Source organism: Oncorhynchus mykiss, chromosome 13 (genome assembly GCF_057628025.1).
Source record: "Oncorhynchus mykiss isolate SJ-2025 chromosome 13, ASM5762802v1, whole genome shotgun sequence".
NCBI lineage: Eukaryota > Metazoa > Chordata > Actinopteri > Salmoniformes > Salmonidae > Oncorhynchus > Oncorhynchus mykiss.
The window spans coordinates 22,002,501-22,142,500 of NC_143034.1; the positions used below are offsets into that span (position 1 = coordinate 22,002,501).

At 43.3% G+C, this 140,000-nt stretch overlaps 11 protein-coding genes across 23 annotated transcripts in view; 4 read left to right on the forward strand and 7 right to left on the reverse strand.

Moving 5' to 3' along the window:
- Window positions 1-4,019: 4,019 nt before the first annotated feature.
- LOC110485697 (protein Hook homolog 2-like) lies at window positions 4,020-4,862 on the forward strand. The gene is made up of 3 exons (XM_021556818.3): window positions 4,020-4,178; window positions 4,329-4,400; window positions 4,596-4,862. Exons 1-3 carry the CDS (start codon window positions 4,122-4,124, stop codon window positions 4,746-4,748), a joined length of 282 nt encoding a protein of 93 aa, XP_021412493.1. The 5' UTR covers window positions 4,020-4,121; the 3' UTR covers window positions 4,749-4,862.
- A 302-nt stretch (window positions 4,863-5,164) lies between these two features.
- On the reverse strand, window positions 5,165-13,442 carry LOC110485696 (bestrophin-2a-like). Its single transcript, XM_021556817.3, has 10 exons — window positions 13,276-13,442; window positions 11,768-11,939; window positions 11,559-11,653; window positions 11,219-11,452; window positions 10,690-10,844; window positions 10,436-10,513; window positions 10,154-10,306; window positions 9,897-9,977; window positions 6,625-6,779; window positions 5,165-6,389 (listed from the first exon to the last, which is right to left on the reverse strand). The coding sequence occupies exons 2-10, from the start codon at window positions 11,917-11,919 to the stop codon at window positions 5,498-5,500; spliced, it is 1,995 nt and encodes a 664-aa protein (XP_021412492.2). The 5' UTR covers window positions 11,920-11,939; window positions 13,276-13,442; the 3' UTR covers window positions 5,165-5,497.
- A 586-nt stretch (window positions 13,443-14,028) lies between these two features.
- Window positions 14,029-19,922, reverse strand: LOC110485695 (ATPase GET3). 2 transcript variants are annotated; one of them, XM_036940335.2, is made up of 7 exons: window positions 19,737-19,922; window positions 18,856-19,003; window positions 18,280-18,428; window positions 16,991-17,141; window positions 16,577-16,684; window positions 16,124-16,321; window positions 14,029-16,021 (listed from the first exon to the last, which is right to left on the reverse strand). In XM_036940335.2, the coding sequence occupies exons 1-7, from the start codon at window positions 19,877-19,879 to the stop codon at window positions 15,893-15,895; spliced, it is 1,026 nt and encodes a 341-aa protein (XP_036796230.1). In that variant the 5' UTR covers window positions 19,880-19,922; the 3' UTR covers window positions 14,029-15,892. The 2 variants fall into 2 exon arrangements, 1 of the variants encoding a protein (XP_036796230.1); XR_016485744.1 differs by having other exon boundaries at window positions 15,361-16,021; window positions 16,945-17,141; window positions 19,737-19,917.
- A 2,553-nt stretch (window positions 19,923-22,475) lies between these two features.
- Window positions 22,476-29,524, reverse strand: LOC110485694 (protein N-terminal asparagine amidohydrolase). 2 transcript variants are annotated; one of them, XR_016485745.1, is made up of 10 exons: window positions 29,124-29,516; window positions 28,828-28,930; window positions 28,608-28,673; window positions 25,864-25,975; window positions 25,716-25,789; window positions 25,554-25,607; window positions 24,954-25,207; window positions 24,772-24,869; window positions 23,191-23,304; window positions 22,476-22,987 (listed from the first exon to the last, which is right to left on the reverse strand). XR_016485745.1 is itself a non-coding variant. In XM_021556815.3 (10 exons), the coding sequence occupies exons 1-10, from the start codon at window positions 29,202-29,204 to the stop codon at window positions 22,817-22,819; spliced, it is 927 nt and encodes a 308-aa protein (XP_021412490.1). In that variant the 5' UTR covers window positions 29,205-29,524; the 3' UTR covers window positions 22,476-22,816. The 2 variants fall into 2 exon arrangements, 1 of the variants encoding a protein (XP_021412490.1); XM_021556815.3 differs by having other exon boundaries at window positions 24,954-25,007; window positions 29,124-29,524.
- Window positions 29,525-29,530: 6 nt separating this feature from the next.
- Window positions 29,531-39,793, forward strand: LOC110487284 (putative ATP-dependent RNA helicase DDX17). 9 transcript variants are annotated; one of them, XR_016485742.1, is made up of 14 exons: window positions 29,531-29,838; window positions 29,977-30,027; window positions 30,130-30,226; window positions 31,864-31,997; window positions 32,292-32,357; window positions 33,657-33,798; window positions 34,065-34,225; window positions 34,509-34,681; window positions 34,938-35,048; window positions 35,298-35,359; window positions 35,494-35,553; window positions 36,408-37,004; window positions 38,289-38,522; window positions 38,762-39,793. XR_016485742.1 is itself a non-coding variant. In XM_090195748.1 (13 exons), the coding sequence occupies exons 1-13, from the start codon at window positions 29,802-29,804 to the stop codon at window positions 38,797-38,799; spliced, it is 1,407 nt and encodes a 468-aa protein (XP_090051874.1). In that variant the 5' UTR covers window positions 29,534-29,801; the 3' UTR covers window positions 38,800-39,793. The 9 variants fall into 9 exon arrangements, 5 of the variants coding, with proteins under 5 accessions (XP_090051874.1, XP_090051876.1, XP_090051875.1 ...); XR_016485740.1 differs by having other exon boundaries at window positions 29,544-29,838; window positions 29,936-30,027; XM_090195748.1 differs by lacking the exon at window positions 36,408-37,004 and having other exon boundaries at window positions 29,534-29,838; window positions 29,936-30,027.
- Window positions 39,740-48,870, reverse strand: LOC110485693 (ADP-ribosylation factor-binding protein GGA1). 2 transcript variants are annotated; one of them, XM_021556812.3, is made up of 17 exons: window positions 48,242-48,870; window positions 47,642-47,726; window positions 47,442-47,517; window positions 47,219-47,317; window positions 46,722-46,845; window positions 45,965-46,062; window positions 45,696-45,776; window positions 44,401-44,538; window positions 44,243-44,324; window positions 43,775-43,885; window positions 43,394-43,534; window positions 43,171-43,235; window positions 42,898-43,091; window positions 42,575-42,798; window positions 42,217-42,386; window positions 41,907-42,017; window positions 39,740-41,678 (listed from the first exon to the last, which is right to left on the reverse strand). In XM_021556812.3, the coding sequence occupies exons 1-17, from the start codon at window positions 48,282-48,284 to the stop codon at window positions 41,568-41,570; spliced, it is 1,953 nt and encodes a 650-aa protein (XP_021412487.2). In that variant the 5' UTR covers window positions 48,285-48,870; the 3' UTR covers window positions 39,740-41,567. The 2 variants fall into 2 exon arrangements, with proteins under 2 accessions (XP_021412487.2, XP_021412489.2); XM_021556814.3 differs by having other exon boundaries at window positions 48,173-48,305.
- Window positions 48,871-49,128: 258 nt separating this feature from the next.
- On the forward strand, window positions 49,129-78,862 carry LOC110485691 (MICAL-like protein 1). 2 transcript variants are annotated; one of them, XM_036940337.2, is made up of 16 exons: window positions 49,129-50,153; window positions 57,125-57,173; window positions 59,462-59,603; window positions 59,963-60,063; window positions 62,007-62,161; window positions 62,414-63,456; window positions 63,594-63,666; window positions 63,861-64,294; window positions 64,748-65,124; window positions 65,308-65,433; window positions 65,724-65,850; window positions 74,417-74,507; window positions 74,601-74,674; window positions 74,880-74,994; window positions 75,092-75,138; window positions 75,273-78,862. In XM_036940337.2, exons 1-16 carry the CDS (start codon window positions 49,999-50,001, stop codon window positions 75,425-75,427), a joined length of 3,264 nt encoding a protein of 1,087 aa, XP_036796232.2. In that variant the 5' UTR covers window positions 49,129-49,998; the 3' UTR covers window positions 75,428-78,862. The 2 variants fall into 2 exon arrangements, with proteins under 2 accessions (XP_036796232.2, XP_036796233.2); XM_036940338.2 differs by having other exon boundaries at window positions 64,790-65,124.
- On the reverse strand, window positions 78,851-81,084 carry c13h22orf23 (chromosome 13 C22orf23 homolog). The gene is made up of 7 exons (XM_021556811.3): window positions 80,932-81,084; window positions 80,665-80,758; window positions 80,516-80,578; window positions 80,178-80,357; window positions 79,715-79,846; window positions 79,375-79,475; window positions 78,851-79,179 (listed from the first exon to the last, which is right to left on the reverse strand). The coding sequence occupies exons 1-7, from the start codon at window positions 80,932-80,934 to the stop codon at window positions 79,102-79,104; spliced, it is 651 nt and encodes a 216-aa protein (XP_021412486.2). The 5' UTR covers window positions 80,935-81,084; the 3' UTR covers window positions 78,851-79,101.
- A 1,838-nt stretch (window positions 81,085-82,922) lies between these two features.
- Window positions 82,923-88,134, reverse strand: LOC110485690 (transcription factor SOX-10). Its single transcript, XM_021556808.3, has 4 exons — window positions 87,938-88,134; window positions 86,543-87,217; window positions 85,887-86,155; window positions 82,923-85,703 (listed from the first exon to the last, which is right to left on the reverse strand). The coding sequence occupies exons 2-4, from the start codon at window positions 86,980-86,982 to the stop codon at window positions 84,922-84,924; spliced, it is 1,491 nt and encodes a 496-aa protein (XP_021412483.3). The 5' UTR covers window positions 86,983-87,217; window positions 87,938-88,134; the 3' UTR covers window positions 82,923-84,921.
- A 28,906-nt stretch (window positions 88,135-117,040) lies between these two features.
- Window positions 117,041-126,411, reverse strand: LOC110485689 (ATP-sensitive inward rectifier potassium channel 12-like). Its single transcript, XM_021556807.3, has 3 exons — window positions 126,098-126,411; window positions 120,794-120,995; window positions 117,041-120,586 (listed from the first exon to the last, which is right to left on the reverse strand). Exons 2-3 carry the CDS (start codon window positions 120,883-120,885, stop codon window positions 118,954-118,956), a joined length of 1,725 nt encoding a protein of 574 aa, XP_021412482.3. The 5' UTR covers window positions 120,886-120,995; window positions 126,098-126,411; the 3' UTR covers window positions 117,041-118,953.
- A 7,342-nt stretch (window positions 126,412-133,753) lies between these two features.
- The window catches only part of LOC110485701 (uncharacterized), a 12,329-nt gene continuing 6,082 nt past the window's right edge, over window positions 133,754-140,000 (forward strand). The window contains exons 1-6 of the mRNA XM_090194319.1: window positions 133,754-133,894; window positions 135,472-135,608; window positions 135,836-136,014; window positions 136,209-137,766; window positions 139,320-139,740; window positions 139,966-140,000. The exon at window positions 139,966-140,000 is cut by the window's right edge and continues 34 nt beyond it. Coding sequence (XP_090050445.1) covers window positions 133,754-133,894; window positions 135,472-135,608; window positions 135,836-136,014; window positions 136,209-137,766; window positions 139,320-139,740; window positions 139,966-140,000 — 2,471 coding nt within the window. The remainder of the gene's footprint in view (window positions 133,895-135,471; window positions 135,609-135,835; window positions 136,015-136,208; window positions 137,767-139,319; window positions 139,741-139,965) is intronic.

A 140,000-nucleotide genomic window follows, 5' to 3' on the forward strand; every position in this document is an offset into this window, starting at 1 on the left:
TGTGGGGACAGAGTTAGTCTACGTCCCAAATGGCACCCTATTCCCTATTGGGGCGGGTCAAAGGTAGTGCACTCTATAGGGAACAGGGTGCTATTTGGGGCTCGGGCCTTAGTGTGTACGTGAGTTCTGCACGTTCTGAGCTAGCTAGGTAAACAGCTTGGTTGTTGCGTGTAAATCTGTTTCTATAGTAAACAACAACTCAGATGGATTAGATTGTAAGTCTGTACAATCTCTTATGCTCTTTTACATTTGACTGTCTCACGACACAAGTGGAATACAAGTGGAGTACGCTGGCATTACTCAAAATGGTGGATCATATTTTGCCACTGTTTGTACAGTAGTATGAGTGTTTGAGGATAGTTTCAGTCTTGACTGAAGTACAGTATCACTCACTGTACCTGTTATTGAAGTACGGTATCCTAGTTAAAGTTAGTATTATTTGTATGATATTAATGAGACATCTTTTGATTAGCTATCTATGACTTGAATTAGATATCTTTCAAATGTTACTTCCTCCTGTCTTTGTTTCTTTGTTAGTACTTTTATTTGATAATTTTATGATATGAAGCACTTTGTTACTTGAATTGAAAAGCACGATAAAAATAGTGAATATTATTATTAGTTCAACTTTGCCCTCTAGTGTCAGCTCACAGCACTGCTCATTTTACCGTAAACCAGAGCAGCAATATCAAAAACAACTGACAAAGGGACACCTGATAAAACTGGAGAGTAAGATGATGCAATGTTCAGTTTGTTCTGATGCTGAGAGTATCAGCGAAATCATTTGAAACAGATAGATTAGCCTCATTGGACAATCCTTATATTGCCAGCTTGAAGCTGAATCAGGCTACAGATTGGAAGTAGACACAACTTTGGGGTAAACTAACACAATATTTAATATCAAAATTTGCTGATGCCAGCGTTAATAATTAATTTGAATAAAAGCAGCAGAGAAAGTGATGTTTGTTGTTTTGTTATTCAGCGTGTGACTATCACTGTCCACAATGTTTATCCTATCTTCTATCAAGGCTGAAGTCAGTAGCTCTTTCTGTGGGAGGAAGGTTTCGCAACAGATATTCACTCATCGTCTAAGCTGACAGGAATTGATGGTGTGCGTTTTTTGGAGTGTTTTCACAAACACACACGCACACACACACACACACACACACACACCCTTGTGTTTTTCTCTCCTAAGAGAATAAACAGATTCAGATGAGACCATGGAGTTCCAAGAAACTCTGTCTAAGTTTCTATTCATCCCATCCCCCTCTCTCTCTCTCTCTCTCTCTCTCTCTCTTTCTCTCTGTCTCTCTCTCTCTCTCTCTCTCTCCCTCTCCCTCTCCCTCTCCCTCTCCCTCTCCCTCTCTCTCTCTCTCTCTCTCACACAAAGTTGTGGGGAGTCACTTCATAACCACACCACTAGACCAGAGACATTCAAACATGAACTTCAAAGGTGTGTAAAGGGTGTGAGAGTTGTACGTTTCTCAGTAAATACGCCTCATGTTGACCTCAACGCCAGTTCTATTCCAGAGAAAGTCTATTCTATGATTTTTTGACTCAACCACAGAATTCTCTGAAAGTTCTGTGTGGTTATCACCTAATGACGGAAACTCAACCATAACCACACCCCTCACACACGCACACATTGAAAAGAGCTTGAACTTGATTAAACCGCCTCTGTGAAGGAAAGGTCATGGGACATACGAAACGGTCCCAGGTGGTCAGGGAGAATGCATTGGAAACCCCCTATAGTGTGAAAGCCAGAGTTTGCAGTAAGAAGATTTGCATTTACCTAAACAAAATAAGTGTTGACCTTTTGGGGCTAGTCAGTGGTTCCATTGAACTTACAGGGGGTCACGGAAAGGATAATACGGGCACAGCTTGTCAGGGAGAAAACATTGGAAATCACCTATAGTGGAAAGATAGAGTTGGCGGAAGATGGGGCCTTTTTACATGTACGTCAACAATGAACCTAATGACGTTAAATTCTGACGGGGAAGCTGATGTATGGACGTAAACCACGGCTCTTTAGGTCATGTTGGGGACGTTGCATTATCGATTCAAACACAGGGGCCCCTTTTTCACCCCAAGGATATGACTGATCTGCATACCCTGTCATGGGCACAGGGTAATCTAGGTTAACCTAGAACTAAAATATTGACTAATTTGACCACATCCTCAATAATGTTAAGTAGTCTGGCCACGAGAGATTAGGGACAGGGTAGCCAGCCTACAGCCTTCTTACCATCAACAAATCCTTGGCTTTGTGTGCCATCCCTGAGAGATTAGGGACAGGGTAGCCAGCCTACAGCCTTCTTACCATCAACAAATCCTTGGCTTTGTGTGCCATCCCTGAGAGATTAGGGACAGGGTAGCCAGCCTACAGCCTTCTTACCATCAACAAATACTTGGCTTTGTGTGCCATCACTACTGAGAGATTTCCCTACACATTTCTGGGGATTTTTGATATGGCCATATTTCATTCTATGTACCCGTATAGTAAATAGTACAAGAATACAAGAATCATTACCTGTTACTTGATTGTATATTTTACCCAGCCTTGCTTTCTGGTAAGTAAGTCTTGGACAAGTAAGGCTTTTTCCCGTGTCAGAACAGCCCATACAGCAGGAGCCTACCGCCTGTTTCTGTAGCATGAGACAGCCGGATGTACAAGTACACCATCTAAACAGGATGCTTGCTTTCTGGTGCTTACCTACAAATCCCCCCTGTGACCGTCTGAATGTGGACGTTCGATATTGAATGTGCCCTGATCAGCAATAAAGCATATGTGGCCACAGGGAAGAGCCAGACTACCAAAGCCTACCTCGTCATTGTCTCTCACTCTGAACAAAACCAGCCAGGGCCTCTTCCCCCCATGTGGATTGGACCTGGCTGAAGAGAGAGCAGAGAGGGGCAGCGCCTGGCTGGATGTAAGGTTGGTGTGTTTATTAGTGTTTGGCGTTGTGGTTGTATTTTGGCTAGAAAGTAGTTTGGTTGAAGAGAGAGGCTGGGTAGTGGCTTGCAAGCTGTTAGGTCAGTGTGTTTATCAGTGTTTAGATTCGCGACTAATTATTTTGGTTAGAAGGGTTGCTGATTGTTGGACTGTTGGAGCTAGGAACACAAGCATTTTGCTACACCTGCAATAACATTTTTTATTATTTTTTTATTATTTTATTTCACCTTTATTTAACCAGGTAAACAACAACACAGAGTTACACATGGAATAAACAAGCGTACAGTCAATAACACAATAGAAAAAAAAGAAAGTCTATATACAGTGTGTGCAAATGGCGTGAGGAGGTAAGGCAATAAATAGGCCATAGTAGTGAAGTAATTACAATTTAGCAGATTAACACTGGAGTGATAGATGAGCAGATGATGATGAGCAGATGATGGTGTGTAAGTAGTGATACTGGTGTGCAAAAGAGAAGCAAAGTAAATAAAAACAATATGGGGATGAGGTAGTTAGATTGGGTGGGCAATTTACAGATGGACTATCGGTTAGCTGCTCAGATAGCTGATGCTTAAATTTAGTGAGGGAAATGTAAGTCTCCAGCTTCAGCGATTTTTGCAATTTGTTCCAGTCACTGGCAGCAGAGAACTGGAAGGAAAGGCAGCCAAAGGAAGTGTCGGCTTTGGGGACGACCAGTGAGATATACCTGCTGGAGCGCGTGCTACGGGTGGATGTTGTTATCGTGACCAGTGAACTGAGATAAGGCGGAGCTTTACCTAGCATAGACTTATAGATGACCTGGAGCCAGTGGGATTGGCGACGAATATGTAGCGAGGGCTAGCCGACGAGAGCATACAGGTCGCAGTGGTGGGTGGGATAAGGGGCTTTGGTGACAAAACGGATGGCACTGTGATAGACTGCATCCAGTTTGCTGAGTAGAGTATTGGAAGCTATTTTGTAAATGACATCGCCGAAGTCGAGGATCGGTCGGAAAGTCAGTTTTACGAGGATCTGTGACCAATACATTTTGATTTGATTTGACTGTTAATGTGATACAATTTCTCTGGCTAGATGTTGCTGTTTGGCTAGTGGTCAGTCAGTGGCCCTATTTTTGTGGTTTGGTTGGAGTACTGATGTTTTATGGGCATCATTGTGATACATTTAGACGATGACGACTGAAGAGGAGACTACTTCCTGTGATGTCATCATGACAGCTGTCAAAGAAGTGAGTGCTTGGCCCGATTTCAGAACTATGTTTGTCATACGCCATCATCTGTGGCAAATCTTTAATGCACCACCCAATGCTCTTAATTATATATAATTATATATATTATAATATCAAATGTTGATATTACTCTATCTGTTGATGTTCCAGGACTCACATGAGAGGATCATGTCCAGACAAGACCAAGAGGAAAAACTCACTATTACAGACTGGTATAGTATGGTGAGTGTGTGATAATGTTTCCCTATATAGTGCATTACCCCAAAACTAGTCCACTATATAGGGTATAGGGTCTCATTTCAAATGAAGAAAGTTGGAAAAGTGAGGACTGAATGTTATTGTTAAACCATGTGTATGTCACTCCTGAGCGGACTCTACTGTTTGAATGAGAAATTCGTTTTTATGCATCCCCTCCAGTGTGTGACTCTCCAGCAGCAGGAGCTGAGGCTGTCTGAGGGCTCTTGCAGGCCTCCAGGCCAAGCCCAGTCCTTCCTGGCCCAGCAGAGGCAGTCCACCCAGGCCAGGAGCAGGAGAGGCATGGGGCTCTCTCCCAAGCTACAGCCCAGATAGGAGGGAGAGATGGAGGGAGAGGTCCCTCTGTTGGGGATGGTGGGATTGACACTGGATGGACAAGGAACGTTGGAAGAGGATGTTGATGGGATTTTTGTGGCTGTTTAAAAAAATATTGGACGTTAAAAAAACTATTTTATGTAACATTGGCGCCACCTGCTGGTCAAATGGTATTGGTGTTCGTTTTTTGTCCATCTCAGTTTGAATCTAAAAGTTTTAAAGGAATAGATAGGACAGTAAAGGAACATCACTATTACAATGTGTTGCCAATGGATTTTCAACAAATATCAACATGACTTACAGTATAGCGCTCATTTTCTCCAGATTTTATTTGACTGTATTGTCTCACATATCTGCTGTCATCCCAAGCTATTGTGTCTCATAGCAACAGAAATGGAACTATGGCAAGAAAGATTTGTCTTTTCTTTTTATTTACCTCATTATAATTCATTATAATTCATAACAACGTAACAAGGTGAAAAATCATTCATCTAAAGTAAATGTACAGTGTAAGATTGGTGAACACAGTGAAAGCTGCAGCTCAACCTTGCAGCATCTGGGTGGATTGATCAGTAGGATGAACTTCATGCAGATGATCTATAGACCAGTGATTTCTCATGAACATACTACAGTGATATATGACCTAGCTTTTCAGTGTAATGTGTTGGTCCCAGTTGGACAGAAGTGTGTATGTTCTCCCTTACTCATAGTCCGGTTCTGAAATGGCATCCTATTCCCTAAGTAGTGCACTAATTTTGGCTAGAACAGGGTGCAGTTTCTCGTTTCGGAGCCGATGGGGACTCTGACCCCATGCTGACGCTCCTATGACGCTGTGGGGCGCTGTAGGACGGCACAGTGAGGAAAGACATCTTGGCTCCACCAATGGGCGGCTTGGGAATGGCGGGGATCACTGTGCTCTGCTCTGTGATTGGTTCAGAGATGAAAAGGTCTTGGGTGGAGCAGGCTGTGGAACGGGGGTGGATGATTCTGGGGGCTAGGGGGCTGGAGGGGGTTGTCGAGGCTGGTCTGGGTGTCTTATTCTGGGGTTGTCTGATGGATGTTTGGCCTCGGTCTCTGGAAGGCTGGAGGGGTGATGGGAGCAGTGGCATGCGGCTTTGAATATCTCCTGTCACCTCAGTGTTCCCTTCCTCCATCTTTTCTTTCTCTGCCCCCTTCTGGGTGTTCCCCTCATCCTTTTCTTCTTCCTCTTCTTCCATAATCTCTTCCTGGCTTTGAAGGGCGTCCCCACATCTCTCCACCCCATCCCCAAACTGTACCTCCATGAGGGGTGTCCTAGCATTAAACACCCCTCCACAACTACATATGGTACTCTGAGTATCCTGAGCTAAAACAGACGGCAGCGAGCCCCCAGATGGCCCCAAAGTCTTCCCACCTTCGTCATCCTCGTCCTCACCCTCTTCATCACTGAACGAGGGCGGGTACATCCCGGAGCGACGGCGGAACCTTTGGAGCTGGGCGGAGGTGCGGCGCAGCGCCCCTCCAATGAGTCCCGTGGGGGACGGGGCAGTGAAGAGGAGCCGGTTGAACAGGGCCATGTTGGGGTGGTGGCCCCCACCCTGAGACTCCACATTCTCAGTGATATCTGCCAGGGGAGCGAAGTGCATCTCCTCTTTGGGAATCCTGGAGGGGACAGACTCAATTCAAATCACTACAACTTGAATAATGCCCTTAGGGCCATACAGAAGTGTTATCAAGGTTAGAAACATACAACTAATCATCTTTGGACTTGTAAGACACACATACGGAATATCCTTGCTTGCAACGAGGTGAACACATATTTGAGGTGTATTGTAGAAATGTATTGCACTTGCCCCAAAAATATAATAAAATAAAATAGAATAGAATAGAGACTTACGCCATGTCGAATGTGGAGCCCTGGAAGGAGGGTTTGCGCAGCCCGAATAGAGTTGCTGCAGTGTAGGGAGGACGAGGGTTAGAGTCGTTCCAATATCGGTCTCTTTCCATGATGGGAAGATCCCCATACATCTCATCGACTGCCATCATGGAGACCTGAGGAAACACACACTCAACCTCTTCAGTTTCAGATGAGGGAAGTTCCAAGAAACTCTTCTGTTGAAGTTTCCTTTCACCCCACCCTTTTATTCTCTCACTTTGAATGTTTCAAAAGTACTTATCCCACTCATGTACAAGTGTAGGCTCGGCCCTAATTTATGTGCTCTCTGTCACCTGGAGCTGCATAGCAAATGGCCAGTAACACAAGGAAAGCACAAAGGACAATGCTCAAGGACTAGCCAGCCCTTCCCCCCTGAGGGGCCAAAATGTATCTCTCTGTTACAGAGGACTGACTACTATAAAATAAAGCTATAGTATCCATGTCTGGTATCTATCTGAAACGTGTACCTTAAAGAGGACTCTGAAGCTATCTATATGTATGTATATTGAACAAAAATATAAACGCAACATGTAAAGTGTTGGTCCCATGTTTAATGAGCTGAAATGACATTTTAAAAATGCACCGAAAGCTTACTTATTTTTGTTTTGTTACATCCCTGTTTGTTAGCATTTAACCTTTTACAAGATAATCCATCCACCTGACATGGAGTGTGGCATATCAAGAAGCTGATTAAACAGCAGGATCATTACACAGGTGCACCTTGTGCTGACCACTCTAAAATGTGCAGTTCTGTCACACAACACAATGCCAGAGATGTCTCAAGTTTTGAGGGAGATGCAATTGGCATGCTGACTGCAGGAATGTCCACCAGAGCTGTTGCCAGAGAATTTAATGATCATTTCTCTACAATAAGTAGACTCTAAAGTCGTTTAAGAGAATTTGGCAGTACGTCCAACTGGCCTCAAAAACGTAGATCACGTGTAACCACGCCAGCCCAGGACCTCCACATCCGGCTTTTTCACCTGTGGGATTGTCTGAGACCAGCCACCCGGACAGCTGATGAAACTGTGGGTTTGCACCACAGGAGGTTGGTGGCATCTTAATTGGGGAGGACGAGCTCGTGGTAATGGCTGGAGCGGAATGGGTGGATTGGTATGAAATACATCAAACATGGTTTGTATGTGCTTCATGCCATTCCATTTGCCCCGTTCCAGCCATTAAATTGAATTGAAGAGGAGTGGGACAACATTCCACTGGCCACAATCAATCAACAGCCTGATCAACTCTATGAGAAGGAGATGTGTCGTGCTGCATGAGGTAAATGGTGATCACACCAGATACTGACTGGCTTTCTGATCCACATCCCTACCTTTTTGTTAAGGTATCTGTGACCAACAGATGCATATCTATATTCCAGTCATGTGAAATCCATAGATTAGGCCCTAATGAATTTATTTCAATTGACAGATTTCCTTATATGCACTGTAACTCAGTAAAATCTTTAAAATTGTTGCATGTTGCGTTCATATTTTTGTTCAGTGGATGATCTCTGTGGTAACTTGTATAAAGTAGTGAATGCTCCTTAGCAGGAGGGTGAACTCTAAATTACTCTGTGCAAAGGTGTTTTATGGTCCTCTCGGGAATACTTTGAAGTACTACTTAAGTAGTTTTGGGGGTATCTGTACTTTCTTTACTATTTATATTCTTGACTAATTTTACTTTTACTTCACTACATTCCTAAAGAAAAGTATCTACTTTTTACTCCATACATTTTCCCTGACTCCCAAAAGTAGTGAATGCTCCTTAGCAGGACAGGAAAATGGTGCAATTCACACACTTATCAAGAATACATCCCTGGTCATCTCTACTGCCATCTGGTGGACTTACTAAACACACACGCTTCGTTTGTAAATTATGTCTGAGTGTCGGAGTGGGCCACCATAAATTAAAAAACAAACAAGAAAATGGTGCTGTCTGGTTTGCTTAATGTGAGGAATTTTAAATGATTTATACTTTTAGACTTTTACTCAAGTAGTATTTTACTGGGTGACTTTCACTTTTACTTGAGTCATTCTCTATGAATGTATCTTTACTTTTACTCAAGTATGACAATGGGGTACTTCTTACACCACTGGATCTTTATGCCTAGACTAATGCTTTGTCAATGTCAGTATTGCCTTGTAGCTTAATCTTTATGCCTAGACTAATGCTTTGTTAATGTCAGTATTGCCTTGTAGCTTAATCTTTATGCCTAGACTAATGCTTTGTTAATGTCAGTATTGCCTTGTAGCTTAATCTTTATGCCTAGACTAATGCTTTGTTAATGTCAGTATTGCCTTGTAGCTTAATCTTTATGCCTAGACTAATGCTTTGTTAATGTCAGTATTGCCTTGTAGCTTAATCTTTATGCCTAGACTAATGCTTTGTTAATGTCAGTCTTGCCTTGTAGCTTAATCTTTATGCCTAGACTAATGCTTTGTTAATGTCAGTATTGCCTTGTAGCTTAATCTTTATGCCTAGACTAATGCTTTGTTAATGTCAGTATTGCCTTGTAGCTTAATCTTTATGCCTAGACTAATGCTTTGTTAATGTCAGTCTTGCCTTGTAGCTTAATCTTTATGCCTAGACTAATTCTTTGTTAATGTCAGTATTGCCTTGTAGCTTAATCGTTATGCCTAGACTAATGCTTTGTTAATATCAGTCTTGCCTTGTAGCTTAATCTTTATGCCTAGACTAATTCTTTGTTAATGTCAGTATTGCCTTGTAGCTTAATCTTTATGCCTAGACTAATGCTTTGTTAATGTCAGTATTGCCTTGTAGCTTAATCGTTATGCCTAGACTAATGCTTTGTTAATGTCAGTATTGCCTTGTAACTTAATCGTTATGCCTAGACTAATGCTTTGTTAATGTCAGTATTGCCTTGTAGCTTAATCGTTATGCCTTGTATGTGAAACCATTCATTTTACAAAGTTATTAAATTATACTTGCTTTGATATTTGATTTTATGACCATTCCTTGATCTTAGTCCGCTAAACATACAATACTTGATAGCACATGGTTTAACCATGGTCTTACATATTGCGATCTATATTATGGAGCCATTTAATTCATTTAATGGGCTAATTGCTTCGTCTTATTACGGGTTACATGTGGTATATTTGTAGTTTCACAAATATGAAGCATTACCCACTACATATACATGCATATATTACATCTACGATAACAATGGGGGGTTGTGAGAAGGATAGCAATACATGTGATTCAATATAAACCTGGAAGTTCCTGTCTATCAGCCAGTTGGTCTCAAAGTCATCATCGTCCTCTCCAAATGGGTTTATCAACTGCTCTGCTACCTGAAAAACATACAAAAAATTGGTAATGTTCATTGGGGCACGCAAGGGAAATGTTTTAAAACAATTTGCAACGGAAATAAATAAAAAATATGTTTGTTTTTGGTAGCCTCTCCCTGTTTCAGTCTGGTTTTCTTCCATTTGCTACCTTGAGAACACAACAATGAACTTCCACTGACCTTGAGCCAGCCAGCGTAGAAGAAGAACTGTAGCAGAGTGAAGATGGGGACGTACAGGTCCAGGTCATGACCCAGGTAGCCCTGTGTGGGGTCCAGGAACTGACGTCCTATCAGACACACGAAGAAAAAACTGTACACGGCCAGAGTCACCACCTATAGGGATGGTGGAGACGAGAACATAGGACACCGAATGAGTGATGCCGACAGAGAAAATTTGACAATTATTGCACATACAATCACCTGCATGCACACACACACACACACACACACACACACACAAACCTGAGTGTAGACCAGGGGAACACTGATCATATCGTAATGGAAAAGCATACTGCAGTTCCCTCTGAAATGATTGAGCTCCTGCCGACATAAACAGACAAGCACACAAATGTAAGTTATCGTTTTTGTTGAACGTATTGTTTTTGTGTAAGGTTCAGTCAGTATGTAAGTCGGGTACAGCTTATTCATGTCATATAACTATTGACATAATGTGGTTTATCACTATGTCACTTTATGTGTGTTGTATTGTAGACTACCTCCAGCACTAGTTTGAGGGTGCTGTCGTCCTTAATCCTGCCCTCACAGCGGGCCAGGGCGGCCAGGTTAGTGAACCACACACAGGGAATCCAGTACTTGTTATAGGGGGACTTGAGGCTCTCAAACTTCTTCCGCTCCTCCCTGGTCATGAACCCTGAGGAGAGGGGAGTGTATCTGTCACAGGTGAGGTCTGAACTCCCATGTACTGCTTTGAAACCCAATGTCTTAATTAGGCCAAGAGGAAATTGGACCGAGGGTGACACTGATTAAAGTTGCAGGCAGGGCTACCGCTAGACCGCTACATAAACTATAGGTATGTGTTTGGAGCCTTTGGAGCCAGTTTTGTCCCACAAGATGTGGGACAAAACTGCAAGTGGTATGGTGTATCCAGATGTACACTGTAGGCTACTTTCTTGTGTTTGAATTCTGAAAATATGCAAAGTGCAATTTTTCCTTGAAGGCGACATCTGGAAAGTGCAATATCTCCTCAAAGGCAGTCTCTTAGCTGCATCTGAATGACACATTTACCTGCTTCCACGACGTGGTCCATGGTCGGGAAGCGTTTGAACACCGCGGTGCTGACCGAGCGCAAAATCAGTAACGCGGACAGACTTGCATAGCGCATCATGGTGCGTCGCAGCAGCCGCCCGCGCTCGTCCACACCCTGCAGGCCGCCGGAGAGCACGCACATCAGGCGGTCAGGTAATGGAATGCGGGTGTACTGATTCCACCAGCGGTTCACCACCAGTGTCACGTAAAAACCTGGAAAACAGCAGCAAATGGTTCTGTAAAGAATGGTGGTATTTTCTTATAGAATAGAAGAATATTCTAATATAATCTGTGTTAATGATTTAGTAATATTGCCCACCTAGCACAAAAGACATGGGGATGAGACTGGCATAGTGGTTGCAGTAAATTGCCAGTTTTTCAAAATACCTCTTCTGGTCATCAAAGAGGAAGAATCTTAAGAGGTAAAAGTTACATAATAATGTGCACCAATTAAAACAAACTGAAATCTTCAAATAGTAATGGAAAGTTCAAATAATTATGTAACTTGGTAGCCAAAGGCTCTCATACCTGTATGTGACACTGATGGCAGTGTACATGGCGAAGAAAGCAAGGAACTCCTTCCATAAGACCTTGTAGATGCTTCCCCTCCAGGCTAGGAGCAGTTTGGAGAACCCGCAGAAGCGCGCATTGGCAACTTGCGCGGTGTAGGTGACCGTCATGATGTCGTCTATCAGTTATTCTATCATATTAAAAAAAAAATGTATATCTCGGAAAACATATATTGTGTTAGTTTTGTTTCTATTAATCAAGGGAAATGGAAAGAAAACCCATGTCTAACCCTCCACAAATCATACCTATACAGTTTTGTTTATGTAACAGGTGTAAAATATACTTTATTTTTCACTGAAAATCCCTCATATTTATTTTTCATTTATTAATTTATGGTTATTTTCAGATCTATTACAATACTTTCAAAAGTGAAGTATTTTACTGTATTTATTTTCTAAATTGTGTTGATGTTGTGATGTAATCTACGAGAACCATGCTTTTACGCCTCAGTTTGGTCAAAGCGTGATGAGGAGAGGTATGTGTTTATGTTTATTTTGAATGCACATGTTAGCAAGTGTTCACAAATGCACACAAAAAAACAAGCAAAAATTATATCATAATTTATTAAGTGTTGTTGTACTACTGTTAGTATGAATATTAGCGTGAATGGGGATAATTTTCGAGAGCAACTTTAGTTGCAAATTTGCGAGGTTAGCCCAGCTACGGTTAGCTTTGGGTGCGTGAGAGGCTCTCTTTCAGGTACAGACAGCGTGAGTTTTCTGACGATTTTCTCACGGGAATGTCTTTTGTCAGGCAAATATACTTATGTACGACAGTCCAGACGGCAGCATTAACGTTTGCCTTGCATTTGTATCCATTCCATGCAGTTATGTTGTGAAATGTGACGTTTTTGTATTTAATTTAGCTATCGTTCATTTTGATACCTGTCCGGTCATGTCAGGAATGGCGTTGTTACCTCATTAGTATGCCTCGGATATAGTGGTGCAACAGTACACTCAAATAAATATTTAGCACTTATTAGCAAATTATTGTATTGGTGTACAATGTTTCTAAAATTAAGTTAGAGTATTTTGAAATATTAACATGCACATTTTGTACAATGCATTTTTGGGGTTTTTTGCGAGTTTGCTCAAGGCGTGACGAGGAGAGGCAAATATACTTATTATGTATGAGAGTCCAGACGACAGCATACAGCATTAAGCAGACAACTGCAGAATTGTGTCCAGAGCTTTCCCTTCCCATCCACCAACACCTCACCAGAACACAATACATTTAGACTTTGCGTAAAAGTCCATGAAAACACCTAGTTCGATGGACAAATTTAGGACAGATATGAAACAAATGGTATTACGTCTAGTCTACGTACAGTGAGTGGATCTTTGGGGTGTTTGCAGGTTCAGGTTAATCAACAATCTCCGCGCTTAGCATTATTGCTGCGCACGATCAAAGCCCTTACATATTCCATAGCCTAATACAGCTGTACAACTTTAATATTCTCTACGAACCATTCTACGTCCACCGTTGGTAACCCATTCAGCGATACATCATACAGTAAAAGAAGACAGCAGTAGAGGGTAATCGTTGGATGCTGGAGCCTCAGCAGTGCGTTCTGTGGTTCGAGCGCCCCGGGGCAAATCCCGAAAATTGGAGGAGACGAAGCTCGTTAGTGTATGTCCCCTACTGGGAGAGCGAGCTTTTCTGCACAGTGCATTTTAAATCGGTGATGGACCACAAGCGACAGCCTGCCGAGAGCTACACAATGTCAAAAACGCAAGTGGGTAAAAATTAGAAGAAAAAAAAGTATTGGAAAATAGGAAAAGTCAGACTGCCACTGATAAAAAAAAAAGACTAAACCATGTAACAGTATGGTAATATTTATTACATTGTGCATATATTAGAAAATGTTTATGGTGCATTATATTTTTTGAACGAGGCAAGTGTTTTTTTCCAGTCCATTGACAAATTTGAATTCATTCTACAAAACACCGTGTCAGCTCAACAGGAGGCTTGTTGTTTGCAGGTTCTGAGCGTAGAAGTTACCCACAAAGTCAGGACCTGTCAAGACAAATCTGTTGTTCAACAAGGCATGTTGTACCGCAGACCATCCATGCGTGTCCCGGCTGCGTCTTGGGGTCGCCTGCGTCCAAGAGTCTACTTAGGGCCTACTTGTGACCCAATCACAATGTCTATATTGTAGTTCGTAACATTATTTGGTTATGAAAGCTGTGTTAATAAATAACAACACGTAACCAACAATCTCCCTGCGAATTAGACATGTTTGTTTTTTATTTAGTAAGTTTAACAATTGCCTGGGGGGGGGGGGGGGTTATGCATAACTTGAAGCATTAATAACATTGCATGGACAAAATCAAATCAAAAAGGACCCTTCCAAGACTTGTGTTGCTACTGCAGAGATTATGGGGCTATAGCTGGTAGTATAATGACCACTTCTGGTGTGTGACTATCTTGATGACAAGTCAAATTGACAGCTAGTGGGACATTTTGCCTGTGGATCAAAAAAGCTGTGCCAATTGTGCACCAATGCAAAAATGCAGGCAACACAAAAATCCCACACTGGATGATGTCTAAATAGGAGCTAAATAATGAACCAACCTTTCAACAGGGGACCAATCAACATTCAGTAATCAATTGTATATTATAATGCATTAAGGCATTCATTAAGCCAAGTAGCCAACTAGCATCACGCTGTGTACCCGAATAGAGAGCCCTCTACACAACAGACAGGGTGTGTCTGAAACAGCACACCATTCCCTATATAAAATGCACTACTTTTGACCAGGGAGAAAGAGATTTGTTTAACCAGGCTAAGTCCCCCCCCACCCAGGCTGAACACTGTACTCAATGGTAATCAATGGTGAGTGCAGCATTCAGTCTGGTTCAACCAGGCTAGAGAGAAAAGTAGCACTTTAAAAGCTTTACACAAAGACTGCTTCAGTGGCATCCTAGAGTAGGGAAAACAATGACATTGGCATAAAATAATTACAAGTAGCCATCTGATACTGTAGATTATAGATGAATGACACTGCTCAGTGATCAATAAATATCATTTCTTTATCCAAGAGCTGAACTAAATGTAGGTGGGGACATGTTATTTACACCATAAACATGTGGTGCGTGAGAACAACATTTTGGTCAAATAATGTAGTTAAGTATGTCCATGCTATTATTACTCAAATATTCAAATGCTCTTCTAAGGCTGGTCAGTGGACTGATGGGATTGGTGGGACAAAACCCTTCCCTCTAGGCCTATATCCCTCTTCATAATGACTATTCACCCTGGGGTCGTAAGTCCTCACCCTGCATCACACACCCACCTTCATCCAAAACAGACTAAACTTTCCCACGACTCATATTATTTTCCATTCCCACAATGGAGGGCATTAAGAAGTCAGAATGTGCATCCAAAATGGCACCCTATTCCCTATATATAGTGCACTACTTTTGACCAGGGCCCTGGTCAAAATGTGTGGCAATAATGCACTATACAGGGAATAGGGTGCCATTTCAGATGCAAACCAAACAGATACAGTCTAATTAAACCACATGGTAAAAACCAAAGATGCAGTCCATCGTCTCAAAGCTGTTTTATACTGAAAAACACAGCAGCGGCACCAAACTCAGCCATTAGGGATAGTTTCACTTGTACATTACTGAGGCTGGAATATGGAAGGAAAAATAGGATGGAGGCAGGAGGAGGAGGAGAGGAGAAAGGGGGGGGGCCTTGAGTGTTCCTCTGGGAAAAGTTACATTCTTTAGGAATAGTTCATCTTTCCCTGGTGAGATATGATGGAGAGAATGGTATAGATAGAATGATAGAGAAAAGTGAAAGGAGAGAGAAATCACATGTGGATCCTCCTTTCGCTTTTAGACTGTAGGCCTACAACAGGAGCAGGTGGTTGTGTGTCCTTGTGTTCTGTGTTGTCCGCCCCCTGTGTGTGTGTGTGTGTGTGTGTGTGTGTCGTTCTTGCTGTAGTGGTTTAGGTTCCTGAAGATGAAGAGGATGGGGATGTTCTTGCTGGGTTGCTGTAATGCAGGAGTGAGGCTGGGGTCAAGGGGGACGGAGATGGTGAGTTCAGACTGCGACTGGGAGTCAGAGGTCAATCACTTGGTAGGGGGGATGTAGGGCTCCAAGAGTTGCATTGAGAAGGTGTTGACTTTTTCGGACCCCCGTACCTCGTGGGGCAGCAGCGGTAACTTGATTATGTGGAAATCTTCATATAGATCCTCCATCTGGGACAGAAAATAAAGGTTAGGACACCATTGTAGGGGCAGAGCACGTGGTGACAGACTACTGCCATTGACAACATGAAGACTACTTATGCCGTGCTTTACCTGGTCCAGGTACTTGGACTGGATCTTGTGGCGGGCCTCGCACATCTTGCATGGCCGGTCTGAGTCGGGGAACACCAGCTGGTTGACGATAATGTTGTGCGTGTCGATGCGACACTTGGCCAGCTCCTGGATCAGGCGCTCCGTCTCGTACAAGGACAGGAACTCGGCGATGCACACACAGATAAACGTTGTTTGTTCCTATGAGGGTGTGTGGGGAGGAGCGGAGAGAGGCGTCAAACACAAGTAGAGACAGTCACTATACGGACTCCAAAAACTGTAATTAACACACAATACTCAAATAACTCCACATAGTGAAGTAGAGTGGTTATCAATCAAATGTACATAATGCAGGTGTATATACACACCACAATGTTTTCCTAGAGCGAAGATGTTTGGTAAAGCATTGTTAAGGAGATCGATGTTTCTAAATGGGTCGGTGTTGGTCTGACTTACAGGGTCTTTGAACTGCTCACTGACAGAGCGGATGACTGGTAGGGTCTCCTCCAGCTTAGAGGCCAGCTGGTCTGCGTTCATGTCTCCCAGACCCAGCATGTTACACATCTACAGGGGAGAAAGAGTGAGCGAGAACTAGAGAGAAGGATCATGCACAAGTGGCAACAATAAGAGAACTGATGCTACTGACTCAGACAGCAACTCTGGTCAATAAAAACAGAGCAACTAGAGCTTCATGCTTAACACAGAAATAAATCAACAGTCAGTAGGTCTTACCTAGGAGATGAAGAGGCTGATCTGGTTTAGGGTTAGTAGACCTTACCTGTGAGATGAAGAGGCTGATCTGGTTTAGGGCTAGTAGACCTTACCTGTGAGATGAAGGGGCTGATCTGGTTTAGGGCTAGTAGACCTTACCTGTGAGATGAAGGGACTGATCTGGTTCTTGATCTGCATGAGTCGTCCCAGGCCTCTCTCCACTATGGTGGGGAAGTTGAGCAGACGTAGCGTGTGGCCAGTGGGGGCAGTGTCGAACACCACCACAGAGAAGTTCATGCCTTTCACTAACCTGAACGGAGAGGAAAAGAGTATGACTGAGGAACACTGGAGTTAGTCAATATAACCTTATTAACCCTCTAGTTTCTAAGCTGGGGGGGGGGGGGGGTTCTACTAAGCTTAAATATAGATTTATTTTAAGATGGTCACACCAAGGGCCATTTAGCTATTTGATTATGAATTTTAAGACTCCTTATTAAGGCAGAGTTTTGTTTTGCCCTAGAACTACACAGCTGATTAAAATAATCAACTAATCATCAAGCTTTGAATCAGCTGTGTAATGTTAGAGTAAAAAACAAAACAGTTTGGGAAACCCTGCCTTAAGGGGTCTTAACATTCAAATAGCTAAATGATCCTTGGTGTGACCATCTTAAAACAAATCTATTTTAGCTTAGTAGAACCCCCCCCCCCCCCCCCTACAGGCAGAAGAGGCAGTAACGACTTCAGATGAGTCCCGTGATGCTTGTGGGGGTTTGTAGAGCAAAATCGAGAGTCTCAGTTTGTAGGCCAAACCGTTCAGACACTACAGACATATTCGTGAGAAGACCGATTTTCAGGATGTCTAATGGTCTGACAAACACCGCTCTAGCTCTGCCACTTTTCACCGCAAGTGCGATATCAGCGGATGTGGTGGATTGAGACTCAGCCCATGCAAAAAAAAAACATCTTTCATTTAAACCGATGGATTTTGATGGGGATTTTTTAAATTATGGCCGTGGAAATTTTAGGAAAATGGTTAAGCTTACCCAGTATGAATTTGATTTGGGTGACAATAAAGCAGCCCAACTAATTTCTACTACCACAAGTACAGACCAACATGGATATTTATTATTATTTAACTTGGCAAGTCAGTTAAGAACAAATTCTTATTTTCAATGACGGCCTAGGAACAGTGGGAACTGCCTGTTCAGGGGCAGAACGACAGATTTGTACCTTGTCAGCTCAGGGATTTGAACTTGCAACCTTTCGGTTACTAGTCCGACGCTCTAACCACTAGGCTACCCTGCTTCTATCACAGAAACTGAACATAACCAATGATTGACTGAATTTAAAGAACTTTTAAAAACATTCAAAGCATAATGTGTATCGATAACTAATGTGGAGAGCCATTAAGTGTTGACTTCATGACCTCTGTGTGTGTGTCTCCGTACCTCATGACCTCTGCGTAGCTCATGGCCTCGTCGATGCCGGGGAAGGCGCTCATGGCCTCCTGCATCATCTTCTTGCCCATACTCAGCATGTTGTCCTCTTCAAAGAACTCATCTGGGAGCTCTGCCACACCCAGGCTGGGGTCAATCTCCTGCAGGAGCACACAGACAACACAGACAGAGCAGAGGTCAGGGCAAGACAGGAGGAAAGAGAAAATCTCCATCTTGGGGTAAAACAGACTTTGCTTGCAGAACTTTGTTTTATATACTGACAGCTAGATTTTCTATTTCTATTGTGTATGTGAAACAAACTATTGTGTGAATCAAAAGTTTACAGTCTTGCTTGTGTCATTCTCCAAACAAAGCTTGCTGAATGTCACCCTCTAGTCAACATAAGCTCCTAAGTCGACTTCTATGAATATATTGACGGTGAGGAGGTAGTCTGACAAACCAGCTCTTTGCCTCTACTCATTCTCAAAACCTAGTAAGCGTGTGCATACTGCAGAGAGCGACATCACCAGTCTGTAGTGTAGACAATAAAAAACTGGGGCAGAGAGACTGGGTCTAATGCTGACATACCATAGCGAAGAGGTTCTCGTAGCCCTTGACTTTTGTGGGCACCTTAGAGAACTTCTGGTCAAAGGCATCTGAGATGTTGTGTGCCGGGTCAGTGGAGATGATGAGCACGCTGTCACGCACCGCAGCCAGCTGTACAGCCAGACTGCAGCTGTGGGGGCAAAGGACAGACAGATACTTTAGCACACATAGACAGAATGTTATGAGCACGCACAGACAGACAAATATGACCACAGACATGAACACTGATAGACAGACACACGAGCACAGACAAACAAGACAGACCTTTATCAATCCTTCAGTTAGAAACATTGTTTACGTATGTATATATTACTACATTAGAAACATAGTGTCTTCTCAATTAAATAAAAATCAGGTTCGCATGAAACTGACAAATTTAACCACCGAACTTTGAAATTGGTGTTTGAAAGTGATGGTCCATGTTGAGTTGATGGTAGTGTCTAACTAAAACGAGTTAGCTAGATAACGTTAGATAGATAGCGGAGTTTGCTAACCTGATGTTTGCTGTTAATGTAAAAGATTGTTCAAAACTGTTTAAAACTCGCTGGATTGTTAGCTAACGTAGTAAGTAATGACAGTGTTATGAATTTGACAGCTAGCTAACTAGTTAGCTACAGTTTCTAGCTATTATTGTCATTTAAGCTAACCATATAACTAGCTAACGTTAGCTCACTATGTTTCCCACTGAAATAAGAGCTACGCTGATGGTAAATGACTGTCAATAAAGAAACATTAATTGAACGTCGGGCTAGCGGTATTGAACAAGCTACGCTAGCTAGCTAGATATCTATACTTGGCTAGGCCATTCATTTGGCTCGTGACGTTAGCTAACAGTGACAAAGCACTATTTTGCATCGACCTACCTGCATGTTGTTTTGCCAACGCCACCTTTGCCTCCAACAAATATCCATTTCAGAGATTTCTGCTCTATAATGTTTTTCAATGTTGGTTCTAAAGGCTCCACATCGGGCGCATCTTCAAATTCTTCTTCCAACGAAGCTGCCATCTTGTGTGTACAGGTCAGCAAATGGGATGTACCAAATAATAAAAACACCTGGGTAAAAAAAAAGCGACCCTCTTTTGGGCTATACCAAGGCTAAATAGTTTAGCGATCAAAATGTAAACATATTTTCAGCCAACAATCTAATCAAAAACCAAATGAAAAACACTCAATTTATAAGAAACAATAACACAATGGATGGATATTGAGCAACAAAGACAAAGGAGGCCCATCTATTAGGAATTGTTTTTATTCCACATCAGAAATAATAGTAAGAGGACACATTACAAGACATAAACAGCTGACTGGTCATGGGAGAGTTCTGACAAATGCTTGATAGGCTAGTCCATCTTCAGCCCATTCTAAATTGTTAGCTTTTTTTGTTGCATTGAATTACCATTATTTGTCTGGGGTCCTCAAAGGGAAAACATGGGCCATGTGTGGGCTTCGAGGAAAATGAGCCGGTATGTATTTCAAATTCAAAAGACATAAAATACATCAACATGGAATAATAATGAAAAGTTTTAATATATTTATCTTTTTTAAATCGTCTGAATTTTAAATAGACTAGATGCAGTGTTGCATATTGGGGCCATGTGTGGGCTGTACCTTGCTCAAGGTCACATAGAAATGTTTCACATTGTCGGATTGGGTTTTCGAACCAGTGACCTTTCGGTAACTGTCACAACACTCTAACCTTTAGGCTACCTGCCTTTCACAATGCGGATTACACATTGGTCCTAAAATAAAGAAAAGGGGAATGGGGAAATCTTGAATTGCACCACCATCTAACACTGCACCTATACACTATCCCCCCAAATCCACCACCCCATTCCTACTACTTTGGCCCTAAACGATCCTAAACCAGACCATCGGCCTGGAATGATGGAACCCCTTCTCTCAAAACTTCCTGTAGATCTTCTGCACTAAAATCTCTCACACCCAAATATTTCTCTGCTGCAACTACCACATATATCTTCTGTGATTTCCGCTCCATCAGTGCAGTTGATCACCATGGCTATAAACGCAAGACATCCAACCTTACTAAAACTCATGACATAGTCAAAAAAGTGAATTGTTAATACAGTAGTTTCCTTGTGATGGTTCATCATACCAATGTCTTTGGTGGCCCTAAACAGTTTCAAGTTGATAGGCCACTGTGAAATGAATTTACAAAGGAAAATGTGTCCATTGATAAAGATTGATTTATCAATAACTCAGCCATCTTTTAACCAATCCTGTAGCTTTTCTCAAACTAAGTTAAGAGACCTGCCACATACCCATGTTATTGGGACTTCTGGTTCATGAGAATGTTTTTCAAAGGTTTTCAAAATTGTTCAATATTGAGGAAAAATCGATCCTGACAGACCTTAGTCATTGATGCAAATTTGAGTCATGGGCATGTGCATACATGGAGTGTTTGAAAGTAGGCGTTACTAAATAATTGGGAGGATCAACGTAAGTGAGTGTATAGAAACCTAAAAGCTAATTGGCCAGATTGGTTGCCACTCGAGACCTTTTTGCATGGATGTTTTCTGCTTCCTTGTAACATTTTAGCTAAGCCTAACCATTTCCCCAACCTTAACCTAATTCTCCTAACCTGCCTAGCTAAAATGTGACAAAGAAATAGCAAGCAGCCACTGTTCTGAGGGCAAAAGGAAACAATATTAGGAAGGTGTTCTTAATGTTTTGTCCAGTAAGGGTACATCTACAGCTACTGGATAACATGACTACACCAGATAATAGTCTAGTAGGACTCAGATGAACACATTGTGCAATCCAACAGACCGCGTGGGTGCAGACCTTCACCAACTCAAGAATTAAAACATCCCAACAACAATCATCAGTAATAGAAAGATATCTGTCCCAAATTGTACCCCATTCCCTACATAGTGCACTACATTTGACCAGAGCCCTATGGCCCTATGACTGCACTAAATAGGGAAAATGGTGCCATTTGGGACAAATACATATAGCTCCACCTGTCCTGTCTTCACTGGGGCCAGCCAGTCAAGTAAACTAAATCAATGTTTATTTTTAAGGCAATTTCAGCAGAAATGTTGCAGTTGGGGAGGTTCAAGTCCCTAGTGAGACACCATGGTAGAATTCATATTTTATTGAGAAAGATGGGTTGATCTGTGGCTGTTGGAAGGGCGGAATTTATGAGTGTTGAAATAAGTATATACAGAAATGTACAGGGCAAATGTTTGATGTCCTCCAATTAGGGGTGAGGGTGGGATGTGATTATTCTATGTTTTGCTTTTCGTTATTTATGTTTTGTGGTTTGGCTTCATGCTGGGTCCTGGTATTTATGGGTGCGCTTTCCTTCATGCCTGCCCGCGAGTCGGGCTTCTTTTTTCCAGCCCTTGGAAAATCTCTTTGGGCCGGGGCCTTGCCTTGTTAGCCCCTCGGGGCGACTGGGGGCAAGCGCACCCTCTGACCAGAGAACTCTCTGTGGGAGCAGACATTTGTATTGTCTGTATTGTTGATTTAAAATAAGACATATACAAAAAAAGTCTGGTAAACTATGAGACAAACAGTCCAAAGATACAGAGCTATCTGGATTGAACCCCAGTGCTGTACTGTACATAGCTACCACGGATAAATCAAAACAAATTTTATTTGTCACATGCACCGAATACAATTTTACCTTACTGTAAAATGCTTACTTACAAGCCATTAACCAACAATGCAGTTAAGAAAAATAATTACTAAACAAACAAAAGTAAAAAATAAAAGAGCAACAATAAAATTAAAATAAAGAGGCTATATACAGGGAGTACTGGTACCAAGTCAAAAAAACAATAACATGTGATGCCCACAATGGCGTAAAGAGGAGGGTCACAGTGTCTTGTCTTCCAGAAGTTAAGGAGTGATTCCATTTCCGGACAGATTCCAGGGAAAGTCAAAGTAATAGGGGGTTAGAGAAGGGTCTCAAGCCCTTTATGTCTGGTTAACATTCTCCCAGTCCCCCTGCTCTGTTCTGCGGTAGTGCTGGGGCTGTCCTCCAGGGAAGACGCTGTCTGAACTGGGGTGCTCCAGGAGGAACTGGATGGTGGACTTGATGTGCTGGACAAAGTGTGGTGGCTCAGCCGTTGGGGACGTGGATAGGTACTGGTCGGGGGAAAAAAACAGGAGGAGTAACATATCACAGTGTATACTGATAACATACTATGCAACATACATTGTATCAGTGTTGACAGAAACAGGGCTATAACACATTAGAGGTTGTCAATAAGCTTTTAAAGGGACATACAACTAAAGTTCTAGTGATTGTGGGATCAATATTAGTAATGTATTATTTTCTTACACCTTACCTTTAAGATGGTGTCATCGTCTTGCGACAGCCAGAAGGAAATATCCAGATTCGGGGACCACTTACATGGGCCTATCTTCACAACTCCTTTGTTCGAGTCATATATATCAGCCATCTGTGGAGACACAATTACAATGTTATGCGACTGTCTGATGAAGTGTAGTTAGCAACTGGCGCATGGGTTCTATCCAGACACTCCACAAGCCATTCAATGTGTCATCTTTGATCTTTCTTTAGAGCGATCCTTCACGTAGTGTCAGAGATGATGTGCAAGAGCATAGACAATATATCAGTAGACAGGCATTCTAGTTCTACTTGACAAATTTGCCAATCTGATGCATAGTGGCTCTATGACATCAGCCTATAGGCTTGATTACCAACAACGACGAGACGGCCTACAGGGAGGAGGTGAGGGCCCTCGGAGTGTGGTGTCAGGAAAATAACCTCACACTCAACGTCAACAAAACTAAGGAGATGATTGTGGACTTCAGGAAACAGCAGAGGGAACACCCCCCTATCCACATCGATGGAACAGTAGTGGAGAGGGTAGCAAGTTTTAAGTTCCTCGGCATACACATCACAGACAAACTGAATTGGTCCACTCACACAGACAGCATTGTGAAGAAGGCGCAGCAGCGCCTCTTCAACCTCAGGAGGCTGAAGAAATCCGGCTTGTCACCAAAAGCACTCACAAACTTCTACAGATGCACAATCGAGAGCATCCTGGCGGGCTGTATCACCGCCTGGTACGGCAACTGCTCCGCCCTCAACCGTAAGGCTCTCCAGAGGGTAGTGAGGTCTGCACAACGCATCACCGGGGACAAACTACTTGCCCTCCAGGACACCTACACCACCCGATGTCACAGGAAGGCCATAAAGATCATCAAGGACATCAACCACCCGAGCCACTGCCTGTTCACCCCGCTATCATCCAAAAGGCGAGGTCAGTACAGGTGCATCAAAGCTGGGACCGAGAGACTGAAAAACAGCTTCTATCTCAAGGCCATCAGACTGTTAAACAGCCACCACTAACATTGAGTGGCTGCTGCCAACACACTGACACTGACACTGACTCAACTCCAGCCACTTTAATAATGGGAATTGATGGGAAATGATGTAAATATATCACTAGCCACTTTAAACAATGCTACCTTATATAATGTTACTTACCCTACATTATTCATCTCATATGCATACGTATATACTGTACTCTATATCATCGACTGTATCCTTATGTAATACATGTATCACTAGCCACTTTAACTATGCCACTTTGTTTACATACTCATCTCATATGTATATACTGTACTCGATACCATCTACTGTATCTTGCCTATGCTGCTCTGTACCGTCACTCATTCATATATCCTTATGTACATATTCTTTATCCCCTTACACTGTGTACAAGACAGTAGTTTTGGAATTGTTAGTTAGATTACTTGTTATTACTGCATTGTCGGAACTAGAAGCACAAGCATTTCGCTACACTCGCATTAACATCTGCTAACCATGTGTATGTGACAAATAAAATTTGATTTGATTTGATTTATTTAAGGTTCTATATCTATGCGCAAGTCTCTACCTGGCCCCCAGTGAATGTCCGTGCTGATCGCAGCTCCTCCGCGGGTCCTTTGTAAGGGAACGAGGCGGGGAACACCTCCCCTGTTTTAATATTTATACCTGCAGACAAACAGTTAATGCCATATTATAAACTGTCTGCTACACAAAGGTGAATTGATTTGCAGTGTAGATACAGTACAGTACCTATGCCATGCACACCCGGTCTGTGCGCTCCGTCCACTAAGACGTCATTCATCTCTGCAAGTGGAAAAAAGAGAAAGAGCCTCGAGATAGGTAGGGGCAGAGTCAGATATACAGAGAGTTGGGCCAATGAGGGTTTCTGTCTGAACGTTCCGAGAGCGCCACTTCCTCCTCCATAGCTGTTGCTAAGTGATAATTGACACTTCCGCGTTGTGCTGTTTATTTCAGATAGTTTTCAAAACCTATGAAGATGTCCACTGAAAGAAGATATGCAATTTGTTGACAACACAACACAGTACAGACTTGGATACTTGGAATGCGAATCAATAAAAACATGAAATTCTCTCTCCTGCTTTGCTTGTTTACAGGGGGTCATTTCATAGGAAATTGTCGGAGGTGCTCTCGTATTGTTACATCACCAAAACTTCAAGAATAAAAGGCACTAACATGGCAGCCGTTCGATCATGGCCCCTGTGCTAACATGGCCCCTGTGCTAACATGGCCCCTGTGCTAACATGGCAGCCAAACTCTCTACATATATAGCTCTGGGTTGTATAAAGAAAAACAGGCTGAGAGGGAATATAACAGAGTGGAAACATGTACCTGTGATGCAGCAGGTCTCTAGGTGAATATCCTCTTTCTGTCTCTGGAAGGCCGCTGCAAAACACAATAGAAGGGTTGTAGTTTCTCTATGCAGCCTGATAATGGTGTTGCTACTGTGGCAGTTGCATTCAAACAGGAGGGAAGATAAGAAGATTTACGTACACAATAGGTTAAGGCTGAGTTTGTGGGACGTCTTTGACTCATCATCAAAACCTCCAACGAGGTGGAGCTCCAGCCTGAAGGAAAAGAAGCAAGGGGACAATTACGTGTGTGGGGGGTGGGTGGGTGGGGGGGGGGGGTTATCTCTTACCTGCCCTCCTTGGCAGGGTCCTTGCTCAGAGATGTGACAGCTTTGACGATGAGGGGAACCTCACTCCACGTGCTGGAGCCATCACAGTGAGCAAGGCAAGCAGCTCCACTTCCTAAAAGATGGTACAAATACAGACATTTTATTTTATTTCACCTTTATTTAACCAGGTAGGCTAGTTGAGAACAAGTTCTCATTTGCAACTGCGACCTGGCCAAGATAAAGCGTAGCAATTCGACACATACAACAACAGAGTTACACATGGAATAAACAAAACATAGTCAATAATACAGTAGAACAAAAGAAAACAAAAAGTCTATATACAGTGTGTGCAAATGAGGTAAGTTAAGGAAATAAATAGGCCATGGTGGCGAAGTAATTACCATATAGCAATTAAACACTGGAATAGTAGATTGGCAGAAGATGAATGTGCAGGTAGAGATACTGGGGTGCAAAGGAGCAAAATAAATAAATACCAGTATGGGGATGAGGTAGGTAGATAGATGGGCTGTTTACAGATGGGCTATGTACAGGTGCAGTGATCTGTAAGCTGCTCTGACAGCTGGTGCTTAGTGAGGGAGATGTGAGTCTCCAGCTTCAGAGATTTTTGCAATTCGTTCCAGTCATGGGCAGCAGAGAACTGGAAGGAAATACGACCAAAGGAGGAATTGGCTTTGGGGGTGACCAGTGAGATATATCTGCTGGAGCGTGTGCTACGAGTGGGTGCTGCTATGGTGACCAGTGAGCTGAGATAAGGCGGGGCTTTACCTAGCAGAGACTTGTAGATAACCTGTAGCTAGTGGATTTGGCGACGAGTATGAAGCGAGGGCCAACCAACGAGAGCGTACAGGTCGCAATGGTGGGTAGTGTATGGTGCTTTGGTGACAAAACGGATGGCACTGTGATAGACTGCATCCAGTTTGTTGAGTAAAGTGTTAGAGGCTATTTTATAGATAACATCACCGAAGTCGAGGATCGGTAGGATGGTCAGTTTTACGAGGGTATGTTTGGCAGCATGAGTGAAGGATGCTTTGTTGCGAAATAGGAAGCCGATTCTAGATTTAATTTTGGATTGGAGATGCTTAATGTGAGTCTGGAAGGAAAGTTTACAGTCTAACCAGACACCCAGGTATTTGTAGTTGTCCACGTATTCTAAATCAGAGCCGTCCAGAGTAGTGATGCTGGACGGGCAAGCAGGTGCGGGCAGTGATCGATTGAATAGCAGGCATTTTGTTTTATTTGCGTTTAAGAGCAGTTGGGAGGCTACGGAAGGAGAGTTGTATGGCATTGAAGCTCGTCTGGAGGTTAGTTAACACAGTGTCCAAGGAGGGGCCAGAAGTATACAGAATGGTGTCGTCTGCGTAGAGGTGGATCAGAGAATCACCAGCAGCAAGAGCAACATCATTGATGTATACAGAAAAGAGAGTCGGCCCAAGAATTGAACCCTGTGGCACACCCATAGAGACTGTCAGAGGACCGGACAACAGTCCCTCCGATTTGACACACTGAACTCTATCAGAGAAGTAGTTGGTAAACCAGGCTAGGCAATCATTTGAGAAACCAAGGCTGTTGAGTCTGCCAATAAGAATGTTGTGATTGACAAGAGTCGAAAGCCTTGGCCAGGTCAATGGGTCCAGATTTTGCAGCTCTTTCAGAACATCAGCTATCTGGATTTGGGTAAAGGAGAAATGGTGGGAGCTTGGGCGGGTTGCTGTGGAGGGTGCCGGGCAGTTGACCGGGGTAGGGGTAGCCAAGTGGAAAGCATGGTCAGCCGTAGAGAAATGCTTATTGAAATTCTCAATTATAGTGGATTTATCGGTGGTGACAGTGTTTCCTAGCCTCAGAGCAGTGGGCAGCTGGGATGAGGTGCTCTTATTCTCCATGGACTTTACAGTGTCCCAGAACTTTTTTGAGTTAGTACTACAGGATGCAAATTTCTGTTTGAAAAAGCTTGCCTTAGCTTTTCTAACTGCCTGTGTATATTTGTTCCTAACTTCCCTGAAAAGTTGCATATCACGGGGGCTATTCGATGCTAATGCAGAACGACAGAGGATGTTTTTGTGCTGGTCAAGGGCAGACAGGTCTGGAGTGAACCAAGTACTATATCTATTCCTAGTTCAAATTCTTTTGAGAGGGGCATGCTTATTTAAGATGGTGAGGAAGGCACTTTTAAAGAATAGCCAAGCATCATCTACTGACGGGATGAGGTCAATGTCATTCCAGGATACCCCGGCCAGGTCGATTAGAAAGGCCTGCTCGCAGAAATGTTTCAGGGAGTGTTTGACAGTGATGAGGGGTGGTCGTTTGGTTGCAGACCCATTACGGATGCAGGCAATGATGCAGTGATCGCTGAGATCTTGATTGAAAACAGCAGAGGTGTATTTGGAGGGCGAGTTAGTTAGGATGACATCTATGAGGGTGCCCGTGTTTACTGATTTGGGGTTGAACCTGGTAGGTTCATTGATAATTTGTGTAATATTTAGGGCATCAAGCTTAGTTTGTAGGGTGGCCGGGGTGTTAAGCATGTCCCAGTTTAGGTCACCTAGTAGCACGAGCTCAGAAGATAGATGGGGGGCAATCAATTCACATATGGTATCGAGGGCACAGCTGGGGGCAGAGGGAGGTCTATAGCAAGCGGCAACAGTGAGAGACTTGTTTCTGGAAAGGTGAATTTTTAGAAGTAGAAGCTCATATCTTGATGCTATCATAGTATCTACAAACACACATTACATAGAGAACTGCAGTACCTGTGTGTCGTACCAGAACTAGGTGGCAGGTGGTTGCATCATCAGAACCAAGGACAGCGACAGAGTCTGGGGAAACAGAGGGACACATTTCGTGATGGTCGTGGAAACTGTGCAGCGGATTTTTAGTTACAATTTATCAGTGTAGAGGTAGCCTTTGGACGCAACAATATACTATGTTAAGCTAGGCTGACCTATTGATTTAACTATAGTTTATACTCACTGTCCGCTGGTGTTGTGGCTGCAAACTCTCGTTGCTGTATGTATAGGAGGCACTTCGGGTCGACATCTACAACCGGCATGGACCGAAATACTCGGGCGTTTTCCTATGGTATAAAATAAAATGTCAATATAGCATGAAGAGCAAGTGATTTGTTACTAAATGGTGATTAATTCCAACAAGGACAACTTGCTGACGACATGACAGCTGCTATTTTGCTTGGCTAACTAGTCAACTCACCGGTAAATAAAGGTTAAATAAATAAAAAATAGTTTGCTTGGCTACTCCAGTCAACTCACCTGCAAATGCGGATATCTGGCGAACAAATCGACTGTCGAACCTGGTCGTTCGATTCTTCTATTTTGTATTAGCAAAGGCATTTCTTTCTACAATATAAATCTACCTAATATAATGTCATATTTATCTTAATGTAACATGAAAACTAGACCTATTACACAAGACAGATGGTTAGCTAGCTTGCACTTCCTGGATCCATTTTCTTCTTCTTTGGTAGGCTTTCTCCTCAAGAACGTCACTCACTGTCACAAGACGTATTACTGCCACCAGCTGTACACAAGTATTATTAGGGCATGAACGCTATAAAATGTAAATGTAGGCTACGCCGAATTCTCCATTTGCCCTACGCTCCTTTGACACGAAACGTGCATGTTGTTTATGTCGGGTTACGACACAAAACCTTACGTCCACAGGGAGGGAGTGACTGGGGGAGTTGACGTGACGTGATGTGAAGCAGCAGCAACTGCAAAACAAAATTCTGTTTTGGCTTGTTCAATAACTTCAGGGATCGTCTTACCTTTTAAGTTGTGTTTGTAAGTAAGTGTTTAACTTTATTGCACTTTCCTTATAACATAAGCTATCTTAACGGAATTGTAGGATTCAGACTGCACAACACCGTGCAACTTTTAAATATTTCTACAAGCAAGAATTTATTGAAAACATGAGGGGGTGTTCGTCGTATGGAGACCGAGATAGAGACCGTGGACGAGACAAAGGGTAAGCAGATATTTTCTGCAGCATGTGAAATATAATTATAGCAACGTAGGAATATCTATCAAAAGTGTGCTTTTTATATGATACGGGGATATCTTAGAATGCTGTTTGATGTATCTTGCTGAATGTCTACTGCCCAAGTTTGAGAAGAACTTCTACAACGAGCACCCAGAGCTCCAGCGCATGACTCAGGTACACACACAAACACAATATATACACATGTTCTTAGAAGGATGCTATCCATAGTGTGTCTATTGAGCCTGTTGATTCATTCTCTGTTGTCTGTGTCTGCAGTATGACATAGATGAGTTCCGCAGGAAGAAGGAGATCACAGTCAGCGGTACTGGCTGCCCCAGGGCCATGACCAGCTTCCACCAAGCACAGTTTCCCCGTAAGAAGACAACAGTAGATACCAGTTGACACTTGTTGAACCCATATTATAGCCTGTCCCTTCACCTTTTCAGCAGTCTACCGTCACGGTAAAGAGATGAGAATAGGAAGTTGAACCCATTTTAAAGAGTTCTTGGAACACAGCCAAAGCTTACAAAACACTAACCCCATAGGCTATTGGGAAGGGGAGGGGGGCTCATAGGTCACATTATTGTTTTTGTTTTTTAAAACACTCCAGGCCGCTCTTGAACGTCAAACTAAATACATAGTAGAGGTCGACCGATTAATCGGAATGGCCGATTAATTAGGGCCGATTTCAAGTTTTCATAACTATCGGAAATCGGTATTTTTGGGTGCTGATTTGCCGTTTTTTAAATTAAATTTTATATATATATATTTGTATACCTTTATTTAACTAGGCAAGTCAGTTAAGAACACATTCTTATTTTCAATGATGGGCTAGGAACGGTGGGTTAGCTGCCTCGTTCGAGGGCAGAAAGACAGATTTTCACCTCGTCAGCTCGGGGGATCCAATCTTGCAACCTTACAGTTAACTAATCCAACGCAATAACGACCTGCCTCTCTCTCGTTGCACTCCACAAGGAGCCTGTTACACAAATGCAGTAAGCCAAGGTAAATTGAAATTACTAGATATTATCTAGCGTGTCCTGCGTTGCATATAATCTGACTGAGCATACAAGTATCTAAGTATCTGACTGAGCGGTGGTAGGCAGAAGCAATAGCGTAAACATGAATTCAAACAGCACTTTCGTGCGTTTTGCCAGCAGCTCTTCGTTGTGCGTCAAGCATTGCGCTGTTTATGACTTCAAGCCTATCAACTCCCGAGATGAGGCTGGTGTAACCGAAGTGAAATGGCTAGCTAGTTAGCGCGCGCTAATAGCGTTTCAAACGTCACTCGCTCTGAGCCTTGCAGTGGTTGTTTCCCTTGCTCTGCATGGGTAACGCTGCTTCGAGGGTGGCTGTTGTTGTGTTCCTGGTTCGAGCCCAGGGAGGAGCGAGGAGAGGGACGGAAGCTATACTGTTACACTGGCAATACTAAAGTGCCTATAAGAACATCCAATAGTCAAAGGTTAATGAAATACAAATGGTATAGAGGGAAATAGTCCTGTAATTCCTATAATAACTACAACCTAAAACTTCTTACCTGGGAATATTGAAGACTCATGTTAAAAGGAACCACCAGCTTTCATATGTTCTCATGTTCTGAGCAAGGAACTTCAACGTTAGCTTTCTAATATGGCACATATTGCACTTTTGCTTTCATCTCCAAGACTTTGTTTTTGCATTATTTAAACCAAATTGAACATGTTTCATTATTTACTTGAGGCTAAGGTGATTTTATTGATCTATTATATGAAGTTGAAATAAGTGTTCATTCAGTATTGTTGTAATTGTCATTATTACAAATAAATAAAAATCAGCCGATTAATCAGTATCGGATTTTTTAGTCCTTCAATAATCGGTATCGGCGTTGAAAAATCATAATCGGTCGACCTCTAATACATAGTATGTTTGACAAATCGGTCTGTGGCCCTCAGTTGAATTTCAAAAGCCAAAAGTTTTGCCCACCCCTGGCTATAGCTAACTATTCCTTTAATTGTTTATCTTTGCTGACAGAGTATGTAATGGATGTGCTACTGAGTCAGGACTTCAAGGAGCCCACATCTATCCAGTCACAGGGCTTCCCTCTGGCCCTGAGTGGCAGGGACATGGTGGGCATCGCTCAGACTGGCTCCGGCAAGACCCTGGCAGTAAGGACGCCATGATAATCCAACAACACGCACAGTACCGACAGCTGCAACATCTCTGTCTGTCTTACTGTCACGCACACACACACACACACACACACACACACACACACACACACACACACACACACACACACCAACAGCTGCAGTATAAAAAAAACATAAACTCCCAGAGGAACATTTGACAGCTGCAACACACAAAGACATATTGACACATGAGGACCAATGTCCCTGGACTGTCAGATTGGGACATATACCTCATGACCTCATTGTACTACTTGTGGCCTTTTCTTGCAGTATCTGCTTCCTGCCATTGTGCACATCAACCATCAGCCCTATCTAGAGAGGGGAGACGGATCTATTGTGAGTACACAACTGGAAACTGCACACTGTTGCTTATTCATATATTTCATGTCTGTGAGACTAGAATGTTTTGGCCCTTTTCTATAGTGTACTTAACTCTGTTGCGCTTAGACCTACCTATGGTATGCTGTAGCTATATATGATGTGTTATTAAAGGTTATACACTACCGTTCATTAAATAGTAACCACAAAACACAGTGAAGAGGCAATTCTGGGATGCTGGCCTTCTAGGCAGAGTTGCAAAGAAAAAGCCATATTTCAGACTGGCCAATAAAAACAAGATTAAGATGGGGGTAAAGAACACAGACTCTGGACAGAGGAACTCTGCCTAGAAGGCCAGCATCCTGGAGTCGCCTCTTCACTGTTGACGTTGAGACTGGACAGAGGAACTCTGCCTAGAAGGCCAGCATCCTGGAGTCGCCTCTTCACTGTTGACGTTGAGACTGGACAGAGGAACTATGCCTAGAAGGCCAGCATCCTGGAGTCGCCTCTTCACTGTTGACGTTGAGACTGGACAGAGGAACTCTGCCTAGAAGGCCAGCATCCTGGAGTCGCCTCTTCACTGTTGACGTTGAGACTGGTGTTTTGCGGGTACTATTTAATGAAGCTGCCAGTTGATGACTTGTGAGGCGTCTGTTTCTCAAACTAGACACTAATGTACTTGTACTCTTGCTCAGTTGTACACCGGGGCCTCCCACTCCTCTTTCTATTCTGGTTAGAGACAATCTGCGCTGTTCTGTGAACGGAGTAGTACACAGCATTGGACGAGATCTTCAGTTTCTTGGCAATTTCTCACATGCAATAGCCTTTCTTTTCTCCGAACAAGAATAGACTGACGAGTTTCAGAAGAAAGGTCTTTGTTTCTGGCCATTTTGAGGCTGTAATCAAACCCACAAATGCTGATGCTCCAGATACTCAACTAGTCTAAAGAAGGCCCGTTTTATTGCTTCTTTAACCAGAACAACAGTTTTCAGATGTGCTAATATAATTGCAAAAAGGATTTCTAATGATCAATTAGCCTTTTAAAATGATAAACTTGGATTATCTAACACAACATGCCATTGGAACACAGGAGTGATGGTTGCTGATAATGGACCTCTGTATGCCTATGTAGATATTCCATAAAAAAAATCTGTTGTTTCCAGCCACGATAGTCATTTACAACATTAACAATGTCTACGCTGCATTTGTGATCAATTTGATGTTATTTTAATGGTTTTCTTTCGAAAACAATGACATTTCTCAGTGACGCCAAACTTTTAAACGGTAGTGAATGTATTGATATCTCTCTCTCCTCAGTGCCTGGTCTTGGCCCCGACCAGAGAGTTGGCCCAGCAGGTGCAGCAGATGGCTCATGATTATGGAAAGACCTCCCGCATCAAGAGTACCTGTGTCTATGGAGGAGCACCCAAGGGACCGCAGATACGTGACCTGGAGAGAGGTGAGGAGCTACAGGTTGAATTAAATGCTGTTACAAGTTACTTACTTACTTACTTATATTGTTTGTGCCGACTACAGACAAGACCTCTCCACTTCTGATGATCTAAAACCTGATTGGCTCCCTGGCCCCAGCTTAGCTTAATTTTCTGCACTTCCCCTTCAGTTACTAGTATTAAGATTGAAAAAGCTACAAGTATTGGAAGTAATCTTCTGATGCATTTGCGTCTCTTTTGAAACTGTGACACTTTGCATCCTATGTCCATATAGGTACAGAGATCTGCATCGCCACCCCGGGGCGTCTCATAGACTTCCTGGAGGCAGGGAAGACCAACCTGCTGCGCTGCACCTACCTGGTGCTGGACGAGGCTGACCGCATGCTGGACATGGGCTTCGAACCACAGATACGCAAGATCGTGGACCAGATCCGGGTAAGCCAGGCACATGCTATACTTAGCAAACCGCACACACATCTTCTGGAATTAGGCAATTATTATGACTGTGTAATACATAGCCATTCATGGATTGTTGGGTAGGTAGATGGATACTACAGAGGGTGGTAGATCATCTCTGTCTGTCCAATCTATCTTAATGACAGTTGATATAATATCAATCCATCACAAATAACTAAATACTCATGTTATAGAATAGAGTAATAGTGTAGTGTCCTCTGAGGAGGAATATCCCCATTACCGTTCTCTCCCTGTGCCCCAGCCGGACCGGCAGACTCTGATGTGGAATGCCACCTGGCCCAAGGACGTGCGTCAGCTGGCAGAGGACTTCCTGCGGGATTATGTCCAGATCAATGTAGGAGCTCTGGAGCTCAGCGCCAACCACAACATCCTGCAGATAGTAGACGTCTGCATGGAGAACGAGAAGGACAACAAGTTAGTGAGGCCATCCGCCAATTGACAAGATCCATCTCTAGTTTTGCATTCTGTTCATGTCTCCTTTCCTTAATCATCGCTGATCTGGAAGGGATGAAACCAATGTAGTTAAAAGTATTCGGTATTCTTGGTTATGGACAGGAACAGAGTGCCGGATGCTATCTTTTTGTAACGGTGAGAGAATATTAGTCTTGGGATTGTAGTGATTGAGGGATGTTTTCCTAATATCTTTCCTCTGTCTTTTTGTTGATGTCAGGCTGCTCCAGCTGATGGAAGATATCATGGCTGAGAAGGAGAACAAGACCATCATCTTTGTGGAGACAAAGAAGCGCTGTGACGAGCTCACCCGCAGGATGAGAAGAGATGGGTGAGACGGAGAGAGACTGAGGGAAAGCACAGACTGCAGAAATGGGTTTTAAGTCCTCTTTCAAAGCTATGATACTGACTATGCAAAACAAGAGCCAGTTGTGGTTTCATATGGAGTGTGTGTTGGGCTTCTTAGTCAGATAAGAGTGTAGAGAAATTGTCTAACTGTTCTTATAACTGCCTTATCACGTCCTGTTCTGCTGTCTCAGCGGTCTGTCCCATGGCAACATTGTTGTGGTGTGTTTTCTAGGTGGCCAGCCATGTGTATCCATGGGGACAAGAGCCAGCCAGAGAGAGACTGGGTTCTGACAGGTAGGTCACATTTCAAGGCCATGCTTTAGTCTGGCTTTGGTGAAATGTGTTTCAGTATGGGGGTTTTCTTCTGTTTTTTTTGTTTCCTTTTTCAGTCTTCTACCTAACGCCTTTGATTTTGTCTTAACTTTCAGAATTCTGTAGCGGCAAAGCTCCTATCCTCATCGCCACTAATGTGGCGTCTCGCGGTCTGGGTATGTCTTCTCAACATGGAATACACACACTCACGTGTTCACACTTACACTCCTACAGAGCACAACATACAGATTCAAAACATATACACACTCTCCAACACACACAAACAAAAACATTTTCAGAGAAAAACACACAATTAATAAATGTGATTTTTGTTGTTGCCTAATTTCCCATCCCGTTTTCCAGGTTTAAGATTTACAACGACAAAATCATACATTTGTCTGCAAACATGTAATAGCGGTGTTATTGAACCTGTAAACAACAACGGAAAATCGGTCAGCACTCTTTCTACAGCATGACCTCTGTCAATGACTTTCTGAAGGAAAGTAGAAGCACCGGTAGCCTGACAATCCCCCAGGCCTTCAACTCCACAATGTTTTACAGTCTGTTTCTTGTTACTTCAGTCCAAAACGTCCTTTGACCGGGGCACTCTGGCACGCTGCCTAAATGGGGGTGTGATGGGGGGTGGGGGGGGGGGGAGACAGACAGATGTCCCCGTGCTCGCCCCAATACCCTCCTCTCATGTCTCCTAATGATGTAACCCAAAACATGAAGGAAAACATCCCAAATATTCAGTATTATATGTTTGATTATTCCTCGAGATATGTTTACATTATTCATAGTACTGTAGTTATACTGTGTTTTTTTCTAGATAGGGTGTGTTTTAGGGTCATCTATAAGTGAAATCGACAGTCAGTTCTCCCCATGTCCACCCTGAAACTTGTACAGAAGTGCCCTATTCCACCTCCCTAACTAAATAGGTTAAACCTGGAATCTGAGAAGGGGAAGTAGACATGTTGGTTTTGCCAAGCTACCTATGACTGTGTCTTTGTTATTTTTCTCTCCCCCTCAGGGTTGTGCAGCACAAGGCAGCTCCAGCACATGCTGGTGTCAGGCGGTACTGGGGCTGCCCTCAGTCACATTAGCAGCTAGCCAGGGGCTTGTCTATTTATCAGAAGGATTCATCCCCCCCATTCTCCACCTTCTCTGGTTCCTAAACACCCCAAATAGACCTCCACAATAAACTGAGGGTATATGAATATCTGGTTTCTAAACACCCCCATAGACCCCCATCATAGACTGAGGGTATGTGATTCCAGCGAGCTCTCCTTGGGATCAACCTGAGGTGCCTGTCTGTCCCTCTGCTCGTCCGTCCAAAAGGCAGACAGACAGGGAGAGTTAGGAGCTCGGCTGGATCAAGTCCTGATCGATTTGCGGAGGTCCTGCAACTCGGCGCGAGAGCAACAGAACCGGCCGTTGGGGGGGGGGGGGGGTTTAGCGGTTCTGCTCATGTCCGACGTTGCTGGTGTATGCGAAGGGTGAGGGGGAAACGGGGGGCTAGTTTGGGCCCCCTCATCTCTCCCTCCCCCCCAGCGCCTCCAAGCGAACCAGGGCTGATCAGGACAGGACAGGGGGTGACTGACTACCCTTGTAAAACAACTCTAAAGGGGTAAGTACCTCAACACCCCCTTTCCTACTACACCTTCCACGACCTCCCCAGTCGCATCAACTCATTCAGGTAGTTTCATCGATCCATATTGAAGTCAGTCACAGAAAGGTATTTGTTGAAGGAACTGTGTTGAGCTTTATCCTCCAACATTTACTCTTGGTGGAAACATATTTAGGTTTGGGAGGTTCTGTGAGTAGTAAAATGGCCTCCCTCTGTTACCATGGAAAACAGAGGGAAAAGGTCCAAGGAGATGTGTTGTTTTCGGACCAACCCAGCAGTGTTGTCAGAGCTTCTGTAATGAGAAACAGACTTTTTTGTCCTTCTACTGTCATTTCAACATCCGAATTTAAAAGAAACATTGGAAATACTTTTTACTCTTCTGGTCTGATCGTGTTGACAGTGTACTGTCACTCATTTCCCCATATTCTTCTCATACCATTTCTCAGCAGAGAACATGTTACCATGGTAGAACTAAATGTTCTGAATGGTTATACTATTATGTAAGATTGCGTAAACTGTGCATTGGTGAAAGTCCAGACAGAATGTCACATCATCATCTCTACTGAAGCCTTCCTAATGCTGAGTGGTTCTCTCTTGTTACATTCTGATGGGGTTTACCACTAAACCTCTAGGCCTTCAGTCAAGATATTTTGACCCGAAACTGACTTTCAAAGGTTTTACTTCAGGAATTAACATCAATTTGGATAAATGTATATTTATTCTTCTGTTATTATTGGACAGGTAAGTGGTAATCAATATTTATACCATATTCATTTGAAATGGATTTCTAAATAATCATCCACTTTTCTCTCATAGCTTTGGTGTTGTTTGAATACCATCTGTCTTCTTTCTCACTGTACAAACATCTCTCAAACCCTCCTCATCTCACCCTCCTCTCCCTCTTCATCTCACCCTCCTCTCCCTCCTCTCCCTCCTCATCTCACCCTCCAAACCCTCCTCTCATCTCACCCTCCAAACCCTCCTCTCATCTCACCCTCCAAACCCTCCTCTCATCTCACCCTCCTAACCCTCCTCTCCCTCCAAACCGTCCTCTTCCTCCTCATCTCACCCTCCTCTCCCTCCAAACCATCCTCTCCCTCCTCATCTCACCCTCCAAACCCTCCTCTCATCTCACCCTCCAAACCCTCCTCTCATCTCACTCATCTCACCCTCCTAACCCTCCTCTCATCTCACCCTCCTAACCCTCCTCTCCCTCCTCTCTCATCTCTCCCTCCTCACCCATCACCTTCCTCTCCCACCTCTCAAAACCACTTTCCCACAAAGACGTGGAGGATATCAAGTTTGTCATCAACTATGACTACCCCAACTCGTCTGAGGACTACGTGCACAGGATCGGCCGTACAGCCCGCAGCACCAACAAGGGCACGGCCTACACCTTCTTCACCCTGGGTAACCTACGCCAGGCCAGGGACCTGGTCCGAGTCCTGGAGGAGGCCCGGCAGGCCATCAATCCCAAACTGCTGCAGCTGGTTAACTCTGGACATGGGGGAGGAGGTGGTGAGACTGGCTTGATTCACACTATAGGGTCAACCCGAACCATACTATGCTGGCTCAATTGAGGATTGGTTGTTATTTCTAGACCCCAGTTTTTAATTCTATTCTATCACCTTTACCATCTCACATCCAAACATAAACTACACGTTTTGTGTAACCAGTGATGTTTGACATTCTTAAACTAAAATATTTCAGCTTATATTATGACATTCTAATCCTCCTATGTGAATGTTCTTCTCCAGGTGGCAGGATGCGTTACCGTGGCGGCGGGGGCTGCTAATGGGGCCCCTAGGGGTAGTAGTGGTAGGGGCCAGAATCAGTCCAGTCAGCCCCAGGGTGTGTTGGGTCCAGCTCCTCCACCTGCAGCAGGGCCCAAGCCCCTCATGGCCCAGCTGATGGCCCCGCCACAGCCCCCTCTCATGAGCTTCATAGGGCAGCCTCCGTACCCCTTTGCTCCCCCCCCCCCCCACCCACCCAGGAAGTAGAGTTACTATACAGTCATGGTGCTTGAAATCCGAATCACCATGTTCTTCAAACCCTAGAGTTCATCAGTGTGTAACTGTAACGTTACTCCTCTGAAAGGGTGTTTAGAGTTGCCGTCCTGCCCTTACCTACCATGGTAAGAAGGCATAAGTCAAGAGATTTGAGGAGGTAAGGGCTAACATATAGCTACATACTTTTGTACTTGTTTGTTTTGCGATGATTTTAACTACATCTGAAATATATAGTACTCATGCATGATACACTTCTCGCTTTTCATGTGTTCAAGAGTAGTCCGTGCGTGGCCAGAATGATATTCTGTGAATCTGAAGCTGTGACTCTTTGGTATTAATTGGCACGACAGGAGTTGATATTTCCATTTGCGATTTACTCTAAATGGTGAGGTTCTAGTCCTTTAGTGAGTAACAAATGCTAAAATGTGATATTGTTTTGTTGCCATGTAGAACTCCAGTGATTTTGTCAGTCAGCTATGCTTTCTACTTCTCTTTTGGGGAAGTGAATGTTGCATTATATCGTTCTCTATTATCCTATAACTTTTTCTTTAAACTACATAAGCTGTATTGCTATACCATTTTCTTCAGATTCAGATTAAAACTATATCAGGAGAATTTGAGAATGATAATCACAGACACGTGTCATAATCCCATAAGTCAGCACATTGAGTGTTGCGTTGTGAATGTTTAATCAACATTTATTGGAGAGGTAATTCATACTTGTTATTTTTCTACATTGCTTTATTTCACAGGATTTCAATAAAGTTTTTGAAACCAAAATCCTTGTAATTGTTGTACGGAGTACAGGATAGGTAAGCATGAGTGAACATTCATTGACAACCACCAAGACAGTTTAAACCCCCAAGAAAAAGAATAACTTTATTTCCCTTAAATACATATTTGCACTACATTCTCACCATTCCCCCGTCAATATTTATTTGCTCTCTTTAATTATACTTTTTTTTTGGCAAATGTACATAATTGCAGAACCATTCTTATTATTTACAAAGTCAGAGCAGGGAATAGGTAGCCTGAGTCCCAGATCTGTTTGGGCGGTTTTACCAGCTCCTACAGTCATTGAGTTCACAAGACAGCACAAACAGATCTGGGATGCAGGCTAGGGAATAAAGGCAGGGAGGTGGAATGTGGAGGGGAGCTGCAGAATGACGTGAGATGCAGCTGCTGCATGGTTGGGCCACTGTCTGCAATAGACAGGTGGGGCTGCTGGCTTTACTTCTAGCCAAGCACTAACATGGTACCTGATCTTAGTCTTCTATAAATCATTTTATTGGTTGATTCGGGTACTACTTGACTGGAGCAAAAGCTTCCGCCTCCACTCTCCCGTGTGGATATGATTGAACGGATGCATCATCAATGACCATATCCCACCAAAGGAAGCATAACCAAATTTCATAAGAAAATCAGTAGTCCGACTCCGAAATGGGAAAACAAATTAGCATTTGTATGTACATGGAAGGTAAACCAAATGAAATACCAAGATACATAAAGAACAAACTCTCAGCTTTAGGCACATACGGCAGATTTAAACGGTGTCAGCACTGACGCCTCTCCCTTTGGGTCAACGTCAACAGCTGAAGGTGGAACAGGACAGCAAAAGAGGGAATCATATTCATGTACAAAACCAAACAGGAAGTGCATGCACCAAACTGCTGTTTAGATCAAAACATAAAACAATATGATCATGTGATTTCAATAGAATGAATAATAGCGTCATAGATTGGATATTCCTTCACAGAAGATTGGACAGGATATAAATTTGTTACAGCTTCAGACACCTACTGCCCAACTTATCATGTAACAGTCACAGACCCAACTGGTCTCACACCGTACAAATAATACAATACTTTGGGACTACACTATTTGAGTGTCATATTTTGTGCAGAATAATGCTATCAGGCATAGCCTGAGAGAAACAGTCCCACACACATTCAGTTTAAAAGGCTTCGACTTCTCTCAGAACTCACAGCAATGGTTTGTTTTGGACAGATCACATGAAGTGGTTATTATACAGTAATGCATTGGAGATTGTAGGGCTGATTGTAGTACAGTCAAGAAAAACACCAAATGGAGTATGAAAGATGACAACATAGGGACATGTGGTGGTGGATCATGGCTGGGACACATGGATGGCATAAGGGAGAAACTGCCCACAAATAACTTATCTAGGATCCACTTTCCCTGCCGATATTCAATCCATAACAAATGGGAAGACATAAGGGCTCGGACACACCAATAGCGTTTGCCTGCCGAGTGTACTTAGCACCTCTGAACAGAGAACCGGACGTAATTTGAAAACTGAGTGCAAACCGATTTTACATGTAGAATTACGCGAAAACGTCAGTAGTGAACAGCACACATTTGGTGTGACCCTTAAGGGAGAAACCGATCCCAAATAACAGGTCTAAGACCAGATTTCCCAATAACCATCACAATGTAAAAACACCATCTTTCCCTGGACCAGTGCTTGGGGGGGACCTTCGACCTACACCTAAGGGAAGCAGCGGATCAGGTGACAGGAAGTTGATCAGTCCCACTAAAGGTTCCCCCAGGTATCTGGAGGGGGGAACTGTTCTACATCGCCGGATTCATCATGTGATTCTTCTCCCAGGTCAAATGTGAGCTTGTATCGCAACCGGACCATCTCCTGAAAGAAAGAACAGAACCATGTTAGGCTACAACAGGAAAAGGGACAAATCAACATGCTTTCTGCTTGCACATGTTTAAGTTCTGTTTTGTTGCCACGGTGACAGTTTGTCACCTCAGGGCTTTTCACAGCTATGAGATGCTGACTGGGCCGTTTTTTTTAAATGAGCATATGTTAAACACCTTGGAAAGAAGGCGGGAGGAGTCTGTGTGTGTGTGTGGGTAGTACCTTGTGAGGATTGGCCAGCAGTAGGACCTGTGTGATGGCGGCTGGGGGTAAGATGGGGTTGAAGGCTGGAAGCTCAGTTCCTGAAGGAGGCTGTAGCTTCACCTTCATCACCTAGAAAGGGGGGAAACACATTATACTCAAACTACAGTCACAACTCAGCGCACATAGGTTACCGCAGAACACAACCATCTAATCAGACAGAGTGGAAATTAGGGACAAACAAATGATAGAGGTAGAAGATGGATCACCAAGACAAATTAGAGAGGGGGGGGGGGTTAGTGAGAGATGACAGAGAAGAGACAGGACCAACCTTGGGTACTGCAGACTGGAAGCGGATGTTGGTGACTGGTATGGGTGCGGAAGACAACATGGAGATGATCACTACCAGCACGTCAGGCCGAGAGGGAGGAGAGTCACGGGCAAAGTGGAACAGCACCCGCAAACTGTGCTTGTCAAATACAGTCACTGGTAACAAGCTGCCTAGAGGACAGACAGAGGCTTAGGATTAGTTTATGCCCAGCCATCACCATGTCTGGAGATATGTTGCAACACAGGTAATGGCTGGGTGGGTATGTTATAGTTATTATTTGGAGTCTGGTTTGGTTTTTTTCTTGCTAACGTTCAAAACAACCATACAGTAATACAGATTGACCAGACAATTGGCTTACTGGGCTTGATTGATTCCAGGGGCACAGTCACGTTAGCTAAGGAGATGTCGTTCTGGGGGGCTGGGGTAGGAGGCCCGGGGCTGGGCAGGGAGTCTAGGAGAGACCCAGGCTGCTCCGAGGGGAAGGCCAGGACAGGGCTGGGGGTGGAGGTGCTAGTAGTGTTGGTACTGGACTTGGTCTGGAGGTCTCGCAGGGTGGGTCTGGACTGGGGCTGCAGTTTATCCCTGTGAGAGGGAGAGAGAGCAAGGGGTCAGCTTTTTTAAGAGAAAACAGAGTGTTTACGTTACAGATTAGCAGCTGCCTCTCTGGCTTGCAGTGTTTACCAATTGACGTGCTGCATCCCCGGGGGTAGAGACTGATGCAGCAGGGTCTTGCCCAGCAGGTCTAACTCATCCAGGGCTTTAGGGGAAGCAGCGGGGGCCCCCCCTGATGGAGCCTGGGGGATAGGGGTCACGGCCGGTAGCAACACTGTTGCAGTAGGCACCGCTGGGACGACTGGCTCTACACTGTCAGAACACTGCGCAGAAAAACACTGTTAGGGACATTTTGTGTGTGTGTGTGTGCGCATGCGTCATATGCTGACAACTCTCTCTCACCTGAAAGGAGTTCCAGTCTCCCGACTGAGGGGTGTGGGTAGAGTTGGGCGTTACGTCATTGAGTCCTGAGTGAAAACAACAATAGAAAGAGGCTGTCGACACGAACCGAGAGGGAACACGATGCATAACCACAGTTGGACGAGTCATGGCAAGTTGGAAAATAATTGGGCAATTTAATAAGAGTAAACAAGCTAGCGAAACGACATTCAGAACTGCTGCTTACCTAGTGACATGAGCTCATCATCTAGCAGGCTGATACCCAGTTCTTGTGACGGGGTCTGTAGTGAGGGGGTGTCTGGGTAGGAGGGAAGTCCAGTGGGCGATGTGTCTAACCCTGTCAGGTCTAGGAGGGCTGTGCTACTTCCTGTGGAGAGATAGGGGAGATCAAACATGTCGGTCTTTGTGATCAAATGTTTTGAAACTACTGAACGAAACACATCTGTGAATATGAACAGGGAAACAACCTGGTTGATTAGGCTGATGTCCTGAGGTTCAGTCTGTGCATGTGTGAACATGATGGGAGTGTGTAGAACAGTGTGTCTGCCCCTCTGAGACACCAGCAGGTTCAGGTCGTGACCCTACTGAGGTCCTCTCTCGCTCTCACCTGGTAGTGTGGGCATGGCTGTGCTGTCTCCGTTCACCTCTTCTCCCTTCACCAGCTGTCTGTACAGGTTGATGACCTGAGTCAGGCTGTCGTTGGCCTGCAGGATGTCAGCTGGCGTAACAGAGACGTACACAGAGGGTGAGCTGTGCAATGCGTCGATACAGAACCATATAGTACTGTCTAACAACTGTACAGAGGATGCATCACTCTTCAGCCATTTTGAATCATACCTCTTGTATTGATCACACTATATGTATAGAACAAGAAGGCCCGCACACTGTTAAGGCTCCCAATTCACTGCTTTATTGACAACGTTTCGATCCGAAACGGATCTTCGTCAGGTCCTGACAGTGTGCGGGCCTTCTTGTTCTATACCAGTATTCTTTATTAGCCCAGCACCTATGTTTTTAAGAATGTGCGTATGACCAAACTTTTCTATCACACTATATGGAAACATAAGATTCTCACCCAAGGCCTCATCGTTGTCCTCTGTGTCGCTAGCCAATCGGAACAAAGTAGGCCTCATCTTTTCACAGCTCTGGTATAGGTCCTGCAAACACAAACACATTTCGAAATAGCCCATTGCACACACAAACACACCCCTAGTGGTGTTGCTCTGTGCTAACCTTGATGAGTTCCTGATTGCTCTGGGAGCTGCTCTCCTTGCTATAGTCTCCCAGTAGCTGGGTCAGCAGGCCCACACTCTCCTTCACCTCCTGGATGGCGTTCACACGCTTAGACACCTTCTCCATTCGCTTCTGGTCCTGGAGGACCGTAACAGAACACACACACACACTGAGAACACTGCAATAAAATAAAAACATTATCCCATAAAATAAAATCTGGAGCGCTCTGAAGTCTGCATAGGTTGTTTTATTGCAGGCATATACAGTACAATTATGAGAGCAGTTGTAGGGATAGTAGATCACAATCGTGAGGGAGTTCAGAATTCAATCCATAAAAATCATTAGAAGTGCTTTGACGATATAAAGTGCTCGGTTTACTTAGCGTACGAGTAATAAATTGACTGCGCTGTGAATAAATTGATTGACACTGTTGTGACTGAATCAGAATTAGTTAGGTAACATTGATAAATAAGATGTTTTATTTACATAATAATGCTTATTTGTGAGATATTTTTCATTAGGATGTTTTCTTTTGGATAATACTGTTGGCAGTTGCATTTTCCTCCCTCTTCTCCAGAGCTTAGTCACTTTGGGCCCAGAGAGGGGAGAGGTCAGGCTTGTCTTCATATGTCAATGTATCTGTTAAACCATGTGATGCTATGAAGAATATCAGAAGGGGAGGAGGACAGAATGGAGGCTTGTCTTCTTATGGGAATGTGTCTGTAACTATTGTATGTCCCCTCTGAGGTTGCCCTTATCTTGATTTAGTATATGACCTAAGAGGCTCACTGTCTTTTCTGATCTTGTCCAGGAGGGGTTGTATTTGAGATGGGAGTATCTAGAATTGACAATTTATATATGCCATTGGATAAGGTAATGTTTTGGTCCTAAGTGGTACCAAGAACAGGATTAGAATCAAACCAAACTGAACGATAATTTATAGCTAATGCTATCTAGCTATGGGATACTCCTCTTTCAAGTAAAAGGTCCTTTGTGTAATGTTCCTGAGATCTGTTATTCGTCATGCGAGTTGAGAAGGGTGTGTCTTGGCTATAAATGAGACTAAGAATTGTTTTGTAAGCACTCTCAGAGAATTCCTTTATAGACACTGAATTGATCTGAGAGTCACAGGGCTATGGTGAAGCTCATATATAATTAAAGATGGACTTTATAATATAACTGACTTGTGTGTGGTTTGCTCTCTCAATATTTAGTAATACAGGAAATTACCACAACAACACCCACCCAAACAAACACACAATCACGCAGACATTAGTAAACATACTAGGACATACCTCCTGCACCATTTCCTTAATGAGTTTGTTTGCTGCTCTTAGATCTTCAGGGTGAGTGCTATTCAAAAGCCGAGACAGCATCTACAAAGGAAGGAAGGGAAGAGGAAGGAAAACAGGGGAAAACAGGAGGAGAGGTAAAAGAGGGAGAGCAGGCCGTTAGGGAATACATGAAAATTACAGTGGAAGAATGGAAAGACATCAATTCAATATGTCCACTAATGTCATCTCTATTGACAAAACTCAAGGGGCTGCTTCATTGTCATCTTTACCTTGGACTTCTCCTCATCCTCAAAGATGACGCTCTTAGTTCTGGGCGGAGGGGGTGGGAGGGGCTCATCAGGAAGTACCGGGTCCTGCTTCACAATGCCTGGAAGAGAGCAGGGAACCCCAGCCATGTCACATGAATAAACAGCATGTCACCGGCACTCCCTACAGTGTATAGTACATGTCATGTATATACCGTAGGTTTCCGGCACGTTGGTAATAACATTATTTTCCCCATGAAGTTATTGTAAACACAAGCAGCGCAACCAACGGATTTAGGGCCAGGCTAAGAAATATTGTTGGCGGTCACTCCCTGAAGCAAAACACTTGAGCACTATGTAATTATCTTCCATCATACTAAACAAGCAGTCATACTAAACAAACAGTTTCTCTCTCACTTAGCCGGACTAAGTGAAAAAAATAATAATCTGGATGCAGACTCAGGAGTTTCAATATGATTTTGTCTTATGTTGGTGCATAAACTATAAAAAGAAGAAGTGAGATTGACATGGACAAAATACTATTTATATCAGGAGCACACGTTAGGGGAACATACATATAACTCATTTTATTTTTTAGTTAACTCCTGAAATGATCATACAGTTACAGTACTGTAATAAATGATATGATTTAGCCATATTCCTCATCCTGAAGTTCCATCATAGTGAAAACAATGAGAGTTAATAGAAAAGGATCAACACAAGGAGAACGTTTTATTTCACTCCTATTCTTTCTAGGTGTGTCATCACTATTAAAGCTCACCTTGTTTCTTCAGCATCTGGTAGGCGTCTGCTATCTTGGGCTCGTCAGGCAGACCCACCGTCCAACTGAACATCACCTCCAGAACCTTCTTCTTCACTGGCTCTGGGGCCCGAGTACCCAGGTACTGCACAGGAGATGAGATTTAGGAACATCAAAACAGACAGAATGGAATACTGTGTTTTGTTTGTTTATAAAAAAAGGGGTTGAGTTACATAAAGGGTTGTTCCATTTGATTTCAATCAATAGTTGTCCGCACCCTTTTAGATTTGACCAAACCTTTCCATACATATTTTCCCGTGGTAGAAGGTAGAAGATCAGAAAGTTACTTATTGGACCGATATGACAAAACATTCAGGTGCTCAAAATGGACCCATTTTGCATACCCCACTTCTACCATGGGAAAATATGTATGGAATGTTTCATTCAGATCAAAGCAGGTGCAGTCAAAATGATTGAATTCAAATGGAACACTAAAGAAATAGCCCTCCAGACAGTACCTTGGGTGAGACCACCTTGATGAGCTCGTTGAGGAAGCGGAATTTGCCCACTTCATTGTGGAACCTCTTCCCACAGTTCTTCATGCACATCTCTAGAACCTAGGGACACATATATGTTATGATACTGCTGGTGGTGGGATCACTTACAATTAGCATATTCTGGCTAATGGAGATGTCAGTGAGCATGTCAACCAATACGTTACCCTGATAACGGTATACTCACCATTAGTGCTTGCATGGCCTCCCATTCTTGGGGTGACTGGATCTTGTGGGCCAAAAGTCTGGTAGCCAGTTGAGGACTAGGGGGGAGGGAGGGGACATCAAATAAGAGTACCTGTATGGTTTGCCATATGTTTAACATGTTGAAGTACTAACTGACAAAGCAAGCCTAATGCCAGCTCTCCACATGTTGGTCCTTCTTACCCTTCAGGCTCATTGTTGAGCTGTTCACAGAAGCCCTGGATACTGTCCCAGTCCGCCTCCTTGTTCAGAGGGTTGGTGGCTTTGTCTACGGAGAATAAAAGCAAATTCCAGAACCTGGGGCTTATCAACATTTTCAAAGGTTTCTCGCTACCCTAGAACCAAAAGCTTTCGTGTTTACTTGCTGCAAACGGTAGCAGAATGACTCCTCCCCAATTGATTTGCCCATTGACACTTAGCCACTGGATACTGTGGCTATTTAGTCTGATTCACCAGTTTCAAAGTCGGACTTTGTTGTATTTGTAACAAATTGCGTATTAAGAACATCTAAAATAAACGATATTCGTGCTTATCAAGGCATTATTCTGCGTAAACAATACAGGGGTGAGGTCTGTTTTTGTTCCGACCTTAGCAGCGCTACGTTATAGCACGCTAGCTAGCACTTTGGATAAAGCATCATCATCACTGGGATGTTCGTCCACTGCACATTCAACAATTATACTCATAACACTACAACTACAGGGCATTCTCTACCTCAGTTTTCTGAAAGTAAATTGGTCACGTATTGAGTCGTTATAGCAGTAAAAGCATCGTATGACTCACTGACGCGAGACTCCAAGCTCTCCTCCTCTGGCGGCGCCGCCATTTTCGGGGATTCCGATTAACTGGCAGCTATCGCGTTACTTTGCCAGTCTCATGCAACGACGTGGGCGTCATCATATCAAGCCATTCTTGGTAGTCCCCCTACTTCACGGTTGTCAAGGACAAAAACTGAGGTGCGTGATGATGCGTTTTATGACCGAAATCGTCTTGCACCAAAAGCCTCCATGTCAAGTCATACTTTCCTCTTTTGTTTGTTGATGTTTGTTAATATAAAATAAAACAATGTCAAGTCATACTGCCACATGTCAGCCCAAGACCTGCTGCTCTCATCCAAATACACAGACACTACTCACACACCATAACTCTATGTCATGCACGATCATCTCATCTTCCATGATTGATATTCCAGGATGTTTATGTCACTTTTCTACACAGATACAACGAAAAGGCACAAAGTTCTATGTTTCGTCGTCACATATAAAGGCTCCATCATGAGAAAGACAGATACATTGCGATAGAAAGACACCCAGTAGTCTAAAGCCTTCTGGCTTTTGCCCATGGTCTATTTATATGTTTTTTAATGACTCATATACCTGATCCTTCTCTGCCTCCACAAAGTGTGTTCTCAACCCTCAACCATTGATGACAGGCCTGTGCACTAACCTGCTCCTAATAGCACAGAAACTGGAAACATAAACAGCAATATGCAGTTAGAGTTTCACTTATACGTCTATTAAACTCCACAGAGAGGAGGAGAGACCAACAACATCTTCCATAAACGTCAATTTGTGAGTTTGTGTCGCTGACAACAACAGACTGAGTGTGTGTCCTGTAATTACAGTGGCCAAACAAGTTGCCAAAAAAAGTATTTAACTGCTCCCTCTAGCGGACACATAGGAGTAACGTTGTTGAATTCGTTTCATTTCAACAGCAGGCAGCTGAAGCAAGGCTTGGCAGAATGGTCGGCTGCCTTGATTACAATTAATTTGTCATTATACATTTAATTAACCATCAACGCCATCCAAACATAACTGTGCGTTTGATACATGTATCTTCTGTTTTGGCGTCAAGAAGAGTGCACGAGAAAGAAAAAGCGCCTTGTTCTGGAGTCTGACCGGTGTAACGACACAGATGGGACTGCACCATATAACAAGCAACGACGTTTCCCATTTAAAGTTTTGGATGAATGCTTCAACATAAGAATTGTAACTGAGTTCACACGAATAAGGGACGTGTTTCATATTATTTTATTGACACGTTTCGGGTCAATGTGTTTTCCCAAGTGAAAACATGGCTAGTTAGCTTCAGGTAGCTAACTCGCTAAAAGGCTAACTGCATCAGTCTGGAGCAGGGTTGAGATGTTCGTCTAAATTTGGACCGAAGCTAGCTAATCCAGGTAGCTAGCTAGCCACTGACAACGTTTCTGTGACAAGCTGTCAAACCCATTGTATGTGGGATTCTTTTTATCTGGTGATTATTGATTGTGCGTGTTGGGAAAACTTGCAGATCGAAACTTTGATCACATTTGCTGGCGGAGTTGTGGAAACCAATGTTTCATTGACATCGCAAAGTTAGCCTGCTCGCTACCAAACGTGACTACTATCCTCGACCAGTCAATGGAATTCCGAATGAGTCATTTCGGGTGTTGTCCTCCAAAATTCGAAAAGCAGGAGGACAGCTTCTAGAATCCTACAAAAGCTGATTTCTCATCCCGCTACACGTGGGGTGAGACCTATATCGAAAGGAATAAAATCTGAATGTTTCCAAACATGGGGTCTTTAAAAGCACTTCAAGAATGGTGTCGGATACAATGCGAGAGTTACAACGATGTAGACATCAAGAACATGTCATCGTCTTTCCGGGATGGCTTGGCATTTTGTGCCATAATCCACCGATATAGACCGGATTTGATGTAAGTATTTAGTTAGTTTCAATAAACTTTCTCCACTTCTTCCCAGGCCTAAAATAGGCGATATTGTCCCTCTGAAACAATACATATTTAGAAACATAACACGCCAGTAACAAAGTGGGTTTATTTAACACATCAGGGCAAAATGTCAATATTGACAAGAATTCTAAAATAATGGAACTCACAAACTCATCAAGAATTTAACAATTTGTTGCTCCAAAATACGATCACTAAATACAATGTTTCAACGTGCTGTTACAATGTAACAACTGTTAACAACAGAACTAACGTTATCTGGGTGCTGAACTTCGATACCATAATGCGTGACTGCTGATTTCACTGTAATCTAATCCTAGCAGAACACCCGAGTACACTAGTGTTCCTTGTCAAACTCTAGGCTAAATGAACTGATCTAGTTCTTGCTTAGTTAAATTTAAAAAAATCTAGCCTGTAACTAATAATAATATAATGGGGTGGCAAGTTAGTGCTCTCAGCCAGAGCCAGACCACCTTCGGAATGATGTAGCCAGGGAACTAAGTTTGTCCTCACCGTCACAGAACTGTGGAACGGAAACCTTTTGAACTCGATCAAGATCATGTCACTTCAACATGAAACTAAATATAGGGAGGGTGTGCCCTCTAGCTTGTGTTGCTGTTTATCATTTTGGCACCAGTGTTTGTGTGCACAAATATATGTTTTGCTAACCTACATTGCCTTTCGCCACAACAATCAGTGTTCCACCAACAACGTTGTTGTGAGCTATTACAGCCAGCAAACCTAGGCTTGACTTGTAGTCCAGGTGTCATTGCAGAGACTGTTTCTAAGCAGCGTTAGAAAGGGGAAAACCAAGGGTAAGCCAAGTGTGCTGTACGGTATCTAATGTGGGTTGACGGGTCTGGCCCTGTCTGTAACAACACACCCCTTTTCCTGTGTGGGACTCGCACACACTGCAGTCGCAGAACAAGGGCACAGTTAGGCCGCAAACTAACTGCATTAAAATGATTGCGATGATGGGCTGCAAGGAGGCGGAAGATGGTAAATAGAACTGCCTTGGCTGAGAGTAGGAGTGAGCAAACAATGATGCCTCCCATTCAATACAGTACAGATGATTCAGGTACAACCATGCACCTCGTACTGTAACTCTGTAACTGTAACTGCTGTGTAAAGGAATGTCTTATTACTGTACAGCAGATGTCACATGTTCTGTGTCCATGTCCTTCAACGTGTGTGAAAACCAAGCGTGCATGACCTGCATGCAGGATCTCATACACACTGCACCAGTACTACCCACGGCACCTATCCTGGCTTGTGTGTGTGACAGGACATGAGATCACACGACGTGACCTAAGCATTCAACTACTACATACAGTAGAAAGGGAGTGAGTGAGTGCAAATGACACCACATATGTTACAGTACATCTTCCTCTATGGGTCAAAGGCTGAAGATCCAGCTCTACCTCTGTCTCCTGAGCTCAGAGCTATTTGGCCAGTCAGCCTCATCAGCCAACCAGCAGCGCTGCAGGGGCCTGGCCTCTCTGTGACTGTCTTCAGTCTGATCCAGACAGACAGGCCGTCAGGGTAATCTGCAGCAGGGGCCTCCTCCTGCCAACCTGCATTTAGCTCTCATGCTACTCTAGCCAGCTGGTGTACAGTACTGCACAGCGATGCTACTCTAGCCAGCCGGTGTACAGTACTGCACAGCGATGCTACTCTAGCCAGCCGGTGTACAGTACTGCACAGCGATGCTACTCTAGCCAGCCAGTGTACAGTACTGCACAGCGATGCTACTCTAGCCAGCCGGTGTACAGTACTGCACAGCGATGCTACTCTAGCCAGCCGGTATACAGTACTGCACAGCGATGCTACTCTAGCCAGCCGGTGTACAGTACTGCACAGCGATGCTACTCTAGCCAGCCGGTATACAGTACTGCACAGCGATGCTACTCTAGCCAGCCGGTGTACAGTGCTGCACAGCGATGCTACTCTAGCCAGCCGGTGTACAGTACTGCACAGCGATGCTACTCTAGCCAGCCGGTATACAGTACTGCACAGCGATGCTACTCTAGCCAGCCGGTGTACAGTGCTGCACAGCGATGCTACTCTAGCCAGCCGGTGTACAGTACTGCACAGCGATGCTACTCTAGCCAGCCGGTGTACAGTACTGCACAGCGATGCTACTCTAGCCAGCCGGTGTACAGTACTGCACAGCGATGCTACTCTAGCCAGCCGGTGTACAGTACTGCACAGCGATGCTACTCTAGCCAGCCGGTGTACAGTACTGCACAGCGATGCTACTCTAGCCAGCCAGTGTACAGTACTGCACAGCGATGCTACTCTAGCCAGCCAGTGTACAGTGCTGCACAGCGATGCTACTCTAGCCAGCCAGTGTACAGTACTGCACAGCGATGCTACTCTAGCCAGCCAGTGTACAGTACTGCACAGCGATGCTACTCTAGCCAGCCAGTGTACAGTGCTGCACAGCGATGCTACTCTAGCCAGCCAGTGTACAGTACTGCACAGCGATGCTACTCTAGCCAGCCGGTATACAGTACTGCACAGCGATGCTACTCTAGCCAGCCGGTATACAGTACTGCACAGCGATGCTACTCTAGCCAGCCAGTGTACAGTACTGCACAGCGATGCTACTCTAGCCAGCCGGTGTACAGTACTGCACAGCGATGCTACTCTAGCCAGCCAGTGTACAGTACTGCACAGCGATGCTACTCTAGCCAGCCAGTGTACAGTGCTGCACAGCGATGCTACTCTAGCCAGCCAGTGTACAGTACTGCACAGCGATGCTACTCTAGCCAGCCAGTGTACAGTACTGCACAGCGATGCTACTCTAGCCAGCCGGTGTACAGTACTGCACAGCGATGCTACTCCAGTTCTTATCACTGACAGCGTTCAGCACGCCACTGTACTATACAGATGACTTATCTGACTGAAACCTAGTAATGTCATTCAGGATCAGACCGGGTCCAGTTCTCTCTGACTGAAGTGGCTCTTGGTTCAGGGTTAATAAGCAAGGTACAACAGAAGCTATAAGCCTGACCAAGGTTGGGTAGCTGCATCTTGTATTATTTCCTCAGTACCAACAATAAGCCTTATTCAGTAGATCCATCGATGGGTTCAGACAGATTGGCCACTATCAGTTATTATTCCGTCACTATTGACCTCAGTTTCATGTGATTTCAGTGCCTCTACGGTCTCCTCGTGTCAGACGTGTTTTGTTTGATCTGTCATTCTCCCATGCACATGACGCTAGTGGCCTCCGTATTGTCTCTCTTTTCCCCTTTTGTGTATTTCACTTCCCGTTTCCACCGTGACAACGGTGTTCTCTACCCTGACACGGTGTTCTCTACCCTGACACGGTGTTCTCTACCCTGACACGGTGTTCTCTACCGTGACAACGGTGTTCTCTACCCTGACACGGTGTTCTCTACCCTGACACGGTGTTCTCTACCCTGACACGGTGTTCTCTACCCTGACACGGTGTTCTCTACCCTGACACGGTGTTCTCTACTCAGACACGGTGTTCTCTACCCTGACACGGTGTTCTCTACCCTGACACGGTGTTCTCTACCCTGACACGGTGTTCTCTACCCTGACACGGTGTTCTCTACCCTGACACTGTGTTCTCTACTCAGACACTGTGTTCTCTACTCAGACACGGTGTTCTCTACCCAGACACGGTGTTCTCTACCCAGACACGGTGTTCTCTACCCAGACACGGTGTTCTCTACCCAGACACGGTGTTCTCTACCCTGACACGGTGTTCTCTACCCTGACACGGTGTTCTCTACCCTGACACGGTGTTCTCTACCCTGACACGGTGTTCTCTACCCAGACACGGTGTTCTCTACCCAGACACGGTGTTCTCTACCCAGACACGGTGTTCTCTACCCAGACACGTGTTCTCTACCCTGACACGGTGTTCTCTACCCTGACACGGTGTTCTCTACCCTGACACGGTGTTCTCTACCCTGACACGGTGTTCTCTACCCAGACACGGTGTTCTCTACCCAGACACGGTGTTCTCTACCCTGACACAGTGTTCTCTACCTCTGTGTTTCTCAGTTGAACCTTTCTGACGGGTTGAGGTTTGTTTTCTCCCACACCGTGCAGCTCACCCACCCAGACGGTTCAACATGTCTCCTCTTTTCTCTTTATACTGTCCACGCAGCAACATCACCAACAAATATGCTGAGGACATTTGACTACATGCTGTGTTTTGTTGTTAACCACCAGAGCATGTAGCTTAAAGCAGACCATGTAGCTTAAAGCAGACCATGTAGCTTAAAGCAGACCATGTAGCTTGTTGGCAGCGACAGCAAGTCCACTCACACACAGTACAGGACTTAATGGTGAGGATGGTTGACACACCGGTGGCGATGGCAGGCCCCTCATCGAAAATCAGCTTGTGAGCAGGGCAGCAATACTTGTTGGATTAGGTTCTCAGTGCCATGTCATGGTCTGCAGTGTTTCTCCCCCCAAAATGTGCAATGCTTGCAGAAGGAGAGGATTAAGTCGGTCTGGAACTGTTGGCAGAGAGAAAAATGTGCTGTTTTTCCAGTAAATTTCTTGCAATTCTATACATTTTTCCATGGAGCCGAGATAACATTTTGCAGTGTGAAAATGAATTTCCTTCAATTATACACATTTTGCCATGGCTGATTCTGTGTTCTTATGCACAAACATTATAACAAAATCAATCAGGGCCCCATGTACCCTAACCCTGTGTGCCCCATCACTGATCCAGCCATGCCAAAAATACCCCCATCTATTGTTAGTAGAATCTTTGTTTCTCCCTGACTGTTTAGCTTTTATTGATTTCTTGTTCTCAAAGATTATATTCTAAAAAAATGTGATAGGTCAATTATTTTCTACATTTTTGTTGTTGTGGCAACAACAGTTTAGCTCTGTTCTGGTCTGTCGAAGCATTGCTCTGATCTGGTCTGTCGAAGCATTGCTCTGTTCTGGTCTGTCAAAGCATTGCTCTGATCTGGTCTGTCGAAGCATTGCTCTGATCTGGTCTGTCGAAGCATTGCTCGGATCTGGTCTGTCGAAGCATTGCTCGGATCTGGTCTGTCGAAGCATTGCTCTGATCTGGTCTGTCGAAGCATTGCTCTGATCTGGTCTGTCGAAGCATTGCTCTGATCTGGTCTGTCGAAGCATTGCTCGGCTCTGGTCTGTCGAAGCATTGCTCTGATCTGGTCTGTCGAAGCATTGCTCTGTTCTGGTCTGTCGAAGCATTGCTCTGTTCTGGCCTGTCAGGCTGTCAACTGTTGAAGCACTGAGGGGCACCTCTCCAGAGACTCCAGTGTTACTCAAGGAGGATTTGGCAGTGGCAGTTGCTGCACTTTGCACAACTTTGAGTAATAGCAGACTGGGCTGTAGCATTAGCGCTTTAGCACCAGTAGGCCTACAGCAGAGTGGCAGTGTGTGTGACGTAGCGCTGGGTCAGGACGGCTAGGATAAGTGCATTTGGGGCCATGGGAGTCAGATTAGGGGGAGAACAGAGCTCACTTTGTGCAATGGGCTGCGTTATACCAGTCGGTGGGCTGGCTGTGCTATAGGCAGTCTAATACTAGTCTATTGGCTGGCTGTGCTATAGGCAGTCTCATACCAGTCTGTGGGCTGGCTGTGCTATAGGCAGTCTCATACCAGTCTGTGGGCTGGCTGTGCTATAGGCAGTCTCATACCAGTCTGTGGGCTGGCTGTGCTATAGGCAGTCTCATACCAGTCTGTGGGCTGGCTGTGCTATAGGCAGTCTCATACTATTCTGTGGGCTGGCTGTGCTATAGGCAGTCTCATACCAGTCTGTGGGCTGGCTATGCTATAGGCAGTCTCATACTATTCTATTGGGCTGGCTGTGCTATAGGCAGTCTCATACCAGTCTGTGGGCTGGCTATGCTATAGGCAGTTTCATACTATTCTGTGGGCTGGCTGTGCTAGTGATGTTTCCTGTATCCAGACTGAGAACCAACAGGTTGGTGTTTTTTCTATTTCCCTTCTTTAACAGAGCAGAGACTTTGCGTCCAAAAGCAACTCTCAAAGGTTCTAGTGTGCGTCCCAAATCCCACCCTATTCCCTACATAGTGCACGACTTTTGATCAGGGCCCATAGAGCTCTGGTCAAAAGTAGTGCTCTACATAGTTCCATTTGAGACACAGACCCAATTTTACGGCAGGATGTTAACTGGTGGGAACATGAGGTTTAGTTCCCTGCTCCAGGCCCAGTCAACCAGCCACCTACTCATTACTGCTGTGTTGAGCCAACCTGCTGTCCTTTCATCACAGTGGGGTTCACCCATAAAACACTGTTGATGTTGATGGGTGCTGTGGCCCCATTCTCAATGAAATATAGAGGTAACTGGTTGTGTATGGCCAAACACTGTCTGTCGTTCTGTTCGGATCCTGATGTTGTTTGATGGGCCATCACTCAAGACTTTTCAGATCAAACCGACTAACCCCCACTAAATTCTAATAGTTAGCCTAATTTCAGTTTGTGTGACAAAACAAACAGTCATTGCGTAGAGAATCATTGTACCATCTAAACCACTTTGAAAAATATTTTCCATAACCCAAAATATAGTATTTTCAGCTGTTTGAAGCTGGTGTACAAAACCCAAAGTAAAAGACGCAAAAGCAAAACTTCAGAACGGAAGCATAAAAATAGCACTTATAGAACATATCTACCACTTCTTAGACATGCTTTCAATGGGAATCAATCTATAACTGATCTATAACTCAAATTTCTATGTGAATTTGGTCGGGTTGCCCAAAAAGTGACATATTATAGCTTTAATATGCTATATGGGTTATTTCTGGTCAGGTTAGATGCTCACCCTTTTACCTAACAATAGCATTGTGATCTCTCATAATTTGAACGTAGTCTTGTGATTGTATCAATGATTTAGAGTAGGTTATTTGTTTAGATTTTAAATGTTGTCTCTTTCCCCCCTGTCATTCTAGAGACTTTGACTCCCTCTCCAAAGAGAATGTCTACGAGAACAACCGTCTGGTGAGTCACTAGAACACATATCACTTCTCCACACACGCAGACACACTCTAATAGCCTTGGCCTAGATGTAATGATTAGTTGTGAACCAGCTAGTGACTTCATGTTGCCGAATACTGTAATTAGCTGTGACAAGTGAGTCATGGTCGTCACTCTGGTTCCCTTCTCTGTGTCTGTGGTGGGGTATGTATTGGGTGAGTTCTGTAATGCTAGAATACAGTGTAACCAGGTGTAGGCCTACTAGTGTCTATGAGACGGGGTAGTGTTGTTTTGGAAGGTAATAGAGATGAGTAACAGATGTCACGTGGGTGAGACAGTGGAGCAGTGTCTGCAGTTAGTCAGCTAACTATCATACATTTTCATCTGTCTGTTTCATGTCTGTCTTTCTATGTCTCTGTCTGTCTTTCTGTGTCTCTGTCTGTCTGTCTGTCTGTCTGTAGAGAGCATAGTTGTTTATTGGTTCCTGCCGGAGCCTGACATGTGAAGGGGGGAGGGAAGGAGAGAAGGGGGGAGCGAGAGCAAGCAAATGAGGACAGGAAAGAAAGACAGAACAGTTAACCAAAGGGAGGATATGAAAAAGAAATCGTCCTCCGCTATCGGTTTGTTTGTAGCAATCATTTAAATAACAAAGCCACATATTTGTTTATCAAAAACTGCAAAGGTGCCAAAATAACATTGCCCTGATGTTGAGTAGGGTTTGGTTAGCCTACTTATAGAAATCCTCAAACTGAGCTTGAGTGTTGTCTACTGAATGCTACTAGTTACATTTCTTTCCAATTATCCAAGAGCTTTTTCAGGGTTGAAGCAGTTGGTGGTCGAAATAACTGTTTGTTTCACTGGCAGCATGTCGGATATCTGTGAACATTTGCAGTGTTTCACTGTAGCTACAGCATTAGCCTGAGTTAGCCCGAGACAGCCTAATCCTGAACCCAAACACGCAGCATGCTAAACTAAAGCTAGGTGATTAACGTCCAATCACTGTCTACACGGTAGATTTCAGTTGTTCCCCTGCGTTTGTTTACCATTGTTTCTCAGACTTATCTGACTCCTGATAATCCTTGAAGGTTTATTCATCATGGGACGTTCTGTTTCGAGTTAATTGCCAGAGTTGATCTTGCTGCTGGGATAGCATTCAGCTCAACTACTGTCTGCAATCTGTCGTTGTTTTGACTGAAATTACATGAATATGTCTGTTTTTCACATGCAAAAACAGCCCCCGTTCACTGGTTTGTTTAAATGTACACCGTTTGTAACAGTTTGTTTACATGTACACAGTTTGTTTACATGTACACAGTTTGTTTACATGTACACAGTTTGTTTACATGTACACAGTTTTGCATCAATTGTGGCCCTGTTTACTGAACAGCTGCCAAGTGATTGTATTATCCCCAGTGTTTTGTAACCTGATCAGCTTTGCGTCCCAAATGGCACCTATTCCCTACATATTGCACTACTTTTGACAAGAGCCAAATGGACCCTGGTCAAAGTAGTGCACTATATAGAGAATAGGGTACCATTTGGGGCAGATAACTATTAAGGCCTTCATTTCCTCAGTGGAATTTTTCATTAGGCAGGTAGCATTTAATTATGACCTGGCCGGCTGTAGCATTTAATTATGACCTGGCAGGCTGTAGCATTTAATTATGACCTGGCAGGCTGTAGCATTTAATTATGACCTGGCAGGCTGTAGCATTTAATTATGACCTGGCAGGCTGTAGCATTTAATTATGATCTGGCAGGCTGTAGCATTTAATTATGACCTGGCAGGCTGTAGAATTTAATTATGACCTGGCAGGCTGTAGCATTTAATTATGACCTGGCAGGCTGTAGCATTTAATTATGACCTGGCAGGCTGTAGCATTTAATTATGATCTGGCAGGCTGTAGCGTTTAATTATGACCTGGCAGGCTGTAGCGTTTAATTATGACCTGGCAGGCTGTAGCATTTAATTATGACCTGGCAGGCTGTAGAATTTAATTATGACCTGGCAGGCTGTAGCATTTAATTATGACCTGGCAGGCTGTAGCATTTAATTATGACCTGGCAGGCTGTAGCATTTAATTATGACCTGGCAGGCTGTAGCATTTAATTATGACCTGGCAGGCTGTAGCATTTAATTATGACCAAATGACACTGAGGTTTTTGAAGCAGGAGGTCAAGTATCAAAGTCTACATAGGCACGTACACACACACACACACACACACGATAAAATAACTGATGTCTGTTTTCACATCGTCTTTCTCCATTCTTTCCCTCCCTCCCTCCCGTCCTCCTTCCCTCCCTCCTCTAGGCGTTTGAGGTGGCGGAGGAGGAGCTGGGAATCCCTGCTCTGCTGGACCCAGAGGACATGGTGTCCATGAAAGTGCCTGACAGGCTGAGCATCATCACCTATGTATCCCAGTACTACAACTTCTTCACCAACAAGTCCCATGGTCAGTAGTACAGCTCTTACTATTTGTCAGAAAGGCATATTTGTTCTACATATTATAGTTCTATCTGAATGTTCCACAACGATCGCTTACTGACCGGTGGTCCAGTACTCCTGGGCCTTTAGTACACAGCTGTAACCTAAACGCTTCGCTGGCTGGATGAGAAGTGGTCCTGTGTTATTAGATGCGACAGTATCACTGACAGGCCATCACCGAGTCACTGCTATACGATTGCATTTGTAACTGATCTCTCAAAAGGCCCTCTGGGTTTTATAGTGCTCTGACGCAAAGGAAAATATCTACAGTTAGCCAATGCATAAACTCCATTAGAAATTGACTGATACCATCTCCCTCTCCTGTAGCCAACCCCCCCTGCTTGAAGAGGTCCAGTGGTACAGGCCACATTGAGCCGGCCCAGAAGAGACCGGTGGCCCCCCTGGAAGACAAAGTGGTTGAGCCCGAGGTAAGGGCTACGATGGTATCGGGAATCAGATTGTGCATGAATACATGTGGTAAAGAGGTCAATGGAATGCGACCAAAACAATGGAATTGCCATGGAAACGCGTAGGGGAAAGGTCCTGAATCTCCTCATTGCCCCCGCAGCAATATTAGCCAACATTTAGGCTATTGTTTATATGTGTTGCTAGCTTCCAACCAGAACATTAAGCTAGCTAAAACCGTCAACACAATCAAACAGACTATACGGCTACAAGTAGTGAATGGCGCTACAAACAGACTACACTAAACAAGTTAAATGTCTTACCTGTGTTGAAATGTTTTCCACACACATAGCTAGCTACGTGTAGCCTACTTGAACACCGGCTCCCCACAATTCCCCGCTGTCCCACGCCGAATAGCCTGAAGCCAAAGGGCTCTTCTCACAGGCTCTATTTCCCAACGTGGGAGCACTGTGAACCGTAGGTCGGGATTTCTGACCTGGTGTATGTTATTTCTGTATAACAAAACTCCACGACAAAGTTGCCTCTTTTACACTGGGGGTCAATGGGAAATAATGTTTTCCTTGTTATTACGTGGATATCGACTTGTAATATGCAGATATTCTGGATTTACCGATTGCGTGTATGATGTCATTCACACGATTCTAAGCCTTATTAATTTAAACTAATGGCTGCGTGGACCCCAGGAAGAGTAGCTGCTGCTTTTGCAACAGCTAATGGGGATCCTAATAAAATACCAAAAATACGACATTGATTTAGCTTTTATTGTACATGCATGATAACTAGAACGAATTCATTGTATTTGTTTAACATAACAGGGAAACTATTTGTGCTGGTATTTTGGCACGGACAAGACTCGGACAATCACTGAAAACGTGTTCTATAAAACATTGACTGTCACAGTATCAGGTGTCAATGCTAACGTGTCCGATGCATGAATGGACTGTTGTCTGTCTATGGCATCTTTTGGTGTGACCGTATGGTAGAGGTTGGGTACTCGTTGGTGTGCGAGTGTTTCGATAGAAGTCACGTTGTCCGTTACATCAACGCGGTACGGGATTGAGTAATTCTATTGACTAAATACATTTTAGTCTTATCTTGTAGGATAGGCCATCTCAAAAAGATGTCCTATAAGAGAGTATTGATGTGGACTATATCCTGTAAGTTTAGCCTCCATTGTTTTTCTTTTAAAGATAGCCTTTGTATCCTGTCTCTCCCCTTCTTCCGCATGCCCTTTCTTCAACTTCCTCCCACCGTCCCCCCATACCGGCCTCCTCCCTTCTTCCCCCTCTTTAGACAGAAATCCACTCCTCCTCTTCCCCCTCTTCTTCCTCTTCTTCCTCTTCTTCTTCCTGGCCTCTGAACTCCTCCCCTCTCTCTGGTCCTGAGCCTAGACAGTAGGATGGGGGGTGGGGGGCTAGGGGGATCAAAACCGTTAGGTCAGTCATTTTGAACTTTAACCTCTGTACATAGTTAGTGTCTATTTAACACTTGTTTTATACTACTAACGTTGTGTGCCAAGTTTGAACACTTGCTGCTAAACCCTTTGACTTTTAACTCAACCTAAAAACACCTGCTAGAGTTTCTTACATCACTAGTACTAGTGTTCTACTAGACTTTCCTTGCTAATTAGCGGCTGGTTTGGAACTTGGTTTACTACTTTTCCACTTAATACATATCACTTTTTAATATCAAGACAATGTTTTTCAGCGATTATAAAATACATGTAGCTAGTTAAGGCAATGACTCTAAGCCGAGGAGGCGATGGAAATATAACAGACTGGTTGTAGCTAGATAAGCAGAATGAATCCTCCACATCCTCGATCCTGACTCCATGTTTGATCTCCCTCCACCTCCCTCCCCCCTATCCTCTCCATCTCCCCCATCCCACACCCCCTCCACCTGCGACCCTCACCCCCTGGCCACCTGCCTGCCACGCCTGTGCTAGCTGAGCCTACCTGGTCCGATGGGTACGGACGGAGAGGTACAGGCGGGGGTGAAGCGTAGCACCCTCAGCAGCAGCTGCGCCGCCTGCCAGAGGCACGTCCACTTGGTGCAGAGGTTCCTGGTCGACGGCAAGCTCTACCACCGCAACTGTTTCAGGTGAACACCCGTTCAGTTACTGCATATCTAGTCTGCACAGCTACTACAACATACTGCTGAGTCTGTTTACTGTATAATGATTAAACACTGCTATTCCAGTGACTCAAAACAGACCGTTTATATCCTCTGTTGACATGTATTTCCAGAGTTTAGAGAAATTCAAGTGTTTAATCAATGTGCTTACCACAGAGTTTGTCAGAGTCTATGTCAGACTATAGTCTAAATGTTGCCTCCTGCTCTCCTCTCTCTCAGGTGTAGGGAGTGTAGCAGCACTCTGCTGCCTGGGTCCTACAAGCTAGGAAACGAGGTCGGCTCCCTGGTCTGCACGCATCACTTTGCCAGGTCTGCCTTAGCCAATCAGAACGGCCGACCGGACCTAAGCAAGCGACCGACAATGGTTCCATCCGTCAGGATTGGTCGACCCATACTGCCTCAAACTTCTCCTCCTTCTGGGAGGGACCAGGCGGCAAAGACTCCGCCACCAAAAGAGACTCCGCCCCAAGAGACGCCACCAAAAGAGACTCCGCCCCAAGAGACGCCACCAAAAGAGACTCCGCCCCAAGAGACGCCACCAAAAGAGACTCCGCCCCAAGAGACGCCACCAAAAGAGACTCCGCCCCAAGAGACGCCACCAAAAGAGACTCCGCCCCAAGAGATGCCACCAAAAGAGACTCCGCCCCATGAGACGCCACCAAAAGAGACACCGCCCCATGAGACGCCACAAAAAGAGACACCGCCACAAAATGAGACACCACAAAATGAGACGCCACAAAAAGACACTCCGCCACAAAATGAGACGCCACAAAATGAGACGCCACAAAATGAGACGCCAACAAAAGACTCTCCGCCACAAAATGAGATGCCAACAAAAGACACTCCGCCACAAAAAGAGACTCCACAAAAAGAGACTCCTCCCCAAGAGGGCGTCACCAATGAGGATTACACCCCCACACCAACCAATGACTCTGACTCTACACCATGTCCTATCTCAACGACAAAAACAGACTCTTTGAAAACAGAGAACGGGAGGGAAGACGGTGCAGGGGAAAGAGAGGTCAAACCTCCACCCTCCGTTCCTCCCAACCCTTTCGATGACATCGAGGAGGAGGGGGAGGAGACTCCGACAACAGCCAAAGTCACAGCCAAGGGGGTTATCCCTTCTACACCTGTCAGTCATCTAGGACTAGGGGACAGTAAGCCAGTCCCCATCCCTCGCCGCTTGTCACAGCCCTCCCCTCCACCTCGTCCCGCCCCCAGGGTCCGCCCACCCTGCGTTGACAACCTTGCGGTCAATGGTAAGTGGTCGATTTAAGGTGATTGACAGCTGAAATAAGTTAGTGCTATTTTCTACTGTAGATCCTCAATTGAACTGTGAACTGTGAACTCCATCCTAATATAAAATATATGAAAAACCTCTGATTTTGACTCTCAGGTGATCGTGGTGAACACAGGAGATGTCTTCCTCCAGCTCCCAGACCTCGAGAAAGATCCCACTCCCCTGGAAGGTTCAGTATACTGACTAACCTATCTTTACTAGTCGACAGTGATTGGACTACTTCATCTGTTTCTCTCCCAGTCTCTGTCCAGCAGTCTTTGTGTGTTAATGCATGTTGATGTTTTCATGCACTCATTTGTCTTTGTTGTTTTGTCTCCCCCCTCCCTTTATGTTTCTGTCTCCCCCACTCATCCTGTCTCTCAGCTCCAGTCTCTCCAGCGACGCCCCCAAACCCCCTAACCCGCCCTGGCTGGCCCTCGTCCAATCCCAAGAACCCAAGAAGAAACCAGCACCTCCCCCTCCCCCTGGAGTGGCCACACCCCCACACACTGGTTCATTATCTTCTCTAAAAGGGGAGGGCTCCAGACCACCCACGCCCCCTGCACCCGCCAACCCCTTCGATGAGGAAGAAGAGGAGGTGGGGTCAGGGGAGGGGTCAGTAGGAAGTTTGGTTTCTCCCACTGTGGTGGTGAGTCATCCGTGGTACAGCATCTCCCAGGCTGCAGACGCTGCGGCTGACCCAGACACGCCCCCCATTGGGGGTATTTCCTCCCGCTCTGCAAGCCCCAATGGCTTCAGGTGCAAGAAACGCCCGGCGCCCCCAAAGCCTGTTCCAAAGGCCCCCGGCTCTAACTCAGGTCAGTGGGCCTTGATGGCAACAGGATATGATAGAGGTTGGTTAGAGAAGTGGTTCCCAGACCGGGGGACCTAGGACCTACCCACAGGGGTACTTGAGAAGACTTATCAGACCATAGACTGCCTGGTAAAATGTACTTCAGGGGTCCTCTGGGCAGAGCAAAATTCAGTTGGTGGTACAGTAACCAAAAAAGGTTGGGAACCACTGGGTGAGAGCATTGGACGAGTTGTAGCCACTTCACCTCAAATCATGTCAATCATGTGTCTTGTATGTCCTGCACAGCGCTGTGGTTTTGTTGTTGTCATTTTGAAAGTTACCATTCGATGTGTATACATGGATGTTCACAATGTTTTTTTCTCCATCCTCCTCCCATCCAACTCTACTTTGTTTTCCATTTCAACTTCTGCTCCTTTTTTCTGTTTTCTGATATCACTTCATCCCTCTATTTCTTCAGCCCTTCCTCACTCCCAGCCCTCCTCTTCCTCTCCCTCTCCAGCTATTAGCATAGAGAGCCTATCCTCTGCCTCCGACCATAGCTCCTCCCACCCAGCTTCCCTAGGGGGTGGGGCCACAGGCGATCAGGACAACCCTTTCACCAAGAGCGTATCAGAGCCCTCCATCTGTGGGCCCTGTGGTGGTTTCACCCCCACCCCCTCCACCTCAGCCAATCGCCTCTCTCCGAGCCCCTCCCCTCCTCCCCAGCCAGCCAATCCTCGCTCTGCTCCGGCCACTCCGCAGAGCAATCGGAGCGCCAGGCCCCCGCCCCCAAGACCTCCAACGACACCCAGCCCCCTGGCAGCATCAAGTGCTATCCCAGTTCCACCCCCCAAGGTAAGGGATTCTGGACCTTTCATTTTTTTCACCATGTAAAAATACATGAACTGCACTAACTTCCAAGAACCTTTTAATGATTCAAGATATTCAATGTAATGAGCTTTATACCTAACTAACAGATACTATGATCATTATTTAATACCTTGACATTCATCTCTGTCTTCTTCTCTCTACTTCCAGCGGACTTGTAAGGAAAACCCTTTCAACAGGAAAGCCTCTCCCTCCCCCAAAACCAGACCCCCTAGAGGCCCTCGCCCCGCCCGGCCCCCCGCCCCTGGACACGGCTTCCCCCTCATCAAACGCAAGGTGAGATTGTGAGGACACCACAGTCCGCTAAAGTTTGTAATTCAATGAGTCACTCGAGGATTCAGCATCAGACAGAGTCTTTTTTTTAATGGAATGTGGTGACAAGCCAGCAACAGTCTACTATTACTGCTATTACCATAGGCAACGGTATTGGTTATAGTTTGACTAGTGGCACTAATGTTTTCAAAGGAACAACTCAATCTGGATGTAAATAATGTGTACTGTACCATATTGTATTTTTTTAAAGATTGCAGTGCTAGTGTGTTTTGTGATGTGTGTGTGTTGTCCAGGTGCAGTCAGACCAGTACATCCCAGCTGAGGACATCCATGGAGAGATGGGAGAGCTGGAGAAACAGCTGGATGAGCTGGAGCAGAGAGGAGTGGCTTTGGAGAGAAAACTACGCGATAACCCCAATGGTAAAACTATCATATAAACCTCTCAAGACTACTCTTATGATATAGGGAGGTTGCGTGGTCCCAGATTAATAGTCAGGTTAATAGTTTAATCTTCAGGTCAATAGTCTAATAGTCAGGTTAATAGTCAGGTTAATAGTCTAATAGTCAGGTCAATAGTCTAATAGTCAGGTCAATAGTCTAATAGTCAGGTCAATAGTCTTAATAGTCAGGTCAATAGTCTAATAGTCAGGTTAATAGTCAGGTCAATAGTCGAATAGTCAGGTCAATAGTCTAATAGTCAGGTCAATAGTCTTAATAGTCAGGTCAATAGTCTAATAGTCATGTCAATAGTTAGGTCAATAGTCTAATAGTCAGGTCAATAGTCTTAATAGTCAGGTCAATAGTCTTAATAGTCAGGTCAATAGTCTTAATAGTCAGGTCAATAGTCTTAATAGTCAGGTCAATAGTTTAATAGTCAGGTCAATAGTCTAATAGTCAGGTCAATAGTCTTAGTATTCAGGTCAATAGTCTAATAGTCAGGTCAATAGTCTTAGTAGTCAGGTCAATAGTCTTAGTAGTCAGGTCAATAGTCTTAGTAGTCAGGTCAATAGTCTAATAGTCAGGTTAATAGTTTAATCTTCAGGTCAATAGTCTAATAGTCAGGTTAATAGTCAGGTTAATAGTCTAATAGTCAGGTCAATAGTCTTAGTAGTCAGGTCAATAGTCTTAGTAGTCAGGTCAATAGTCTTAGTAGTCAGGTCAATAGTCTTAGTAGTCAGGTCAATAGTCTAATAGGTTAATAGTTTAATCTTCAGGTCAATAGTCTAATAGTCAGGTTAATAGTCTAATAGTCAGGTCAATAGTCGAATAGTCAGGTCAATAGTCTAATAGTCAGGTCAATAGTCTTAATAGTCAGATCAATAGTCTAATAGTCAGGTGAATAGTCTTAATAGTCAGGTCAATAGTCTTAATAGTCAGGTCAATAGTCTAATAGTCAGGTCAATAGTCTTAGTAGTCAGGTCAATAGTCTAATAGTCATGTCAATAGTCAGGTCAATAGTCTAATAGTCAGGTCAATAGTCTTAATAGTCAGGTCAATAGTCTTAATAGTCAGGTCAATAGTCTAATAGTCAGGTTAATAGTCTTAGTAGTCAGGTTAATAGTCTTAGTAGTCAGGTCAATAGTCTTAGTAGTCAGGTCAATAGTCTTAGTAGTCAGGTCAATAGTCTAATAGTCAGGTTAATAGTCAGGTTAATAGTCTAATAGTCAGGTCAATAGTCTTAGTAGTCAGGTCAATAGTCTTAGTAGTCAGGTCAATAGTCTTAGTAGTCAGGTCAATAGTCTAATAGTCAGGTTAATAGTTTAATCTTCAGGTCAATAGTCTAATAGTCAGGTTAATAGTCTAATAGTCAGGTCAATAGTCTCAATAGTCAGGTCAATAATCTAATAGTCAGGTTAATAGTCAGGTCAATAGTCTAATAGTCAGGTTAATAGTCAGGTCAATAGTCTTAATAGTCAGGTCAATAGTCTTAATAGTCAGATCAATAGTCTAATAGTCAGGTGAATAGTCTTAATAGTCAGGTCAATAGTCTTAATAGTCAGGTCAATAGTCTAATAGTCAGGTCAATAGTCTTAGTAGTCAGGTCAATAGTCTAATAGTCAGGTCAATAGTCTTAATAGTCAGGTCAATAGTCAGGTCAATAGTCTAATAGTCAGGTCAATAGTCTAATAGTCAGGTCAATAGTCTTAATAGTCAGGTCAATAGTCTTAGTAGTCAGGTCAATAGTCTTAGTAGTCAGGTCAATAGTCTTAGTAGTCAGGTCAATAGTCTTAGTAGTCAGGTCAATAGTCTTAGTAGTCAGGTCAATAGTCTTAGTAGTCAGGTTAATAGTCTTAATAGTCAGGTCAATAGTCTTAATAGTCAGGTCAATAGTCTAATAGTCAGGTCAATAGTCTTAATAGTCAGGTCAATAGTCAGGTCAATAGTCTAATAGTCAGGTCAATAGTCTAATAGTCAGGTCAATAGTCTTAATAGTCAGGTCAATAGTCTTAATAGTCAGGTCAATAGTCTTAGTAGTCAGGTCAATAGTCTTAGTAGTCAGGTCAATAGTCTTAGTAGTCAGGTCAATAGTCTTAGTAGTCAGGTCAATAGTCATAGTAGTCAGGTCAATAGTCTTAGTAGTCAGGTCAATAGTCTTAGTAGTCAGGTCAATAGTCTTAGTAGTCAGGTCAATAGTCTTAGTAGTCAGGTCAATAGTCTAATAGTCAGGTCAATAGTCTTAATAGTCAGGTCAATATTCTTAATAGTCAGGTCAATAGTCTAATAGTCAGGTCAATAGTCTAATAGTCAGGTCAATAGTCTAATAGTCAGGTCAACGGTCTTAATAGTCAGGTCAATAGTCTTAATAGTCAGGTCAATAGTCTAATAGTCAGGTCAATAGTCTTAGTAGTCAGGTCAATAGTCTTAGTAGTCAGGTCAATAGTCTTAGTAGTCAGGTCAATAGTCTTAGTAGTCAGGTCAATAGTCTTAGTAGTCAGGTCAATAGTCTAATAGTCAGGTCAATAGTCTAATAGTTTAATAGTCAGGTCAATAGTCTAATAGTCTAATAGTCAGGTCAATAGTCTTAGTATTCAGGTCAATAGTCTTAGTATTCAGGTCAATAGTCTTAGTAGTCAGGTCAATAGTCTAATAGTTTAATAGTCAGGTCAATAGTCTTAGTATTCAGGTCAATAGTCTTAAAAGTCAGGTCAATAGTCTTAGTAGTCAGGTCAATAGTCTTAGTAGTCAGTTGAATAGTCTTAATAGTCAGGATGATAGTCAGGTCAATAGTCTAATAGTCAGGTCAATAGTCTTAGTAGTCAGGTCAATAGTCTTAGTAGTCAGGTCAATAGTCTTAGTAGTCAGGTCAATAGTCTTAGTAGTCAGGTCAATAGTCTTAGTAGTCAGGTCAATAGTCTTAGTAGTCAGGTCAATAGTCTTAGTAGTCAGTTGAATAGTCTAATAGTCAGGATAATAGTCAGGTCAATAGTCTAATAGTCAGGTCAATAGTCTTAATAGTCAGGTCAATAGTCTTAATAGTCAGGTCAATAGTCTAATAGTCAGGTCAATAGTCTAATAGTCAGGTCAATAGTCTAATAATCAGGTCAACAGTCTTAATAGTCAGGTCAATAGTCTTAATAGTCAGGTCAATAGTCTAATAGTCAGGTCAATAGTCTTAGTAGTCAGGTCAATAGTCTTAGTAGTCAGGTCAATAGTCTTAGTAGTCAGGTCAATAGTCTTAGTAGTCAGGTCAATAGTCTTAGTAGTCAGGTCAATAGTCTTAGTATTCAGGTCAATAGTCTTAGTAGTCAGGTCAATAGTCTAATAGTCAGGTCAATAGTCTAATAGTCAGGTCAATAGTCTTAGTATTCAGGTCAATAGTCTTAGTATTCAGGTCAATAGTCTTAGTAGTCAGGTCAATAGTCTAATAGTTTAATAGTCAGGTCAATAGTCTTATTATTCAGGTCAATAGTCTTAGTAGTCAGGTCAATAGTCTTAGTATTCAGGTCAATAGTCTTAGTAGTCAGGTCAATAGTCTAATAGTCAGGTCAATAGTCTTAGTAGTCATGTCAATAGTCTAATAGTTTAATAGTCAAGTCAATAGTCTTAGTATTCAGGTCAATAGTCTTAGTATTCAGGTCAATAGTCTTAGTAGTCAAGTCAATAGTCTTAGTAGTCAGGTCAATAGTCTTAGTATTCAGGTCAATAGTCTTAGTAGTCAGGTCAATAGTCTAATAGTCAGGTCAATAGTCTTAGTATTCAGGTCAATAGTCTAATAGTCAGGTCAATAGTCTTAGTAGTCAGGTCAATAGTCTAATAGTTTAATAGTCAGGTCAATAGTCTTAGTATTCAGGTCAATAGTCTTAGTAGTCAGGTCAATAGTCTTAGTAGTCAGGTCAATAGTCTAATAGTCAGGTTAATAGTCTTAGTAGTCAGGTCAATAGTCTTAGTAGTCAGGTCAATAGTCTTAGTAGTCAGGTCAATAGTCTTAGTAGTCAGGTCAATAGTCTAATAGTCAGGTTAATAGTTTAATCTTTAGGTCAATAGTCTAATAGTCAGGTTAATAGTCAGGTTAATAGTCTAATAGTCAGGTCAATAGTCTTAGTAGTCAGGTCAATAGTCTTAGTAGTCAGGTCAATAGTCTAATAGTCAGGTTAATAGTTTAATCTTCAGGTCAATAGTCTAATAGTCAGGTTAATAGTCTAATAGTCAGGTCAATAGTCTCAATAGTCAGGTCAATAGTCTAATAGTCAGGTTAATAGTCAGGTCAATAGTCTAATAGTCAGGTTAATAGTCAGGTCAATAGTCTTAATAGTCAGGTCAATAGTCTTAATAGTCAGATCAATAGTCTAATAGTCAGGTGAATAGTCTTAATAGTCAGGTCAATAGTCTTAATAGTCAGGTCAATAGTCTAATAGTCAGGTCAATAGTCTTAGTAGTCAGGTCAATAGTCTAATAGTCAGGTCAATAGTCTTAATAGTCAGGTCAATAGTCAGGTCAATAGTCTAATAGTCAGGTCAATAGTCTAATAGTCAGGTCAATAGTCTTAATAGTCAGGTCAATAGTCTTAATAGTCAGGTCAATAGTCTTAATAGTCAGGTCAATAGTCTTAGTAGTCAGGTCAATAGTCTTAGTAGTCAGGTCAATAGTCTTAGTAGTCAGGTCAATAGTCTTAGTAGTCAGGTCAATAGTCTTAGTAGTCAGGTCAATAGTCTTAGTAGTCAGGTCAATAGTCTTAGTAGTCAGGTCAATAGTCTTAGTAGTCAGGTCAATAGTCTTAGTATTCAGGTCAATAGTCTTAGTAGTCAGGTCAATAGTCTAATAGTCAGGTCAATAGTCTAATAGTTTAATAGTCAGGTCAATAGTCTAATAGTCTAATAGTCAGGTCAATAGTCTTAGTATTCAGGTCAATAGTCTTAGTATTCAGGTCAATAGTCTAAGTAGTCAGGTCAATAGTCTAATAGTTTAATAGTCAGGTCAATAGTCTTAGTATTCAGGTCAATAGTCTTAGTAGTCAGGTCAATAGTCTTAGTAGTCAGGTCAATAGTCTTAGTAGTCAGTTGAATAGTCTAATAGTCAGGATAATAGTCAGGTCAATAGTCTAATAGTCAGGTCAATAGTCTTAGTAGTCAGGTCAATAGTCTTAGTAGTCAGGTCAATAGTCTTAGTAGTCAGGTCAATAGTCTTAGTAGTCAGGTCAATAGTCTTAGTAGTCAGGTCAATAGTCTTAGTAGTCAGGTCAATAGTCTTAGTAGTCAGGTCAATAGTCTTAGTAGTCAGTTGAATAGTCTAATAGTCAGGATAATAGTCAGGTCAATAGTCTAATAGTCAGGTCAATAGTCTTAATAGTCAGGTCAATAGTCTTAATAGTCAGGTCAATAGTCTAATAGTCAGGTCAATAGTCTAATAGTCAGGTCAATAGTCTAATAGTCAGGTCAACAGTCTTAATAGTCAGGTCAATAGTCTTAATAGTCAGGTCAATAGTCTAATAGTCAGGTCAATAGTCTTAGTAGTCAGGTCAATAGTCTTAGTAGTCAGGTCAATAGTCTTAGTAGTCAGGTCAATAGTCTTAGTAGTCAGGTCAATAGTCTAATAGTTTAATAGTCAAGTCAATAGTCTTAGTATTCAGGTCAATAGTCTTAGTATTCAGGTCAATAGTCTTAGTAGTCAAGTCAATAGTCTTAGTAGTCAGGTCAATAGTCTTAGTATTCAGGTCAATAGTCTTAGTAGTCAGGTCAATAGTCTAATAGTCAGGTCAATAGTCTTAGTATTCAGGTCAATAGTCTAATAGTCAGGTCAATAGTCTTAGTAGTCAGGTCAATAGTCTAATAGTTTAATAGTCAAGTCAATAGTCTTAGTATTCAGGTCAATAGTCTTAATAGTCAGGTCAATAGTCTTAATAGTCAGGTCAATAGTCTAATAGTCAGGTCAATAGTCAGGTCAATAGTCTAATAGTCAGGTCAATAGTCTTAATAGTCAGGTCAATAGTCTTAATAGTCAGGTCAATAGTCTAATAGTCAGGTTAATAGTCTTAGTAGTCAGGTTAATAGTCTTAGTAGTCAGGTCAATAGTCTTAGTAGTCAGGTCAATAGTCTTAGTAGTCAGGTCAATAGTCTAATAGTCAGGTTAATAGTCAGGTTAATAGTCTAATAGTCAGGTCAATAGTCTTAGTAGTCAGGTCAATAGTCTTATTGACCTGACTACTAAGATAGACTTTTAAGACTATTGACCTGAATACTAAGACTATTGTCTTAGTATTCAGGTCAATAGTCTTAAAAGTCTATCTTAGTAGTCAGGTCAATAGTCTTAGTAGTCAGGTCAATAGTCTTAGTAGTCAGGTCAATAGTCTTAGTAGTCAGGTCAATAGTCTTAGTATTCAGGTCAATAGTCTTAGTAGTCAGGTCAATAGTCTAATAGTCAGGTCAATAGTCTAATAGTTTAATAGTCAGGTCAATAGTCTAATAGTCTAATAGTCAGGTCAATAGTCTTAGTATTCAGGTCAATAGTCTTAGTATTCAGGTCAATAGTCTAAGTAGTCAGGTCAATAGTCTAATAGTTTAATAGTCAGGTCAATAGTCTTAGTATTCAGGTCAATAGTCTTAGTAGTCAGGTCAATAGTCTTAGTAGTCAGGTCAATAGTCTTAGTAGTCAGTTGAATAGTCTAATAGTCAGGATAATAGTCAGGTCAATAGTCTAATAGTCAGGTCAATAGTCTTAGTAGTCAGGTCAATAGTCTTAGTAGTCAGGTCAATAGTCTTAGTAGTCAGGTCAATAGTCTTAGTAGTCAGGTCAATAGTCTTAGTAGTCAGGTCAATAGTCTTAGTAGTCAGGTCAATAGTCTTAGTAGTCAGGTCAATAGTCTTAGTAGTCAGTTGAATAGTCTAATAGTCAGGATAATAGTCAGGTCAATAGTCTAATAGTCAGGTCAATAGTCTTAATAGTCAGGTCAATAGTCTTAATAGTCAGGTCAATAGTCTAATAGTCAGGTCAATAGTCTAATAGTCAGGTCAATAGTCTAATAGTCAGGTCAACAGTCTTAATAGTCAGGTCAATAGTCTTAATAGTCAGGTCAATAGTCTAATAGTCAGGTCAATAGTCTTAGTAGTCAGGTCAATAGTCTTAGTAGTCAGGTCAATAGTCTTAGTAGTCAGGTCAATAGTCTTAGTAGTCAGGTCAATAGTCTAATAGTTTAATAGTCAAGTCAATAGTCTTAGTATTCAGGTCAATAGTCTTAGTATTCAGGTCAATAGTCTTAGTAGTCAAGTCAATAGTCTTAGTAGTCAGGTCAATAGTCTTAGTATTCAGGTCAATAGTCTTAGTAGTCAGGTCAATAGTCTAATAGTCAGGTCAATAGTCTTAGTATTCAGGTCAATAGTCTAATAGTCAGGTCAATAGTCTTAGTAGTCAGGTCAATAGTCTAATAGTTTAATAGTCAAGTCAATAGTCTTAGTATTCAGGTCAATAGTCTTAATAGTCAGGTCAATAGTCTTAATAGTCAGGTCAATAGTCTAATAGTCAGGTCAATAGTCTAATAGTCAGGTCAATAGTCTAATAGTCAGGTCAACAGTCTTAATAGTCAGGTCAATAGTCTTAATAGTCAGGTCAATAGTCTAATAGTCAGGTCAATAGTCTTAGTAGTCAGGTCAATAGTCTTAGTAGTCAGGTCAATAGTCTTAGTAGTCAGGTCAATAGTCTTAGTAGTCAGGTCAATAGTCTAATAGTTTAATAGTCAAGTCAATAGTCTTAGTATTCAGGTCAATAGTCTTAGTATTCAGGTCAATAGTCTTAGTAGTCAAGTCAATAGTCTTAGTAGTCAGGTCAATAGTCTTAGTATTCAGGTCAATAGTCTTAGTAGTCAGGTCAATAGTCTAATAGTCAGGTCAATAGTCTTAGTATTCAGGTCAATAGTCTAATAGTCAGGTCAATAGTCTTAGTATTCAGGTCAATAGTCTTAGTAGTCAAGTCAATAGTCTTAGTAGTCAGGTCAATAGTCTTAGTATTCAGGTCAATAGTCTTAGTAGTCAGGTCAATAGTCTAATAGTCAGGTCAATAGTCTTAGTATTCAGGTCAATAGTCTAATAGTCAGGTCAATAGTCTTAGTATTCAGGTCAATAGTCTTAGTAGTCAAGTCAATAGTCTTAGTAGTCAGGTCAATAGTCTTAGTAGTCAGGTCAATAGTCTTAGTAGTCAGGTCAATAGTCTAATAGTCAGGTCAATAGTCTTAGTATTCAGGTCAATAGTCTAATAGTCAGGTCAATAGTCTTAGTAGTCAGGTCAATAGTCTAATAGTTTAATAGTCAAGTCAATAGTCTTAGTATTCAGGTCAATAGTCTTAGTAGTCAGGTCAATAGTCTAATAGTCAGGTCAATAGTCTTAGTAGTCAGGTCAATAGTTTAATAGTCAAGTCAATAGTCTTAGTAGTCAGGTCAATAGTCTAATAGTCAATTCAATAGTCTAATAGTCAGGTCAATAGTCTAATAGTTTAATAGTCAGGTCAATAGTCCATATTTGTATCTATAGTATAATATTATCCATATTCCTGTTCTAGATGAGGAGGAGGAGACTTTGCTGGTGGACTGGTTCACTCTGATCCATGAGAAACACCTGCTGGTGCGCCGCGAGGCTGAGCTGGTCTACACGTACGTACCAGAGCCTCACCAGAGCCTGTGCTCATTGGCCCATTTAGCAGCTGTCTCTTTAAGATTCTCACACTATTTATTTTCTCTTGACAGGGCCAAGCAGCAGAACCTGGAGGAGAGGCAGGCTGATGTAGAGTATGAGCTGAGATGTCTTCTTAACAAGCCAGGTGTGTGATCTCACTTCCTGTTTGTGAATGGCATCTTAGAGCACAAGGCCCTTGCAGCTACCGGGGATGGGAGGCTTGTTAACTAAAGTCCTGATTCCATTGTTGGACTGAATTCACTGAAAAGGAACGGGGTCCAGAAAAGAATCCACGTTTTAAGTCACTGCGTTACTCTTCATCCTCCCCTCTTAATCCCTCCATCTTGTAGAGAAAGACTGGAATGAGGAGGACAAGGGCAGGGAGCAGGAGCTGATGACAGAGCTGGTCACCGTCATCGAACAGCGGAACCAAATCATCAACAACATGGATCAGGACAGGCAGAGGTAATCAATCACCTATCATCTACTGTCTCCTGACAGAGCAGGGTGATCTGCAGTCGATGTCTGTTTTTTTGGTGATCTTACTGTGCTTCTCCAACAGGGAAGAGGAAGAGGATAAGCTGGTGGCGACCATGTTAAAGAGAAAGGGTAAGACGAGACAAAAGCTTCATGTTTTGTTAGAACTCTCCCTTTCATCTTTCTTTCCGCTCAAAGTATTCACGCTTCTCGTCCATGTCTCCGTCTTCCCCCTCTCTTCTTTCTCCATCTCTCCCTTCCTCCAGACTTCCAGAAGGAGCCAGCAGCAGAGGGTGAGCAACAGCAGCAACAGAAGAAGAAGAAGAAGTTCAAACCCATGAAGGTTCTGAAGAGGTTGAGTGTGAACCAAGGAAAAGGTGGCAGCCCACGCAAGGAGATGGCAGAGAAGGACAAGAGCTGAACAAGGGAGGTGGATGATGGATGGAAGAAAAGGAAGAGGGATACCATCCTTTACAGGGGGACATATCAGATGGAAAGAGCAAGGAAACGGCAGATGAAAACAAAACACAGTGAGAAGGAAAAACAACCCAGGATTCTCACAGCTATGTGAAAGACTGTAATGTGTGCAGCCTGCAATTTGCTCTTCCTTCCTCTTACTGTAGCATATCCTTCTAATCGCTCCTCCCTACCAGAGTATGTGAGCAGAGTTAAGCGGTTGGAAATCCGGCTCGTGCTGGCGATCCACCTCTTTTTCAACTGCTCCGCTAAAAAACCCTTCTGCGCTCGCAGGGGGGAAAAATGGCCGCTCCAAATTCGCTCCATTCATTAAAATCACAATTTAACCAACACCCATCTATTTTTGTGACTACCTTGACTTACCATTTGGTATTCAAGTAATTGAATAAACAACGTTGGAATATGCCAAGCCTATTTTTTTTTTAGCATGTGCATATGGTAAGTACACCATCATGCTTTGGGATGCGTGTCTTTTCAGATTCCACGATTTGATTCTTTAGTTGTGGACGCTACATCGCCGCAATCCCTCTCTTGCTCTTGGTCCTCATCTTGTAAGTCACCGTGATTTAGCACCTGTGTGTTTTAGCAGTTTCTTTATGAAAATATTTAGTGAACTCCATGACAGTAGCTAAAGTAAGGGGCTATAGCAGCACACAAGTAGACTACAGATGCATGCTGGGCCGGGCATGCCCTGAGCTGGTGAAGTGAGCGCTACTGGAACGAAATTGGAGCGGGCGAGAAGGCCGACGCTCTAGCCTTTGAGAATCTCGCTCCGAGGCTCCAGTCAAATTGGGATCGCTCCACTCCGCTCACATACTCTGCTCCCTACCGTTGCTCCTCGCTCCACTCCGCTCACATACTCTGCTCCCTACCGTAGCTCCTCGCTCCACTCCGCTCACATACTCTGCTCCCTACTGTAGCTCCTCGCTCCACTCCGCTCACATACTCTGCTCCCTACCGTAGCTCCTCGCTCCACTCCGCTCACATACTCTGCTCCCTACCGTAGCGCCTCGCTCCACTCCGCTCACAATCTCTGCTCCCTACCGTAGCTCCTCGCTCCACTCCGCTCACATACTCTGCTCCCTACCGTAGCTCCTCGCTCCACTCCGCTCACATACTCTGCTCCCTACTGTAGCTCCTCGCTCCATTCCGCTCACATACTCTGCTCCCTACCGTAGCTCCTCGCTCCACTCCGCTCACATACTCTGCTCTCTACTGTAGCTCCTCGCTCCATTCCGCTCACAATCTCTGCTCCCTACCGTAGCTCCTCGCTCCACTCCGCTCACATACTCTGCTCCCTACCGTAGCTCCACTCCGCTCACATACTCTGCTCCCTACCGTAGCTCCTCGCTCCACTCCGCTCACATACTCTGCTCCCTACCGTAGCTCCTCGCTCCACTCCGCTCACATACTCTGCTCCCTACCGTAGCTCCTCGCTCCACTCCGCTCACATACTCTGCTCCTCGCTCCACTCCGCTCACATACTCTGCTCCCTACTGTAGCTCCCATGATGCTCTTTCAAATACAGCCACTCCAATGCGTTCTGTACTGTGTATATATTTGAAGTTGCCTTTGTGTGAAGAGAAAGTTAAGAGAACTCAACTGCTTTAAGACTAAAACCTTAAGAAACATCTGAAGACTGAATTGAAGAGGAGGTATATTTTCTGTAGCTTTGCGGTTCAGCGCAAAATGTGGTTTCTTCTGTCCCTTTTCATTATTACTTTGCACATTGTGACCCAGGCCTTTTTTAAATGGGCTTTTAACAAAGATATAAATACTATGACTGCAGGTTTCTTACCATTCATCAGTCTCTTATCATGGTAGAAACTAAGGAAGAACACTCTCTCATCTCCTGCTTATTCAGTGGTCCTAAGGTTTCCCCTTTGTTCATGGACGCTGCGTATGTCTCATTGTCTGTAGATTGGATACAGAACGAAGAGTTGTGTGTGTGTCAGTCGGTTGTCTGGTTTGAGTCTGTGGTACATCTGAACTATTGTGAATCTTTTTTAAAAGAGGAACCCGTTGTTGTGAGTAAATACTGCCAGTTAAGATGGAGTAATGACAACCCAAATAAGTACTCTAGCTTTTAGCGAAAAGGTTATTTCTTAACTAGCTACTAACCCTGTTTTCCAAATCACTGACTATTGTACTGTAGATATTATGTTGGATAATCACGGGTCTGAGAATGAGACATAAGACAGACAGGTAAGAAATAGTTAAGATGGAATGTAAGTAATGACTTGAAACAAGGAATGTAAAGCAGTGTATTTGACTAACATAGTTGTATCATGACAGGTCACTGACTTAATAGTATTACAGAATCTGACCAGATTTACAACCGAAACAAGTGTGAACAGTTCTAGGGGCTACATTATACAATAAGGATATATGCATGCAGTGAGTGTACAAAATTTTAAGAACACCTTTCTAATATTGAGTTGCACCCCCTTTTGCCCTCAGAACAGCCTAAATTCGTTGGGGCATGAACTCTACAAGGTGTCGAAAGCGTTCCACAGGGATGCTGGCCCATGTTGACTCCAATGCTTCCCACAGTTGTGTTAAGTTGGTTGGATGTCCTTTGGGTGGTGGACCGTTCTTGATACACACGGGAAACTGTTGAGCGTGAAAAGCCCAGCAGCGTTACTGTTAACACAAACCGCCACTTAAATATTTTCTTGTCCGTTCCCTCTCTGAATGGCACACAGACGCAATCCATGTCTCAGTTGTTTCAATGCTTAAAAATCCGTATTTAACCCGTCTCCTCCCCTTCATTTACACTGATTTGAAGTGGATCTAACAAGTGTCATCAATAGGGGATCATAGCTTTCGCCTGGTCAGTCTAAGTCACGGAAAGAGCATGTGTTCCTAATGTTTTGTACACTGTGTATATAAATTCCGTAGATATCTTTTTAACAATGTAGCAAACTATTAGTACCTACCAGTTGATATCAGTTTAACTGTTTTGGGAAAGTCTGCAAAATATGCAAATCTTTTTAATTTATATATTTTACAATGCCTTTGTTTGTAAACGCTGTCTAATTCCATTGAGTTTTGCCTTAACTTAGAATCTGCCGTCAAAGTCAATAGTACTATGAGATCCGTTTATGTTAAGAGTGCCCTTATTTAAATGTATTCGTCAATAAGTCTCGTTTTTGTTTGGAGTTAAACTGAATGTCTTGTTATATATTGTCTAGTACACGATCTTGTCTTCCATTCAAAATGGCTGCTTGTCTGTGTGTGTTTGTGCCTCTTCTTCCAATTTAAAAACTCACACCAAGGGCTTCTGTAGAGCTATGTTGAAACATGCTCCTAAAGAAACAACAGGATCGCATTGAAATCTGGGAGACTGAGAAATAAAACATATTAATGCCGCTAAAAAGATGTGGTCATATTTTAATGTACACTACAATGCTTTTTCACAGTTTGACAAGGATGCATCGGGGTCTTCCCAGCAACATTTGTTACCATGCCATAATTTGAACAAGCATTTATGCACAAATGAAGACTAGTATCCAAGTTTGAGTTCAGAATTCCTGTGCAGTGTATTTTCTGTAGGAGAGTATTAGCAGTATAGTAGATCCATTCAGCAAAGTCAGTAGATGAGTATTCCTCTCTCACTCAAGTCTTCTTCTCTGGCATAATGGTCCTCAGCTCTGCACTGCGGGCCTTGTCAATCACCTCCAGCTCGCGGATTTTCTGGAAGGCGAGGAGACACAAACAACTGTTAAAAAATGTGTGAGAGAGTGAGTGTACCTGTGTGTGTTATTTCACGTTGTGTTCACCAGTGAATCTGTATCATCGAAACCGTACAATGTAAATACTGTTGTTTTTGGGTGTAGATTATTTTCCTTAAAGACATACCTCATGTCACAGGAATATCAGACAACTTACCTGTGAGATCTCTGTGTTGATGATGTTTCGATACTGCTTCCCTTTCCCTAGGGCTGTCATCTCCTCCAGAAACTCTTTCCTCTCCTCAATCTCATCCAAAACTAGGAAAGAAACACAATCCTTAGAAAACTTGCGAAGACCGTACATCAAACCAAGGAGAAACTCCTTAATCAAACACTGTGTTGGGACGGGGTTACAGTAGGTTGGGGTATATTAGTTTAGTAGAGTCATATTGAAATGAGGGGAAAGTTATGTAGAAAACATGTAGGAGAGCCAGAGATGTGGATGACATTTTTCCCCGTGGCCAGAAAGCAGTAACTCTCTCTGCGGTAAACCTCACCCTCCTGGAAGCGGTCCCTCTCCTCCTCTGGGCCCTGGTCCAGGGAAATGTTCCTGGGACGACTGGGTCTGGGTTCCTCCTGCCCCGTAGCTAGAATGTTCTGGAGCCTCCTCTTCTCCTTCTCTAAATCTCCTTACAGGAGAAGTGAGGGAGAGAATGAACGCACATACATCTCTTATCCAGATCTCTCATAGAAGGAAAGGGGGATACCTAGTCAGTTGCACAACTGAGTGCATTCAACTGAAATGTGAGAGAACTACTGTAAAAGAGGGCTCATACACACAGGCCTAAATTACTTTTATTTATTTTATTTTATACAAGAACAGTGGTACATTTGTTCCCAGGTGTCCCTGACCAACTATCAGTGAACTAGTTCTGATATCAGGAGAACAGGGCCTCTATCTTTAGAGTTCCAAGCATCTCGGATAGTTGAAAGGTAGTAGAGCTGAAGCGGAACACGTACGTGTGGCACTGGGGCGGAACCTATCTCTGGTGTAGTTGTCCCCAGAACTACAATTGTCAGCGGTGCGCCTCAGGGGCTTGGCTGGAGTTCGGTTTGTGCTATTTTTTAAGACTTTGGGTTTGGGCAGTGAGGGAGGAGCCGATGATGTGGGGTTGCAGGTCAATGGCAACGCTGATCCCTCTGAAAATGCAGACAAAACAACATAACATCTTACCTTTGTTTGGCAAAATTATTCATTAAAAAATGACCAAAATAGAGCAATAGGTGTGGAGGAAGTTCAAGCAGTAAGTCAACATTACTTTCCAAGAGAAGATGGATAACAAACATGTGACACTCACTCTTAAGTTTGTCATTGAGCTGCCTTTGCTGGAAGTTGGTGAGTCTCGACTCTTGCATCATTACTGTGAAACCAGAGCACAGGTAGGCTTATTGTATTTGTGTGGATCTAACGCTTACACACACACAAAGAGAGAGAACAAAACCCCACATTTGAGCATGTCCTGAATCTCCTTGCTGTACTGGGTCCTTCTAGGACAGTTCCACAGACCTCCACCAGCTTGATCACGAGAAGATGTCTCCATCTGCAACGAATGACGGAGAAGTTATCTAAAGCCAGCTGGCTAACGTTAGCTGCTGCTGAGCAAAGACCATGGCAGATAGCAAAAACGTTGCATGCTAGGAAGCTAAGATACCCAAAACTGCAAACATTTAATATATTTATCAAGACATAACTAAACAGTGTTGTATTTCTTACCATGGATTTCTATTTTTCTCAACTTTCTTGACGCTGCACCATGGGATAATGATGGCAGTGTTTCTTCCGGACATAACTGGCGGCTGCCATAGAAACCATAGGTCTTAAAGCCACGTGATGAGACATTTGGCCTTGCAGTACAACATTGACCCACTAGAGAGAGGCAAACCACATATAATTGTACAAGGCATATAGAGCTATGGAAAAAGGAGGTGTTCATTTTTGTGCAATAATGTGTTTGAGTATAACTTATATTTTAAATGTTTAAGAATTAACTTTTTTATTTTTTTTTAAAATGTGTATTATGTTTACTCTTTGTATTTCTTGACTCAAGTATCAACTGTGTAGAGCATGGCACATGATTTATCAATCCAAAGAGTTTGGGTATCAAATTGTGCGTTGTGAGACTGTCTAACTAGCTAAAACATCACATTTTTTACCCCATCATCTAGGTTGCTGACTGCTGTTGAATGCTTGAATCCATAAAATTTCGTAGCTGAACTGTGAAGTGCGAGGAAAACGTAGCGAGGGAGGGAGACGGGCACGAGGGAGTAAGTTAAGGCAGGGCATTTATGAAAGTCCATGTGTAAAGTAGGGTACTGACTGTGGTAGCTATTGGCCTTCTCACTGGTCCTCTCCCCTTCTAGCTCCCTCCCTCCCACCCTCTCATATTCAATGCTTCTCTTTGTCTCTCTGAGTAACATGCAGCCTCAGCCGATTAAACGCAGCGAATTAGCAGTCAATTTTAGCTTGCCACAAACAGAAATTAAACTGCTTAGGGGAAGGGTTTGTGTTGTGGGACAGAGATCTTGTTGTTGTAGCACTGACTACATGGCAGTGATTTGATTCATTAGTGATGTTTACAGTGCATTTGGAAAGTATTCAGATCTCTCTGTACTTTGATCTGTTCATCTGTCCCTCGATTCTGACTAGTCTCCCATTTCCTGCTGCTGAAAAACATCCCCACAGCATGATGCTGCCACCACCATGATTCACCGTAGGGATGGTACCTGGTTTCCTCCAGACTTGAAGTTAGGCATTGAGGCCAAAGAGTTCAATCTTGGTTTCATCAGACCAGAGAATCTTGTTTCTCATGGTCTGAGAGTCTTTTTAGGTGCCTTTTGGTAAACTCCAAGCCAGCTGTCATGTGCCTTTTACTGAGGAGTGGTTTTGACCTAGCCACTCTACCATAAATACCTAATTGGTGGAGTGCTGCAGAGATGGTTGTCCTTCTGGAAGGTTCTCCCATCTCCACAGAGGAACTCTGGAGCTGTCAGAGTGACCATTGGGCTCCTGGTCACCCCTCTGACCAATGTCCTCGATTGCTCAGTTTGGCCGAGTGGCAATACTTGGTTCCATACTTCTTCCATTTAAGAATTATGGAGGTCACTGTGTTCCTGGGGACCTTCAATGCTGCAAAAATGTTTAGGTACCCCTCCCCAGATTGGTGTCTTGACACAATACTTTCTCAGAGCTCTACAGACAATTCCTTCAACATCATGGCTTGGTTTTTGCTCTGACATGCACTGTCAACTGTTGGACCTAATATTGTTTGCTTTTCCAAATCATGTCCAATCAATTAAATTTACTGCAGGTGGACTTCAAGTTGTAGAAACATTTCAGGGATGATCAATGGAAACAGGATTCACCTGAGTTAAATGTTGAGTCTAATGGCAAAGGGTCTGAATACTTATAAGGATTTTTTTTTAAAATACATTTGCTAAGATTTCTAAAAACCTGTTTTCGCTTCGTCATTATGGGTTATTGTGAGTAGACTGATGAGGAAAACATTTTTTTTATCCATTTTAGAATAAGGCTGTAACATAAAAAAATGTGGAAAAGGAGAAGGGGTCTGAATACTTTCCGAATGCTCTGTATGTGTTGTGTTGTTACTTGTTATTCTTTTACCTGATGCTTTTGTAGGACAATATATATCTTTATCATCATAATGCATTTTCTCAACATTTGCAATGAATTTCAATAGATTTCAGTTTTGTATAAATAAATTGCTTTAATAGAATGACAACGTAATGACAACATCAATAATATTTGTACATTGTTGTTTCTTGTAGAAGAAAGCAGATACATCAAATGTGTAGCTTACAACGTTTTAGAAACTATCCAGAAATGTACAAAATGGAGAGAGAAAAAGCTAAACGTGAAATTATTTTTTATAAAAACTACAAAGCAGAGAGGGTCAGTATAAAATGACTCCCGTCTAAGTCACCTATGGAAGAAGAGGCATGTGGTGATCATTCACATTGCAGAGGGAGCCGAGAGGGACATTTAAACAGGATACAGAAAAGGGAGATGCAGAGGGGAAACCTATGTACGTAAACTATAGCATGTGGCATTTGTTCTAAACAGCTCACTAATTCTCACTAAGAGTAAATCTTTAGTTTAAAGCTGGAGAATTCTTCACAAAAAGATTTTGCCGACTTTGTACTTGATGAGTCTTGTAGATTGTTTTGCTTTGATAATTTGGTAGACAAATGGAATTAGAAGCAACCAGAGCGTACAAATGCAATCCATATCAATAAAAAAAAAATCCAGTGACTCCAACAACTGTTTTATTATTTATGAGTAGTATAAGCGAAATGTGTGCCATATATTCTCATCGAGGATATTAGAGCATGTAGAGTGTTATTGGCACATGTACATTGAGTTGAGGTAATGTGCTGCTTTCCAGAACTCTATGCTAAAGTGTTTCCAGGAATTCTCTTTCCCTCCTTTTTTTGTCCTTTTTCCTCGTCAACTCTGGTTTTGCACAACGCAACACATAAGGAGTCAAGCAGCATCCCAGAAGGTGATACCTAGTCAGTTGCACAAACTGAACGCATTCAACCGTGTCTTCCACATCTAACAGAAACCCTTTGAATCAGAGATGTGCAGTGGGGGCTGCCTTAATTGACGTCCATGGCGCCCGGGGAGTAGTTGTTGCAGGTGAACTGCCTTGCTCAAGGGCAGAATAGAAGATTTTTCCACCGCGCCGGCTCAGGGTTTCGAACAGGCAAGCTTTCAGTTACTGGCCTAATGCACTTAACGGCTAGGCTACCTGACGCCCGTAGACCAACGCATAACGTTTTTGACCCGGTAAACTGACCTTTCTTTCAAAAGCAGTGGTGAAGATATGCCAGTGTAATATCGAACCAGAATGTAAAGTCATATAAAAAATAACCAACAAATACATCACTTAAGTCATAAAAAAATACTAAAATGAAGTCACACAAACATTTCCTTTAGTTTGGTTAATAGACTCAGATTATTTCAATCTAAAACAACCCAGTTCTGATAAACATCATGTTGTATTTTTCCTAGGCTGATAGCCTGTCGAAACCCGCTGAAAGCCAGTCCTTGCTGGCAATGTTACTCAATCCTGGTTATATAGGTAGCTAGGGTTGGAAAAATTCCATTAACTTTCCCCAAATTCCCTGGTTTTCCAGAAATCCCAGTAAGAGGATTCCTGGATATCCTGCTTATTCCCTCCTAATTCCAGGAACTTCCAAATAGGATTTCTGGAAAACCGGCGAATTTGGGGGAAGTTAGCAGCATTTTGAGACCCTGTGTGTATCCTTCTTACCACTACGGTATTAGTTATGTGTGCTCTGGGCTCATCATCACAATAAGCCCTCTTACTATACACTATGACACTCTGGCAGCTGGGATCCTGACCTTACACACTAAAACATGGCACACATTGGTTAAAGGTTTATTCTGATTGGCTATTGACCATTGGCTGTGATAGAAAATATACTGTACAGTAAAAGATTATAAGGACTCCATGGATAGAGATACTGTCAAGTCCCAATGAATCCCAATACAACATCAGTAGGATATCCATCCTTTGTTAACCCGCCACACACACACACACACATTTATTCAGTAGCCACTCTTCCAATCTTTGTCTTTCTTTATCCCTTTCTCAGGGTCGTGAGAAGGTGGTGTAGAGACGCACACACACACACATCCGATCCCATGCATCTCAGTCTCTCATGGCCGTGACAGGGTGGTATAGACAGGCTGCTCCCAATGTGTAGGACTGTGAGACTGGGCCACGCTGGAGGGATCAGTGATGGTAGTGTAGAGGGGCCTCTGGCTGGGCCCCATGTAGGAGAAGGCTGAGTACAGCCCTGGGGCCTGGCTGGAGTGGGCGTAGTACGGCCCCGGAGCCTGGTGCTCCCCGTACTCAAACTGGGCCCTGGATGGCAGCGAGGGGAAGGCTGATCCGTAGTGGGGGAGGCTGAGGGGGGTGTAGGTGACGTGGGTTCCTGACGAAGAGGAGGAAGACTCTGCGTAGTGGCTCCCGGACCCAGACTCACTCTTGATCTGGGCCTTGGTGGCGTCTGAGGCTGAGGGGGAGGGCTGTTGATGCTGATGCTGCTTGGAGAGCCAGGCGGCTGAGTGGCCGCTGGCAGCAGCAAGGGCATAGGCGTAGGATGTAGCGGAGGAGCTTGATGTGGCGGCGCCGCCCTGGCCGACCCCCGGGTGCCCGTTGGGCGGCAGGTACTGGTCAAACTCGTTGACGTCGAAGGGCTCGATGTTGGCCATCACGTCGTGGCTGATCTCGCCGATGTCCATGGTGCAGAAGTCGATGTGGGGTTTCCCGCCCGCTGATGAATGGCCCCCAGAGGCCCCCTCTGCTCCTACCCCCAGGCCTCCTCCACGGGAGGACCCTGAGCCACCTCCGCCCTCCCTCTTCCCCTCCGTCATCTTTCCAGACTGGAGCTCTGTCTTTGGGGTGGTGGGGGGTGTTGGCGGGCTGTGACCCTGACCTGGAAGGAAAAGCAATAGAAGTGAACCATTTGGAATGGAGACAGTAGTTCTGTTTCCTTCTTGTTCTCTCAGGTTACAGAAGGCCGTGTGGTGCCAGGTGGCCTATTGTTTGCCGTAGTTTGTTGAAGTAGGACTTACCCATAGTATTGGGTAAATTCATTAACCAATAAAGCTGAACTCACCTGCAGGGTGGTGGTGATGATGGTGGTGGAGGTCGGCCAGGGGGGACCCAGCCCCTGTACTGTGCACATCCAGGTGGAGGGCCTTGTAATGGGACTGGGCGTGGCTGCCCTCCCCCTCTGCTCCCTCCCCTCCCTCACCATTGGTCCCCAGCTTGCCGTTCTTGCGTCTGCGGGGCTGGTACTTGTACTCTGGGTAGTCCTTCTTATGTTGTTTCCGCAGTCGCTCCGCCTCCTCAATGAAAGGCCTCTTGTCACTCTCATTCAGGAGCCTGTGGGACAAAACATGGTCATGGCAGGGCAGCAGGTAGCCTAGTGGTTAAGAGGGTTGGTCCAGTAACTGAGAAGTCACTTGTTTGAATCCCAATGCTGACTAGGTGAATAATCTGTCAATGTGCCCTTTACCAAGGCATTTAAAGGCATCTAGTTGCTCTGGATGAGTGTTTCTGATAGTTAACTTTAATGGTTATATAATATAGTGCCTTTAATTTCAGAAACATATTTTAAAAATACGGGAAGGAAATGTATCTGAAGTAAGTAGGACTTTATGTATGAGTCATGCTCCAATTGCACACAAACGCCAACAAGGCCTACAGGTAGCCTGTAGATTATCAATTTCCCACGTAGGCCTATTCATTTCAATGCCTGCCAATGCCCACCTCCACAGTTTGCCGAGTGTCTTGCTGAGCTCCGCGTTGTGCAGGTGAGGGTACTGGTCCGCCAGTTTACGGCGCGCGGCCTGCGCCCACACCATGAAGGCGTTCATCGGCCTCTTCACGTGCGGCTTGCTCTTGTTCCCGTTGTTTACGCGCACGGGCATTGGCACGAGCGTCCAGTCGTATCCGTCCAGCACCTGGCTGACCGCCTCGCGGATGCCGATGGGGAACCGGTCCATATCCACCTCTGACTTGGGTACTAGTCCACCGTCCTCTCCGCCGCCATCTGCGCCAGAAAGCCCAGTCAGTTGCTGCGACGGACCGATGAGCGGGGAGTCCCGGCCGCCGTTGGCCCCGGAGTGTGCCGGTGACAGAGAGTGACCATCATCTGAGCCCCCGGGACTCAACTCTGCCTCGGATAGACTGTGCTCCTCTCCAGACATTTTAATGTATGGCCTATTATCGATTGGCAACAAAAAATATCCTTGCAGGAAAATTTGTTAAATTTGTTCAGAGAATGCAAAACTTTAAGCTACAGCTGAGAGATGTGCTCCGGACTCGCTCCTTTATGTGGAATTATTCCTATATGCCACGCGTAAACCCATAGCCTACTCGTGCGTAATCGAATGTACCCAAATCCTGTCCTTTGCACTTCCCATTCACTTCCACCGATGTCGCCTGAAATTAATAATATAGAATAGAACAACATTAGGCAATTAACACATTTTACATTGGGCAATGAGGTCAGACCACATTTGATAACTTTTTTCACGTGTTTTTTTTATAGACCTAAGCAGAGACTGTACCCAGTGGGAACAGACGTCAATTCAACGTCTATTCCCAGTGGATATGTCCCATTACAATGGTAGGCCTAGAAATGACCGTTAGCTCTGAGACGAACAGAAAGACATTCATACAATGTTTTCTTGTTGATAGTTATGTTAGGCCACAAAATATAACGAATGATAGGCTAATTAATATATGTCCACTGGAACCAATTTATAGGCTACATAATAAGAGGACCAACTTCTTCTTCACCGGTTCTTGTCATTTTGTATCAGTCCATATGCCATTACAGGCTAATCATAGAAGGGTTTGCTTCACCCAAGATGCCCTATTTTCCAAAGAAACAAGGTTCGTGAAGAAAACTGAACATTAAAAACTAACATCATAAATGTTTCAGTACTTATCTTTAAATCATTCTGTGAATATGTATTTTACTGTTTTAATCCTGTTTTAAGGCTAAAGCTGGAAAAGCCCGTAAAATTCAGCCCAACATCATCTTGGGAATGAAAAAAACCTCTTAGCTAATAAGATTTGGATATTTCTGAAATTCCACCCAAAAGCGTAAACAAATCTATTTTATGTTCATATGGAAAATAAAGTTACAAAACTTACCAATGCAGAGTTTAGGAGGTCGCCCGTTCAACACGGGAGTTCGTGCGTTCCCCTGTCCACCAGTGTGACGCTCGCCCTGTCCCCTGCCCCCTCGTTTGGTTTGCCCTTCAATGAATGGCCGCTCTGTATCGCGCACCGGAGCTTAAAGAGCGCCGTTGTGAGAAGGAAAGAGAGAAAAAAAAGTGATTGAAAGTGGAAAACATTCTGAGAGGCAGCATTCCAACACTGAGTCGACGCCACCCTCTTGCGCACACGCTAGACGCCTATTGGTCATTTAATATTCTCCGGCTTTCTTACTGGACGACGGGGTTACTGTTATTGCCTGTCCGTCCGTCAACACTAATATTTCCAATGAAAGGAGGTGAGATTTTACATCAGAGTGGCTTAAGTGACTTTACACTGGCTCTATTTAGGAACCAAATAAGGCCCGCTTTGTTTGATGTGTTGACAAGTTATATTGAATAAATAAACAAACAATCATGATAATACATTTGTGGTCAAGGTACACAAAATTTCACGAAAAATCTCCAAGGGATTAAAATACATAACGTCGTTATATTCGTTATAACGTCATTAGACAGTTGGTGAGGCACTATTTGATTCAGTGAATGTTACTTATATCTAGGTCATCGTTAACCCCAGGAAATTAATAATGAAAGAATTAGGTCTATGGCCTAAAAATAATTTAAAGTACTACTTAATACGTTTTTTTGGGGTATCTGTACCTTACTTTACTATTTATATTTTTTTACAACTTTTACTTTTACTACATTTCTAAAGAAAATTATGTACTTTTGACTCCATACATTTTCCCTGACACCCAAAAGTACTCTTCACATTTCGAATGGTTAGCAGGACAGGAACATGGTCCAATTCACACACTTATCAAGAGAACATCCCTGGTCATCCCTACTGCCTCTGATCTGGAGGACTCATTAAATAGAGGTCATCCCATACTGCCTCTGATCTGGAGGACTCACTAAACAGAGAACATCCCTGGTCATCCCTACTGCCTCTGATCTGGAGGACTCACTAAACAGAGAACATCCCTGGTCATCCCTACTGCCTCTGATCTGGAGGACTCACTAAACAGAGAACATCCCTGGTCATCCCATACTGCCTCTGATCTGGAGGACTCACTAAACAGAGAACATCCCTGGTCATCCCATACTGCCTCTGATCTGTAGGACTCACGAAACAGAGAACATCCCTGGTCATCCCTACTGCCTCTGATCTGGAGGACTCACTAAACAGAGAACATCCCTGGTCATCCCATACTGCCTCTGGAGGACTCACGAAACAGAGAACATCCCTGGTCATCCCATACTGCCTCTGGAGGACTCACGAAACAGAGAACATCCCTGGTCATCCCATACTGCCTCTGGAGGACTCACTAAACAGAGAACATCCCTGGTCATCCCATACTGCCTCTGGAGGACTCACTAAACAGAGAACATCCCTGGTCATCCCATACTGCCTCTGGAGGACTCACGAAACAGAGAACATCCCTGGTCATCCCATACTGCCTCTGGAGGACTCACTAAACAGAGAACATCCCTGGTCATCCCATACTGCCTCTGGAGGACTCACGAAACAGAGAACATCCCTGGTCATCCCATACTGCCTCTGGAGGACTCACTAAACACAAATGATTTGTTTGTAAATGAACTGTTGGCGTGTTCCCCTGGCTATCCAGAAATAAAAAAACAAGAATCGTGATGTCTGGTTAACTTAATTAAGGAATGTGAAATGATTTAGACCTTTACTTTGACTTTTGATACTTAGGTATATTTTATCGATGACATTTACTTCTGATACTTAAGTATATTTAAAACCAAATACTTTTAGACTTTTACTCAAGTATTATTTTACTGGTGATTTTCACTTTTGAGTAATTTTCTATTAAGGTTTCTTTACTTTTACTCAAGTATGATAATTGGGTACATTTCCAGTACTGCCTGTGGCTGATATAGTACTGAAATATGACAAAAAAGTGATATAGGGTAGAGTGAGTTGCTGGAGGAGTTGAATTAGATCCAAAATCATCATCCCTATATTGTTGACCAGCAATAAGGGCCTTATGGGCCCAATCCTGAGGTCAATGACCTTTCAACTCTATACTCTATGAAATATGTAACTTTTCTCACTTCCAATATTAAGCGCTTCCAAATTGCTCTTGGATGTCCCTTAAAAATATGACATATGTATCTAAAATACATATCAAGCTCCAGAGTGTTCTGTGTGTAAGGTTGTGCTGTTGAGGTCAAATCATTCATTATATTGACTGCATTGAATGTATTGTTGCTGTAACTGGCTGTATTCTATGTAACTTGTAAGTAACTTACTTGTAGTCATTAATATCAGATATTTACAGTATATAAGTACATTGTCACGCGTTAAGATATATTAAGGGACTGAATATTATGGGCCACACACACACACACACACACACACACACACACACACACACACACACACACACACACACACACACTGATTGCAACAATAACCGCCAGTGTTTCCCTTTTCGTTCTCATTTTGAATCTGTCTCAGTTTTCCCTCTCTCTCCCTTTCTCCCTCTCGTCTCTCTCTTCTTTAGCCTCTTTGTTGTCATCTCAGGTGAATTGTGACCATGTGATCAGATGCCCTGCAAGCACCCTTCCATTAGCCTCCTAAATGAAAAAAATGAGAGGAACAAAAAGCAGTTTTGTGCATCTTGAAAAAATGATAAGAGAAAAGAAAGAGATGTGTGTCTCTGGGCCCTGTGTTCCTACACAGACACAGTATCTCACACATAACACAACATCCAAGGACTGCACTAGCTGGACTAGCTTTCTCCATCTGTTTTATTCTCATGTCCACCGAGACCATGGGTCTGGGCCTTTGGGTGCTGGTCTTGGTGGGTTCGTCCGAGAGGGGTTGGTTGGGGGTGCAGGATTCAGGATGGGGGCTACATACACCCCTCTGACTACACTGGGATACTGAGGCCCTGTCCTGGCCTTGATGTGAGTGACTACTTCTGTTTGTGTATGAGTGAGAGGAGTTTAAAGAAAATCCCTCTCACTCATATGCTGACAAAAGGTTTGATTTGATGTGGATTTATATAAGCAAGCAAAGGAATCTGACAGACTAAGAACAAGTTGGAATGAATTGTGATATGTATTTTGTGATTCAGAGTGACTGTGCTCAGGCTATGTTATATTGTGCATTAGGTGAAATAAAAAATCACTGTGAATTTATGCAGGGCTTGGCATTCTTTTTTTTATGTGAATGCGAGATGTTTACTTAGAGTATCCCCAACGTATTGTAGCTAGAAGGTAAAAATATGTTTTGAATTTATTTAAAACGAAACTGTTTTTTTAGTGAGACTTCAAATTTAAAGTAAATTGTTAATTAGCAGTGATTCAAGTTGTCATTATTTTGTTAATTCACATGAAATCCTCATTTTTTTCCGTTGCCAAAATTAGCTTTAGATATTCTATAAATTCTCAATATACCCTTAACTAACGAAATAAGCAACTGCGTTTACAATTTTCTCAATTTAGCAAAACTGCAATTTTATTATATACTTTCATGACACTGAGATCATGCTGCAATGCTATGCCAGAAGAGTTACTTCAGTCAATTATTTGCGAGAAATGTTATAGGTCTTCTAGAAATGGTTTAATTCTGTTCAGAATTCCTGTTAAATAACGCAACAAAACTCTCTGTGCTACTCATAAGCCTATCATAGGGTCGGTTCAATCAGAATGTTCATAATATGTTATTCATTGTCGTAGCATTAATCGTGGAGAAATGCATTCATATATAAATATATAGTCTATAAATTGTATAAATTGCTCTAAAAACAATTGTCTAGATAGTGTGGGAGAAGCGCACGAAAGATAGATCTAATGAATGAAGAGCTAGGCGCATACGAGTTGTAAACAACTTTAAAAAAGGAGGCCTGCCAAAAAAGTGAACTTGATGTATTGGTTCAATAACTTTCGTTTGATTTTCATCTCTCTTTCGATTTTTTTCTCAAGAATTACATACTTGCAATCTATTATTTTTAGGCCTAATCAGTCGATTATTTTAAACTAATGACATCTAAAAGATAATCCGTTTTTGAATGTATAAGTTAACATTCGTTTGATTAAATAGTATCTTTTGAAGTATATTAGTTCAATAGCTAGTAATTATGAGGAAAAAGTGGGGCTTTTAGAAAAATAAAGTTGAGTGTAACTTTAATGCCTAAATATAATTAATCTCTGTCTGTTTATCGTCAACTATGAGACATATTCTATAGGCTACTACTAAGACTTATTGCCAAAATATAAGACTTCTTGCCAAAATACTGATGACAATCTATTTATTTTAAAGACAGTCAATTTGAATTGTTTTTAAGGTTGCAAGATCGAATCCCCGAGCTGACAAGGTGAAAATCTGTCGTTCTGCCCCTGAACAAGGCAGTTAACCCACTGTTCCTAGGCCGTCATTGAAAATAAGAATTTGCTATTAACTGACTTGCCTAGTTAAATAAAATAAAACAATTAAATGCATTTGGCTCAATCTTTTGTTTGTTCCACTTTACACAAGATAAGGGACTGAATGTGCTTATCAATACAATGAATTACCTACATTTTGGTACAAAGGTAATATTGTCATATAACATAGAGAGATATTGTCCATATCTTTCTCCTATCAAGATCCCATCTCTCCCATCCAGGGCTATGGGCCCCAGGGGCTGACATAGCTCTGTGGAAAATAGAACTCACATGTCCATCTATTAACCACAGTGAGACATACATCCCTGCTTCAACCTGCCATGTGACCGGCTGCACTAATGTGTCTGCTCCTGTCGCTGTCACAAGAGTCTGTATGGTGCTGTGGCAGGAGAGAGAGAGGAGATGGGGAACTCATGACTAGCAGGTTCAAGGGGTCAGGATTCACTATGTCTGACTCCCCAGGTGGATGTGGGGTGATATGGGTCAGCCGCAGCCATTTTGTGTTTATGTTTGTGGCTCTGTCCCCCCCCCCAAAATGTAACCTCTTACTCTCAAATGAACCAATAAGCCTTGCAGCTACATACTATGAATGTCATTGTGATGTCATGTTCTAAAACCATAGCCCTGGCAGAGAAAGATGAAAAAAGGGGAATCCAGTTTTGCGTCCTGGAAAACAGCATGCTGACGGTGAAATGATAGAGGAGAAAAAGAACAAGAAAGAACGAGAGAAGGAAATAGAGAGAGATGGCTGCCCTTTTGTGTTGGCATCAGTCCATAGAATAGTTTCACTGGGAAATTCCTGAAATCTGGAGAGAGAGAGAGAGAGAGAGAGAGAGAGAGAGAAAGAGAGAAAGAGAACAAGGGAACATGGACAGCGGTCAACATATTCATGCAGTGGGTCACATTCTGCGTCCGATTGTCGTGTGTATAATTGAGGGAAAGACAGTCATTCCCATGTCAATGGACACGTGGGGCTGATGTGAATGGCGCTGTTTGTTCCGAATGATGACGCACTCAATAGAAGCCCCGAAATAATTTGACAAGGGGGAACTGCATATATTAGCACGGTTGTATTTGACAACCTATTGCTTGCTGAATGATGAAAGTATTCTGTACTTACAGTCAGAGTTAGCTCATACTTGTTTGGGTTTTTCCCCTATTAATTGTGACATGTTTTGTTGACACTTCAATTTTACAGTTAGCAACAGGTAAAAAAAGATGTAGTTCAAAATCATTTCATCAAAAACCTAATGGCCAGAATATCTGTAAACAGGTTTGACGTCAATCAGGGTTCAGGACAATTCAGGAATTAAACTATTCTCATGGACAAATTCCACATCCAAAGCAACTAACAGAAATTCAAACCTAATCAACCCTCACCAACTCTGACCCAAATCTCTACATCTTTTTAACAACTTGCTCTAATTGATTAATATCGCTTCTAAAATTAGAATTTCATAACATCATAAACAACCAGGCCCTGTGAGTGACAAAATGGCGTATCATTCATGCTGGGAAATGGAGAATGTGGATGGAAGGCCCCAGCCCACGTCTCCATGGTTCAGGTGTAGCCTTTACCCTCCATGGCTCACATATTTACTCCTAGTTACATTATGACACTCAGCCTGCCCTGGATACCAATTTAGTAATTATAGTTTTTACCCCCAAGCCATAAGACTCCTGAACAGGTAACCAAATGACTACCCGGACTATTTGCATTGTGTGGCCTCCCCTCTTTTACGCTGCTGCTACTCTCTGTTTATCATATATGCATAGTCACTTTAACTATACATTCATGTACATACTACCTCAATTGGCCCGACCAACCAGTTCCCACCGCACATTGGCTAACCGGGCTATCTGCATTGTGTCCCGCCACCCACCACCCGCCAACCCCTCTTTTACGCTACTGCTACTCTCTGTTTATCATATATGCATAGTCACTTTAACCATATCTACATGGACATACTACCTCAATCAGCCCGACTATCCGGTGCCTGTATATAGCCTCGCTACTGTTATAGCCTCACTACTGTTATAGCCTCACTACTATATATGTCCTCGCTACTGTATATAGCCTCACTACTGTTATAGCCTCACTACTGTTATAGCCTCGCTACTGCATATAGCCTCACTACTGTTATAGCCTCACTACTATATATATCCTCGCTACTGTTATAGCCTCACTACTGTTATAGCCTCACTACTGTTATAGCCTCACTACTGTATATAACCTCACTACTGTTATAGCCTCACTACTGTTATAGCCTCACTACTGTTATAGCCTCACTACTATATATATCCTCGCTACTGTTATAGCCTCACTACTGTTATAGCCTCACTACTATATATATATCCTCACTACTGTTATAGCCTCACTACTGTATATAGCCTCACTACTGTTATAGCCTCACTACTGTATATAGCCTCACTACTGTTATAGCCTCACTACTGTATATAGCCTCGCTACTGTATATAGCCTCACTACTGTTATAGCCTCACAACTGTTATAGCCTCACTACTGTTATAGCCTCACTACTGTTATAGCCTCACTACTGTATATAGCCTCACTACTGTATATAGCCTCACTACTGTATATAGCCTCTCTACTGTATATAGCCTCGCAACTGTATATAGCCTCACTACTGTATATAGCCTCTCTACTGTATATAGCCTCACTACTGTATATAGCCTCACTACTGTTATAGCCTCACTACTGTTATAGCCTCACTACTGTATATAGCCTCACTACTGTTATAGCCTCACTACTGTATATATCCTCGCTACTGTATATAGCCTCACTACTGTTATATCCTCGCTACTGTTATAGCCTCACTACTGTATATAGCCTCTCTACTGTTATAGCCTCACTACTGTTATAGACTCACTACTATATATATCCTCACTACTGTTATAGCCTCACTACTGTTATAGCCTCACTACTGTTATATCCTCGCTACTGTATATAGCCTCACTACTGTTATAGCCTCGTTACTGTTATAGCCTCACTACTGTTATAGCCTCACTACTGTTATAGCCTCGTTACTGTTATAGCCTCACTACTGTTATAGCCTCACTACTGTTATATCCTCGCTACTGTTATAGCCTCACTACTATATATATCCTCGCTACTGTTATAGCCTCACTACTGTTATAGCCTCACTACTATATATATATCCTCACTACTGTTATAGCCTCACTACTGTATATAGCCTCACTACTGTTATAGCCTCACTACTGTATATAGCCTCACTACTGTTATAGCCTCACTACTGTATATAGCCTCGCTACTGTATATAGCCTCACTACTGTTATAGCCTCACTACTGTTATAGCCTCACTACTGTTATATCCTCGCTACTGTTATAGCCTCACTACTATATATATCCTCGCTACTGTTATAGCCTCACTACTGTTATAGCCTCACTACTATATATATATGCTCACTACTGTTATAGCCTCACTACTGTATATAGCCTCACTACTGTTATAGCCTCTCTACTGTATATAGCCTCACTACTGTTATAGCCTCACTACTGTATATAGCCTCACTACTGTTATAGCCTCACTACTGTTATAGCCTCACTACTGTTATAGCCTCACTACTGTATATAGCCTCGCTACTGTATATAGCCTCACTACTGTTATAGCCTCACTACTGTTATAGCCTCACTACTGTTATAGCCTCACTACTGTTATAGCCTCACTACTGTATATAGCCTCACTACTGTATATAGCCTCACTACTGTATATAGCCTCTCTACTGTATATAGCCTCGCAACTGTATATAGCCTCACTACTGTATATAGCCTCTCTACTGTATATAGCCTCACTACTGTATATAGCCTCTCTACTGTTATAGCCTCACTACTGTTATAGCCTCACTACTGTATATAGCCTCACTACTGTTATAGCCTCACTACTGTATATATCCTCGCTACTGTATATAGCCTCACTACTGTTATATACTCGCTACTGTTATAGCCTCACTACTGTATATAGCCTCTCTACTGTTATAGCCTCACTGCTGTTATAGCCTCACTACTATATATATCCTCACTACTGTTATAGCCTCACTACTGTTATAGCCTCACTACTGTTATATCCTCGCTACTGTATATAGCCTCACTACTGTTATAGCCTCACTACTGTTATAGCCTCGTTACTGTTATAGCCTCACTACTGTTATAGCCTCACTACTGTTATAGCCTCGTTACTGTTATAGCCTCACTACTGTTATAGCCTCACTACTGTTATATTCTCGCTACTGTTATAGCCTCACTACTGTATATAGCCTCACTACTGTTATAGCCTCACTACTGTTATAGCCTCACTACTATATATATCCTCACTACTGTTATAGCCTCACTACTGTTATAGCCTCACTACTGTTATAGCCTCACTACTGTATATAGCCTCACTGCTGTATATAGCCTCACTACTGTTATAGCCTCACTACTGTATATAGGTTCACTACTGTTATAGCCTCACTACTGTTATAGCCTCGCTACTGTATATAGCCTCACTGCTGTTATAGCCTCACTACTATATATATATCCTCGCTACTGTTATAGCCTCACTACTGTTATAGCCTCACTACTGTTATAGCCTCACTACTGTATATAGCCTCACTACTGTTATAGCCTCACTACTGTTATAGCCTCACTACTGTTATAGCCTCACTACTATATATATAATCGCTACTGTTATAGCCTCACTACTGTTATAGCCTCACTACTATATATATATCCTCACTACTGTTATAGCCTCACTACTGTATATAGCCTCACTACTGTTATAGCCTCACTACTGTATATAGCCTCACTACTGTTATAGCCTCACTACTATATATATCCTCGCTACTGTTATAGCCTCACTACTGTTATAGCCTCACTACTGTTATAGCCTCACTACTGTATATAGCCTCACTACTGTTATAGCATCACTACTGTTATAGCCTCACTACTGTTATAGCCTCACTACTATATATATCCTCGCTACTGTTATAGCCTCACTACTGTTATAGCCTCACTACTATATATATATCCTCACTACTGTTATAGCCTCACTACTGTATATAGCCTCACTACTGTTATAGCCTCACTACTGTATATAGCCTCACTACTGTTATAGCCTCACTACTGTTATAGCCTCACTACTGTTATAGCCTCACTACTGTTATAGCCTCACTACTGTATATAGCCTCACTACTGTATATAGCCTCACTACTGTTATAGCCTCACTACTGTATATAGCCTCACTACTGTATATAGCCTCACTACTGTTATAGCCTCACGACTGTATATATCCTCGCTACTGTATATAGCCTCACTACTGTTATATCCTCGTTACTGTTATAGCCTCACTACTGTATATAGCCTCTCTACTGTTATAGCCTCACTACTGTTATAGCCTCACTACTATATATATCCTCACTACTGTTATAGCCTCACTACTGTTATAGCCTCACTACTGTTGTATCCTCGCTACTGTATATAGCCTCACTACTGTTATAGCCTCACTACTGTTATAGCCTCGTTACTGTTATAGCTTCACTACTGTTATAGCCTCACTACTGTTATAGCCTCGTTACTGTTATAGCCTCACTACTGTTATAGCCTCACTACTGTTATATCCTCGCTACTGTTATAGCCTCACTACTGTATATAGCCTCACTACTGTTATAGCCTCACTACTGTTATAGCCTCACTACTATATATATCCTCACTACTGTTATAGCCTAACTACTGTTATAGCCTCACTACTGTTATAGCCTCACTACTGTATATAGCCTCACTACTGTATATAGCCTCACTACTGTTATAGCCTCACTACTGTATATAGGTTCTCTACTGTTATAGCCTCACTACTGTTATAGCCTCGCTGCTGTATATAGCCTCACTACTGTTATAGCCTCACTACTATATATATCCTCGCTACTGTTATAGCCTCACTACTATTATAGCCTCACCACTGTTATAGCCTCACTACTGTATATAGCCTCACTACTGTTATAGCCTCACTACTGTTATAGCCTCACTACTGTTATAGCCTCACTACTATATATATCCTCGCTACTGTTATAGCCTCACTACTGTTATAGCCTCACTACTATATATATATCCTCACTACTGTTATAGCCTCACTACTGTATATAGCCTCACTACTGTTATAGCCTCACTACTGTATATAGCCTCACTACTGTTATAGCCTCACTACTGTATATAGCCTCGCTACTGTATATAGCCTCACTACTGTTATAACCTCACTACTGTTATAGCCTCACTACTGTTATAGCCTCACTACTGTTATAGCCTCACTACTGTATATAGCCTCACTACTGTATATAGCCTCACTACTGTTATAGCCTCACTACTGTATATAGCCTCTCTACTGTATATAGCCTCGCAACTGTATATAGCCTCACTACTGTATATAGCCTCTCTACTGTATATAGCCTCACTACTGTATATAGCCTCACTACTGTTATAGCCTCACTACTGTTATAGCCTCACTACTGTATGTAGCCTCACTACTGTTATAGCCTCACTACTGTATATAGCCTCACTACTGTTATAGCCTCACTACTGTATATATCCTCGCTACTGTATATAGCCTCACTACTGTTATATCCTCGCTACTGTTATAGCCTCACTACTGTATATAGCCTCTCTACTGTTATAGCCTCACTACTGTTATAGCCTCACTACTATATATATCCTCACTACTGTTATAGCCTCACTACTGTTATAGCCTCACTACTGTTATATCCTCGCTACTGTATATAGCCTCACTACTGTTATAGCCTCACTACTGTTATAGCCTCGTTACTGTTATAGTCTCACTACTGTTATAGCCTCACTACTGTTATAGCCTCGTTACTGTTATAGCCTCACTACTGTTATAGCCTCACTACTGTTATATCCTCGCTACTGTTATAGCCTCACTACTGTATATAGTCTCACTACTGTTATAGCCTCACTACTGTTATAGCCTCACTACTATATATATCCTCACTACTGTTATAGCCTCACTACTGTTATAGCCTCACTACTGTATATAGCCTCACTACTGTATATAGCCTCACTACTGTTATAGCCTCACTACTGTATATAGCCTCACTACTGTTATAGCCTCACTACTGTATATAGCCTCTCTACTGTATATAGCCTCACTACTGTTATAGCCTCACTACTATATATATCCTCACTACTGTTATAGCCTCACTACTGTAATATCCTCGCTACTGTATATAGCCTCACTACTGTTATAGCCTCACTACTGTTATAGCCTCACTACTGTATATAGCCTCACTACTGTTATAGCCTCACTACTGTTATAGCCTCACTACTGTTATAGCCTCACTACTGTATATAGCCTCACTAATGTTATAGCCTCACTACTGTTATAGCCTCACCACTGTTATAGCCTCACTACTGTATATAGCCTCACTACTGTTATAAACTCACTACTGTTATAGCCTCACTACTGTTATAGCCTCACTACTATATATATCCTCGCTACTGTTATAGCCTCACTACTGTTATAGCCTCACTACTATATATATATCCTCACTACTGTTATAGCCTCACTACTGTATATAGCCTCACTACTGTTATAGCCTCACTACTGTATATAGCCTCACTACTGTTATAGCCTCACTACTGTATATAGCCTCACTACTGTTATAGCCTCACTACTGTTATAGCCTCACTACTGTTATAGCCTCACTACTGTTATAGCCTCACTACTGTATATAGCCTCACTACTGTATATAGCCTCACTACTGTTATAGCCTCACTACTGTATATAGCCTCTCTACTGTATATAGCCTCGCAACTGTATATAGCCTCACTACTGTATATAGCCTCTCTACTGTATATAGCCTCACTACTGTATATAGCCTCACTACTGTTATAGCCTCACTACTGTTATAGCCTCACTACTGTATGTAGCCTCACTACTGTTATAGCCTCACTACTGTATATAGCCTCACTACTGTTATAGCCTCACTACTGTATATATCCTCGCTACTGTATATAGCCTCACTACTGTTATATCCTCGCTACTGTTATAGCCTCACTACTGTATATATTCTCTCTACTGTTATAGCCTCACTACTGTTATAGCCTCACTACTATATATATCCTCACTACTGTTATAGCCTCACTACTGTTATAGCCTCACTACTGTTATATCCTCGCTACTGTATATAGCCTCACTACTGTTATAGCCTCACTACTGTTATAGCCTCGTTACTGTTATAGTCTCACTACTGTTATAGACTCACTACTGTTATAGCCTCGTTACTGTTATAGCCTCACTACTGTTATAGCCTCACTACTGTTATATCCTCGCTACTGTTATAGCCTCACTACTGTATATAGTCTCACTACTGTTATAGCCTCACTACTGTTATAGCCTCACTACTATATATATCCTCACTACTGTTATAGCCTCACTACTGTTATAGCCTCACTACTGTATATAGCCTCACTACTGTATATAGCCTCACTACTGTTATAGCCTCACTACTGTATATAGCCTCACTACTGTTATAGCCTCACTACTGTATATAGCCTCTCTACTGTATATAGCCTCACTACTGTTATAGCCTCACTACTATATATATCCTCACTACTGTTACAGCCTCACTACTGTAATATCCTCGCTACTGTATATAGCCTCACTACTGTTATAGCCTCACTACTGTTATAGCCTCACTACTGTATATAGCCTCACTACTGTTATAGCCTCACTACTGTTATAGCCTCACTACTGTTATAGCCTCACTACTGTATATAGCCTCACTAATGTTATAGCCTCACTACTGTTATAGCCTCACTACTGTATATAGTCTCACTACTGTTATAGCCTCACTACTGTTGTAGCCTCGCTACTGTTATAGCCTCACTACTGTATATAGCCTCTCTACTGTATATAGCCTCGCAACTGTATATAGCCTCACTACTGTATATACCCTCTCTACTGTATATAGCCTTACTACTGTATATAGCCTCACTACTGTTATAGCCTCACTACTGTTATGGCCTCACTACTGTATATAGCCTCACTACTGTTATAGCCTCACTACTGTATATAGCCTCACTACTGTATATAGCCTCGCTACTGTATATAGCCTCTCTACTGTTATAGCCTCACTACTTTTATAGCCTCACTACTGTTATAGCCTCACTACTGTTATAGCCTCGCTACTGTATATAGCCTCACTACTGTTATAGCCTCACTACTGTATATAGCCTTGTACTGTATATAGCCTCACTACTGTATATAGCCTCACTACTGTTATAGCCTCGCTACTGTATATAGCCTCATTACTGTATATAGCCTCGCTACTGTATATAGCCTCGCTACTGTATATAGCCTCAGTACTGTTATAGCCTCGCTACTGTTATAGCCTCGCTACTGTATATAGCCTCACTACTGTTATAGCCTCACTACTGTTATAGCCTCACTACTGTATATAGCCTCGTACTGTATATAGCCTCACTACTGTATATAGCCTCACTACTGTTATAGCCTCACTACTGTATATAGCCTCACTACTGTTATAGCCTCACTACTGTATATAGCCTCTCTACTGTATATAGCCTCACTACTGTTATAGCCTCACTACTGTTATAGCCTCACTACTGTTATAGCCTCACTACTGTATATAGCCTCTCTACTGTATATAGCCTCACTACTGTTATAGCCTCACTACTGTTATAGCCTCACTACTGTTATAGCCTCACTGCTGTATATAGCCTCACTACTGTTATAGCCTCACTACTGTTATAGCCTCACTACTGTACATAGCCTCACTACTGTTATAGCCTCACTACTGTTATAGCCTCGCTACTGTATATAGCCTCACTACTGTTATAGCCTCACTACTGTTATAGCCTCACTACTGTACATAGCCTCACTACTGTAATAGCCTCACTACCGTTATAGCCTCACTACTGTATATAGCCTCACTACTGTTATAGCCTCACTACTGTATATAGTCTCACTACTGTTATAGCCTCACTACTGTATATATCCTCGCTACTGTATATAGCCTCACTACTGTTATATCCTCGCTACTGTTATAGCCTCACTACTGTATATAGCCTCTCTACTGTTATAGCCTCACTACTGTTATAGCCTCACTACTATATATATCCTCACTACTGTTATAGCCTCACTACTGTTATAGCCTCACTACTGTTATAGCCTCACTACTGTTATAGCCTCGTTACTGTTATAGCCTCACTACTGTTATAGCCTCACTACTGTTATATCCTCGCTACTGTTATAGCCTCACTACTGTATATAGTCTCACTACTGTTATAGCCTCACTACTGTTATAGCCTCACTACTATATATATCCTCACTACTGTTATAGCCTCACTACTGTTATAGCCTCACTACTGTATATAGCCTCACTACTGTATATAGTCTCACTACTGTTATAGCCTCACTACTGTATATAGCCTCACTACTGTTATAGCCTCACTACTGTATATAGCCTCTCTACTGTATATAGCCTCACTACTGTTATAGCCTCACTACTATATATATCCTCACTACTGTTATAGCCTCACTACTGTAATATCCTCGCTACTGTATATAGCCTCACTACTGTTATAGCCTCACTACTGTTATAGCCTCACTACTGTATATAGCCTCACTACTGTTATAGCCTCACTACTGTTATAGCCTCACTACTGTTATAGCCTCACTACTGTATATAGCCTCACTACTGTTATAGCCTCACTACTGTTATAGCCTCACTACTGTATATAGTCTCACTACTTTTATAGCCTCACTACTGTTTTAGCCTCGCTACTGTTATAGCCTCACTACTGTATATAGCCTCTCTACTGTATATAGCCTCGCAACTGTATATAGCCTCACTACTGTATATAGCCTCTCTACTGTATACAGCCTCACTACTGTATATAGCCTCACTACTGTTATAGCCTCACTACTGTTATGGCCTCACTACTGTATATAGCCTCACTACTGTTATAGCCTCACTACTGTATATAGCCTCACTACTGTATATAGCCTCGCTACTGTATATAGCCTCTCTACTGTTATAGCCTCACTACTGTTATAGCCTCACTACTGTTATAGCCTCACTACTGTTATAGCCTCGCTACTGTATATAGCCTCACTACTGTATATAGCCTCACTACTGTTATAGCCTCACTACTGTATATAGCCTTGTACTGTATATAGCCTCACTACTGTATATAGCCTCACTACTGTTATAGCCTCGCTACTGTATATAGCCTCATTACTGTATATAGCCTCGCTACTGTATATAGCCTCGCTACTGTATATAGCCTCAGTACTGTTATAGCCTCGCTACTGTTATAGCCTCGCTACTGTATATAGCCTCACTACTGTTATAGCCTCACTACTGTTATAGCCTCACTACTGTATATAGCCTCGTACTGTATATAGCCTCACTACTGTATATAGCCTCACTACTGTTATAGCCTCACTACTGTATATAGCCTCACTACTGTTATAGCCTCACTACTGTATATAGCCACTCTACTGTATATAGCCTCACTACTGTTATAGCCTCACTACTGTTATAGCCTCACTACTGTTATAGCCTCACTACTGTATATAGCCTCTCTACTGTATATAGCCTCACTACTGTTATAGCCTCACTACTGTTATAGCCTCACTACTGTTATAGCCTCACTACTGTATATAGCCTCACTACTGTTATAGCCTCACTACTGTTATAGCCTCACTACTGTACATAGCCTCACTACTGTTATAGCCTCACTACTGTTATAGCCTCGCTACTGTATATAGCCTCACTACTGTTATTGCCTCGCTACTGTATATAGCCTGTCTACTGTATATAGCCTCACTACTGTTATAGTCTCACTACTATATATATCCTCGCTACTGTATATAGCCTCTCTACTGTATATAGCCTCACTACTGTTATAGCCTCGCTACTGTATATAGCCTCTCTACTGTTATAGCCTCACTACTGTATATAGTTTCACTACTGTTATAGCCTCGCTACTGTATATAGCCTCTCTACTGTTATAGCCTCACTACTGTTATAGCCTCACTACTGTTATAGCCTCGCTACTGTATATAGCCTCACTACTGTATATAGCCTCACTACTGTTATAGCCTCACTACTGTTATAGCCTCTCTACTGTTATAGCCTCACTACTGTATATATCCTTGCTACTGTTATAGCCTCACTACTGTATATAGCCTCACTACTGTTATAGCCTCACTACTGTATATAGCCTCATTACTGTATATAGCCTCGCTACCCTTGCGGCAGGGTAGCCTAGTGGTTAGAGTGTTGGACTAGTAACCGGAAGGTTGCGAGTTCAAACCCCCGAGCTGACAAGGTACAAATCTGTCGTTCTGCCCCTGAACAGGCAGTTAACCCACTGTTCCCAGGCCGTCATTGAAAATAAGAATTTGTTCTTAACTGACTTGCCTGGTTAAATAAAGGTAAAATTAAAAAATTAAATACTGTATATAGCCTCGCTACTGTATATAGCCTCACTACTGTTATAGCCTCGCTACTGTTATAGCCTCGCTACTGTATATAGCCTCACTATTGTTATAGCCTCACTACTGTTATAGCCTCACTACTGTTATAGCTTCGCTACTGTTATAGCCTCACTACTGTATATAGCCTCACTACTATATATATCCTCGCTACTGTTATAGCCTCGCTACTGTTATAGCCTCACTACTGTTATAGCCTCACTACTGTTATAGCCTCACTACTATATATATCCTCGCTACTGTATATAGCCTCACTACTGTTATAGCCTCACTACTGTATATAGCCTCACTACTGTTATAGCCTCACTACTATATATATCCTCGCTACTGTTATAGCCTCGCTACTGTTATAGCCTCACTACTGTTATAGTCTCACTACTGTTATAGCCTCACTACTGTTATAGCCTCACTACTATATATATCCTCGCTACTGTTATAGCCTCGCTACTGTTATAGCCTCACTACTGTTATAGTCTCACTACTGTTATAGCCTCACTACTGTTATAGCCTCACTACTGTTATAGCCTCACTACTGTATATATCCTCACTACTGTATATATCCTCGCTACTGTATGTAGCCTCACTACTGTTATAGCCTCACTACTGTATGTAGCCTCACTACTGTTATACCCTCACTACTGTTATAGCCTCACTACTGTATATAGCCTCGCTACTGTTATAGCATCACTACTGTATGTAGCCTCACTACTGTTATAGCCTCACTACTGTATATAGCCTCACTACTGTTATAGCCTCACTACTGTTATAGCCTCACTACTGTTATAGCCTCACTACTATATATATCCTCGCTACTGTATATAGCCTCGCTACTGTATATATCGTCGCTACTGTTATAGCCTCACTACTGTATATAGCCTCACTACTGTTATAGCCTCACTACTGTATATTGCCTCGTTACTGTATATAGCCTCGCTACTGTTATTTTTCACTGTCTTTTTACTGTTGTTTTATTTCTTTACTTACCTATTGTTCACCTAATACCTTTTTTGCACTGTTGGTTAGAGCCTGTAAGTAAGCATTTCACTATAAGGTCTACTACACCTGTTGTATTCAGCGCACGTGACAAATACACTTTGATTTGATATATCCTGGGACTAACATTCAGCTGTATTTTATACCACATCATACAGAATATATTTTAAAAGTAGATCATGTCCAGATATACAATATGCTGTGATTAATTGAAACAGTGTTCTTATTGATGCCAGATGCAGTGTATTCGCAAAGTATTCAGACCCCTTGACTTTTTCCACATTTTGTTATGTTACAGCCTTATTCTCAAAGGGATCTAATTATTTTTTTCCCTCATCAATTCTTACACAATACCCCATATTGTTAAAGCGAAAACAGTTTTTTAGAAATTATGGCATATTTATAAAAAACAATAACAGAAATACCTTATTTACATAAGTATTCAGACCCTTTGCTATGAGACTCGAAATTGAGCTCAGGTGCATCCTGTTTCCATTGATCATCCTTTATACAACTTTATACAACAACTTGATTGAAGTCCACCTGTGGTAAATTCAATTGATTGGACATGATTTGGAAATGCACACACCTGTCTATATAAGGTCTCACAGTTGACAGTGCATGTCAGCGCAAAAAGAAGCCATGAGGTCAAAGGAATTGTCCGTAGAGCTCCCAGACAGGATTGTGTCGAGGCACAGATCTAACAACCATCTCTGCAGCATTCCACCAATCAGGACTTTATGGTATGAGTGGCCAAACGGAAGCCGTTCTTCAGTAAAAGGCACATGACAGCCCACTTGGAGTTGCCCAAAGGCACCTAAAGACTCTCAGACCATGAGAAGCAAGATTCTCTAGTCGGATTAAACCAAGATTGAGCTCTTTGGCCAGAATGCCAAGCGTCACGTCTTGAGGAATCCTGGCACCATCGCTACGGTGAAGCATGGGGGTGGCAGCATCATGCTGTGGGGATGTTTTTCAGTGGCAGGGACTGGGAGACTAGTCAGGATTGAGGGAAAGATGAACGGAGCAAAATACAGAGAGATCCTTGATGGAAACCTGCTCCAGAGCGCTCAGGACCTCAGACTGAGACGAAGGTTCACCTTCCAACAGGACAACGACCCTAAGCACACAGCCAAGACAATGCAGGAGTGGTTTCGGGACAAGTCTCTGAATATCCTTGAGTGGCCCAGCCAGAGCCCGTACTTGAACCTGATCAAACATCTCTGAATAGACCTGAAAATAGCTGTGCAGCGAAGCTCCCCATCCAACCTGACAGAGCTTGAGAGGTTCTGCAGAGAAGAATGGGAGAAACTCCCCAAATACTTGTGTGCCAAGCTTGTAGCGTCATACCCAATAAGACTCAAGGCTGTAATCGCTGCCAAAGGTGCTTCAACAAAGTACTGAGTAAAGGGTCTGAATACTTATGTAAATGTAATATTTCAATGTTGGGGTTTTCATAAATTCGCAAACATTTCTAAAAACTATGGTGTATTTTGTGTAGATTGATGAGGCGGAAAACTCTTTAATCCATTTTAGAATAAGGCTGTAATGTAACAAAATGTGGAAAAAGTCAAGGGGTCTGAATACTTTCCGAATGCTCTGTATATGCCATTTAGCAGACACTTTTTGTAAAGAGACGAGTAGTAGTAGTACATACGTTTTCATATGAGGGGCCTCAGTGGGAATCTAACATACAATCCTGACACTGCAAGTGCCATGCTCTACCAACTCAGCCACCCAGGACCACTGTCAGACCATACTGATGCCATATCATCCTGATGCCATGGCTCCCTGTGATTCATAGTTTAGTGATTTAGTGATATAGTGATTTAATGTGCACGGCCTCATGCAGATTCCAGAAGGATGAATAAAAAATTATGCTGCTTGCTGACCTTTGTCTCTCCTCACCCATTTTTTGCAATGAATCAGTGCAGCTGCGCAACACTTAAATGGGTCCCCCTCTCTTCCCGTGAGTGTCTGTGACTAAAGCCATGAATCCTCTCTTTGTGTTCCATCTGCAGAATTGCCCATTTCTTGCCCTCTCTCTTTTTATTTGGGAAGGGGGTTGAGGTTGGCTTCGGGTGCGATAGTAGTGAGGGTGGAAGTTTGGGGAGGGGGGGGACGGGGGGACTTGTTGGACCGCATTCCTGTGCAGCTGTGGAGGCTGGTGGAGGTTGGGGCGGGGGGCGGGGGGGGGGGGGGGGGGGGGTTTACAGAGAGCAGGATCATCATTGCATTTGCAAGGCATCATGAATGGCCTATTGTTCGCCCCTGGGTCCGTATCTACACTGGCCCGAGTTACCTCAATTGTGATGGAGGGATGGAGAGTGAGAGAGAGATGGAGAGATAGAACTAGAAAACAAGATATCAAGAAAATGAGAGAACGAAAGAACGAGTGAAAGAAGAGAAAGAGAGATGGGTAGAGTGAGACCACTAGAGAGAGATGGGTAGAGTGAGACAACTAGAGAGAGAGATAGGGAGAGATGGGGAGAGTGAGACCACTAGAGAGAGAGATGGGGAGAGATGGGTAGAGTGAGACCACTAGAGAGAGAGATGGGGAGAGATGGGTAGAGTGAGACCACTAGAGAGAGAGATGGGGAGAGATGGGAGAGTGAGACAACTAGAGAGAGAGATGGGGAGAGATGGGTAGAGTGAGACCACTAGAGAGAGAGATGGGGAGAGATGGGTAGAGTGAGACCACTAGAGAGAGAGATGGGGAGAGATGGGTAGAGTGAGACCACTAGAGAGAGAGATGGGGAGAGATGGGTAGAGTGAGACCACTAGAGTGAGAGATGGAATTATGGGACTGAGTCATTAGCAGGAGGTTGAGAATTATGGTATTAAAATAATGTGAAGGTGGACAATGGCGTCTGTGACTGGCCCCTCAGTCATAGTGTCAGCACCAGGCTAGTCACGGAATTTTGTCACACAGACGTATAGGATGTTGACTATTTATTTAGCTTAACCTTTCTTACAATGTATCTCTCAGTGTTGCTACATCTGAAATGATTAATAATCAAAGATATCCCAATTACCAACAAGGAAGGAACTGTGTTTCATGTTTTGTCATAATATTGTAGTCTGAGCACTTAAAGCCGCAATCAGCAATTGAAATAATAACAAAGCGATCTCGCTTTCAGTAAAAAGCTGAGGGATGGGGCTGGAGAAATGTAACCGTTCGAGGCTGAGGGATGGGGCTGGAGAAATGTAACCGTTGGAGGCTGAGGGATGGGGCTGGAGAAATGTAACCGTTGGAGGCTGAGGGATGGGGCTGGAGAAATGTAACCGTTGGAGGCTGAGGGATGGGGCTGGAGAAATGTAACTGTTGGAGGCTGAGGGATGGGGCTGGAGAAATGTAACTGTTGGAGGCTGAGGGATGGGGCTGGAGAAATGTAACCGTTGGAGGCTGAGGGAGAGGGCTGGAGAAATGTAACCCCTCTTAAATGCATAGACACTGGTATGGATGCAAGGACTGACCATCCACAATATCAAAATTATAGTTTTAACCATGCTTTCAGGCACATTTCCTTTGTCTACAAACAAAATCTCATTCCGTCAGTAGATGATGCCTGGTTATTCTTTAAAAGTTCTTTCCTCACATCTTAAATAAGCATGCTCCTTTCAAAAATTATAGAACTAAGAACAGATATATCCCTTGGTTCACTCCAGACCTGACTGCCCCTGACCAGCACAAAAACATCCTGTGGCGTACTGCATTAGCATCTAATAGCCCCCGCGATATGCAACTTTTCAGGGAAATTAGGAACCAATACACACAGGCAGTTAGGAAAGCAAAGGCTAGCTTTTTCAAACAGAAATTTGCATCCTGCAGCACAAACTCCAAAAAGTTCTGGGACACTAAAGTCCATGGAGAATAAGAGAACCTCCTCCCAGCTGCCCACTGCACTGAGGCTAGGAAACACTTTCACAACTGATAAATCTCCGATAATCAAGATTTTCAATAAGCACTTTTCTACCGCTGGCCATGCTTTCCACCTGGCTACCCTGGTCAACAGCCCTGCACCCCCACAGCAACTTGCCCAAGCCTCCCCATTTCTCCTTCACCCAAATCCAGATAGCTGATGTTCTGAAAGAGCCGCAAAATCTGGACCCCTACAAATTAGCCGGGCTAGACAATCTGGACCCTCTCTTTCTAAAATTGTCCGCCGCAATTGTTGCAACCCGAATTACTAGCCTGTTCAACCTCTCTTTCATATCGTCTGAGATCCCCAAAGATTGGAAAGCTGCCACGGTCATCCCCCTCTTCAAAGGGGGAGACACTCTAGACCCAAACTGTTACAGACCTATATCTATCCTACCCTGCCTTTCTAAAGTCTTCAAAAGGCAAGTTAACAAACAGATCACCGAACATTTCGAATCCCACCGTACCTTCTCCGCTATGCAATCCGGTTTCCGAGCTGGTCATGGGTACACTTCAGCCACGTTCAAGGTCCTAAACGATATCATAACCTCAATTGATAAAAGACAATACTGTGCAGCCAAAACTTACGACTATGTCAATCCCCACATTCTTATCGGCAGACTCAACAGCCTTGGTTTCTCAAATGACTGTCTCACCTGGTTCACCAACTACTTCACAGATAGAGTTCAGTGTATCAAATCAGAGGGCCTGCTGTCCAGATCTCTGGCAGTCTCTATGGGGGTGCCAAAGGGTTCAATTCTCGGGCCGACTCTTTTCTCTGTAGACATCAATGATGTTGCTCTTGCTGCTGGTGATTCTCTGATCCACCTCTATACAGATGACACCATTCTGTATACTTCTGGCCCTTCTTTGGACACTGTGTTAACAAACATCCAGACAAGCTTCAATGCCGTACAAAACACCTTTCGTGGCCTCCAATTGCTCTTGAATGCAAGTAAAACTAAATGTATGCTCTTCAACCGATAGCTGCCCGCACCTGCCCGCCCGTCTAGCATCACTACTCTGGAAGGCTCTGACTTAGAATATGTGGACAACTACAAATACCTAGGTGTCTGGTTAGACTGTAAACTCTCCTTCCAGACTCACATTAAGCATCTCCAATCCAAAATTAAATCTAGAATTTGCTTCCTAGTTTGTAAACTAAGCATCCTTCACTCATGCTGCCAAACATACCCTCGTAAAACTGACTATCCTACCGATCCTTGACTTCGGCGATGTCATTTACAATATAGCCAATATAACACTCTCAATCTAGCAAATTGGATGCAGTCTATCACAGTGCCATCCGTTTTGTCACCAAAGCCCCATATACTACCCACCACTGCGACCTGTATGCTCTCGTTGGCTGGCCCTCGCTTCATATTTGTCACCAAACCCACTGGCTCCAGGTCATCTATAAGTCTTTGCTAGGTGAAGCCCCGCCTTATCTCAGCTCACTGGTCACCATAGCAGCACCCACCCGTAGCACGCGCTCCAGCAGGTATATTTCACTGGTCACCCCCAAAGCCAACTCCTCCTTTGACCGCCGTTCCTTCCAGTTCTCTGCTGCCAACGACTGGAACAAATTGTAAAAATTACTGAAGCTGGAGTCTAATATCTCCCTCACTAAACTTTAAGCATCAGCTGTCAGCAGCTTACTGATCATTGCACCTGTACACAGCCCATCTGTAAATAACCCACCCAACTACCTCATCCCCATATTGTTATTTTGTTGTTGTTACTCTTTTGTATCTCCACTTTCACATTCATCTTCTGCACATGTATCACTCCAGTGTTTAATTACTAAATTGTCATTATTTCACCACTATAGCCTATTAATTGCCTCACCTCCCTAATCTTACTACATTTGCACACACTGTATATATATTTTTGTATTGTGTTATTGTCTGTACATCCCAAGTGTAACTCTGTGTTGTTTGTGTCGCGCTGCTTTGCTTTATCTTGGCCAGGTCGCAGTTGTAAATGAGAACTTCTTCTCAACTGGCCTACCTGGTTAAATAAAGGTGAAATAAGCTTATATTTTGGGTTCTGATGGAGTACGACAGTTGAACTAAGTTCCTGAGGCATTTCTAAGTTATATTCTCCACGAATCAATGTGTACATATCCTTAATTTATGTCCAAAAATGGACGAACAACTGCAGATTGCCCTTTTTGTCATAATGTCACCATAGATTAAGAAACCAATGTTTTTCTATCTGTTCCTATTCAAATACACAATGAATAGATAAGTCAAATATTTCTGAAAAATGTGAAGATTTTTCTCAAATAGAAAAATAATTACATATTAAGGAAACTACACTATATGTACAAAAGTATGTGGACATCCCTTCAAATTAGTGGATTCAGCTATTGCTAACAGGTGTATAAAATCGAGCACACAGCCATGCAATCTCCATAGAAGATTTGGCCATAGAATGGCCTTACTGTAGAGTTCAGTGATGATGCCACCTTTCCAACAAGTCAGTTCGTCATATTTCTGACCTGCTAGAGCTGCCCCGGTCAACTGTAAGTGCTGTTATTGTGAAGTGGAAATGTCTAGGAGCAACAACGGCTCAGCTGTGAGGTGGTAGGCCACACAAGCTCACAGAACGGGACCACCGAGAGGTGAAGCGTGTAGCGCGTAAAAATCGTCTGTCCTCTGTTGCAACACTCACTACCAAGTTCCAATCTGCCTCTGGAAGCAATGTCAATAAAATAACTATTCGTCGGGAGCTTCATGAAATATGTTTCCATGGTCGAGCATCCGCACACAAGCCTAAGGGCACCATGTGCAATGCCAAACATTGGCTGGAGTGGTGTAAAGTTTGCCGCCATTGGGTTCTTGACTCGTGGAAACGCATTCTCTGGAGTGAGGAATCACGCTTCACCATCTGGCAGTCCGACGGACGAATCAGGGTTTTGGCGGATGCCACGAGAACGCTACCTGCCCCAATACGTAGTGCCAACTGTAAAGTTTGGTGGAGGTGGAATAATGGTCCATTGGCTGAATGGAAGCAAGACTCCGCAGCAATGTTCCAACATCTAGTGTAAATCCTTCCCAGAAGAGCGAATTCTGTTATGGCAGCAAACGGGGGACCAACCCCATATTAATGCCCATGATTTTGGAATGAGTTGTTCGACGAGCAGGTGTCCACATACTTTTTGTCATGTAGTGTGTAATAAGGGTAACCCCAGGTTACTATCCCAGCCTCCCATAATAATAACCTCTGAGGTCTCCCTCAATCAGCAGTGATCTAATTAACCAATTAGGGCTTATAGTAGTGGTGGTATGAGAGGCTGCAGACAGCACCACTTTCAGCCCCAGGCCTCCCCCTACCTTCCCCCCTCTCATTCAGACAGTGCTGAGTTCGGGTGTCATGTGGTTTTGGGTGGAGGGGGGCATCATTAGACCAATAACCACCTGTATGGTTGCCCAGGACTGCTGTGGATTCCTGTGTTATTGAGCAAAGGAGTTTGACGCATACGTAGGTATGTTGTCTATATAGATCATAGTAAGTAGACTTGCTTGTGAGAGCCAGAACGGCTCATAGGAGCAGGAGCTGATCTTCTGTTTCTGTAGCGTGAGGCAGCTTGATGTGCCAGTACCCCCCCTGGACAGTACACTGGTCTATCGCAGGGCCTTACCCCCAATCCATCTCCTTAATGCTGAGTGGCAAGCAGAGACGTATCGGGTCCCATTTTTTACAGCCTTTGGTATGACTCGGCCGGTGATCGAACTCCCAACCTTGCAATCTCAGGGCAGACGTTCTAACCACAAGGTGTTGGTGCAGATGCACTTTTTCTGTCACATTTAATTGAACCAGGAAGTCCTATTGAGTTCCGAAGACCTCCTTCTGAAGAGAGACCTGGCTGTGTAGCTATGGGTACAGAGGGAAAGAGCTTCATCCAGCAGACTACTCACTTGCAAAACGTAGTTTACTTCTCAGGGAAATGTCTTTCTGATGCAGATCAGAGGGGTAAAAGGAAGATGCATGGGAAAATCAATGGGATATTGGCCTGAGGGATGAGAGAGGAGAGAGGAGAGAAGAGACGAGTCACTTTCCAATCATGAGTTTTTCTCAGAACATTTAATTAAGCTGAGCGAACAGCAGAGGGCCTGAGGGCCTGAGGCAGCCACTGAGATGCCCGAATGAAAGACTCTGTTGTTGGCGGAGAGGAGGAAGACATGAAAGGGGGAAGAAAGAGAGGAAAGGAAAAAGAAATAGGGGGATTTTCAGTATTCTTCATATGTGGTATCAATGTTTTTCTCAGCAAACATAAACAGTCTTGTATATTCACGCACCGAGACAATAACGGATGATCTGCATGTGGTTACAGCAGCACGCATTGATACATGTGATATCCACAGGTGTTCCTCACAGGCTAGACACCTCACCTGATCTCAGAGCCTCAAATAGACAAATAGACAGACAGACGGACGGACGGACGGACGGACGGACGGACGGACGGACGGACGGACGGACAGGCGGACGGACGGACGGACAGGCGGACAGACAGACAGACAGACGAACGGACGGACAGGCAGACAGAAACAAAAGCACACACACACACACACACACACACACACACACACACACACACACACACACACTTACCCCCACCCCCCACACACACAGCCTGTGGTGGTTCTCAGTGGTGTAGCCAGCGTGGGCAGCCCAGTGTAACACAATGCCTCTCTGTCCTCCAACGAATGGTTCACAGCTCCACAACACACAACAGGTCATTATGGGCCCCAGGACCCCCAACCCTCCACCACTTAGTCCCCAATTCTGTCCCCTACTGAGCACACACACTAGCCCCTATTCCCTAACACTAGCCCCACTTCCCCACACAGCCCCACACAGCCCCTCACAACCTCAGGGCAGAAACCAACAGCAGCAGAGGAGGTCTACAAAGCATTAAAGCAGCCCCCTGCCAGACAGCCCAGATCCTAGATCCTCTAGTCAGCCATTATGACTGACGAAGTCTGGAGAAAGGTCACCAAAGGTCACCCAGCTGGTCGTTTTTATGGATGTTGATGACAAGGGGGTGTGACACAGTGGCTAATTAACCAACATCAGTAGAGAGGGAGGGAGGGAGGGACGACAGAGAGATAGCGTATGAGATGGGGAAACGACTCGTTTGAACTGACAGTACTCCATGTGTAACTCAGTGTTGTCTGTTCACACTGCTATGCCTTATCTTGGCCAGGTCGCAGTTGCAAATGAGAACTTGTTCTCAACTAGCCTACCTGGTTAAATAAAGGTGAAATAATTTATTTTTTTTAAAGTAGAGGAAGGAGAGAATGATGGAAGGATGAGAAGGAGAGAGAGATAGAGATGGGGAAGTGGCCTGTTAGTGCAGGAGAACACATTTAATACAATTAAAGATGGGAATGATTTGATTACAGGAGAGGAAGATGTTGGGGAGACATATGACATTACTGGAGTTTCCCCTGTCGGAGCTCCGCAACACCGACTGCTGAAGACGTGTAGAAGAATTGTTTCGTTTTTGCTCTTGAAAATAGAGTTTCAAAAGTTATAGCTTTTGCTTATAGTTACCTCACCACATCAAGAGATTAAATGAAGAGTTTATTTCCAAAACATTATATACACCAATTTCACATTTGTGTTTTTTAACCAGTGATTGCTTATGGGTTTGATGTGTGTGTCTTCAAAATGCTATACTGTAAGTCCATTGTTTAGCTTGAATGGTCCTATCCTGTATATTTGACTGTGATATGTGGTTGTCTCACCGAGCTATCTTATAATGAATGCACTAACTGTAATTCGCTCTGGATAAGAGCATCTGCTAAATGACTCAAATGTCAAATGTTTTACATACAGATCTCCTATTACTGTATTGCATTTTTATTTCATTTTATATTTGATTTCATAAATGTATCATTTGTACAGTTCTCAATAAAAAAATGTAGTTATTTGTTCCATTCGACTGTGTAAAACCTAGCCATACTACTTATTCCTCTGAGAATGAGGCGGCTATATAGCATTTTGTCTCTCTGAAACGAAGCCATCAAGTGATAGATTTTAAACAAATACATGTCTGTCATTGAACAACCCCATGACATGATTAGACAGTGAAAAAACACACCAATCTCTTTCATAATATCTTTAAACAATAAAAGTTGATTTACTAACATTTCTGAAAAGGGATATTGTTTTGGAATTAAATTCTTCATATACAAAAAATAAAGGGTTCCGGTGAGCCTTAGCACTTCAAAAAATAAAGGGTTCCGGTGAGCCTTAGCACTTCAAAAAATAAAGGGTTCCGGTGAGCCTTAGCACTTCAAAAAATAAAGGGTTCCGGTGAGCCTTAGCACTTCAGAAAATAAAGGGTTCCGGTGAGCCTTAGCACTTCAGAAAATAAAGGGTTCCGGTGAGCCTTAGCACTTCAGAAAATAAAGGGTTCCGGTGAGCCTTAGCACTTCAGAAAATAAAGGGTTCCGGTGAGCCTTAGCACTTCAGAAAATAAAGTGTTCCGGTGAGCCTTAGCACTTCAGAAAATAAAGGTTTTGTGACTAGTCTTCTTTAAAAAATTGTTATGGTTGACTGATAATTTACCACATGAGGGAGCTGGTATACCATACTCTCTCTTCCGTTGGTCTGTTGTGGTGGAGCAGTCTTCACTGCCCCCTAGTGGTGAACTGGGTAGGTACAGTAAACGACTGTGTTGTGTTAGCAAGCTGTTCCTCCTCTCCTCTCCCTATTTCTCTCTCCTCTCCTCTCCCCTCTCTCTCTATCTCTCCCTCCCTACTTCCCCTCGGCCTAGTATGTCCTTCTCCAGTCTGTATCTATTTCTATTTCTATCTAACCCTCCCTCACTCTCTGGGACGTTTTAAAAAACAACCTGCCAAGTAAAAACTCTCTGTACTGAGCTATTTGAGTACGACACCGATTTGGGGTAATACCCCAGTTTTGGTTTAGAAAGAGAGAAAGACAGGTGTGTGTATGGGATTACCTCTGAGTCACTGAGCTAGAGAACAACAACCCGCTGCCTTCACATCACACACACTTCCCCAAACCAGGCCAACCAATGAGCAGTCAGAAACAGGTGGACATCAACATGGGGTCAGTTTGACCTTTGACCTTTGGGACTGATGGGAAAATATTGTGTGAGAACAGAGCAGAGTGTGTCAACCAGAACAGCTACTGCTGCTTGTTTATTTTTATTATTACTAGACATTTATTCATTCATACAAAACAGCAATTAAAATATATATATATTTTTTTTAGACATTCCTTTTGATAAAATACAGAGTAAAGTGCTCGTTATTCTTTATCTGCACAATACATGTTATTTCCAACTCAGTTTCTGTTCAGATTCATTGTTTTTCCATTTATTTTTCAGTTATAAAATATTTTCTAATTTTGGAATACATAGCTTATGTATCAAACATTAACAGTAATATACCTTAAGCAGGAAGACAAAATTACCATGGTTTCTAATAGGTCTGTGATGTTACCAGTATCGCAATATTCATTGGAAACATCAAGGCAGACCAAACTCTTTGGTTCTTAAAATATGTATGTAAATTATTGGGTGCTATAGCTTGGATAATAAATAAATGTGACTCTGAATGACAACATAATGAGGTTTGTTTCCAACATTACGGATGTTTTCCTGAAGAAGTTAAATCCACGTCATGCTTTGTTTCCTTGACACAATATTAACGAGTATCGTGATACTGGTATCATCCTGGCCCTAGTTTCTAAGCATGAAAAATCATATATTTACAAACAGAAAATACTTTTTTAATACCACATCAACTTAATTTGTGGTTTTGAAAGTATTAATGACTCATGACAGCTATCTGTAAATGAAAAGAAAAACTGTAACAAGATTTGGTTGAATGGAACCAAAAGTCACTTCACAAAGAATATTATTCCAGAGAATATATACAACTGAATATTGAATACAATAAGAATGAATTTAAGTCTTACGCTATAAAATGCTAATTTAGACTCATGTACTTGAACACAACTATGTTTAAAAACAAAAAGAAACTCAAGAGAATAATAAGGTCATTCAACCTTCCTTCTTCGCTGTGCTGCAGAATTCTTTCCTTCTCTCTGTGAGGACTTTGGTTGGATACACAAAAAAAGCAGAGGAACTGTACCAAGGGCACATCGTTCATTCGGGACACGAGACACGAGAGTCTTCTATGACTGATTCACACTACAGGGCCGACCCAAACCACAATGTGCTGGCTTCAGGGCTGTAGCCAGGGTCTGACTGTTAGTGAGGACATTTTACTGCATTTCTATACAATTAAAAAAACTCTAAAATTCTATTTGGAGAAGAGCAAAAAAAACACGACCTAAGCCATTATCACTATGGTTTCTGATGCTTCATTCACCTCAGTCGATCTACAAACGCATCGCCTAGCTACACAATTAGCTCAGCACCAGGATTAAAAACTATAATTTAGGTACTGAGGGAATCTGTTAGCAGAAAGTATTTTATGAACAAATGGTAAAGCATTAAAAAAAGTTTTGAAATGTTCCTGCAATTCTACACATTTTTACATGACTTATGGTTAATAGGATGTCTGAGTGAGAGTGACTAACAAAATCAATGGAGGAACCCTGGAGGTCAGGTCCCCTGGGCCCTATGTGCCCAGTCAGTCATTTGGTCATGATTACTACAAGTTCAGTCTAGACTAACTAGACTAATTCAACTATTTTTTAATTTTATTTTTAATGACATGGGCTAATTGAGTGACTGTCAGTGAGTGACAGAGAAAAACTGGGGCAGCCAAGTTTCAAAATCGCACCTTGTGTATTCTACTATTCTAACTCTCAACAGCAAGTTGAGACCCCGAATGAGTTCCCCAAAAATACATTTAATTTTTTTTAATTTTTTTTTTTATTAACTAGGTCTGGACCTCAGTGTCCTCATATGTAGCTACGGCCCTGGCTGGCTTGGACATTTTCTTCTCACAATATCCTTTCTAGCACAGTTCCAGCAACTATAGTGGATGTGTAACCAGGCCAGCCCAGGATTGTCTTGTCTCAGTTTGACTCTATAGCGTGAATCAGTCACTACACTCCTGATTCCCTCCTGAAGCCCAGCGCATCAAGAGCTATAGCCGGCTGCAGCCTGTCAATCTGATTGTCTATGTCCAGCACACACAGCATGTTCATGTCCACCGCTACCTGGTCCTGAAATCTCTCCTGGAAGATGTCTAGTTGTACGTCCCTCTCCTCCCCCTCCCCGTCGTCCCTCCCCCCCAGCATCACACCCATCTCCCCTACCTCCTCCCCCTCCTCCTCCCCGCAGCACAGGGCCACCTCGTTCTCGTAGCAGAAGGCGCTGGGGGAGTGTGGAGGCAAGAGGTGGAGGCCAGAGGACTTGGGACCGAGAGGGGACACTGACCGGGTAGAACTAGAGCCGGAGGCAGACGAGGGGGAGCGGGATCGGCCCGTCATCTCCCGGAGCTCCCTGGCGCTGCAGTGCGGAGTAGCTGGCACCTCGTAGGTCTTGTGGAAGCGGGAGTAGTCTACCTGGTAGCGGTGCTCCTTCTCGAAGACCATGGGCTCGAAGCGATGGCCCCACAGGATCTCCCTGGCCAGGTAGGAGGAGCGGGCCTGGGTGGTCATGGCCGTGGCCTCCACCATCCCCTCCAGTATCACCACGATCTCAAAGTCCTCTGTCGTCAGGTCGGCGCTGCTCATGCAGTACAGCGGGCTGTTCTCGTTGATCTCGTGGACCACGACCAGTGGAGACACTAGGAAGAGGCGGTCCAGGCCCTCGTCGTAGCCCACGTCGATGTCCGTCTGCTCCATGGGGAGGTACTCGCCTTCGGCGGTGACATGCGGCCGGATGAGCTGCGCCCGGACGTGAGCCTCCACGATGTGGCTTTTTCTCATGTTCCCCAGGCGAAACATCAGGCACAGCTTCCCGTCCCGCATGGAGATTACCGCGTGGTGCGAGAACAGCAAGGTCTGCGCCCGCTTCTTAGGTCGAACCATCTTGGCCATGATGGTTCCGATCATGAAGGAGTCGATGATACAGCCCACAATGGACTGGACCACCACCGTAGCCACCGCCGCCGGACACTCCTCGGTGACGCAGCGGAACCCATACCCAATGGTGGTCTGGGTCTCTATGGAGAAGAGAAACGCCCCTACGAAGCCTTGGACGTGTAGGATGCAGGGCTTCCACTCCACCCCTCCTCCCTCCAAGCCGGCCAGGGGCCCCTCTCCCAGGCCGGGTCGAAGGTCGAAGTCCCCATGGGCCAGGGCCACTCCCCAGAAGACCACCCCGAAGAGGAACCAGGAGAGCAGGAAGGTAGAGGTGAAGAGGAGCAGCATGTAACGCCAGCGGATGTCCACGCAGGTGGTAAATATGTCGGCCAGATAGTGTTTCGTCTTGTCTTCCATGTTGTGGAAAACCACGTTGCACTGGCCGTTCTTCTTCACGAAGCGGCTCCGGACATGGTTGGGCCCCGTCGTGGAGATTTGGCGGCCGTTGTGGACAGACTCTGTTGCTCGCAGGGCTAGCGAGCTGCCGCCTCCTCCTCCTTCTGAACCTCCTCCTCCTCCACCACCACCACCTCCTCCGCCCCCCATACCCCTCCCAGTCATATTGTGGTGCATCAGGGGACCATGGCCATTGTGGAGGCCCAGGGTGGAGATCTTGAAGTGGTCTTCATCGGTGGCTACGATGCTGTATCTGATGTGAAACAAAAACCCAAACAAAACACACAAGTTTAGATAGGAGAGTGAAGGAGACATGGCAGGTTTAAGAGTTAAAGGCCCAGTGCAGTAAAAAACATGATTTCCCTATGTTTTACAGTCCAAGAATAGACAACAAGGACAGGCATTTAGAGGCAGGAAAAGGGGGAGAAAAGGAGCTGATTGTCCTATTCCCCGGTCCTACCTGTTGACTCGCACCGCTCCCATGGCACCAGTGATCATCAGGCTGTGTCTGTGTGGGCAGTAATCAGGGCCGCGGTGGCCAGTGCCAACCATTAAAAGAGACCAGCTTGGTAGGAGGCTGTGGGCAGAGGGGCAGGAGGACAACAGCCTCAGGTCTAAGGACCCCTTGGAGATATCAGCGTTGCCTCCTTCTGATGCATTTCCTGGAATGACAGCAAATCAGAGAACAGTATGAATGTTTAAGGTCATTCAGAATCACAGCACCCAATGCACAGTATTCCTACATCTACACATGTCATGCAGGAGGAGGGTGGGATCGTCAACTCTCTTCATGCGTGAAGAAAAACAGACAAATATTCATCATGATGGTTATAGATTGAGTCCCTCGTAGCCGGTCGCCTGAGGCCCCTTTATGTCAGCATGGGGTGGAACACACTAACAGACATAGGAGGGGCCAAAGGTCTGAAAGAGAGGGGAATCTGTGCTGAACTCCTGTTAAGGGAACAATTGATCTGGTGTTTGGCTTGATGACAGGGTTAGAGGCCGGGTGACGTAGTGGGTTAGAGCTAGTACCCATTATGTGATCGCTAGACTATCAGGGCGACCAAGGGAAAGCGTTGCATAACAGCCGTAACAGGTTTGTAGCTGCACGCTATAGAACAGCAGCACTGGATGGTTTGAAGTGAGGTGTGGAGTTAGCTATGTGTAGAAAAATAGTGGCAGTAGCTTACTAAGGCGCTGTGACATCACTGCTGGGTCAACGAAACTGACACGTCGACACACGTCAGCACAGAGTTATTAAAACACACAGACGAGCGCGAGTGCACACACATACACACGTGCACGCACGCACACACATACACACATACACACACACACATACACACACAGTCCACAGACTGACAGGATTTAGCAGGGTTGTTTTTTACCTTTGCGTGACAGTCTATGTCAATTTTCTTCCCTTCCAAATACACACACACACACACACACACACACAGCAGATGGACAGATGTTGTTCCTGCCATGTGCTTATTGGCCGGATTGAGGATCCAGGATCCTTCCCAACTTAAATCCTCAGTAAGAGGCTGGGATATATTACGTCAGCATTGTTACATATCAACCACTGTAGCAGCTGGACCAAAGGGGCTGAGAAAGGAAGAAAGAAAGAAAGAAAGAAAGAAAGAGAGAGGGAGAGGGAGAGAGAGAGAGAGAGAAATAGAGAGAGAGAGGGGGAGAGAGAGAGAGAGAGAAAGAGAGAGAGAGAGAGAGATCCAGGGGGCTGACATCACATTATTGACAACACACCAGTTCCACTGTGTCTTAAGGAGTGTTTAGTGTACACAGTGTTAACCAGGGTCACACGTAGCAAGTCTTTCCATACCACTTCCCGAGGATCCTGGGAGTTTGATTGGACAAGAATGTGTATCTGAGTTAGGTTGGAGGAGAAGAATCATGCATATGAATGGAAGACTGTGACAGCTTGAGTTTCTCAGTTTGAGAGTCTATGGGATAATGCCAGATCACAACGAATCCATCGCCACAGACTGAGGAAACAGTAGTCTTTTCGAGTCAACCTGATTCCCATTGAGATGTGAAACTCAGAATGCAGCCATACTGTTGACCATATCAGCATCTTCAACATCGGAGGCTTCCAAGACATATAGATGTACTACAGATCTGGAACATTTTGTAGAATATACAGTACCAATCAAAAGTTTGGACACACCTACTCATTCAAGGTTATTTCTTTATTTGTACTATTTTCTACATTGTTGAACAATAGTGAAGACATAAACTATGAAATAACACATATGGAATCATGTAGTAACCAAAAAAGTGTTATACAAATCAAAATATATTTTATATTTGAGATTCTTCAAAGTAGCCACCCTTTGCCTTGATGACAGCTTTGCACACTTGGCATTCTCTCAACCAGCTTCACCTGGAATACTTTTCCAACAGTTCCCACATATGCTGAGCACTTGTTGGCTGCTTTTCCTTCACTCTGTGGTCCACCTCATCCCAAACCATCTCAATTGGGTTGAGGTTGTGTGATTGTGGAGGCCAGGTCACCTGATGCAGCACTCCATCACTCCCTTACACAACCTGGATGTGTGTTGGGTCCTTGTCCTGTTGAAAAACAAATGATTGTCCCACTAAGCGCAAACCAGATGGGATGGAGTATCACTGCAGAATTCTATGGTAGCCATGCTGGATAAGTGTGCCTTGAATTCTAAATAAATCACTGACAGTGTCACCAGCAAAGCACCATCACATCATCACACCTCCTCCTCCGTACTTCACGGTGGGAACCACACATGCGGAACCACACATGCGGAGATCATCCACTCACCTACTATGTGTCTCACATCGGACTAAAGGACAGATTTCCACCGGTCTAATGTCCGTTGCTCGTGTTTCTTGGCCCAAGCAAGTCTCTTTTTATTATTGGTGTCCTTTAGTAGTGGTTTCTTTGCAGCAACCATGAAACACTTTTTTGGTTACTAAATGATTCCATATGTGTTACTTCATAGTTTTGATGTCTTCACTATTATTCTACAATGTAGAAAATAGTACAAAAAAATTAAGAAAAATCCTTGAATCAGTAGGTGTGTCCAAACTTTTGACTGGTACTGTATATAGAGGGTGGGAAGAAAATGGCACCCTTTTCTCTACATAGTGCACTACTTTCGACCACATCTCATATGGCTCTGGTCAAAAGTAATGCACTATATAGGGAATAGGGTGTCACTTAGGACGCAACCAGAGACAGTCAGGAACCACTAGTCCCTGAGGGAGAGCAGGAGTAATTAAATGTTGATGATAGTTATTAGCCGTTTCCATAGGAACCTCTTTCCCCTCCTCGACGCTCTGATTTGCCGTGTCGAGCGGGGATGATTTAGCACGAGGCACCGCCGCCGAGGTGAAGCCAGAGGGTAGAGACACCAGAGGTGTAAGTGCTCTCCTGAGTGACTGAGTCACATACAGGACTGATTCACTTTAATGTGGGTAAAACTGAATCACACAGAACAGAGACAAACACCCAGATATTTCAGCGCATTTACATTTTGGCAGGCGCTCTCATCCAGAGTGATTTACAGTAGTGAATACATACATTTTCATACTGGTCCCCCGTGGGAATAGAACCCACTACCCTGGCGTTGCAAGCGCCACGCTCTACCAACTGAGCACCCCGACCATAACCTACTCCACACCATAACCTATTCCACACCATAACCTACTCCACACCATAACCTACTCCACACCATAACCTACTCCATAACCTACTCCACACCATAATCTACTCCACACCATAACCTACTCCACACCATAACCTACTCCATAACCTACTCCACACCATAACCTACTCCACACCATAACCTACTCCACACCATAACCTACTCCACACCATAACCTACTCCATAACCTACTCCACACCATAACCTACTCCACACCATAACCTACTCCACACCATAACCTACTCCACACCATAACCTACTCCACACCATAACCTACTCCACACCATAACCTACTCCACACCATAACCTACTCCACACCATAACCTACTCCACAACATAACCTACTCCACACCATAACCTACTCCATAACCTACTCCACACCATAACCTACTCCACACCATAACCTACTCCACACCATAACCTACTCCACACCATAACCTACTCCACACCATAACCTACTCCATAACCTACTCCACACCATAACCTACTCCACACCATAACCTACTCCACACCATAACCTACTCCACACCATAACCTATTCCACACCATAACCTACTCCACACCATAACCTACTCCACACCATAACCTACTCCACACCATAACCTACTCCACACCATAACCTACTCCACACCATAACCTACTCCACACCATAACCTATTCCACAACAGAACTCCACACAACACAATACATTTAGGGCCTGAAATTGTCAATATATATATGCAGCTCAGATATGCCTTGAATCCGGAATCCAGGGGAAATGAATATGAATGGATGAAAGTTTGTGTGTGTGTGTGTGTGTGTGTGTGTGTGTGTGTGTGTGTGTGTGTGTGTGTGTGTGTGTGTGTGTGTGTGAGCGCGCACTCGTGTGTGTGTACGCAGGTGCGTTGGCGTTTGCATGTGCGTGTGTGGTAATCTCCTAATCCAAACTGTGATATGAAAGGTGGATGCAGTCAAGCGACCTGGCTTAAATGTTCTTCTTTAATCTGAGACTGACATTAAAAGGGGAGAAAGAAAGGAAAAAGAAAGTGAAGAGTTTAGGTGACAGCACAGGGCAGGGCATCCGCTTGTCAGGGGAGAACAGGGGGTATAGAGATTATGACATCAGAGGATGGGGTGTTACTTTTGATCCGGTTTAGCGGTGATTGGTGGCGTTGTGGCGTCGTCATCACTGAATAAAGCATTGTTCTACATGATTATGGCAGACGTTATTGTAGGCAAGTAATAGGACGGGGGGAAAGTTATGTCCGTCTTTTTTGAATGGCTTTGATGGGAGCTCTATGAACACAGTATCTCATTCAAATATGCACGATCTGCAGGTCTATCACGAATGCACATGATTGTGTAAAAAAAACATGTCCTTCCCATATCTATGAAAAAATATGGGATGACGAGATATCCCATTCTTTGAATAGCCAATGATAAACTCAAATTATACTTTTTTTTTTACAACACAGTGCAGGGTAGGCCTACGCACTTACTAAACTATATCAAAGTTGATGCTGACGTGTAGAGCTGTCCAGTGCTGAAATCTATTCCCGCGCATATGGGAAATAAGAATGTCTGAATATGGGAATTATGTGTCCATATCTGATCTAATTTCGAGTCTTGCTAATCAAACCTCTCAGGATATCCAAACTGGCATGCCACATCGCCTACGGCCTAGTCAATAAAATATGTCACACAATTAGGATTTGCCTGCGCATCATTTACAGTTGATTGACATTATAGGCCAGAACAATGCGTTACGTTAGCGGATTCATTGATCATTTTACAGTGTTTTTCTGAAAGACAATGAACAGCAGAAAACAACAGGTTTCACTGGGCTCTACAAGGCGAGGAGTTCATGTCGTGACATAATACTGGTGAAAACAGGCAAGATTACTCTGCAGTTTATTTCGAGGCCTTAACTAGTGTATGAAGTGAGCTTCGTCGAAACGCTGCATGTTAAAAACAACAAACTGGCCAATCTAAAAGAAAAACAGGTCAAATTCATGACAACTTCTCCTGTCAATGGAAAAGTGTTTTGGCCTTTGAAAAAACTGTCAACGATTAGAATAAATACTCACCTTTTGAATGGCAATGTTGTTAGCTACTTGGAAAAACAACGTTGACATCCTCTCCAAAATACAAAATAAAACACATCCTTAATGTTCTGTCCTCTCTCTACGAATTCCTTTTTGCAGCCCGTTTCATTGTCTCATAACGTTCATTTTGAAACTTTTTGTCTTTGAATCCTAATGTTCTTCCAATGTTCTGTTTTATTGCTTCCTTGCATCCCACTCAACTGCTCGCATTCGCTCTCTCTGTTGGACTCGCACTTGACTCAATAAGCGCTCGAACCCTGTGTATGTGAGGTGCGCACGGCACATCTCTCTGTCCCTAGCTAGCTGTGGGTGGGAGAGAGAGGGCGGGCGGGAGGGATGGAGCGCTTGTCACTTTGATTATGTCCCCGTTTACGTGGAGTTGTGTTCCTGAGAGTGTAGGTGTGCTTCCCTATTATTTAACGCCCGCGCCACAGATTTTTATTAGACTGGCCTCCGGAGAAGAAAACAGGTTGCTATGCATTGCTCGGATTTTCAGTGAATTTGGATCAGTGTTCGGCTGTACATGCGAGCTGCCTGTCTTTGTGCGAGTTTGAAGCTGCATTATTGAAATGTGAATAGATTTATGGAAATAGGCCTAATAAAAAAGTTAATGACAGGACGGTGGTTGATTAAATATTCCTTTTGTTGACAACTACAGACATCCTGTAATGTTAGAGTCGCATTTACAAATGCAGATGCTTAATTTGATCACTCTTTTTTTTTGTGGCTGGGAATTTTCTTGCACCGCAGGAAATCCAGACGAGCTTCGTGATTTACATAAATCCACTGAACACCCACACTAACACACTGTTATATTAACAGTATTGCACTTTTCATGTAGCCTACTTTTAGCCAGCTAATGTCCTAACCACCGACCCAACAACATTACGGACTCAACGTTCAAATCCCGTTGCTGCAGGATTATTTTGTAGCGAGATAATTGGTCAAATGATGATTCTACATATATACGTAACACACCAACTGAAGAGGGGGTGTGGGGTAAGAAACCAAGTCTCCCTAGTAACCTAGTGTGAACAGGCAATTGAAATCGGATCCCAGTGTTGCATTGTGGAGCTGTCCAGGGCAGAGGTGCTGAAAACTACTAAAACGGAAAACGGATACTCCTCGAACTACCACCACCCTACCGTGGCCTGGCTGGCTGTCACATACATTTAGCCTCCAGACCAGTCTCAGCACCCTGCTAACAATAACCACCTCATTTGCTTTGTCATTGATTAGAGCAATATTTTACCACAGGGAGAATACTGAACTAGCTATGGAGACCTGCAGAACTTTCTCCTAGCTGCAATAAGTTCATCCAACTTTCTAATTTCCATCAAAGACGCTACTGTTCATAGTTTAATTTATCATTAATATTTGTATTGGCATCAGCAATGTCTCTTTTTTTGCAGGGAAATATAGTTAGTTATAGTATTCCAGACAGACCACAATTATATGCAACTCGATAGTTTCTATGGATACCTTTCTTATTTTCTCTCTCTCTCTCTCTCTTTCTGTCTCTCTCTCGCTCTCTCTCTCTCTTACTTGTCTGAAGCAAACATTTAGCTAAAATTATAGAGTTGAACCAATTTCTTTTTAAAACCCAAGTTCTCTTCAGCCAAACGTGGTGGGTGTTCAATGTACCGAGAGAGAGGGATAAAGAAAGACAGACAGACAGACAGACAGACAGACAGACAGACAGACAGACAGACAGACAGACAGACAGACAGACAGATAGATAGATAGATAGATAGATAGATAGATCGATAGATAGATAGATAGATAGATAGATAGATAGATAGATAGATAGATAGATAGATAGATAGAGAAAGGTGGGAGACAGAGAGAGGAAGAGATAGAATGAGAGAGAGATGGAGAGCGAGACTGAGAAACGGGGTGAATCAACAAGGCCAAGCGGGATTAGTGGCTCTATTCAATCTGTATTGCTGAACTGTTACAGATTGTGTGATAGAAATGTAAAGGCAATTTCCTATTGAGCTGACATATTCAGCATTTACTGTGAATGCAGTCTCAGCTAATGCGAGACAATTATGCTGCGAGTCAGTGCGAGTCAACCAAGCTGCGAGTCAACCACACTTTAACACTGAACTTCTGCGATAAGGATTGAATAGAGCCCTAAATGGGGTGGGAGTGGGGAAGAAATGTGTGGGTGGGTTTAGATTCTAGAAGATAGAGGAACAAGGATGCTGCAACTAATGACAAGAGGGGAGTTATCTTGCTGTTTGTTTACCGTTGTTTTGAGTGGGAGTAGTTAGGCCTAAATAAATGTGGAAAGACACAAGGAAACGTTACAGTAGGGATACAGTAGGTGTATTTTGATTTGTTGATCGAATCCAGGTATTTCTACTCTACTCTACCATACCCTACCCAACTCTGTATTCTGCACTACTCTATTCTACTCTACTCTATGATATTCTGACTGAAACAAAGAGAAGGGAAGATCGGAGACTGCTTCCATTACACCTGCCCCACTGACAGAAATGAAATGACCATCTCTGTGTCTGTGTATTAATAACCATAATCTGTCTGAATGAGGCTGACTGGAGTAAGATATCACATAAGATATTAACTCTTTTTCATAAGCACACCTTGCTCAAGGCATCAAGCCACTGCTCCTGCATCTCTCTCTCTCTCTCTCCCTCTCTCTCTCTCTCTCTCTCTCGCTCTCTCTCTCTCTCTCTCTCTCTCTCTCTCTCTCTCTCTCTCTCTCTCTCTCTCTCTCTCTCTCTCTCTCCACCTTTCTCTCCTTCACCTCCATCTATTTCTCTATTTCCACCTGGACCTGCTTTTGGGAGATTTTTAGGTCAGCAACATGAATAAAAATTTGACCTGCGGCCAAAATAATAAACAATATCCTTAAAAACGGTATTAGTTTCATTATTAAATGTAAATGTAGTGTTTGAACTGACACACGCTATTTTGTGTTTTCCTTCGACTCTGCTCCAGTCCCGATGACTCCCTCCCGTACGCGGTGAGAGCCAATTTACTTAGAAACAGGAGGCCGCCTCATTCCTCACAGCCAGCAGATCCAGGTCAATATGTTTTTAAGAAATGAGGCTGAAGAAAAGAGAGGGACAGAATGGCCAGTATTACTACACAAGGGGGAATACATTACAGGCATATAGTTGGGTAATAATTACATAATTAAGTCTATATTGATTCCAAATTAGGAAGAAAGACAGACTAGGAATTGAAGGCAAGTGATGCTGCACGCATAAGAAGATCAGGCATGCTAAATGAACTTCCTTTGAATATAGAACAAACTACAAAATGGGTACAGATCTCTGTGTGAAAATGAGGGGGAATGAGGCACTTGGGTGGTGGATAGCAGTTTTATATATATATATATAGTTCAAATACTGGGCACAGCGGGGACTCATGATGTAACCTCAGCGGGGATGTTAGTCCAAATCTATCTCACTAAGTTCAGAGCAATGCGAAGGGACATTTGGTGACCTGCAAAAGAGTTGTCTCTCAGATATCTCCAGTGCTTCAAGAAACCAAGGCATTGAGGCGTGTGGGTTCCACTTTAGTTTAATAAAGGCTGGTCCTCTGTGATTGGTCAGCTAGTCTAGGCCATTAGATGGGCAATGCAGTGCCATAAAAGATAAGTATGTTTCAAATGTTCTCAGTTCGCTCAGTAGCCAATAAAAAGTTTGCATTGCACTGAATTGGTACTGGTCCATCCCTTTAAAGCTAGACTCAATATCAGCGCCACGAGGAAATATAATTAGCATAATAATACAAATCCCCATCAAAACCTGTCTGTTTAAGATAGAGATGTCAGTTTTTTTTTTGCTTACGCTGCGTCTCAATCCACAGCAACCACCAATGCCGGTTTTCAGCGTCTGCGGTGGAAGGTGACCGAGCTACAGCGGTGTTTGTCAGACCATGAGACATCCTGGAGATCGGTCTACTCATGAAAACTTCTGTAGTGTCTGAATGAATATGACCATTCTATGGAAAGATGAGACTCTTACGAACAGGATGGTGTTCTCCGTTTTACTCCATGACCGCATCACGGGACTCATCTGACGTTGGTACCGCTAATCTGCCAACTTCTGTCTGTAGCGTCCGAACAGTTTGGGCTACACACTAAGATGGAAAGGTGAGACAAACACGAACACTACCGTTCAACAGTTTGGGGACACTTAGAAATGTCCTTGTTTTTTAAAGAAAAGCACATTTTTTGTCCATGAAAATAACATCAAATTGATCAGACATACAGTGTAGACATTGTTCATGTTGTAAATTACTATTGTAGCTGGAAACGGCATATTCTTTATGGAATATCTACATAGGTGTACAGAGGCCCATTATCAGCAACCATCACTCCTGTGTTCCAAATGGCACATTGTGTTAGCTAATCCAAGTTTATCATTTTAAAAGGCTAATTGATCATTAGAAAACCCTTTTGCAATTATGTTAGCACATCTGAAAACTGTTGTTCTGGTTAAAGAAGCAATAAAACTGTCCATCTTTAGACTAGTTGAGTATCTGAAGCATCAGCATTTGTTGGTTCGATTACAGGCTCAAAATGGCCAGAAACAAAGACCTTTCTACTGAAACTCGTAAGTCTATTCTTGTTCTGAGAAATGAAGGCTATTCCATGCAAGAAATTGCCAAGAAAAAATGAAGATCTTGTACAATGCTGTGTACTACTCCCTTCACAGAACAGTGCAAACTGGCCCTAACCAGAATAGAAAGAGGAGTGGGAGGCCCCGGTGCACAACTGAGCAAGAGGACAAATACATTAGAGTGTCTAGTTTGAGAAACAGATGCGTCACAAGTCCTCAACTGGCAGCTTCATTAAATAGTACCCACAAAACACCAGCCTCAACGTCAACAGTGAAGAGGCGACTCTGTGATGCTGGCCTTCTAGGCTGAGTTCCTCTGTCCAGTGTCTGTGTTCTTTTGCCCATCTTAATATTTTATTTTTATTGGTAACATCGGAGATGTGTTTTTTTTCTTTGCAACTCTACCTAGAAGCCCAGCATCCCTGAGTCGCCTCTTCACTGACGTTGAGACGGGTGTTTTGCAGGTACGAGATCTTCAGTTTCTTGTCAATTTCTCTCATGGAATAACCTTCATTTCTCAGAACAAGAATAGACTGACGAGTTTCAGAAGAAAGGTCTTTGTTTCTGGCCGTTTTGAGCCTGTAATCAAACCCACAAATGCTGATGCTCCAGATACTCAACTAATCTAAAGAAGGACCGTTGTATTGCTTGAAATGTCATTTCGGAGAATGACATTTTCTCTGAATGCTTTTATACGGTACTTACAATATTGTCTTTTGATGATCTGGTTCTATTTCACCCTTGCGTGTGACCTGCACGAGTCATTCTACTACCAAAGATATGCAGATTTAAGAAGATACATTCATGAAAATACAATCTATCTACATTTGTAGAAGTCAGTCATGCCAACTTCAAGTTGGTGGGATGCTGAACTTTTCTTTGGCGATCATATTTCCATGGTTACTAAATCTCCTCTCACCATGGCAACTGTCGCCTGAGCAACAGAGTGTATCTATGCAACTAGGACGCTCAGCGGAAAAAGGATTTGGGCAGAAATAACTCCCTGCAACATTTTCTTGCCAAACATGCTGTTATTAATATCCTGAGGGTGACATTTCATTTGAAAGATTTTTTGGGGTTAATATTCTCTGAGAGTAGTATTACAGGTAAACTTCTCAAAACTACAATTTCTGAGAGTGCAATTAATCATACGCAACTTTTGGTACAGCTAATTTGAGCTTGAATTGAGACTATTCCACACAGTGATACATTGGCCCTGTTACAGGATCCAGAGCAGTCAGTGTTCACTTCACCTATTTAAACATACAGTACATCTATAAATACACAGCCTTTATGGTCTACAGTCTACGCTGAGCATGCAGCGTGAATGACAAGTGAGAGTATATGATCCACCAAGAGACTGTGGGAATAGTCTGTCTTTGTCAATGTGTGTATGTGTTCTCCTGTATGCGTATGTGTGCCTGTGTGTGCTTCCTGGCCTCCCAATACGATCCTGATGACACTTCTGGCCCCCTCTGCTGGCTTCTCTGGACACTGCTGTCCCCCAGTGGACGAGAGATACAATTGACTGTATATCTATGGAAACAGCTCTGTTTTCAGCATAGCACAGCTGATATTATATTCTATACACACACAAAGGGCCCCTAGACAGGTTACATATGTGAGGCTAGATGCTGTAAATACTCCTTTTCATTTCCTCAGGTAGGTAGTGACATAGATACTCTACTAGCCGACCTGCCCTGCAACATTAAGGACCCACCAGGCATTTCAAAAAAGATAAATCTGATGGTTTCGACTTCTTTCGTACCACGTTTATTTTTTCACTCTTCAATTTAAACGGGTTCGTTTTTCATCGGTTAATCTTGTTTTTGAATCAAGTTGAATGCCAACTCAAGATTCAACATGTATTTCTTGTTCCCCAGAAGATGGCCTCTCTATGGTCCAGTCTATGTCTAGTAAACAGAGTTTTACAGGTGACCGCTCGCGCTTGTCTGTAACCCTCAGAGCAGCCATCTGCAAAACAGGCCCACCACATGACATCTATCCAGTGGAGCCAGTTGCATATTTCCCTCTCTAAAGCTGATGACATCTGATACACACCTTTGGGGGCCAATGGGCCATGTTGGCTCCAATGAGAGTCAATTGATGTTTAACATGACAAAAGACAGAGCCACAATGGCAGTTATACCCACGCCAGTTTCACCCAGACTTGGATGAGTTCTGAGAGTATGAAGTGTATGACCTGTGCTGGTTACTTTGCAGATAAAAATGAACTTGGAGTTAACAGTCATAAGGTATTTAAAAATTCTAGAAATACCGTTGAAGTGTTTTTAATATCATAATACCAGCATGGCAAAGACAGACTGGGCTTTTGAGTCTTTGTGTTTCTTTTATTAACAAAATGGCTGTAGGTTACTGTGTTATGGTTATAGTATTGTGTGTCAAACTATTTTTGTACAGCGCTGTAAAGGTATAGCCTACCATCAACAGTGGTTTCTGTTTCACTCAGTCGCCGTCTTAAGTAATTGTTGCTTCACCTCAAGGAACCCAGAGGATGTTGTTTGGCCACAACCATGAGATGAAGTTACCCACTACCTGAAGCATTTTATTGAATTACATTACAGTGTAAAGACCGCTACATGTCAATGCATGCAAATTACCGATGTGGTCCATATTCTGCTTCAGAATGCAATTCTAAAGATGTAAAATCTTAATTTGATCAGTTAGTAATTTCCACTTTGACATTTCAGACTAAATTTGCCCAAAGGAAAAATGTATCAACCACTACAGAACTGTCCATGAATTATAATCCACATAATAATTCACATTTCCTGTTGCTGCAGGATTATTTTCCTGCTGTAGTAAACTGACTCAAATTAAGTTCCTACGTCTGTATAGTGTTGCTCTTGACATACTGCATTACTATGTGCTGTCTATACATTATATGGTTTGATTGGTTATCCCACCTCTAATCAGGATGTACCACCTTTGTGTAGGTGGATTTTGTAATAGTGCATCATTGCACTGGGCCGTACCATCAGAGTAAAATAGGGGTGTTCACCTGATCTGAGGATCTATCATGCCCCTCTGTGCTGACGACTTTTACTGCCACCAGTTCCAACCCAACACCTTTGACCCCTCCCGCTGTGGTTCGTGCCTGCGCCCGGGACACATGCACCTGAACAGTACCTCACAGGTGAGCCAGGCAGGGGGGGCTAGTGTTGAGGGAAATGGATGATGGACGGCTAATGACTGTTAAGGGTTATTGGGTTTGGAAAAGGTCTGGATTATTACCTTTGCTGTACAGTAAATTGTGGTATACGTTTGAAACACTTCCAAAGACGTTCATTTTATCTTCCCAAGTGGCAGTACGAGGAGTAACCATTTCTGAATGAAACAAAGGTGCATATTAAACAACATAATGATGCAATGAACACAAATAAAGCCACCAAGCGGGGTAATTCTAATGTAAGCTACACTGTAGGTGTGATGAGGACTGACGAACACACAGGTTGGCGTTTGATTATATTATTATTCTATCATTAATTAATGAAAAGCTCATTTGCATCCCTTGAGGGAAAGATAGTAATCTAATCCGCTCACATAACACATTGCACACAAGCACCCACACAACACACACACAACACATACAAGCACACACACACACACACACACACACACACACACACACACACACACACACACACACACACACACACACACACACACACACACACACACACACACACACACAGACACCAGCCCACTCAACTGAACTCTAAGGATGGACCTGTACCAGAAATACACTTCTACTAATCTTCACTGTCATTGGAGTAATCTAATATGCTCAAACAACACATGCACACAAGCACCCACATTCACAACACCAGCTCTATGGATGAACCTGGACCAGAAGTACACTTCTACTAATATTTATTTTCATTTGAATAATCCTTTCATTTCAAAATAACAGAATATTCTAGATAGAAATCCACGCCTGCTCACAACACAACAAGTAGATCAAAAGTCAAAAAAGAAGAAAGGCTTTTGTGTGTTGTGGGGAGGGCAAGAAATGAAAGAGGGATCACGAAAGGGTTGAGAGGAGGATGGGTGGATTCTGGTTGTGGAACAGCAGCAGACCAATGAAATAATGATGAGCAAGGCCAGGGAGAGGTTGTGTTACCGTCGTCCTTGCCGGCCTAATGTATTAGCTCCGGTGGACAAGGTGAAGAGAGGATAGGTAGATGGGGGTGGAGAGGGAGGAGAGAAGTTGTTGTTGCCACTTGCAGCCTGTCTTAACAGCAGATTTGTAAAGGGACGTCCAAGGAAGCTCTGCAAGCAGGTGTAGTAAGAAGTAAGCATTTTGAGTTATACGGAAAGTTAGCTTCTTTTCATTTATTCCACAGGCTGCCATTTTGTCTGAAGTTTGTTTACTTTACTTGTTGATGCTTTATCACATGCTTGTTGAATTGACCTTGAGAGTGGTTTCAACTCATTCGTTTAATTAATCTTTAAGCATTGTAATGTCATTGGTCACACTAGGTCATGACTGTCTTGCCATAGAGGTACATCTACACTGCAGCATGTTTGAATTTGTTTGACTTGTCTCCAACTGTACTTTCACGTTACTATGCAACTTTCTGAAAACACAACAGAATGACATACTTTGTGTACCAAGCCTTAAAAGTAACTTTTACACATCTCAGATGGTTTGCTGAATTGACAAAGCCATGGACCAGTTTGACATTATCTGAATTATTAACGATTGGACGAAATGTGTCCCGTTTCACGAATCAGGACAACCATGACTTCCTGTCGGAGGTGACCAGCTACAGTGATGTCACAAGGAGCATCTGGACCTATCAGGAGAGCCTAACTCACACTCCGAGTCCTGACTGGGAACTCAATATCTGTGACTCTGACACGGTACACAGGTGAGTGTGAGTATCATTGGCAGTTGACTTTAGTAACACTACATTAAGGTATACTTAAAGTGATTTATAAAAATGTAATGAACAGTCAGATAACATTATATTTGAATGAAATTCTACAATCAGGTAGTGATTTCTCTTAAACTAGTTCTACAGTACATTGTGCCAAACTCATAGTGTGTGTACCCCTACCAATGTCCCTCATGCCCTCCCTCTATATCTCCACCCAGCAGTCAGGAGGACCCGTGGGACTTCCTGCCAGACCCAGGGAGGAGTGGCTCTAGCACCCCAGCAGGGTGCTGTGTGACGGGGCCAGAGATGACCCGGGTGGACCCCTCTCCCCACAGACCACCACACAGCTCACTGATGGAGGAGAAGAGAGGTCGGGAGAGGTTCAGGCGACCCTCAGGTCAGACCAGCTCACAGTATTACAGACAGACATTTTTTCTGGGACTGCTGATACAATTTTCATTCAATTCAATTGTACTTCAAAATGTTATTGTCATTTTACAGTTAAACATTTAAATGTGTCTTTGCTTTCCATTTGAGTGGGGCTCAATCAAATGGATGATCTATCATGCCATGTCCCTGCTCCTCACTTAGGATCAAGAGGAGAAAACGGCTACTTCTCTCCGGACAGGAAAGCCTTATTTGATGGTGGTCCCCAGGCTCAGGTGGAGGGTGTATCCAAACGGCCTTACCGGTACTATGAGAGGGGCCATCCGCTCCCCAACAACCACAGCCCAGAACCCAAAGCCTCCATCCCCTACCGGAATGTGAATCTCGGAATTCCCTCCCAGAGGAGAAGCGATGAAACGTTCCAGCAGGAGACCTGGAGGAGTGAGTCTCCGCAGAGATACACCTGTCATTCCAACTTCAGACGTGGTGGCACTGATTCTCAAGATCAGTCTCCTAGCCCTCGCTCCCCATGCCCAAACCGGTATAAACTTGCTGAATCACGATCTGAGTCCTCCCAACGTAGAAGCTCCCACTCCAAAAGTCACGCTCCTTCTCACGCTCCATCTAACTCATCTCGCTCCTTGTCTCGTCATCCGTCAGGACGGTCCAGTCCCTCTCACAGACAAGGTTCTGTCGTGTCTCGCCACCCCTCCCCGTCTCGAAACACGGCCTCCTACAAACACACTGACTCCTCCCATGTAAGAAATGGTAAAACAGAGCATTACGCCAATGAGCGTGATCAAGATTCAAGAGAGTCAAGAGAGCCAAGAGAGCCAAGAGAGTCAAGAGAGTCAAGAGAGCCAAGAGAGTCAAGAGAGCCAAGAGAGTCAAGAGAGTCAAGAGAGCCAAGAGAGTCAAGAGAGCCAAGAGAGTCAAGAGAGTCAAGAGAGCCAAGAGGATCAAGAGAGCCAAGAGGATCAAGAGAGCCAAGAGAGTCAAGAGAGTCAAGGGAGTCAAGACGTCCCTCCCACAACTCAAACAGTCACAGTTTGGACTCTGAAAAACTGTACAAAAATCTTGACTCCATCTCTCGACGTGACTCTCCAGCCTTGCAGCCAAACTCCTACGAAGGGTCTCGAAGCCCCCGGCCCAGAACAGATAAAAACCCTTCTCCAACCACTCGCAGTCGTGATAGTTGGGAATGCTCTCCCCCTATAAGTGGCTATGGTACACACAGCCATTCACCCCAAACAGAAACCAAGCATAGCGACACCAGACCTGACACAGCACAGAGCTACTCAAGGAGACCAGAGATGGTTGCTAGAGAGGAACGGACAGAGATGCACCCCCCTAAAGCCAACCCCAGCCTCCCTCCAGGCTCCTGGCGTGGCTCCTCCCACTCCCTTCTAAGCCCTGCCCTCTCTTGTAGCTCCTCCCCACCACGACTAGGCATCGATTCCCAGCTGCTTGCCAATTCGTTGAAACCCTGCCCTGCGACCATGGAAATGAATGACAGGCCAATCAGTGACAGGAGCAAGAGTAATATTAGACGGGGCCTGGAGTACCTGTTGACCCAAGAGGAGCCCAAGAGAACCGCCTCAGTGGACTCCCAGGGGATGACCATAGAGGACTACGTCATTCTGGCCGACATCCCCAGACTGGACCTGGGGTCAGAGGGAGAGGGGGCGGAGGTGCTACTGGCCCCGAGGAGGAGGACCCAGAGCCCCAGCCCACGTAGAGACCAGAGGCACAGGACACCCAGGTGAGTGGGGAGACTGGAGAGGCGACAGGAGGGACATTGTAGAGAGAGAGGGAGGAGGGAGGGCAGAGGAAGCATGATACATTTCTATGCATATTGTAAGGATCTACTGCAGGTACAGCATATTGTAAGGATCTACTGCAGGTACAGCATATTGTAAGGATCTACTGCAGGTACAGCATATTGTAAGGACCTACTGCAGGTACAGCATATTGTAAGGACCTACTGCAGGTACAGCATATTGTAAGGACCTACTGCAGGTACAGCATATTGTAAGGGCCTACTGCATGTACAGCATATTGTAAGGGCCTACTACATACACAGCCTATTGTAAGGACCTACTGAATGTACAGCATATTGTAAGGGCCTACTGCATGTACAGCATATTGTAAGGGCCTACTGGATGTATAGCGTATTGTAAGGGCCTACTGGATGTACAGCGTATTGTAAAGGCCTACTGGATGTATAGCGTATTGTAAGGGCCTACTGGATGTACAGCGTATTGTAAGGGCCTACTGGATGTACAGCGTATTGTAAGGGCCTACTGGATGTACAGCATATTGTAAAGGCCTACTGGATGTACAGCATATTGTAAAGGCCTACTGGATGTACAGCGTATTGTAAAGGCCTACTGGATGTACAGCGTATTGTAAGGGCCTACTGGATGTACAGCGTATTGTAAGGGCCTACTGGATGTACAGCGTATTGTAAAGGCCTACTGGATGTACAGCGTATTGTAAAGGCCTACTGGATGTACAGCGTATTGTAAGGGCCTACTGGATGTACAGCGTATTGTAAGGGCCTACTGGATGTACAGTATATTGTAAGGGCCTACTGGATGTACAGCGTATTGTAAAGGCCTACTGGATGTACAGCATATTGTAAGGGCCTACTGGATGTACAGTATATTGTAAGGGCCTACTGGATGTACAGTATATTGTAAGGGCCTACTGGATGTACAGTATATTGTAAGGGCCTACTGGATGTACAGTATATTGTAAGGGCCTACTGGATGTACAGTATATTGTAAGGGCCTACTGGATGTACAGTATATTGTAAGGGCCTACTGGATGTACAGCGTATTGTAAAGGCCTACTGGATGTACAGCATATTGTAAGGGCCTACTGGATGTACAGCGTATTGTAAAGGCCTACTGGATGTACAGCGTATTGTAAGGGCCTACTGGATGTACAGTGTATTGTAAAGGCCTACTGGATGTACAGCATATTGTAAGGGCCTACTGGATGTACAGTATATTGTAAGGGCCTACTGGATGTACAGTATATTGTAAAGGCCTACTGGATGTACAGCGTATTGTAAGGGCCTACTGGATGTACAGCATATTGTAAAGGCCTACTGGATGTACAGCGTATTGTAAGGGCCTACTGGATGTACAGCGTATTGTAAGGGCCTACTGGATGTACAGCGTATTGTAAGGGCCTACTGGATGTACAGCGTATTGTAAGGGCCTACTGGACGTACAGTATATTGGGTCAGGATTTTCTCTCATTGTCTCTCTCTTGGTCTCTATTTCTCTAACTTTTCTTCTATCGTAGGTATGTAGAGGAATCTGATAGCTGCAGTACGAGGGTTGAGTCTGATGAGAGAGGGAGAGGCAGAGAGAGGGGGAGAGACAGGAGGGAGAAAGAGAAGGAGAAATATTGCGACTCAGAGGATGGACGACTGTCCCGAACCCAGTCCACAACTGATCTTCAGCCACAGGTGATACGCTTGATACCTTCGAGTACTTTAAAAACAGGTCTGCCATCAAGTCACTCATACTGTAAGTACCATCCTATCACCATTATTCATATAATCCATTTGTTACAGAGGTCAGACAATCAAACTAGAAAGGGCCTCAGATCTTCTAAACCACGGCAGAGAGTTCTACCTGAAAGTACTCAAACACAGTCTGACCTAAAAGGCTGGATGTCAAAACTGGATGAATATGGGGAGGTAACACTGCAAATGACACACGTGACCATGCGTTAGAACAAACTGGAACAAATAGAGGAAAGCATCATTCAAAACAATAGCAGTGTTTTGAATATTTTGAAGTGTCACTGGTTTGACTGAGTCTGTTCGGCTTGTGTTTCTAGCAGTGAAGGAGACACTGGTTTGACTGAGTCTGTTTGGCTTGTGTTTCTAGCAGTGAAGGAGACACTGGTTTGACTGAGTCTGTTTGGCTTGTGTTTCTAACAGTGGAGGAGACACTGGTTTGTGATGAGGGACGCTGC

What these genes read in the sequence shown, in the direction of transcription:
- LOC110485697 (XM_021556818.3), top strand. Translation starts at nt 4,122, where the DNA reads ATGACGACTGAAGAGGAGACTACTTCCTGTGATGTCATCATGACAGCT. An exon ending in TCATGACAGCTGTCAAAGAA is followed by an intron (nt 4,179 to 4,328) that starts GTGAGTGCTTGG and finishes TTGATGTTCCAG; the next exon opens with GACTCACATGAGAGGATCAT. An exon ending in TTACAGACTGGTATAGTATG is followed by an intron (nt 4,401 to 4,595) that starts GTGAGTGTGTGA and finishes CATCCCCTCCAG; the next exon opens with TGTGTGACTCTCCAGCAGCA.
- LOC110485696 (XM_021556817.3), bottom strand. Translation starts at nt 11,919, where the DNA reads ATGACGGTCACCTACACCGCGCAAGTTGCCAATGCGCGCTTCTGCGGG. An exon ending in TCTACGCTGGCTGGCTCAAG is followed by an intron (nt 9,978 to 10,153) that starts GTCAGTGGAAGT and finishes TATGTTTTTCAG; the next exon opens with GTAGCAGAGCAGTTGATAAA. An exon ending in TGATAGACAGGAACTTCCAG is followed by an intron (nt 6,780 to 9,896) that starts GTTTATATTGAA and finishes GTGTTTCCTCAG; the next exon opens with GTCTCCATGATGGCAGTCGA.
- LOC110485695 (XM_036940335.2), bottom strand. Translation starts at nt 19,879, where the DNA reads ATGGCAGCTTCGTTGGAAGAAGAATTTGAAGATGCGCCCGATGTGGAG. An exon ending in ACGAGAACCTCTTCGCTATG is followed by an intron (nt 18,429 to 18,855) that starts GTATGTCAGCAT and finishes GTGCTCCTGCAG; the next exon opens with GAGATTGACCCCAGCCTGGG. An exon ending in AGTCCAAGTACCTGGACCAG is followed by an intron (nt 16,022 to 16,123) that starts GTAAAGCACGGC and finishes TTTCTGTCCCAG; the next exon opens with ATGGAGGATCTATATGAAGA.
- LOC110485694 (XM_021556815.3), bottom strand. Translation starts at nt 29,204, where the DNA reads ATGCCTTTGCTAATACAAAATAGAAGAATCGAACGACCAGGTTCGACA. An exon ending in ACCGGGTGTGCATGGCATAG is followed by an intron (nt 24,870 to 24,953) that starts GTACTGTACTGT and finishes GTTTGTCTGCAG; the next exon opens with GTATAAATATTAAAACAGGG. An exon ending in ACGATGACACCATCTTAAAG is followed by an intron (nt 22,988 to 23,190) that starts GTAAGGTGTAAG and finishes TCCCCCGACCAG; the next exon opens with TACCTATCCACGTCCCCAAC.
- LOC110487284 (XM_090195747.1), top strand. Translation starts at nt 29,802, where the DNA reads ATGGAGACCGAGATAGAGACCGTGGACGAGACAAAGG. An exon ending in GAGAACGAGAAGGACAACAA is followed by an intron (nt 34,682 to 34,937) that starts GTTAGTGAGGCC and finishes TGTTGATGTCAG; the next exon opens with GCTGCTCCAGCTGATGGAAG. An exon ending in TGTGGCGTCTCGCGGTCTGG is followed by an intron (nt 35,554 to 38,288) that starts GTATGTCTTCTC and finishes TTTCCCACAAAG; the next exon opens with ACGTGGAGGATATCAAGTTT.
- LOC110485693 (XM_021556812.3), bottom strand. Translation starts at nt 48,284, where the DNA reads ATGGCGGCGCCGCCAGAGGAGGAGAGCTTGGAGTCTCGCGTCA. An exon ending in TCAAGGTGGTCTCACCCAAG is followed by an intron (nt 46,846 to 47,218) that starts GTACTGTCTGGA and finishes TCTCCTGTGCAG; the next exon opens with TACCTGGGTACTCGGGCCCC. An exon ending in AGGATGAGGAGAAGTCCAAG is followed by an intron (nt 45,777 to 45,964) that starts GTAAAGATGACA and finishes CTTCCTTTGTAG; the next exon opens with ATGCTGTCTCGGCTTTTGAA.
- LOC110485691 (XM_036940337.2), top strand. Translation starts at nt 49,999, where the DNA reads ATGTTTCCAAACATGGGGTCTTTAAAAGCACTTCAAGAATGGTGTCGG. An exon ending in CGATATAGACCGGATTTGAT is followed by an intron (nt 50,154 to 57,124) that starts GTAAGTATTTAG and finishes CTGTCATTCTAG; the next exon opens with AGACTTTGACTCCCTCTCCA. An exon ending in AGATCCCACTCCCCTGGAAG is followed by an intron (nt 63,667 to 63,860) that starts GTTCAGTATACT and finishes CCTGTCTCTCAG; the next exon opens with CTCCAGTCTCTCCAGCGACG.
- c13h22orf23 (XM_021556811.3), bottom strand. An exon ending in GATTCAGGACATGCTCAAAT is followed by an intron (nt 80,579 to 80,664) that starts GTGGGGTTTTGT and finishes CTGGTTTCACAG; the next exon opens with TAATGATGCAAGAGTCGAGA. An exon ending in GTTCCGCCCCAGTGCCACAC is followed by an intron (nt 79,847 to 80,177) that starts GTACGTGTTCCG and finishes TTCTCCTGTAAG; the next exon opens with GAGATTTAGAGAAGGAGAAG.
- LOC110485690 (XM_021556808.3), bottom strand. Translation starts at nt 86,982, where the DNA reads ATGTCTGGAGAGGAGCACAGTCTATCCGAGGCAGAGTTGAGTCCCGGG. An exon ending in ACACTCGGCAAACTGTGGAG is followed by an intron (nt 86,156 to 86,542) that starts GTGGGCATTGGC and finishes TTTGTCCCACAG; the next exon opens with GCTCCTGAATGAGAGTGACA. An exon ending in TCATCACCACCACCCTGCAG is followed by an intron (nt 85,704 to 85,886) that starts GTGAGTTCAGCT and finishes TTTTCCTTCCAG; the next exon opens with GTCAGGGTCACAGCCCGCCA.
- LOC110485689 (XM_021556807.3), bottom strand. Translation starts at nt 120,885, where the DNA reads ATGGTTGGCACTGGCCACCGCGGCCCTGATTACTGCCCACACAGACAC. An exon ending in GGAGCGGTGCGAGTCAACAG is followed by an intron (nt 120,587 to 120,793) that starts GTAGGACCGGGG and finishes GTTTCACATCAG; the next exon opens with ATACAGCATCGTAGCCACCG.